We start from the raw sequence: 139,696 nt of genomic DNA, 5'->3' as shown, positions 1-139,696 counted from the left end.
CCCCTGCACTCCCTGCCGGTTCTGTCGGAAGACTCCAGGCACGGACTCCCCAGGGAAGTGACTGAAGGAACAGTCGCCAAACAGACTCAAACCTCCCCCGAAAAACGTGCCGAACGCCAGAGCAGTGAATGTGATTTATTAATCTGCCAGGAACTTTTCAAGATTTTAATGTGGTATTTAGAGTCTATTTAACTGGGTAACAAAACCCCCAGCACCAGAAACCGTAAATAATTATCACATCCATCGGGTCTTTCATGTGTGGACGCGGCGTCTTCCTCCGAGCCGCTCCGCGGCAATTTTGTTGCTTCTCCCTGCGTTTGGAACAAGTTCCCAGTTCATCAAAGAAGGTGCCAACCCAGGGCTTCAGGAAGTGCCAAAGACGGACCCCTGCAAGTCTGTGATTAGAATACAAGAGGGAGGATCAAGGTAATTAATTTTTTTTAACTTAAAAAAATTTTGTTTAGTTTCTCCATCAGCTCCTGCAAAGCTGTGTGAATTATGTCTGCTTATGTAAATAAAGCTAACGGGCAATTACATTAATTAGCAGCATAAAACTATAGCTCATCTGGCTGGAGATAGCAGGTAGTTGGGGGAGAGGATTAATTTCTATTTTAATTAGAAATTTACATTTTCGGCAGCTTGGCCTCCAGCAGTGAACAATGTCAGTGCCCAGCGACTGATTCCAGTGCCTTCCAAAAGTGTTGGCGTCCGAAAGGGCACTGAGGGGCATCTGTCCCCCAAACGGACTCCTCGTTCAGGCCCCCAGCCGGCATAGAGCTGGCTGATTAAAGACGAAGTGGCAGGAGGAGAAAGGCCCTGCGTGGGGCTGGCTCCTTGGGAGTCCACCCACCGCCTGCCCTTTCTAGCGGACAGGAACCCTCAGGGTCTGAGCTGTCGTGGGAGGGTTATAGGAGGGCAAAGGTGATGCTGTCAGGGAGGAGGCAGCCACTGCAGGGTCCCGTGACGCTGCTCCCTTCCGCACATCCCATCCCCCACTTGTCTCTAACGGACTCCACCGGGAAAAAAGCAAGCAAGGTGAGACAGGGGGGGCCGACAGCATCTTCAGGGGGTGAGTGCCATCCTCAGACGCTGTACTCACTGAGATGCACCTGCGGCCCCAGCCAGGTTAACACATGGGGCCCCAGGTGGCCCTCGGTCGGCTGCAGCTTGAGGGGATGGACGTGCTCTGTCTGTCCACACATGTGTTCTATGCACATGTGACAAGCAAACCACACCTTCTGAATGAGGTTTGTGTGTTTGTGTAACCTATGTGCCAAAAGGGACGTGAGTGCGGGGAAGATTTACGTGTCTGATGGGGATGTGCACGTGTCGTGCTGGTGTGATGGGGATGCGCGGTGGACAAGGGGTTTGCCTGTGTGCATGTGTGCCTGTGTTCATGTGTGTGCACGCATACACGCACATGAGTGTGTGAGTCAATGTGGCGGAAAGAGTGTGCACGGGCATATGAGGCGGTGTGGTTGTGAGGGTACGTGCCACGTGTGTGCATACATGCATCAGCATGTGCAAGGGTGTCAGTGTGCATGTATGTGTGTGTCCGTATGTGTTTGTGTGCATGTGGGGCCCGGTCACCCTGAGTTCACACTCTCTCTATCCTTCGCTCAGAGCTGGGTGGCCTTGAGTGGACACCACAGCCCGCTGACCATCTCTCCTCATCCAGAGGGTGGAAGCAAGGGCTCCTCACCCCATAAGTCAGGACCCGGGGCCACCACAGCCCCCAGGGTGAAGGCAGTGGTTCTGGGGGAGGTTTAGTTGGTGACAGATGGTGGGGATGCTCCCTCAGAGTTCCCTGGCCGCCCGCAAGCCTCCTCTGATGGGAGCAAACAAAGCAGGCCACCCCTCCTTCACCCTCCTGTTCTCATCCTGGATGAGAAAGCAGCAGAGCAGTCTCCTGTTGTGGAAAGCCCATCTTGCTTCCCGCCCTGCGAGGCAGCAGCTCGGGCCACAGGGAGCACCTGGAAGAGCCTTTGAAAGGAGCAAGCATGCTGTCCCCCCAGAAGCCTTTCCTAGCACTGCGCCCCCCCTCCCCAACTGGTAATCAGGTTCCAAAGAGGAGGCTGATGGGAGCTGCAGCAGGTAGAACCTGGGATAGACAGATGGAGGGACTCCCCCATACCCCCAGGGTGCCATTCCAGAGGAGCGCCCAACCCAGAACAGGTCTCTAGCCCCACCCAGGTCACACCAAAACATACTTCCATTTCTAAACACCGGACTCTGCAGGCAAGCCAGGCCAGATGGAGCAGGGTCAGCCCAAGCCAGATGCCGCTCCGTGGGGCTGCCAACTTGGCCTCCACTCATTGACCATCACTCATTGCATGACTGATGGCCCCCAGCTCATCAGGTTTCCAGTTGGACTTGAGATCCTGAAGGTGGGGCCTAATGAAGATCACTCAGCTCTGAGTACTTGGATCCCAGAATTGGGCCCAACCCTCACTGGGTGCCAAGGAGATATTGGATCATAATAACAGCCAACACATGAGCACCCATGTGGGCCAGGCCTTGTTGTAAGGACCTTAGATCCATGGCCCCATTAAATTCTCCCAAGCACCTGCTAAGGTGGAAACTCCCTCATTTCACAGATGGGTAAACTGAGGCACAGAGCAATCAATGAATGGAGCCAGAAGGCAAGTCAAGCAGCCTGGCTCCAAGGCCGTGCCATGAACTGCTGTGCTAGGAAGAGACCTCATCACTGGGTAGTCCAGGCATCCCCCGGAGTGGAAAGGCACCCTGAATTTAGAGAGAGGAGGAGAAGCCTGAATGGGGGCTGATGGTGAGAAAAGCAGGCAGGGCAGAAGGAGGGGAGAACAGTATGGGCCAGGCCACAGGGCTCTGGATCTAAGCTAAGGAGCTGGACTGTCCCCTGTGTAGGCGCCAGGGCTCATGTGGAGATTCCCTCAAGCTTGAGCATGCAGAGCTCCAAAGGGCTCTGGTGAGATGCTTGTTGACTTCAACCTCCTCCATTTCATAGATGGGGAAGTTGAGGCCCAGAGAGCCCCCTGGCATGTCCCACAGTTGAGACAGCCCAATTTGAGGTGAGAATTAAGCATCTAGGCCAGTAATGAATGGACAGAGAAGTGGTGGATGAATGATGGATGTGTGGGTGATGGATAGATGGATGGATAGATGATGGATAGTGGGTGGGTGAGTGATGGTTGGACAGATAGATGAAGGATGGATGGATGGGTGGTGGGTGATGGATGGATGAATGTGTGGATGTGTGGATGGATGGGTGGATGGATGGATGGATAGGTGGTGGATGGATGGACGGATGGATGAGTAGTGGGTGGGTGGGTGGATGGGCGGATGGATGGGTGGATGGATGGATGGATGGATGGGTGGGTGGGTGAAGGGATGGATGGATGGATATGTGGATGGATGGATGGGTGGATGAGTAGTGGGTGGATGGGTGGTTGGGTGATGGATGGATGGGTGGATAGACAGATAGGTGGTGGATGGATGGGTGGATGAGTAATGGTGAATGGGTGGGTGGGTGATGCATGGACAGATGGGTGGTGAGTGGTTGGGTGGATGAGTGAGTCTGTCTCACACATGTCAACATCACGCCATCTCCCTTGGGGTCGGGCCAACCAGCCCCGCTCCACCCCTTCCTCTTGTGACACAGCAGTTACCTGGCCTCTCTGCACAGGTGTCCTCACCTGGGGGAGAGGACAAGAGCACCTGCCTGGCGGGTCCTTGGGGAGCGACTGACAACACACGGCAGCATCTGGCACACAGTAGGTGCCTCACAAGCAGCAGCCCCCGTCTGCCATCCCCACGTCAGTGCCAGCAACACAGACACCCTCCCCCGGAGCTTCAAGGCCTCCAGCTCTGAGCCATCACCGGGCCTCGGTCCCTCCCGCCACCCCCTGGAGGCAGCATATGCTCATTGGCGCCAGGCTGCTATTTTTGTGCAGCGTGTTTCTTCTGAGAGAGAATCTTCCAGCAGCTCTGGCGCCCAGGGATGAGCCAGCCCTGCCCCATCAGGGCCAGGAGGAGGGGCAGTTGGATTGCAGGCCCCTCAAATGTCCTGAAATTCCAGGAAACGAGGCTGGAAGGTTCTTGCCCTTCACCAGCAGCTGTCCACCTGCGGGGCAGCGAGGGTTCACGGTCACTTCCTGGGTCTCCAGCAGAGCCAACACAGGACCCAGTGACCTCACACCACGCAGGCTGCCTTTGGGACCATGTCCTGGGGCAGTGGCCTCAACTCCACAGCAACACAGAGCCCTAGGTGAGCTGGGCCCAGAGGCAGGAGGAAGAGGAGCCCCATCTTCCGTGATTCTGGGGTCAGCCCGGCTGACTGACCAACAACCGTGGCGAGCTGGCCAGCCCCCCTGTTGTGACCGAAGGTGTCTGGAGCTCAGATGGGGCTGGAAGTGGCCCCTGAGGGCTGGGGGGGCAGGAAAACACCGTCAGGACTTGCTGTGGGGAATCTGGGGTCCAGGCCTTCCCCCAGGGGTACAGGTGCGTTTCCCACCTCCCGCCCCACCAGGCCAGGTGGGGTGCCGGCCCTGAGGGCGGCCCCTTTTCCTCCAGCACACCCCCCACCCAACTGTCTGTCAGCGCACAGGTTTTGACCCCTTCTGTCAGTGCCCGGAAGCCGTCCTACCCCTTGTCTGTCCATTCCAGAGGTCCCTGCCTAGTTCCAGGCCACCATCGGGGAGAGACCTCCATGAAGAAGTCGTGGGGAGCCCCCAGCCATCGTGAGCTGTCCCAGCTCCGCCCCCCCATGGGAAGTCCTGCTGCCTTCCCTCTCTGTAGAGCCTCACCCCAGGCGGGGGGCTCCCTGCCCCACTCCTGCTGCCTCCCTACTCTGGGTCCCCCATCTCAGTAGCCAGGTGACCCTCAGAAACGTCCATCCAAAGCTTCCCGTGGCCGCCCTCTGTCCCGCAGCCCCCACCTCAGTGCCCTCGGCTCCCTGACCACGTGGGCTCATGTCCAACCCCCCCCAGCCCCCACATCGCCTTGCCCTGAGCCTGCTCAGTCACGGAGTACCTGGGCAGCGGCCGCCAAGTGGCCCCCCAGTCCTCACCCTGCCACCCTCCCTACCCCCTGATCCCTTGTGGGGATGGAGTGCAGCGATTGGCGGGTGAGCTTCGGGGGTTCCTAGGCCCCCGGCTGAAATCACATGGCACCATCAAGTCCCAGAAGTCCCACTCCAACCGCTCACAATGGCCATTCCCGCTGAGGTCAGCCCCACACCCCTCGTTATTCCTAGCACAATGAGAGTCTGACACAAAGACCACCAGCCCATCCAGGCCCACCCAGAAGCCACCCCCCTCCTGGGCCCTCAGCCTGGCTCATTCAGCCCTGTCTTCCCTCTGTCCCTCCGCCCCGGCCTCCGTCAGCCGTGTGCGGCAGTGAGAAAGCAGTTCTCATGACAACGGCCAGGGAGCCAGCTCTGAGGGGGAGTCACTGGGGAAATCAGCTCTGTGGAGGCCTGAGCTGCAGGCCAGGCTGGGGTGCAGGTGTAGGGGGACCCCACGGGTCACCAGGCAGCCCTCAGAAATGGATCACAGACCTGGCCACAGTCCTTGCTCACTGTGGGGCCCTGGGCTTCTCGGCTCGCTGAGTCCCAGTTTCTTAAAAACAGACATATGGGGGCCTGTTTTATAAGGTTTGTGGGAAGGCGATCATTCCCAGCGATGATCGGGGCATTTTCAGAACCGCTATAAATGTTGGGCACTTTACACTCTCTGGCCTTCAAAAAAGCCCTCGGTGGAAAGTGTAGCTCTCCCATGTTCCAGAGAGAGAGAAGGGGGTCCCGGCGGGGAAGCACCCACTAGGGCCCCTGGGCCGCTGGGCAGTCGGGCCCAAGCGCAGGACCCCTGGACAGAGAGGTCTTGTCCCCGGCTCCCTCTGGTTCCCAGCTGGACGCAGGCCACAGAGGCAGGGCTGAGGCCACACCCGGTCAGCCAGCAGGGTGCAGTTCTCCGGGGCAGGGGAGGGGGGACACTAGTTGAGCTCGTAACTCAGGACCCTTACACACACTTATGCTCCAGGCCCAGACTGACGAACGTTTGCCCCTGCATCCCCAAAGGCAATGGGAAGTGAAAGCGACTTTGGTTTGGGCTCTGCATGCGTGTGTGGTGCTGGGAACCGGATGTCCGTGCGTGGAGGACCACGCCCACCTGTCGGTCACTTCACCCTTCACCACCTGCACACACCTGCACAGGTGTCACCACAAAAGAGGCAAACCTTTCTGTGCAGTGACTGAAGGCGGTTTTGACCTCGTGGGTCCCCTGAAAGCATCTGGGGCCCCTTCGGGGTTCCACAGGCCACACTTTGAGAACTGAGGAATTAGGTATGCTCCAGGAGGGCAGAGACCTTTGTTCTGGTCTCCTCCTGGAACAGAGCCCGGCACGGAGGAGGGGCTTGCTGAGCGAGTTCATACCCCCTTTACACATAGCGAAATGCAGCCAGTGCCTGGCAGTGCCGAGCCCAGTGCCACACACGGGCCTGGACCCAGGCCCCGGGGCCCCCTCAGACATTGGCCCTGCTCACCCCTGCACCCGAAGGCCAGGTCCCCAGTGCCTCCGTCTCCCCACTGAGGCTCAGCTGTAATATCACATCATCACGAGCCCCCTACAGCCTCCGTACATCCCCCCCAGCCTCCACCACTGTCCTGGAGCATCCGCTGACACACACCACACGTCTTCTAGCCCCGGGCACGAGCTCTGGGAGTGCAGGGGCTGCGTCTCGTCCGCGGCATGTCCTAACCCGTGCCAGCTTCGAGTAGGTGCTCAGTAGATGCCCACGGAAGGGTCGCGTCCACTGCCGTGAAGAACTGAGCCCAGGGCCCAGGGTGGCCGGTCCCAGCAGACTGAGATTCCCGCCCAGCCGCACAGGACCTAACATCCGGTCCTAAATTCACCGGCGGTTGCTGCTGGCCACAGGGAGGCCTGCTCGCACGCGCACATGGGGAGGAGTAGCAGACTGGGAGGGAAGAGAGGGAGCCCCGCCCGACCCCCGCTCCTCCCTGGGGACTCACCTTGTGCCAGGCTGTCTGCGGGGGCCAGGGTCAAAGTTCACAGGACCTGCTGCCCTCAAGGAGCCCGCCAGACCGATGGTCACAGTGATGTCGGAGAGAAAGCCCGTTCTCCCTAACAAGGCCTGCCCTCAGGAGAAACCATCGTACCAGAGCCTCCCCGACCTGGGGGAAGGGAAGTCCCCAACTCCAGCCCCCAGCAGCCATCCTGTCGCACTTGGGGGCCGGGGACCCAAGCACGGCCCAGGGCACAGACTGAGGCCCTCCAGTGCTGGGCCCTGTGTGTATGCCCTCTCACACTTACGACCACCCCATGAAAGAAGGTATACCCTCGAGCAGAGGAAGCAGTGGCTCAGAGAGGTTCTGTAGCTTCCCCAAGCTCACACAGCCAGCAAGGGAAGCCTTCAGAAGCCTCTCTGCCCAGAGCCCGCCATCATAGACCAGGCAGGCAGCTCCCTTCCCCTGCCCCAGGCTGCACACACAGCAGAACGTCCCCGGAAAGACTGGGGTTAAGATGCTTCGACATTTAAACAAAGGCGGTGGCCATGAGACCCCTCCCTTCGTCGGCTCCTCCTCCCTGCTCAGCTCATCCCAACACTGACTCGCCTGGCCTCCTGGGAGTCACTCATCCTGGGGTCCTACTTTGACAGGACCCTGCTCCAGTCCTGGTGGAGTAGACAGCCGCCAGGCTGACCTGACATGGGGGCAGTTCACCTGCAAAGCTACCATCTTACCGTTTGTGAAAGAGGGAGCAGATAGTCCCTGGTGGGAGGGGAGCATGTGGAGAAATCAGCAGCGTGCACACGCATGGGCCTACCAAAGGGACACACCACAACAGCGACCGTGCCATCTGACCCCTGTGACGAGACCACATGGTTCTTGAGGGACTCGGAACCTTCACGGAGCAGTGGGAGGGAATGTTGTGGACTGAGTGGGGGAAGACACTGGGTGCCTGGAAAGCTGGGAGTCACGTCAGCCCTCAGCAGAGGAGCCCATCCCAGCAGCATGCGCCCGGAGGCCCGAATCTCCCCCCTGGGCCCACAGGACTTCCCTGCGTGCCCTGGCCCACCAGCCTACCTACCCTTGGGGCACCAGCAGAAGGAGCTGAGGTCGTCAGTGCATGAGTAAGGGCTTAGCGTGTGAACATGATCAAGGCTCAGTCCATGGCTGGGATCAGGGATCAGGACATTGCCAGGAATAGCACAAAGTCTGTAACCAGGGTCAAGGCTCAGTTGGTCCCCAAGATCAGGGCTCAGCCTATGACTAAAGTCAGGGCTCAGTCTATGACCACAGTCAGAGTTCAGTGTTTGGGATTAGGGCTCAGTACGTGACCAGGATTGGACTCAATGTTCACCAGGGATCAGGGTGCTTGCTCCAATCAGGGGCAGGTCTCAGCACGTGACCTGGGTCAGAGGTCAGCGTGCGGCCGGGGTCAGGGCTCCGGCCTCACTGAGAGGGGGGACGGGCTCAGTGGCGCCACTCGGCATCCCTGCCAGGCTCCGTGTCTATGTGGCCGTCAGTGGAGTGTCAGCTAAGGAGAGATCTCAAGGAATTGGCTGTCACTCCTGACAGCAAACCACACTTGTTTTGCCTGATTTTTTTCTCCCTTCCCCTACCCTGAGCCTAGCCAGGCAGCAGGGGAAGGTGTAATTAAAAATCAGGTTTGTTAACACGAACACAACGTACATAATATTTAAAACATCCAAGCGCCTTTAACTCGCTACCGACGTGCATTTGCTCATTAAGCAGGATTTTTTTTATGGCAGCAACACTGCAAATAGCTCTTATTAAAATGCTCAAAACGCCATCTGGTCCTTAGCTGAGACTCCGAAGTGCGCGGAGGTGGCCCAGCCTGCCTGGGGACTTGGAGATTCCCAGCAGAGCGGCACGACCAGTTTCCCCACCCGGTCCCCCCGGGGGGCCTCTCTGCACCTCACTTCACTTCATCCCAGCACACAGATGAGGAGCCAGCAGCTGGGCCCGGGAAGACACTTGCCCAGATCGGCACAACTATGGAGAGGAGACACGGGGGCGTGAGGCTGCGTCTTTCTGGCCCGGAGGCCCAGGCTCTCCCCCGGGAGAATGGGGTTTGATGAGAGGCAAGGAGCCAGGGCAGCCTCACCAATCGATGGGGCTGGGACAGAGGACAGGGGGCGAAAGAAGCCGGACTGGCACAGTCTGGATGCTGGGACACCACGGCCTGGGGCCCAGCTCTGTGGATGGGGAAGGAATCCACTCTCTCACCAGGCTATGGCCCTGGGGACCCACAGAAAGGGATTTGCAAATGGTCCTCCAGGATGGGGAAGGGCTGCCCGGCCTCCTGAGCCACCTGGGGGCTGGGCCATGTCCCGCGGGCTGTGGCCGAGCCCCTGAAAGGGAGGTCTGTGCTCCTGCCCAAACTGCTGCCTCTCTGGCTCCAGAACCAGAGATCTGATCCCAGAGGAGCAGGGATCCGTGCTAAACCCAGCCCGCACAGGCCCCGGGGATTGCCCGCATCTCGCCAGGCTTGGGCATCTTCCGTTGCTCCTCGTCCTGCTGCCTGTTCCTGCCCTGCTGGTTCCTCCAGGCCCCTCCACCTGCAGGGCGAGCTCCCTGTCTCAGGACAGACATGCAGACAGAGAGGACCCCCACTCTGCCCTCAGGTGGTTTGCAGGCCCAGGGCAGGTCAGGCGCTGGCTGGCTGGCCTCGGTGGCATGTAGGCTGCCCCCACCCAGCCACACCCACAGCACTGATTGTGGCTGGGAACCGGCATCTGAGTCCTTCAGCCATCACGGAGAGGAAGCCGGCACCCCCAGCCAGCCTCGGCCACAGCGGGAACCTGTCTGCCATCACCCAGTGATGTGGCGGGGGCGGGGGGGGGAGTCAGCGTTGAGGGCAGGGGGGTGGGGCTCCTACCCCAGTCTGAGGTTCTAGCGGGCAGCTCAGCTCACCTCACCGGCACATGGGAGCACATAGCATCTGCACACCGACTCAGCCCTGCCAGCAGCCGACAGCACCCAGCTGAGCAACAGTCGCTCAGACTGGCAACCTCCCTGGGGAGTGAGCCCTGGGGGATCCCAACCTGGGGTGCGGGAGGGGCCAGGGAGGCTTCCTAGAGGAGGTGTGATCCAGAGACCGCCTGAGCCAGAGAGATGGAGAGGAGGGGGAGCAGGGAGGTGCTAGGGCTCCTGGGGTGGGGGTGGGGAGGGGGAGGAGCCAGAGACTCCCCAGGGCCACGGGGTGGGGGGGGAGCAGATCCAGGGAGGACAGCCACCACACTTCACCCGTGAGCCACAGGCAGGACTTGCAGAGCACACCCAGGAACACAGCTTGGAGGCAGAGAGGCTGAGATGAGGGGAATGGGAGGCAGGAGCGCCCCCCCTCCGCGCACTGAGTGAGCTCCCCGCACCCACTCACCCCTCCGCTTCTTCTGCACCCTCCTGTGGGCCTTGCAGACATAGCTGTCCCTGGGGATGGAAACAAGTTTGGAGCCCCAAACAAGGCCCCCAAACCCGCTCGGCCTCAGTTTCCTCATCATTACGATGGTCCTCAAATCACAGAGCTCGGAGAGTTGCTCCAACAGAGAGCGGCTGCATGGGTGGAAGCTTCCAGAACCGTATACAAAAAACACGGCGGGCGCAGATGCCCAGACACACACGCATGCACACACGTGGATGCGTGTACACACGTCTGTGCTCGCACAGACACACCCATCCACACTAGCAGGCCCACATGCACACAGGTGCATGCACAGACACACGCAAGTACTTGCACATGGCACTCGGAGCTCAGCACACCCATTCTTCTCACGCCCCAGTCTCCACAGCTGTGGCCTCGGACAGGATTAACAGGCATCAGACACACACCCTGATTCTAAGAAAACAGGGACCCGATATTCCTGTTAATAAACCCAATAACACATGCTCCAGTAAAAAGTCACAAGCAGACAGTCCTCTCCGCCGTCCCTTTGATCAGGGCTCTGGGTCCTGCTTGGTGAGCCTGCCCCGCACCTGCCCCAGACGCGCTCCGCCCCCTGCCTCCCTGCACGGACCTCCGGAGAAGCCTGGTGTGCACGCTCAGGTCTGGGCCCGGGGCTTGGCAGGCATGGCTCCTCCCCTGCCCCGTCCCCAAGCAATAAGTGACAGTTTTTAGAAAGTGTCAATGTATTCCCAGCTATTGTTGCCAGAAAAAGGAAAAAAAGAAAAAACCTTCCTTGGTTTCAAGGAAACTCACAACAACTTCAGAAAAACACGTGAACATGATGGATATGCTCATTTCCCTGAAGATTCAGCCAAGGCCAGAGGCCCCGCGTTTGGCACATGCGGTTGGGGCCACTGGAAGTGGGCCGGGCAGGGGGCCGGGGGCCTTGTCCGGGTCTGGCATGGCTCCTTCCCGGGCAACGCCAAGCTTCCTGAAAGGAGCCACCCTTTATTCCCAGGAATAACGGCTCTTGACATAAACGAGTCCCGCTAGCAATTAGCCGTGATTAATGCAGAGCTTCACCGCAGAAGCAGAGGAAGTTCATAGTCCCCGGGAGGAGGTGGGCGACAATCGCATATTCATGGATCTGGAACAAATGTGCGTTTAAGGGGAGTGGGGGAGGCTCCCTGGGACTTCTTCCAGCCCCAGCTCTTGGCCTGGGAACGGGCTGAGATGCAGCGTGGCCGTGACTGCGGCAGGACCGGGGTCAGGGGACGGAGGCCCACCCCGGCGACTCCCCACTGTCAGACCCAGCCACGGGGAGGCTTTGGGCTGAGACCTGGATGAGCCACACCTGGGCTGAACACAGACACACATCGGCCCCTTCGGCCCCCATGATGGCTTGACCCCACCCCGTGGGGAGACACCCCATCACCCCACTTCGCAGATGAGGACTCCGGAGCTCAGAGAGGTCGGGGAGCTTGGCCACCATGCAGGGCCATCCTTGGGAGCACAACGCTGGAGCCAGAAGCCTGCTGGGTCACTCTCCGCCCAGCCATTGTGGCATTCCTTGGTTTCCCCAACTGAGAAGATGGGGATGTTGGGGACTCACCTAGTCTGGGGCTGGGATGCTGCCGGGCACCCCCTGCACCCTGCCTTCACACCTGTCTCCTGGGGCCCACGTGAGCCCAGTGACACCTGAACTTCAGAACCCTGGAAGCCTCCTGGCCCCTGGCCTCCTAGGTGGAACCTAACCTGGCCTCTGCTGGAAGCCACCCCTCCCCTGCCCCCATCAGGCCCCGAGATTCCTGTCAACTCTCCCATGGTGGGGAAAGAAGGGCTGCTGGAGCCGTCAGCAACTCTTCTTACTGTAATTTCAGGGCTCATTGGTGCTCGGTAATTAAAGGGCCATAGGAGAACTCATCGCCCCTAACTCAGCATTAGGGCCTGAAATGGGCCTCAGCAGCTCCACCAGGGACAGTCCCCACTGCGCAGAGAAGAACCAGGCTCCTGGACAAGTGTCAGGGGGCCCACCAAGCCGAGGGGCTGCGGGTGCACCTCTCCTGGGCTGTGAGTGACTCAGCCACCATGAGACAAGACCTCCTTCTGTGCTGAGCCTGTGTCCCCCACACACCCGTTAGCCTGCAGGCCTTCAGCGGACCCCCACCTCTGTGGATGAAACTCCATCCCTCCCACTGCCCCAGCCCAAACTTGGGCATCCCTGACTGCTCTCCTCCCCTGCTTCCCGTCCAACCTTCAGGAAACCCTGCTGCCCACCCACTCAGCTCTGATCTCCAGCAGGTTTGCCTAGATTCTCCCGGCAGCCCGGCCTCCGCTCGGCCCGCCCCCAAACTTATTTCAACTCACAGCAGCCAAACAATCTTTCTAGACCTTCCAGACCTTTCTTCCCAACCTTTCCTTCGTTGTCACTCCACACACCTAAGGGAACTTTCAGACACATTTCCTGATTTGCCACCAGAAACATGATGCCTGCGTCTGTCTGGGTCCCGTGCGCACACCTGGGCCACACACACGAGGAGTAAGTCTTCTTCATCCCCAAGAGCCAGACTAGTGCCCTGCCCCCACGAGAAGGCATGTTCTAAGGCCCTTGTGTGATCTCTGCTCCCAGCCCCCACCCTGGGACAGGAAGAGCCGCTGCAGGTGCCCCCAGGCCAGCCCCGGGCCTCGGGATGGTGGAGGAGCTGGTCACCGTGGCAGAGGGACTCATGCTGGTAGTAAACGTCCTAGAAGTCACAGACCTCATGGTGCCCAGGACTCTGTGGCCAGCACTAGTCACATCGGTGAACAATGCGAGTGACCACCCAGAGCCGGTCTGGCCAGCCCACGCCAACGCCCATGGCCTTGACCTTGGCGTTGAGCTCTTCATCTAGACGGCCGCCTACAGCCTCTGCCGGCCCAGCCTTCATTGTCATTCCAGGCCAGTGCCCTTTCCAAGGCCGAACAGGGGCGTTATCTAACTCAACTCAATTAATCCTCTATCGGAAATTCTAACACAATCAATTTGGGGAGCAGGCCGACATCATAACACAGTAATTAGGAACAACTTTCAACTCTCAGCTTCCTTTGAAGATCGTAATTGCAATTAATTAAACATCCTCGCTGCTCCTCAGAGTCTGTTCCAGAGGAAAGTGGAGCAGAGACGGGGGTGGGGGGGTTGCCCCGACCCCTGTTCTCAGCAGCCCAGGAATCTAACAGGGAATACAGAAGGGCGTGATGCCCCTGTCTCCCTGGGAAAGCCTGTGGAGATTGTGAGGGAGAGGACCCCAGCCTTGGGGCTCTGAACCAATGCCCCGGGATCCTGACCTCTCCCCCAGGCCCCACCTGCACCCTGAATGGAAGGTGGGCCCCAGGCTCTGCAGGAGACACAGTCACAGGCAGCCTCAGCCCCAGGGGCAGCAGCAGGACCCTGAACAGCGGAGGGGCGGCCACCCTGGCTTAACACAAGGGGACGAGGGCTAGACGGTGGGAGAGTGGACAGTCGCAGCGGAAACACGGTCCTCTCCCTGTCAGGCTCTCACCGTGGGCCAGGCAGGGCCCAGGGACCTGACCGACAAGACCCGCATCCTCCCACAGCCCAGGAGGAGGCCCCACAAGCCAAAGCCCCAGAAGGAGTGCTGGCCAAGGGCTGCCGAGTCAGGAGAAGAGAGACTCAGTATTCCCACAAGGTCTGTGCTCCCCAAAACCTGGCTGTAGCCGCTGCTGCCCCAGCGAGTACCAGTGCCCAACATCACAGGGGTAGGCCCCTGACACCAGAGCCACACAGTCCAGCCCACACCACCCAGCCGGATTCTCAGGTGGCAGATCTTCCGGCAACTCAGTGGGAGGAACGTGGGGTGAAGTGTTGCCACCTGGATCCAGGCATTTCCTTCCAATTTACAAAAATGATTCTTCTTATAATTCTAGCTCCAGTTCCTAAGACTCGAAAGCCAGCCAAATGAGGAAGACAGTGAAGCCAAACATGAGAGGCACATTGCCCCCGAGGATCATGCCTAAGGAAAGCTAGGGCAATTGGGCACAAATGTGCTCCGAGCATCCCAGCAGCCAGAGCAAAAAGGGCAAAATGAGGGCTCCATGGCGCCCCCTGTGGGATGGAGAGAGGCAGAAGCAGCTGAGTCCCAGCTGCAACTGCCCACACTCTCACTGCAGGGACAGCAGGCAGGGTGTTGTCCTAACCCCCAAGCCCCGAGCTTCCCCATGTAGGCAGTGTTTCTCCTCCCTGAACACTCAGCCCCAGCAGTGGAGCCAGCACCGAGCTGGTGTCAAAAAACAAATTAGACTTTCAACTCCGCTTTACACTACAGGGTAGAAGTTCATTTTTCTGACCATGCTTCTCCATGGGACCAACATATCTAACTGGAAGAGAAAATGTGTGGTTTGGCAGGAAATGTCAGCCCTGGGGCCAAATCCTAGTGCTCACATCTCCTGGCTGAGATGGACATGGTGGTCATTCCGTTCTATCAGCCCTTCCGTTCTGCCCTACCCCAAGGCTCACGGTGCTCCAGGCCTTATTCTTACAATCCAGTCAAGAGAACCCCACACCCTGGCCATGGGGATTGATTCAGGAGAACCCCACACCCTGGCCATGGGGATTGATTCAGGAGAACCCCACACCCTGGCCATGGGGATTGATTCAGGTAACACAGCCTTAAGCCAGTTAAGGCATGTTACCGAGTGGATCAAATCTTGCATCCTGGATCAAACCTTACCTTGAAGCTCAGTTTACTTCTAGATCTTCCAGTTATATGAACCGTTTTTGAACCTTTTGTAGTTTAAGCCTGTTGGAGCCTGGCCATGGTTTTAACACGGAGTTCTAATAACACACGGGCAAGCCCCGCTCCCCTCTCTAGGTCTCCGTGTCTTCAACTGTCTGCCGACCCCATGGAAGTGCCATATGAGGATGAAATGAGGGTGTGAGTGTGGAAGGCTTTGGAACTGAGCACCCCACACACCTGTGAAGAAGACGGCTCTGGGTCGGTCCCGGCAGCTCCCTTCCTGTGCACTGGGCCCTGGCCCCGCAGCCCCTGCCTCCAGCCCTTGGACAGCTGAAGCTCTGGTACCTCCCAGCCCTTGCCCGCACCCTCCCTTCTGCCTGGAGCACCCTCCCCCAGCAGGCATTTGACTGCTTCCTCCCATTCTTCCAACCTCAGTATAAACGCCACCTCCTCCAAGAAACCCTTCCTGACCACCGTGTGTGAAATATGGTCCGTCCCTACTCATTTTCTTCCCAGCACTTATTGCCATGTTTTACTTTTTTATTTTAATCATGTCAGTGTCTTTATTAAGTTACTCATCTGGGGTCTTGGTGCCCTAGGTCAATGCCTCTCAAACTGGTGGTGGTAAAGGACCAGCGTTTTCATTTCCAGTCTGTCCCTAATACTGTCATAAACTATATTAAAAATACATTTCTAGAAAATGTTTTACTTAAATACTAAACAGAAACCCCAAATTTTTGTCATTACTCTCTGCAGTCATAAAATTACTCTGCCAGCTTGTTTCAAGAGTTTTTAAATGGTGACTCCATCTCTGCCGTTTTGGGAGAGGTGCAAGCTCAGTCCCCACAGGGCAAGCAAAGCCGTCAGAGTAACGACCCCAGGAGGTAGTTATAAACCCCCGGCTTCCTCGCCCCTGGGGTGGGGCATGCGTCAGCTCTGGGGGGATCCCCAGTTGCCCAGAGTGTTAAGTCCCTGGGCACCACACCTGTTAAGGGCTTCCTTCCCTTCTCTGCCACTTCCCTGCTCCTCCACCTGTGTGTCACCTCGCAAATAAAGTGCACTCGAGTCCATGTTTAGGGACCGCTTCTGGGTGTACCTAAACAATTAATACACAACATAGGATGTACAATACCTAATGTCATTACTGCTGTCGCCCTACTGTGAGCCAAATGCATACATATTACAAAGTAACTGTTGTGCATCTCAATAAAATGGAAAAGACAAAGCCCATGGGTGGAAGGAGCTTGGAGTCCTGCGGGGATCTAAGGGAACCACCAGTGGGAGAGGAGGAAGCTGGAGACCCCTCTTGCACAGCCGAGAAAACTTCTCTTCCAGAGGTGAGCACTTCCTGTCACTGGTTCTCCAGCAAGCCAAGCAAGGCTCTGGAAAAACCATTTCTGCCCACGACTGGGAAGCTATAAATAACTCCCGGATCAGAAGAAAGGAAAAAAGAACTCTGGTTCCATCTGCACTGGAGTGAGAATGCACCCTCCCAGCGCGCCGACCTCCCCTGCACACCTGGGGTCCAACCCCACCCCACCCCCCAAGAAGAAAGCTCAGCCTTTGGTCCCCAGGTCTGCGGAGGAAGCCGCCAGCCGGCCCACAGTAGACAGGCCTGTCGCCGCGGAGGAGGCTCGCTCACCCGTGGTTGTTCCGGGCTCACAAGAGGCATTGGGGGGCAGAGTAGGAGGCACCCCTTCTCCCCAGAGCCAACAGGGAGGGCGGCAGGGGAGCAGCCGTTCTGGGGACTGCTCCATGCGGCCTTCCTGCCTTAGCGGCCCTGTCCCTGCCATGTCCTCTCCCCCACCCACCCTGCACTCTCCACTCCCCATATCCTTTTCTGCCCTGCACCTACTGCCCTTCCCTCTGCCTCTCCAGCTCCCCAGACCCCGAAGCCCCTGTGTCTTGGAAAAAGGAAACACCACTGAACTGGAAGTTGGGTATACAGACCGATCACAGATGTTCCTTGCAGGAACCAGGACCTCGGTGTCCCGACCTGTGGGATGGGCGCGCTACTCCCCACCACGGGGCTGGGGCTAGGATCCCAGGGTGTAGGCCCTGCGGGTGGACGCCAGGCCGCCGCCACCCCCATCCCAGGTCGGGTCCCTCGGACAGCCCGCCCCGGTTGCCATGCGGATTTCACTCGTCACTCACTATCCGCTGGAGACCCGTGTGGATCCCCCGCAGCACCGGTGACCACGCCTGGCCCCGGGGTCAGCCCCTTGTCCCGCCCTCGCCGCCTGTCCGGGGGTGTCCAGCAAAGAGCCTGGTTGGTTGAAGCGGAGCAACTCTTTATTGACCGCGTGCGGCGCGGGCTAGCCCAGCCTGGGGGCGCCGCCGGGGCTGGCGGCCTCGGGCCCCGCGGGCCCCGGAAAGGCGGAGCCGGAGCCGGGCCCCGGCGCCAGCAGCAGCAGGCCGGGCCGGGGCGCCCCCGCGCTGGCGTAGCTCAGGGCCAGGCGCTCCAGGCGCCGCTTGCGCACCGCCGCCTGGGCCGTGGCGTGCAGGGGCCGCAGCAGCGCGGGGGGCGGCGCGCCTGGGCCGCGCAGCAGGAAGTCGAAGCCCGCGCGGTCGTGCGGGTCGTAGAAGAGCGGCCCGCGGGCCGGGTCGGGCCCCGGCGGCCAGGCGAACGGGAAGGGCAGCGTGAAGTCCTCGGTGAGCACCCGGATGGCGAAGTCGTCCTCCTTGCCCAGCGCGCGGTAGGCGCGCCCGATGCCGCGGAAGTGCGCCGCCCAGAGCTGCGCGTCGCCGCCGTAGATGTCCGGGAACGGGGGCTCCAGGGGCGGGGGCGCGGCGGGACCTGCCGGGCCCACGGGGCCCCGGGAGTGACAGAGGGCAAGTGACCACGTGCGGGCGGTGCCGCCGGCAGGGGTGGGGGGCGGGTAGCGAGGAGGGAGTGAGGGAGCCTGAGAACCTGCCTCGGGGCTGACCCTGGAAGGCGGAGGTGGGACCCCGGGGCTGACAGGGGAGGCAGGAGGCGAATTCCGGAGGGGACAGCGCCCACACACTAAGAGGGCAGAAAGGCGCCAAAGGCTGCCCACAAGAGTAGGCCGCTCAGCACCGCTTGGGCGGAAAGTTCCAGACAGGGAGGAGCCTGGGGAGTTTGTCAGGGCCTCCTGAACAAGCTCTGGACCCTGGGCTCAGCTCACAGTAGCGGTTGGGGAAGGGCGTGATGTGGTCACTCTCCGTTGAAAATTGATCCTAGGCTGTGCAGAAAATGGACTGTGGGAGCCCAGCGTGGAGGTCGGATCAGGCCCCGGTGAGGATGACGTAAGGACACCGCCAGGAGAAGTACTTAGCTGGGAGGAGACCAGGAGGCCAGATGCCAGGCCTTGAGGATGGAGGTGGGGAGGAATCGGGGGGGGACAACAGGTTCCCAGCCTGGCACAGCGACCCTGGGACCCAGGGGGAGGGGCAAGCAGCCCCAGGGGATAGAGGAGTCAGGTTGGGAGGTGAATTGGTTCTGTGTCTGTTGGACACCCTCCCCTGGGAGCACATCAACTTTCCTGTGCCTCAGTTTCTCCCTCTAAAAATTGGGAACAATCAAGCCTGTTCTGCCACCCTCACAAATGAGATGGCATTGAGGAACCTACTTTGTCACTGGAGAGTGATTTCCTAGCTCAGCCCCATGGCTGTAGCAGAGCCACCAATCCCCCGGTGGTAGAGGGGGTGGACGCGGCTCTGAGCAGGGCCGTGGACAAGGCCAGAGGGGCCACTTCAGGGAGCCGTTGTGCTCAGCACCGTGGACAGCTCCAAGGTGGCCTTGGCGGGGGGCCTCCCACCACTGGGCTGAAGGGTCCTGTCTCCATCCTGCCGCCTGCCTGCCCTGCAGGCTTCTTGGGGGAGCGGCTGGGTTTCAGTACCAGTGGGTGGCACAGGGCTGTGGGGTGTTGCCGTGAGTTGGGAATGAAAGAAAGCTGCAGAGAAGAGAGGAGTTCTGGATGCCGCCCCCAGGAGAGGAGAGGGGAGGGCCCTGGCCACATGAGAGGAGTGCCACCTTCTGCCTTGCGGGTGGCCAGGTGAGCTGATCGTTGTGGTGCAGACAGGTGAGGTGGTAAGGGCAGCAGTAAGGGGACCATGAGGAAGCCAGGGCAGGAATGCGGGTGAAGGGCTGGTGGCTCAACCACAGCTGCAGGGGGAAGCGCTCAGATTGTGAATGTGGCTTGAGGATGGAAGGACTGGATTTGTTGATGGAAAGGGTGGCGCAGGGGAGGGGAGAAAAGGGGAAGATGCTGGACCCTAGCACCTGGAGGAAAGGAGGAGCGATGGGGTGGCTGAGAGAGGAGCAGAATGGGGTGGGGAGTCAAGAGTCTAATTTGGGGCAGGTGCTGGTGGCCTCTAGACAGGCCAGGGACGAGGTGTAGAGGACAGTCAGCTTGGGAGTCTGGAGTTGGGGCAAAGGCTCCAGGCTGGAGCTCCAGACACCTGGGAGATGGAGCTGAACGAGGCCACTGGGCCAGAACATGAACAGAGAAGGGTCTGGGGCCCCCGCTGTCGATAGGTCAGGGAGAGGAGGAGGAATAGGCAGTGATGCGGGAGGGAGCCAGGAGCACGAGCAAGCCTAGCGTGGGTCTCTGGGGGCCAGGCGCGGAGGAGGGGCGCTGCTCAGCCCAGAGATGCTGGTAAGTGCCATCAGACGAGGCCTCAGAGCTGACCCCCCGTCTGGCAAGCAGGAGGTCATCCGTGACCTTGAGCAGACCTGCTTTAGTGAAGTGCCGGGGAAGGAAGGGCAGGTTCCAGTGGGCTCTCGAGCGAGTGGGAGGGGAGACGGGGAAGCAGCAAGTATAACTAACCTTTGTGAGGAGTTTTGCTATAAATGGGGAGCAGAGAAACAGGAAGGTAGCTGAAAGGGAAGTGGGGTCAAGAGACAGGGTGCAACAGCATGCTTTTATGTTGCTGGAAAGATCTAGCAAGGGGAGAGGATGTCACGCTACTGGAGAGAGAGGGTGGGGGATGGCCCTGAGCAGGCAGCAATGTCGGCCTTGCTGGCCCTGCTCCTCCTCCTCCTCCTGGCTAAGAGCAGGGATTGGGTGGAAGAGCCGTGGGCACAGACACAGGTGGGCAGGTGCCTGTGGTGCTGGGGACCCGTGGGAGTCCTCTTCCAATGGCTTTAGTGTCTTCAAAGGGGGAGCAGGGCCAGCGGCGGAGTGGGAGGGGGGCGCGCTTGGAGCCAGAGAGACCGGACAGAGGGAGGGATGCAGTGGGAGCCAGCAAAGACCAAGGCCCCTCAGGCTCACAGTCAGGAATTTAAAGAGCATTAGCGGGTGAGTTTATCCCCAGCTCGGCTCAGCTGTATGGGTGCAGGCGGGGCGTGGGCGGGGAGCTGGGGGGTTGCCAGGCTGGTACAATAAAACACAGAGGGCCCAGGGAAAGAGGGTGTGTGTGTGTGTGTGTGTGTGTGTGTGTGTATGTGTGTGCGCGCGCGGGTGTGATGATCATGGCAGAGCTGGGTGAGGAGAGAGGGAGGGAGGGAGGGAGGCAGGGGGCAGGTGGAAGGACGCAGAACGTGCTGGAAACAGTGGATGTGGCTCGCCCAGGAGGGCAGGAATCCTGCTCTGAGGGCCTGAGCTCGGGAGAGGCTCTGGGGAATGGGGTCAAGGCCAGGCTGCAGTTCGGGTGCTGACAAGGCCAAGGGCATGACAAGGGTGAAAGTGGGGGTTGGGGAAAGGGGCACAAGATGCTCCAGAGGAGTCTGGAGAACTGAGGGGCCAGGGTGAGGGAAGACATCAACAAAGCGTTGCCACAGAGATGGAGGGAGGGTCAGGGCCAGAGTCCCAAATTCAAGGGGGTGGATGGTTGCCCCTCTCCAGGAGGGGTAATGGGTGTGTACTTCTGAGGACCTGGGATCCAGCACTGGGGTTTTAAGGAGGCAGTGAGGGAGGGGGGCAGAGAATGATCTGGAAGGGCCCTAAGGAGTGAGGAGAACCCTTGGCCCACCTCGAGGCTCAGGGGTCCAAGGGCTGCAGGACCCCTGGGAGGGCTGCAGGGCAGTGGTCCTAGAGGAGATCAGGAAGAAGGGAATGTTAGGGGGTGAGGTCAGTGCCTCCCCCCCACCCCCGGCCCTGTCCCGCTGCGTGACCTTGGCAGAGCTCCCCCGCAGGAAGAGAGGGTGGGATGGCAGCTTCCTCTCCCACATTCTCAGAGCCCTAAATGCCAAGGACACCCCTTTCTCCTCCATCCCTCCCCCCACCATGTGACTTACCTGGAGTGGCTACAAGAGGAGGGGGCAGACCTGCTGGGCTGGGGTCCCCCGAAAGAGGGGAAGCCATGTCAGCAACCGGGGATCAGGCTTGTTTACCTGGCTGCCCAGGAGACCAGGGGAGGGGCCTTCTGGGGGAGAGAGAACATTGCAATTAAAGGGGCCTCACCTGGAAGTGGCCCGGGGCCGGGAGGGAGAAGGGTAAAGGGGGGTTGGTGGCTCCCTCCCCCGACACCTCTGCATCTCACCTGGCCCTGCTCAGGAACCATCCGACCCCACCCTGGCACTCAGACACGTCTGGGCCCCTCCCCACTAACCCACCGAGGTTCAAAGGCCCCCATGCCTCTTCTTCCCCTGTCGCTTAGCTCAGTCTGGTGTCCACAACGCCCATCGGGCATGCTCACAAGGCATCAGAGCCCAAAATCCATCCCACAGGCATCCCGCCAGTATCCGGGGTCCGAGGGTCTGCGGATCAGCAGCCCTGTCTTCAGCAACTCCAGTAGTCCCGTGAAATGGGTCAGACCAGGCCCCTGGCCTCAGGGCACCTGATGGGTTCAGGTTCCCTCAAAGTGGACCAAGCCCTGGTGAGGGAGCGGGGACAGGAGCCGTCAAAAGGAAGGTAGCCCATGACATGCGCGTGGTGGGTGCTGACCACTGGCGGACAGCCTCGAAGTCACCCCGCCCTCCAGGGGTTCACCCTGCCGGGGTGGGGAGCGTTTTCCCCAGCACTGCGGCCTGCCAGGGGGCTCCAGTGTCCGTACTCGGGGAAGACGGGAAAGGGCTGGATGCCCAGCTCAGACTGTCCCAAGTGCACTGAAGGTCACACGCGCCCAGGGCGGTGCATTACCACAGCCCACTGTCTGCTGGAAGAGCACAGCGACTGGGTTGGCGAGGGCGTCTTCCAGAAGCCTGGCCCCTGCATCTCCACACCTCTTCTACAGTGCAAACTCACACTCATCCTTTAGGCCCTAGCTCACGCTGCCTCCTCCAGGAAGCCCTCTCTGCCTGTTCCGTACACCTCAGAGGCCCACAAGACCCAGCTGGCCCTCCCACTGGAAGTCACATGGGGGTTGTGCCTTCCTTGGTTAGAGACCTTGGGTTAAGCTAAACACGTTCACTGCAGGCTGGGCAAACCACATTATCTCCCTGGGCCCCAGTTTCCCCATCCATAAAACAGGGCTGAAGCAGCCTACACACCTCAGTGAAAAAATTAGTGCAGGGGGGGGGGGGGTGCCTTGGTGGCTGTCAGTTAAGCGTCCGACTCTTGATTTGGGCTCAGGTCCTGATCTCAGGGTCGTGGGATGGGCCCCTGTGTCGGGTTCCCTGTGCTCAGCAGGGAGTCTGCTTGAGTTCCTCTCTCTGTCCCTTCCCCCCGCTCGCTCATGCTCTCTCGCTCTCAGTAACTAAATACATAAATAAAATCTTTATTAAAAAAAAAATAGTGTACCGTAGAGGAGGGATGATATAATGTGACGGAACTGGAAATGCGACGACAGGGTTACAAAGAACGGCCCCCATCCCTGCAGACGGGCTTCCTGACGACCTCGGGACAGGATCTCACGGTTGAAGAACCTCCAGTCCCTGAGCTGATGGGACTAAGGCTGGAACCCTCCCCAGCTCTTCTCTGCAAGCCCTTGCAAGTGCGTTTGACACTCACCAGCAGAGAGGACAGGCAGCACACGGAACAGAGTCCCCGTATTTCTGAAGCTGCAAGGGTAGGAGCCACACACCCCGTGCACCCTCCGGTGTGGGCCCAGAGCGCAGGTTCTCCTTCCCCCGTGGTGTCTCAGGGCCGGGGAGCTCCACGGCATGAGCACCAGCCCCGACCAGTGTTCCCGGGCCCCGGCCTCCAGCCCAGACGTCCAGGCCCTGAGTGCCGTGGTGGGGTCCCAAGAAGCAGTAACTCAGGGCCCCGTGAGCCCCCGCACGAGGCACAGTACCCTCCTCCTGCACAAGCCCTTTCCCACCCACCAGCGCTTCCTGAGCCCCTGGTCAAGCCAGGCCCGGGGCTGGACATGCAGGCCGAGGGCCTGGCCCTCACGGTCCTCGTGCGGCAAGAGCACAGCCAGCCGTAGGCCCGAGAGCCAGCCACGGGCAAGTGGGTGCCTGTGTTTCACGTGACAGGGACTGTTTTCCATCATCCCGTGCTCCAGCCACACGGGCCACTGAACACCAGCTCTCAGGGCAGGCGGCAGCGCTGGGGGGCGGCTCAGCCATCCACAGCTTGGGGTTACCGCAGGCGAAAATAATGCCATTTCTGACATTCTACAGAGCATCACTGGGCACCGCTGGGGACCAGGACCCGCCACGCCGTGGCCGCTCGGCCAGGGTGTATTAGTCAGGGGAGCGGCGGTGACAAAGAGCCCCCGGTACGGCAGCTTCGGGAAGACGGAGCACCGTCCCTCCTGCAGTGTCTGTGGCAGGCCTCCAGGCAGCTCGGCTCCAGAGCCTCCACACCCCAGGGGTGCGGGCTCCCCCCAGCTGTGACTCTGCCCCCTCACGGGTGTCCCCTGGTGGGAGGTCACGCCCCATGGCATTCCAGCTGCGAGGAGGGGCAAGAGGCCGTCCGGGGCCAGCAGCTTCCTTGTAAGAACAAGAGGAGAAACTGCACTTGGATGCTCTAACTTCAGGGGCCAGTTGGGTCCCCAGGCCCTCTTGGCTGCAGGGGAGGCTGGGATATGTAGCCCACACCTGAGCCATCAGGTGCCAGCATCTGGAGGGACAGCTTCCAGCTTGCCGCAAGAATGCAGACAGACCCAGGGGGTCTTGGCTTGGGCTCCCCCAAGCACTGTGTTAGTTCCCCAGGGCTACTGTGACAGTCACCACCAACAGTATCACAGGGTCAGATTCAAGGGGTCCGCAGGGCCGCACTCCCTCCAAAGGCTCCAGGGGAGAATCTGTTCCTCGCCTCTCCCAGCTTCTGGGGGTTGCTGGCATTCCTTGTTTGCGGCCACATCGCCCCACTCTCTGCCTCCGTGGTCACGTGGCCTCCTCTTTGTGTATCAAAGCTCCCTCTGCGCCTCTCTCAGAAGGATCCGTGTGATTGCATTGAGGGACCGCCTGGAAAATCTGGGATAATCTCCCCATCTGAAGCTCTCTGACTTAATCCCAGCCCCAAAGTCCAGTTTTGCTGTACAGGATAACAATTCCCTGCTCCGGGGATTCGAACATCAACATCTTTGGAGGGCCATTATTCAGCCGCCCACCAGACCTTAAGGCAAATCATTTGAGGACAAGAGGTCACTTGAGAAGCCATCCCAGGGCACACTGTAGGGGATGGAAGGAGGCTGATCTGGACTGTTACCAGGCAAGTGGTTCTCCCCGGAGCCACCAAGGCTCCATCCCACCAGCTGATGCCCTGGCACCTTCAGCCAGTGGCCTCAGAGCCCCCTCAAGGAAGACAGGCTGGCATTGAAATGCAGCAAGAGGAAATGCCCGGTGACATGGGTGGGGAAACAGTGTCCTCTGCTCCCCAGTCCTCACCTTCAGGAAGCTTGCAGTCTAGTTGGAGAGATAGATAAAAAGCAAGTCAAAGGGGTCCCTGGGTGGCTCAGTTGGTGAAGTGTCTTCCTTCGGCTCAGGTCATGATCCTCGGGTCCTGGGATCGAGTCCCGCATCGGGCTCCCTGCTTAGTGGGGAGCCTGCTTCTCCCTCTCCTCTCCCCTCATGCTCTTTCTCGCTATTTCTGTCTTTCTCTCTCAAATAAATAAAATATTTTTTTAGAAAAAGACAACTTAAGTCAGTAAATAAAAGAATTATCCATTGTGATAAGGCTAGAGAAGGAAACTGTCAGGGAGCTGGGGCAGAGGCAGGGGCTGTGGGGACACCGCATGTACTATCTTGTGGTCCAAGACAGCTTCTTGGGGGAAATAACATTGAAGCTGAGGTTAAGGAAGGACAGTATGTCATGTGAAGGGGGGAGAAAGAGGGTCTGAGAAACCCTTTGCATATGCAAAGGCCCTGTGGCAGGAAAGACACAGTGCTTGAGGAACAAGAACTAGCCCAGGAGGCCATGTGGCTGGTGAGCAGTGAGCTCACCGGAGAAGGGAGAGCACCAAGAAGACTTGGGGACCAATAGGGGCCAGTCCCCTTCTCCAGCTGGGAGTCACAGCCCAAGCGTTCCTTCCACCACCTCCTTGGTCTCGGCCACCTCCCTTCTCAGCAGGGCTCCTGCTGCATGTCTTCCCTTCTCTGCCTCCCCGTCACCAGAGATGCAGGTGCCTGTCTCCTTGACAGGCCAGCCAGGGTGTCCGGGGGAGCAAGCAGTGCGGGGAGAGGCAAGCAGGCCCTGCGGGACTTGCCCGGCGCAGCTTGAACCCCCAGATAATCCCCTCCTGGCGCTGTCACCGCCTCCGAGTTATTTTTAAAATCTCATTTTCAGAAAGTGGAGGAGAAAACCTTTCCCCGCTTTTTTCTGTGAAAGATTCAGAGAGGAGTGTGGAAAGAGGAGCGGACCCTGGAAGGCAGGGCGTGTCCCGGGCAGCACACCTGCAGGGACCTGGGGCCTCTGCTGACTCAAGGAGCGGGACCCTCCGGGGCAGCCTCCACAGAGGAGCCCATCTGCTGCTTTCACCCGGCAGGCATGTTACGGGCACCTACTAAGTGCTGGAGCTCAGCAGGGAGAACGGGTCTCCCCCTTCATGGGGCACGGGGTCTGGTGGAGACCATGGCCATGAGCCAAGGGCCCGCAGGGGGGCTCCCCCAAGAGCCTGGCCATCAGGAGCAGTGACAGGTGGTGGAGGACAGGGAGGGCGCCAGCATGCATGGGCAGAGCAGAGTGAGCCTGGGTGGGCTGGCAGCACCCAACTGATCCCAGGGGCCGCAGAGCACAGGGGCCTGTAGGGGGCGCTCTCGGGAGGGAAGAGAGTAACTCCCTGATCCAGAAAGTGCTGGAGCCAGGACTGGAGCCACAGAGCCCAAAGCCCGGCGGAGGAAGAGAAGCTGCGAGAAGACCTAGAGCCTGGTGCTGGGATCCTGGCCCCACACTCGAAGCCACTTGAGGCTGGACCTCTTGTGCTTAATGGGTTTAAACATCCTGAGAGGAGGGTGGTCAGATGGGGCCATTGTGCTCCTGGGGGAGGGTCCTCTGGAGGGAAACTTGTCCGCCTGGCACCTGCTGTCAGTACCCCAGCCTCCCCAGTCCCACCTCCCAGAGGGGCCCAGATGAGCTCATGTTGAAGCAACCTCAGCAGGGAGCCCAGGGAAAGCAGGGGTGGCCTCACAGAGGAGGTGACCTGGGCTCGGGTGGGGGGTTTCTGAGGGCAAATAGGGGAGTGCAAGGGGTTTCTTCAGGAAAGCAGGGGTGTGGTGGGGAGGGTTCGGGTGTTAAAAAAAAAATTATTCAGAACACTTGTTGAAGAGGGTGAGATGGATTTGTTCCCATCACAACAGGTGGAGGGACCAGCGCTCTGGGGTCACTCTGGGGTCCAGCGTGGGAGGGATGAAGAAACTGATCAGATGTGGAGGGCTGTCGGGGGTGGAGGGTGAGGGCTTCTTGCTAAAACTGGATGTCACCAGAGGGCACAGATGGGCCCAGGAGACGGTTCCAGAGCCTGACCAAGCAGAGAATCTTTGTCAAGGGCATTCCAGGGGAAGGCATCACATAAAGCCTCAGAGGCTGACCTGGCTGCAGCTGAGAGCAGGGAGGGGGTGGGGGCAGAGGGGCGGGGCCTGGGCAGCAGGGCAGGGGCTGAACTGCCAGCCCCGGGTGAGCCCCCTCCTCTCTGGGTCAGGAAGAGCATCCCCTGGTGTGGTCCCCGGCAGGAGTGGAGCTGAAGGGAGCCCTGCAGAGGCGCGGAGGCGGGAGCGAGCTGGTGCCTCCAGGTGGGTAGTGGTGTCAGCACCCCTAGGTTGCCCCAGGGTCCCCTCCCCAAACGCCTTCTGGGCTGGGAGGGCTGCTTGGTGGGGAGAGCGGCAGGGATGCTGCTGCCGAGACCTGCCTGGGCCCGCAGCGCCATCTGCCGGCCACGTGGCGAGGCACAGGCGGGCGCCTCCCCCAGGCCCCGCCTGCCTGCTCCCTACGGGGGGTCGTAGGGGGGAGGGGGGAGGAGGGGGAGGAGGGGCGAGAAGGTCAGCAGGCCGCCTCCGCACCCCCGTCTGGAGTGAGGGGCTCCACCAATGACCGCTGTGTGACCTCCGGCCCGGTTCCCACCCTCTCTGAGCTTCATCCCAATCCAGGATGGTGAGCGCACCCAGCTATGAGAGGCAGCCAGCAGGCTGGAAGCCCACGTCCAGCAGAGGCAGTGTCTCTGGTGCCAATAGGGCTCCCTAATTCCTGGCAGGTTGGAGGGAGACGGGCACGTGGCATGACCCAGCCAGCGGCGGTTCAACCCTGACATCTTGCCATTTTCATGGTGAGGCGGGGGTGGGGAGAGATGGACAAACGCCAGCTCCCAGGTCTCAGTCGGTGACCCTCCCCATGTCCCCTGGGGCGGAGGTGGGTCCACAGAGAAAGCTCGTCCACTCCCACCCACCCCGGTGTGATGTTCGAATTCCCCGGGCATCCAGCCTCCCCTAAAGCCTGCAGAGACAGGAGTGCGCCACCTCTGAAGAGCTCCTTCATTTTACCTGGCCAGGACTTGCCGAAAATTCTCCCCCAGAAACGAGGTTGCAGAAAACCTGCCGCGCCATTCATTGATCAGGGCCTTGCAAGAACCCAAAAGGCCCAAGGGGCCCTGGAAAGGTCAGGGCCAGAACCTGCGAGGCCCCCAGGCTTGTCTCCTCCTCTGTCTCCTCCTTTCTGCCTGGACCCCTAAAGGGGGGGATGGGCAGTCCTCGCCCCCCCAACCCCAAGGTCTCACTCTTGGCCTCAATTTCAAATTCCCAAGTGGAAGAGAGACTGGTTGGACCATCTTGCCCAATCAGCCTGGCAAATATCTGAAGAGGAGCTCTCTGAAGAAAACCGAGGGTCCTGCTTGAGGCATTGTGTGTGTCCGTGGTGGAAGTCCCCACACAGCGGCTGATTTCCCGCTACCAGGGTGGCTGCAGTGCGCCCCGAGTGGGCAGAGGTGCGGGGTGACTCCCCGCAGATAGGTCCCTAGCTGCAAATAACCCCTAGGGCTCAGTGAAATCTAGTCCAATAATCAGGAAGTGATGAGTTTGGGGTACTTATTACCTGTTTTTAATACAATGCATTTAACTATGAGCTTCTGTGGCTGTATTTAACAACCAACTCTCCACATTCCTGAAAACTTAATAATAATCGTGAGAGCCATTTTGGGGCCACTCCAGCACACCCTTGACCAAGGCCACCAAGCAGAAAGTTTCCCAGGACATGCCCCAGAGGTATCGGAGGACGAGTCTCAGAGATGGGGCGCTCCTCCCAAAAGTCTGTTCTGGCAGCTTAGCAGGATGCACCTTTCTGGGGACCCTCCTCCACGAATGAGTGTATGGGCCTAGTTCTTAGCACTCCCCTTCGGCACACTGGCACGGAGGAACTCGAGCTCAGGGTTTCCAGGAAACCAGGGTCCATGCAGACCCTTCCATTTCAGAGTGACCCCAGGGGTGGCTTCACCTCTGAGCCCTGGGGAGAATCACAGCTCCCACCACCTGGGCTTGTGGTCAGGTGTAGGACTCAAGGTGACAAGCTCAGAGAGCGCCGGGGACCTGCGGAGGCCTCGATAAACCTACCATTGTCCTAACTCACCTCGCCCTCTGCCAGCCTGTCTCCTCACCTGCCAACTGCAGAGAATCCAGACACCCATCCCATGGGAGTGGTGTGAAGTTTAACCCCAGGCAGACCCGGTGAAGGTGCCCACAATGCCCAGCAGCTATACCGTGTTGGGCACCTGTCCTGCACCAAGCACCGCTCATAGCAAAGCAGATTGAATGTCAGAACCACCTGGGGGAGGGCAGGCATTGCCAGCCCCTGTTTAGAAAGAGGTCACAGCTTCAGAGAGGTCATCCAGCCAGCAGTGCCAAAGCTGGAGTTTGACCCCCAGGGCCCCCATGGCCTCAGGGGTGAGCAGTGGTTGTCTGTCGTCTATGAGACACATGGCTGTTTACAGAAGGCAGGGTTGACTGCACAGTGTGGCCACAGGTGCTAGAGCCCAGGGCCTGGCTGGGCAGAGGGAGATGCTCATGGGGCTGCAGGGAGCTGCCCAGCAGCGGGTCCCGGCCCCAGCACTCCCTTGTCCCTGCAACATCCTCACCCTCAGCCCCCCACTCATGAACCCCACCTGTAGAGCCTCCAACAGCCGAGTATGGGGACAAGGGGCCGGGCTGGGACCCGCTTTCTCTGCAGCCTTGCATCTGGACCATGGCCCTGTGGGAGGGGAGCTCATAAAGAACCTAATTCTGCCACTTTTCCCTGGTACGGAGCATGTATCAGATATCTGGTGCTGCGTAACAAATGACCCCAAAACTTAGCGGCTTCAAACAACACACAGTTACTATCTCATGGTTTCTTAGGTCAGGAATCCAGGCTTGGGTTAGCTGGGTCTTTGGTCTCAGGGTTCCTCACAAGCCAGAAACAGAAGGGCTGAGCCAAGGCCACATCAGCAATACACATGTACTGTACCCAGGACAGTGTCCGGTTCCACAGCACTGGCCCTGGGAAACGCCCCGAGAACTGGAACCATTGTGACCTCAAGGGTGAGGTCAGGGCCCACTGGAGCGGGAGAAGGGGAGACACAGAGATAGGGCTGCCCCACCGGGCATGAGGACAGAGCTGGAGGCTGGGGCTGTGGATTCTCCAAACCGCACCCCAACATGGACGGGCAGCATTCGGAAAAGCCACACAGCCACACCACGGCTGATAGGACGTCATCGACCACGTCCCAGAACTCCAGGTCAGTCCGGCGCCAGGCTGGGACATGTGGGAACCCAGAAGGGGACACCCGATGCCCTGCTTCCCACAGGTACGCTGGCTCCTCCATCTTTCAGGAGAGCGCCTCCCTGCAGAACAGCAAGGGGCACCCCCAGGGCGCATCTGGGGCTGAGCCAAGGAAAGAGGGGTCCCTGCGTCCAGGAACAGCGGTGGGTGGCGGCGGGGTTGGGGTTGAGCTCCCCCCGGCAGCCTTTGACTCGATGGAGAGGAGGCTGGGAAGGAGGCTATTGCATCCAAATGCGGCGTCAGCGTGTCGCCGTCCACGTCCACACATGCCTCCTGCAGGAGTGAGTGAGGGGGCTGAGGGACAAGACGGGCTGACACTGTCCGCCTGCTTCCCGGAGCCTCGGCTTCGCATCTGCAGAACGGACCGTCGGACGAAGGCCCGTGTACTAGCAAAGACGCGGCGTCCTGCGCAAGGCTGCTGCACCAGGGCAGGGGCTGGCAGGGGCGCAGGGTAGAGGTTGGCGGGGGGCGGGGGGGGGCGGGGGGGGGCGGGGGGGAGGGGGAGCAGGGCAGGGGCTGCCGGGGGGGGGGGGCAGGTGGGGGGGAGCAGGGCAGGGGGCGGGGGGGGCGGGGAGCAGGGCAAGGGTTGGCGGGGGCAGGGGCGGGCGGGGGGGGGGCGGGGAGCAGGGCAGGAGTCAGCGGGGGGGAGGGCAGGGGCTGGGGGGGCAGGGCGAAGGGGCCGGTGGGGGCAGGGCAGGGCAGGGGCAGGTGGGCTCCCTCCCCTGCCGCCTCAGACCCCCAGGGCCCCCTCCGCGGGCCGGGGCAGGCCCAGCTCTCCAGACTGTCCCCGGGCGGGTCCGGAGCGGGTTCCCGTTTGTGACGCCCCTCGTGGCGGGCTGTTCCAGAAGGAGCAGCTTCGCACCTGCTTTGAACTCGGTTATTTTGGTCCGCACACAGCCGTCTCCGTGTGTGTGTTGTCAGGCCCGGCTCCTCCTCTGCCACATCTTGGATCACTTAGAAGGCGAGAAAACGCTCCCCTCTGCAGCTGTTTGCCTGACTATGCTTCTGCCGTTTTCCTGGATTTAAAAATATCCTCAGTTTCGGTCGTCCCAGGGCTAGGATGCCGTTTTAGGGCAAGATGCCGGCCAAGTGCTTGAGGGCGGCGCTGAGCAGCCTGAGTGCCCTCCTGGTGCGGAGGGGAGCCGGGCTCCAACCCCTGGTGAGATGCCCACAGAGGTGGCACCAGCCAGCCTCCGTCGGGAAGGTCACACTTTCTGGGAGTGGCAGGGAAGTGGCTGGTTTTTTGAGAGGTGGCGGAATGGTTCAAGTGTGCACTGAGCCCCACCGGCCACCGTCCCCAGGATGCAGGCTTCGGACTCAGGCCGGGTCTGAACCAAACTCCTCCCACAGAGGCTGTGTGTCCTGGGGCAGGTCACTGAACCTCTCTGTGTCTCGGCACCGCTTGGTGTTGGTGTGTGAGGACAGTATGGAGTGTGATGAGGGGGGGATGGAGGGTCAGAGGAGAGGTGACGAGAGGGGCGCCCATCCCTCTCCGGCAGGACGTTGTGTGCAGCAGGGGCGAGCCGCCGGCCAGAATGCCTTCATCTATGCATCACTCACTCGTCCAGCCACCCAGCACGCCCACACCGGGCACCTGTCGGACAGCCTCACCCCAGCAGCACCCCAATGGCGGAGGCTCCCTGACCAGGCTGTCTAGCATGGCCCTGCAGCTTGTCCAAACCCTGTCCCTGCTCGATTTCTCCATCTCACTGCCCCCGGCTGGTGCAGGACAAAGTCTGTCCATCGCCTCTGCCCCAGAACACGAGCACTACGAGGGAAGGGGTTTCTTTGTGTGTCGTTCAGACAAAGCCCCAGGGCCTGGAGCAGTGCCTGGCATGCAATAGGTACTCACCGAAGGAATGAAGGCAGGAAGGGGTGAGGCTGCCCCGAGCACTGTGGAGGGCTCAGGAGATGGCCAGCCACTCCAGGCCAAGGGCCCCAGCCCATCTCTGCCCCACACCTGGTAAACGCTGTCATCCCGACACGTGCCCTGGACGTGGCAGCTTCCTGAGGACAGTCTGGCTGAGTGCAGAAATGCGACATCTCTGGCAATCCCAGGAGTGTCCCCTGCTTGGCCACCTGGTCACTGGTTCCCAAAGAGGCAGACGGTGGGGAGGCTCCTAAGTTCAGGCATGGCTATGGGATGGAGTGAGCATGAACGCCGTCTGGGAAGGGAGCTGGCAGAGGCAGGACTGCCAGGAACAGCTCCAGGAGGACGGGAGGAGGAGGGTCTCTCTGTCTGAGGAAGTCCCCCCAAGGCAGTGCGCCTCAGGCTCACCCGTTCACTCGTTCGATCTATCGACATTCACTGACAGCCTGCCCAGGACATGTTGGGGACCCAGGGATAGCCAGCACATCCCAAGGGACACTTGGGAAGGAAAAGGGCCAAGGGGTAGTCAGCAGTGCCACCGGGGTTCAGGAGAGCCAGGGAGGGCCCTCAGTCAGCTGGGGAGCCGGGGGAGGCACCCCAACCCCAGGATGCTCTTTCCAAGTCAAGAAGGCTGAGGGGTGGGCCTCTGTGCATTGCCTTGAAAGGGACACCTATCTTTATCAGATAGGTGATTTGCAAATATTTCCTCCAAGTCCACAGCTTATCTGTTCATTTTTTCTAGATGTCTTTCAAGAAGTTCTTAATTTTGATGAAATCCAGTTTAATATTTTTTCTTCTATGGATTGTGCTTTGGGTGTCACATCTGAGAAATCTTAAATCACAAAGATTTTCTCCTACATTTTCTTTGAGAAGTTTAGATTCTAGGTTTTGCGTTTAGGTCTGCAATCTATCTTGATTAATTATTGGATAGAGCGTGAAGCATAAATTGGGGGACATTTTTGCACGTGTACATCCAGTTATTGCATGCTGTCAGTGAATGTCGATAGATCGAACGAGTGAACGGGTGAGTCTGAGGCGCACTGCCTTGGGGGGACTTCCTCAGACAGAGAGACCCTCCTCCTCCCGTCCTCCCGGAGCTGTTCCTGGCGGTCCTGCCTCTGCCAGCTCCCTTCCCAGACGGCGTTCATGCTCACTCCATCCCATAGCCATGCCTGAACTTAGGAGCCTCCCCACCGTCTGCCTCTTTGGGAACCAGTGACCAGGTGGCCAAGCAGGGGACACTCCTGGGATTGCCAGAGATGTCGCATTTCTGCACTCAGCCAGACTGTCCTCAGGAAGCTGCCACGTCCAGGGCACGTGTCGGGATGACAGCGTTTACCAGGTGTGGGGCAGAGATGGGCTGGGGCCCTTGGCCTGGAGTGGCTGGCCATCTCGGTCATTCCTGAGCCCTCCACAGTGCTCGGGGCAGCCTCACCCCTTCCTGCCTTCATTCCTTCGGTGAGTACCTATTGCATGCCAGGCACTGCTCCAGGCCCTGGGGCTTTGTCTGAATGACACACAAAGAAACCCCTTCCCTCGTAGTGCTCGTGTTCTGGGGCAGAGGCGATGGACAGACTCTGTCCTGCACCAGCTGGGGGCAGTGAGATGGAGACAACTGGCTATTCTGGTTATTCAGTTATTCTTGATTGAGCTTTAGTATTTTATGACTAAGGAATTCATTTTATCTGGGTTGTCAAATTTATTGGCATCAAGTTGTTCATAATACTCTCTCACTATCATTTTAATGTCTGTAGGATTTTTAATGATGTACCTATTCTCCCTCTTTATATTAATAATTTGTGTCTTCTTTCTTTTTGCCCTAATAAAGCCTGATAGAAGTTTTCAAATGTATGTATCTTTTCAAAGAACCAGCTTTTGGTTTCATTGATTTTCTCTATTGTTTTTCTGTTTCCACTTCATTGATTTCTGCTCTACTTTTTATTATTTTCTTTCTTTGGGCTTAGTTTGCCTCTTTTCCCCTAGTTTTTAAGATGGAAACCTAGGTCATTGATTTCAGACCTCTATTCTTTTCTAATACTGTTAAGTTTTAATGCTATAAATTTCCCTCAAAGCACTGCTTTAGCTGCATCTCATGCATTTTTATATGTTGTGTTTTCATTTTCTTTCAGTTCAAAATACTTTTTACTTTCTCTTTTTAATTTCTTCTTGACCCATGCATTATTTAAAATTGTTATTTAGTTTTCAAAATACTTGGGGATTTCCCATCTATCTTTCTGTTATTGATTTCTAATTTCATTCTATTGTGGTCAAAGAGTATGCTTTGTTTGATCTGAATCCTTTTAAACCTATTGAGACTATTTTATGGCTCAGAATATGATCTATCTTGGTAGATGTTCCATGTGCATTTGAAGAGAATGTGTTCTTCTGTTGTTAGTTGGAGAGTTTTGTAAATGCCCATTAGATTACATTAGCTAAGAGTATTATTCAAGTCTTTTATATCCTTAATGATGATCTCTGTCTTCTTGTTCTACCAATTATTGACAGAGGGATGATGAAATCTTCAACTATGATTCAACTATTCTTCAACTAGTTCTCCTTTTGGTTCTATCTTTTTTACTTTATATATTATGAAGTTCTGTTATTAGGTTCATGAACATTTAGAGTTGTAAGTCATCTTGATGAATGATCCCTTTATCATTATGAATTGATTCTCTTTATCCCTGGTTATATTATTCACTCGAAAATATACTTTTCCTGATATTAACATAGCCACTTCTGTTTTCTTTAGAATATTATTAGCATGGTATATCTTTTTTTCATCTTTTATTTTTCATTGATTTGTGTCTATTATATTTCAAGTGTATTTCTTACAGGCAGCATATATTCGGGTCTTGATTTTTTTATTCAATTTGACAGTCTCTGCTATTCGATTGAGGTATTTAAATCACTTACATTTAATGTGACTATTGAAATGATTTTGCTTTAATCTACCATCTTGCAATTTGTTTTCACTTTTTTTCTTCTCTTCTTTGTTCTATTTTTCCTCTTTGCCTCTATGTCTTTTGTTGGCTTATTAGCTATATATATTTTTAGTTTACTCTCTGTTTGGTTTTTTAGTGATTGCTTAGGGCTTGTAGTTTACAAATTTACCATATCTCAGCCTACCTTCAAGTGATATTATGCCACTTTACTTATAGTATAAGAATCTTACAATATATTATTTCCTTTTCCCTTTCCTGGCCTTTATGGTATTGTTGACATATATTTTACTTCTACATTTGCTATAGGCCCTACAAAGCATTGTTATTTTTACTTTAAACTTGAAAAATAAGAAAAAGTATTTTACATTCACCTACATATTTACCATTTCCACTGTTCTCTGTTTCTTTTATGTGTTTCCATATTTCCATCTGGTATTATTCTCCTTCTACCTGACAGACTTCCTCAAACACTTATGGTGCAGGTTTGCTGGTTATGAATTCTTTCAGCTTTAGTGCATATGATAAAGGTTTGGTTATACCGTCAGTTTTTAATTTTTTTTTCTCTGAGTATAGGATTCTAGCTCGCCAGGTTTTTTTTTTTTCTCTTAGTGTTTTAAAATGTTGCCCCATGTCTCCAATGCTTGCATTATTTCTTTTTTTGAAAAGATTTTTTTTTAATTTTTTATTTGACAGAGAGAGAGAGACAGAGAAGGAACACAGGAGGGGCAGAGGGAAAGGGAGAAGCAGGCTCCCAGCAGAGCAAGGAGCCTGACACAGGATTCGATCCCAGGATCCCGAGATCATGACCTGAGCCCAAGGCAGATGCTTAATGACTGAGCCACCCAGGCGCCCTGCTTGCATTATTTCTGACTAGAACTATACTCTTGCTCTTCTCTGTATACCTTTGCATATAATGTGTCTTTCTTTCTCTGACTTTTCTCTGGCTTTCTTTCTTAAAATTTTCTCTTAACATTGGCTTTAGGCAATTTTATTTCAATGTTATTTGGTTTAATTTTCTTCATGTTTCTTTCACTTGAGGTTCATTGAGTTTCTTGGATCTGTGGGATTTGTAGTTTTTATTAATTTGGAAACTTCAGATATTATTTCCTCAAATATTGTTTTCTGTCTCCCTTTCTTCTCCTGTGAGGATTTACATTACACACACACTCTGTGCCTTTGAGGTTGTTCTACAATTCACTGATTGCTCTATTCCATTTTTTCCGGTCTTTTTTCTATTTGTGTTCCATTTTGGGGTAGTTTCTGCTGTAGTATCTTCAAGTTCACTAACCTTTGCTTCTACTGTATCTAATCTGCTCTTAAACTTATCCAGTGTATTCTTAAGCTCAAACATTGTATTCTTCATCTTGTTTATGTTTTCCATGTCTCCCCTTAGCATGCTTATGTTTTAATCTACCATGTTGAACACGTGGAATATTGTTACAATAACTACTAATTCTACCATTTGTGTCATTTCTGTGTTGCTTTTGATCAATTAATTTTTTTCTCCTACTTAGGGGTCATATTTTCTTGCTGTCATGTGTGCCTGGTAATTTTTTATTCAATGTGAACAAGACAAAAAACCATCAACAAATTCTATAGGTACATTATGTGGTATATTAGAAGGTAGTTCATCTCTTTTAACATTTACCCATTAATTTATTCAACCACATAAGAAATGTATGTCAGGGGGCACCTGGGTGGCTCAGTCGTTAAGCCTCTGCCTTCAGCTCAGGTCATGATCCCAGGGTCCTGGGATCGAGCCCCACACTGGGCTCCCTGCTCCGCAGAAAGCCTGCTTCTCCCTCTCCCACTCCCCCTGCTCGTGTTTCCTCTCTCGCTGTGTCTCTCTGTCAAATAAATAAATAAATAAATCTTTAAAAAAGTGTATGTCAGATCATGTCACTCAAAACCCTCTGTGGTTCCCCACTGAACTCAGAAAAAACCCCAAAGGCCAGAAGATGATGAACAATACCAGTGCTTCCCTCAAAGATGGAGCAACAAAGACCAGATTCCCCCTCCTTCCTTAAACAACTCAAAAACTGGGGGGGGGGGGGATACAAACCCACTAATATCAGACATTAGATATCCATATATCTTTAGTTATATCCTTAGTGGCTAGAAAGAATACACCATGCCCGTGGTCAGTACTTGGGAACTGGGAACTGTGAGTGAACAAGAAATGAGGTCCCAGAGCAAGTAGAGCAGAACCCACTTCTGCCAGGAGGGTCCAAGAGGAAGTTGTGAAACAAACAGCTTGGACACTACCCCAAAAATGAAGGATGCCTCCTATTTTGGCGCCTCTGGCAATGAGCACAGTCTGAAGGAATCCTGTCCCCACATTTTTGCAAAAGAAAAGGTGAGGGCTGATGTCCTTCCTTGCCCCTGCCACACAGCTCTTCTCAGTGTCTCCATCATGCACACATAACTGTTCTCAAGCACCAGGATAGTGGGGCCTGGGGCACAGATGAGGATGTGGTCCAGTGCACCCATCTTCGTGGCTCCTGCTCCCACCTGCTCCGCAGCTCTTGGACCTCTCTCAAAGACCCCCTCAGTGATATCTGGGTAGCCAGGGCACTCTCGTGTTTGTCCTGGAAAAGACTGGCTGCTCCAAATCAGTGCAAGAGCTGGAGCTGGGGATGCCATACCCTGAGCCCTCCAGGTCCTGCCAGTCATGTCTGTGCCACCTGCACTTGCTAGGAGTCAGGCCTCTCCAGGCCCACAGGCAATACTGCTGACTTAACAACATCCCTGAGGCCTCCAGACTCTTTCCCTACTCCCCCTTGGGGTTCAGCCACACCATTGAACAGAAAGGTGGACACACAGAAGGACATTGCCAAGCCTGATCCTGACCAACATGGCTCTCAGTGTCTACTGGGCTTGCATTCATGAATGCACAAAAAGTGCCCAGATACACACACACCCTGGACCTCTTTTCCATTTCAGATTCTCCTCCCATGTCTCCAGATCCACAAAGGACCTATCTTGCATGAAGGTACCTCAGGACCCTGCCCACAGGGACAGACAGGCACACCCCACCACCATCCTGCTCTGCAAGTCACAGAGCAGCCAGGCTGCTCTTGTGCCCAAGGAGCACAAGATGTTCATGGAGGAAGCCTATAATGCAGGTGATCACCAGCCCTGGGACTCTGGCAAGGTGGAGATGGCATGGTCAGGTTCCAACAGACCTCGTCAGGTCCCTCCACTCAAAAAAGTCCTGGGGATGAGGACCAGAAGGAATCCACACTGGTGGGATCTTGGGGATGTCAAGGACCTTGTGGACATAGCGAGGCTTTCAGCAGAGAGCCCTACACACCCCCCGTGGTCTCCTCATGCCTCCTGAGGCACCATCCAAAGCCCAAAATTTCCCTCCCTCCCTCCCTCACACTTCACCTTCCACTTTCTTCCCACACCTTTTCCCACTTAGGACCTCAGCCTTGGCCTGGTCCTCTCACAGGAATGCTTATCCCCTCATTCAAAGGATGACTTGCCTTCATCCTTCTAGGCAAAGTTAAATTGCCACCTCCTCTGAGTAGCCAGTCCTAAATGTCCCTCCCTCTTTGTTGGGATGTTTTGCCCCTCCCCTCGTTGTGTGCCCAGGGCCTTCTATACAACTACAGGACCAAAGTCCACTGATAGTGGGTAGGGTTCCCATGGGCTGGAGGTTCCTTCAGAACTGAGCTGGGCCCTGACTCTTCTTTGAGCCCTCAGTCACAGACCTATGGTGACACAGAGGGAACATCATTGAATGTTGACTGACTAGATGGAAGGTGAAGGGGTGAAGGGAGGAATAGATAGAGGGACAGAGGGATGGATGGTTAATTTGAGTGCATTGTGATTGATGGATGGATAAACTTATGAATGATGGGTGGATGGACAAGTAGATAGGTAAATTTATGAGCCGATGGGTGACGGATGGATGGATACATTTATTAATGCATGGATTGATGGGTGAATGTAAGGATGGACAGACAGGTGGATGGGTGGATGAATTGATGGACAAACAGACGTATGAATGAATGTGTGGGTGGATGGACAGATGGGTCAACGGATAGGTAGATGATAGATGATTGGATAAATGGATGCATGAAAAAGTGGTTGAATCAATGAATGGATGGAAATATGCATGGGTATATAAGGGTGTGAAATCTTCATGCATTCTTGCTTCTTTTTTTTTAAGATTTTATTTATTTGACAGAGAGAGACACAGCGAGAGAGGGAACACAAGCAAGGGGAGTGGGAGAGGGAGAAGCAGGCTTCCCCCTGAGCAGGGAGCCCGATGCGGGTTCGATCCCAGGACCTTGGAATCATGACCTAAGCCAAAGGCAGCCGCTTAACCAACTGAGCCACCCAGGTGCCCCGCATTCCTGCTTCTTATCCTATCTCAAACTCCAGGAGGATTGTTTGGACAGTCAGGAGGCCCAGGAATTCCCAATGTGTTCAGCTCTTCAGTCCTCATTTTCAGATCACTCTTTCCCATTCCTGGCCCTACACCCTTCTCTAGCCACTTATCCCTGATGGCACAATGTAACCTTCCCACATCACATCAACCCTCACACTTTTTCCATCTTCTTTAGCTATTTGCTTCAAGATGCTCCGGGACCTGAATAGTTCAGACCCCCTCCACCTGAAGTACATCATCAAGAAGATCAGGAACATGGCTTATGGGACCCCCAACCTGGTGCTGGAAACCATCCATGACTACTTTGTAGACAACCCCAAGGTGGGAGTTGCTTGGGTCATTGGAGGGACTGCATGGGGAGCAAAGGGGAGGGCCAGACCACAAATCCAGTTCAAATCTTGGCTCTTTGGTACAACTAAATGATTTGGGGCAAGTTGATCTCCTCGTATGTCCAATAGGCTGAGTGGGGAGGGAGGAAGTTGGACCAACATGTGTGACCACCCTCAGAATATCCCATGATGTAGATGTTATGATCCCTATAGATAAGAAAACAGGCTTAGGAAAGGGAAGTGATCTGCCTAAAGTCACAGAACGATTAAGTGGCAGAGGTGGATGGGTGGATGGATGGATGAATGGATGGATGGACAGACAGATGGATGGATGGATAGGTGGGTGGGTGGATGGTTGAATAGATGGATAGATGGTTGGATGGGTGGATAGTTGGGTGGATGGATGGATGGTTGGATGATGGGTGGATAGTTGGATGGGTGGATAGATGGATGGATGGATGGATGGATGGGTAGATGGATAGATGGATGTTTGGATAGGTTGGTAGATGGACAGATGGATAATTAACAGGAAAATCTGATTAAGTTTTAATGAATGGGTGAATAAATGAATGAATAAATGAATGAATGGGGGTTCCTGGGTGGCTCAGTTGGTTAAGTGCCTGCCTTCGGCTCAGGTCTTGATCCCAGGGTCCTGGGATCAAGGCCTGCATCAGGCTCTCCACTCAACCAGGGAAACTGCCTCTCCCTCTCCCTCTGTGATCTCTCTCGCTTTCACTCACTCTATAAAATCTTTTTAAAATAAATGAATGAATGAATGAACTGACTGTAGAGGCAGAATGCTTTTAAAATCCCATAACAGGGGCGCCTGTGTGGCTCAGTCGTTAGGCATCTGCCTTCGGCTCGGGTCATGATCCCAGGGTCCTGAGCTAGAGCCCCGCATCGGGCTCCCTGCTCAGCGGGAAGCCTGCCTCTCCCTCTCCCACTCCCCCTGCTTGTGTTCCTGCTCTAGCTGTCTCTCTCTGTCAAATAAATAAAAAATTTAAATTTTTAATAATAATAATAAAAAAATAAATAAAATCCCATAGCAGTTTCTGAGGATAGAGACAAACTTTTATTCGTCTGTCTCTGTAGAACCTAGTTCAGGGCCTGCACATAGTGCATGTTCACTAAATGGTTATTGGACAAATGGCCGAGTGCCTCCATTTGTCCTCTCCCTCTCCCTCTGGCCTCCTCAGCCTCCCCACACCTAGGCTTTCACTGGTGGCCACTCCCTGTGTGACCAGACCCAACATGCCTCTGAACCTCTGCCCACTCTGCCACCCACAGATCTCCTCCCGCCACAGGTTCCGGCTGCTCCACGTCCTGGAGGCAGTCATTGAAGCCAGCGACTCCCTGGAGGAGGCCTGGGAGAAGTCATTCATGCAGCTGGCCCTGGAGAACATGACCAAGTCCACGGTGTGCCTCCCATCCCAGCAAATAGGCCACTTCTGGGAACGCAGGCTGCTGCCCCCAGCATCCAAATAATGGTGGGGGTGCCCAGCCCTGAGGCTGACCAAGTGATCTCTGTCCTTTTCATTTTCTAACCACCAGCCCCTTCAGAGGGACAACCTCACGTGCCCATTTTGTCTGAGTCTACAGGGCCCATAAGTGGAAGCGCTGAATGTCAGCTGCAGTTTAGCGCCCTTTCCTGAAAGTCTCTGCCCTGCCGCCCCCCCCACCACCTGTTTTACCATTCCCACGGCCGCTGCCCACACCCAGCCTCTGAAGCCCTCCTACGAATCCCACCCACCCATTCTCCAGGCTTAACTCCGCCTCTGCAGCTGCCTCCTGGGTCCCGCCTGCTGGAAAGCACCCCACTCCTACCCGCCCACCTCAGGATGTGGTCCCCGGACCTGCCCCAGGCCTGCCAACGGCCTTGGGGACTTCAGCTCCCAGACTGCAGGGCTAGTAGCTCTGATTTAGACAGACTAGCCCAGGGTTGCCCTACTGTGGACGTGACTTGTCACCACAGGGCTGAGCCTTGGCACTCCACAAAGTGGGAATCTGTATATATGACCCCCATTTACAGACGGAAGGGGCCGAGGCTCCAGCCATCTAAGAGACTTGCCTGCAGCAGTTAACCAGCTGGTAAATGGCTGGTGTGACCAGTCTCCGTGCTCCCCACAAAGAAGTCTGTAGACCCTTCCAGTGTGGATATCAGAAAACAGGGAACAAAGTTGATAGCCAGTGTATTTGTGTTCTAAAATTCTGTACCTTTTTTTAAATTTAAGTCATCGTGTAAAGCATGCCAGTCATATTTTTGAAATGCAAGGCACCTACGAATAGTCGACAGACCAGTAGTAAGAGAGAGGGGCAATGGTGACCCAGGCTGTTGAGGGCTGCGGGACAAGCAGAGCCCACCAGCGTCTGGGTGGTGGCCTGGCTCAGCCTCCCTGAGGGTGGACAAGAGCCCCTCCGAGGCAGGGCACCGCCTGCTTCCGCACACGCCACCACCCACCACCAGCTCTCCAGCGTGGGCTGGTGCCATCACTTCTGTAGGTACCACGAGCTGGTCCAGGACTCACAGGGGAGAACAGGCACGTCATCACCCAGGTCCCAGCCAGCTGAGCGCGTCTGCTGGCATCTTGGTGTCTGAAGCCCAATCTGGGACCCCCATAGTCCATCCCAGCCGGGGACGGTGTCTCGGAGACCCCAAGCCTTCCTCTTTTCTGGCTCGCTCTCTTGCTTTGGAGATACACACCCTCCGGCAGCTTCTTGAAAACATGCGCTTGGGAAGTACAGTTTGAGACCAGGCATTTCTGGAAATCTGTCTGTTCTGGTTCACCCTGGACTCTGTGTTGGAGACCGTGGACAGAAACATCTGAAATGAAGTCAGGATGGTCAGGGTGGTACCGAAGGCCACCAGGGAGGTGGGTCTCATGCACATCCCCGCCTGGATGAGTGTGAACTTCAGGCCAAGCTGACTGCAAACGGCCACATTGTGTTGCATTTCCCAGAATGAGGCTTATTTCCCTGAACGCCGACCTAGCAACCAGCATAGTGACTTATCCTGTGCAGACCAAGGTTAATTAGTTTTGTCTACACCAATCATAATTCTTTCAAACGGTTTCGATAAGCCTGTGGGTTTTGCCTTTATAAGCTGTTTCTCCTCCCCCATTTCAAGCACATTTCTGTTTCCTGCTGAATCTGTGTCTCCCCGATTGGGATTCCCAAAGATCCCAAATAAACTTTTGGTTTGCTTTGCAGTTCAGTACTTTCCCATTCGACAAGATCATTGTCATGTTGGCGGTAGCATCCCGTGGTCTCCCGGCTGCCCCTGGTGCCGCCGTAGAGACTCCACAGCCATTCTGGACATTAGACCTCTCTCCGCCCTCACCTTCCTGCTGACGGGCATGCAGCATCTTCCCTGTGTGTGCACGCTCTGCAGCTCCCCAAGGGCGCCTCGCTCTGGGTCTGTCCCAGTCACCGTGCCTTTCCGCCCTGCCTCCTGCAGTCTGGCTGCTTGGGCCCTTTGCTTCTGGAACATTCCTCACTTAATTCACTGATGGTCTCACCTCCTGGGTTTCTCTGCCCAAGGCTTCAGGGACATCTGACACGCTGGTGCAGGCTGCTCGGTGGTCCCCAAAATTCTCATCTGGTCTCTCCTCGAGCAGCTCCCTGTCCTCTGTTCTGCTCTCTGAAGACTCTTTGTCTCCCAGACTTCCTGTTGCGTTTCCGGCTCTGCTCCTTGTGCCTTCGACTCTCTCGTGATCTTGATTTTGTCCCCAGAATGTTCCTTTTTGCATCATGCTGTTTATAGCACTTGTGGATGCAATACCTCCTCTTATCTCTCAGGATGTTAAAGACACAGCTTCGTTCGAAGTTTTCATTTCTCTGTTTGGCCTGTATTTCCTCCAAGGAGCTGTTTTCTGGGTTTTGTCGGGTGTGTGGTGGTGGTTTTCGTCTCCCACACCCGAGCCTTCTCCAGCGTGGCTGCCTGCCCATGGTTAGTGCCGATAGGGAGCTCTGAACACACGGGCAGGTGGTGGGATTCGGGGTCCACTGTAGAGTACCGGTGAGCCCACCTCTGCCCGGCACCCATGTTGACCTCTATGACTTTTGTCCTGGGCTGCCCAGAGTTCCCAGAAAAGACCCTAATATGGTGCCTGGCCAGAGGGAAAGCCCCCCAGGCAGCGCTGTGGAGGACCTGGCCTCCCGCCACAGACCCATGCCTGCCCCCTCCGGTGACCGAGCCTCTGGACTTTGCCGGACCCTGCAGGTGTGCAGAGTGGGCACAGCATCGGGCACCTGACTCCCTCGTAAACCATCGCACCATCCCCGGGGTCCCGCTCGCTGCAGAGGTCTGGGAGACGCGCCCTCCGCGAGTCCCCCCAGCAGTGGCAGACCTGGCTGCGTGGGCTCGTGCTCAGCCCTTTTACCTCTCACTCACCAGCTCTCCAGCTCCCAGAACGTGGATACTATTGTCCTTTTTAAATCATCTCCTAAATGTCGTTGAGTTGAGGTGTTGTCTTGAAAGAGCAAAATTGGCTTCAATCCACCACCTTAATGAGAAGCCCTCGTATGGAAACTTGCAGTAAATTATAAACGACAGAACGACTTCATATGAGGATTCCAACAACATCGCAGGGCATTCAGGGAGGGACTGTAGACCCCCTCACTTTCAGATGCCCCCAAATGCGGGCCGGACCCCTGGCCTCGGCCCGGCGATGACCCTGTGGCACCAGCCTCACACCAGCAGCCACAGAAATCACCTGGTGGTTCCTACCAAGAACCGGAGAAAAGAGGAACCCGAAACTAGAGCAGGTGTAGCTGCACAGGGCCAGACTCCTCTGTGCCCGCGGCCACCACTTCACCAGACCGTGGTGGGCGGGCCTCTGCCCCCAGCAGCGGACACCCCGCCTCCTCGGGACACAGAAGCATAGACTGGGGCTCGGAATTCACGGTGCGAAAGAATCAAAGGCCGTGACATTGTTCCGAGCCGCCAGGAGCTCAAGAAAAGAGGTGACGTTGACAGAACCCCTCAGGCCGCATCTCCTGAGTGTGGCCCCCGGGGGCGGGCTTTAAAACGGGACGAGCTGCGGATAGACAGGTGGGCCGGAGCGGCGCAGGAAGCACTGTGGGTTTCCGGAATGGTAGGAGGACCAGGGATGTTGAGAGTCACAGGAAGCTCTAAGGCCTGGGGTGGAGCCCGCCCTTCACCTGCCCCCTGTGTATATTGGGCTATCTTGGCCTCAGTTTCCTAACGAAAAACTGGGTTGACAACAGCTGCCCTGCCCACCAAGCTCGACCCTGTGTGTGAAATGCCAAAGCTTTGTCCAGGTGCCCACTCTTCCTTTGCGCCTCCCACCCTCCAGGAGCTGGAAGAGGCGTACCAGGACGCGGCCAGCAACGTGCTGCTGGCCATCTGCAGGCACTCGTGGCGGGTGGTGGCCCAGCACCTGGAGACCGAGGTCCTGACGGGCGTCTTCCCGCACCGCAGCCTCCTCTACGTGATGGGCATCCTGACCTCTAATGGTATGTCCCGCCCTAGGGGCCTGAGGCACCCCCCAGCCTCACCGTGGCCACCCTCTGCCCGCCGGCTCCCCAGGGCAGTGGCGGGGCACGTCACAGGGAAAGAGGCGGAAGGGGGCTTGGCAAGGCTGTTGACCTGGGGGACGAATGCAGAGCCGGGCGTCAGGGACACAGCAGTGAAGCATGTCCGTGCCAGGGGCAACGGGCTGTGGTCCGAGCCCTCCATAGCCCCCAGCCCCATGGCCCACTCGGGCCACATCAGGACCCCCATGAAAGGAGACCTCCAGCCCACCCACTGTGCTGCTGGTCCCCACTGGCCCATGCTCCCAGGGGGAGCATTTCCACAGTGGCCTGGACAGAAGCAGGACAGAGCAAGGAAGCCCTGGAGGTGACCCAGGATGGGTGTGAGGCCTGCACACTGCCACACAGGCCTGTCCCTTGGTCACTGAGGCAGGCGGGCGCTCCTCCTCACTAGCAGACAAGGAAGCCAAGCTCCAAGAAGCAGTGTGAGGGGCCCAGAGCCACCCAGGAGCGCGTCACAGGCCTGTGGCATCCGCATCCCAGTGTTTTCACAGCAGCACCGACCCTGAGCCGTAGGAAGGCCACCCTGGACAGTGGGGTCTCTGAGGACCCTGAGGGAGGACCCAGAGGGAGGAGTCTTCCCAGGGAGAGTGTTTAGCTAATGCAGAACAACCAACTCTGGCTGAGCACCTGCCCTGTGCCGGGCTCCCTGCCCTCAGGAGCTCACGGCCTCACAAGGGAGGCAGACGCCAGCTTTCATTCAGGCACCACTCACTCACAAGTGTGAGCTGAGCACACTGCTGCCCCCAGCAGGTACTGGGCCGCTCCGGTGGCCATCAGGGAGGGCTTCCTGAAAGAGGAGGCACCCAAGCCTGAGCCATGCCTCGAGGAATGTGTAGGAGTTTGAGGAGGGAATGGTGTGTGTACCCCCAGGGCCTCAGTGAGAGGCTGGGGGCGATGGGAGGAAATGGATGTAGCGGCCAGTCATCTACAGGGGGACTCAGTCCAGCGGGAGAAGCCTCAGAGGCTGAGCTTGGGAGTTTGGGCTCCAAGGCTGGGAGGAGGCAGGCCCCAGCTTAACTCAGCTTCGGACACCCTGCCCGGGACTAGCAAGCTGACCTCTGTGCCCAGGTCAGCTCTGAGACCCCCAGGGCCATCCCCAAAGCTGCCCTCCCTCTGAGGTTGAGTTTCCAAAGTTCCATAAAAGATTTCCGTTCTCACAACACACCCCTCTCCGAGCCTCATTTCCCCACCCTCAAGGGGATTCTAGCACATTCCAAATGGCCATGCCCAGAGGGACCCCTCCATTCACCATCAGAGAGCCTGAGGCCCTGAGAGGCAACATGGCCCACCTGAGATCACACAGGAGGGGTGGCAGGGTCACAACTCGCAGCCCAGCTGTCCAGACCCCGAGCCCAAGCCCAGCTCACTGCCCTCACAAAGCCAGGAAAAACAGAGGCAGGACTCACCCAGACTCAGTCCAGTGCCCAAGAGCTGGGGGAGAAGGAGCCTGAGATCCAGCCCCAGTGTGGACGTCAGACCTGGCCTCCAGCGATGCCCTTCTGTCCCACAGAGGCAGTCTTCAACCAGGGAGAGAAGGCATGCTGGGAAGAGCAGCTGGCCCAGGTAGGGACGAGCCCAGCCACTGCAGCCTCTTGCGGGGATGATGGGGTCAACGGGGGAGCAGGGCACCTGCTCACCCTGGGAGGTGGGCGTCGGGGAGGGGAAGGAGAGAGAAGCCCCACAGGTGCAGATGAGCAAACAGGCTTGGAGGGGAAAGAACTCATGGGGCTGGTCCCTGGGGGAGTTGGGAGTTGAATCTTGGTCTCTAGATGCCTGGTGTAGAGCAGATGTCCAGCCAGACAAGGCCCTTCCTTCCCATCCTGAGTGCTGGATTCACAACCGAGGGGCCAGAGAGCATGCAGAGACCACATCTGAGACCAGGGAGGGAGGAAGCAGCCCGGAGTGGACGGTGCCACCACAGCCAAGGAGTGGTGACATGCAGACCCCCCCTCTGACCACATACCCATGTGAGGGGCTCCTGTGGCTGGGGAAAGGGACATGGGCCCCCTGGCAGTCCTAGTAGACCTGGGCGGCCTACTTTGCCTCTCTGTTCCTTAGTTTCCTGGTCTGTCCAATGGGGATAAAAATACTTTGCTCAAATGTTTGTTGTGAGGACTACAGGACACAATGCACGCAAAGTGCTTATCACTGTGCTCGATACACAGGGGGCCCTTGTTGAATGCTGGTTAATATTTTCCGTTACTAACAACAGCGGCAGCAGGGCCGCTGTAACAAGTGGCAGAAATAATACCAGGGCCGCAAAATTGCTGGTAATTAATAGAAAAATAAGACAGAAAATCACTAAGGCTAGAGAAGTCTTGAACAACATAATTAACCAAATTGATCTAATTGACATTTCCTTCAAATGTAAATAGAACATTCACCAAGACAGGTCGTTTGCTGGGCCATAATCAAGTTTCAGTAAATTTAAAAAAAGACTGAAATCAAACAGAATACATTGTCTGACCAGAATGTAAATCAGAGATCAATAGCAAAAATGTATCTGGAAAAACTCCAAATATTTGGAAATTAGACACTATACTTCTAAATAACCCATGGGTCAAAGAAGAAGTTGCAAGAGAAAGTAGAAAATACTTTGAACTGAACCATCATGAAAACACAGCTTATGAGAATTTGTGGGGTTCAACAGAAAACAACCTCAGAAGGAAATTTATGTTTTTAATGCCTGTATTAGAAAAGAAAGGTATAGGGCGCCTGGGTGGCTCAGTTGGTTAAGCGACTGCCTTCAGCTCAGGTCATGATCCTGGAGTCCCGGGATCGAGTCCCACATCGGGATCCCTGCTCAGCAGGGAGCCTGCTTCTCCCTCTGACCCTCCCCCCTCTCATGTGCTCTCTCTCTCTCATTCTCTCTCTCAAATAAATAAATAAAATCTTTAAAAAAAAGAAAAAAGAAAAGAAAGGTATAAAATCTATTATCTAAAAAGCTATCCAAAAAGGTACAAATTAAACCCAAAGTAAGTAAGAAGGAAGGAAATAATAAAATCTAGTGTACCAAAGAAATTTTTTAAAGTGACAAAACAATAGTGAATAAACCCAACAGTAAGTTATTCAAAATGTTTGATAAAATGATAAGCTCTTTGACAGCCAGACCAAAAAAACTAAAAACACAAAATGCCCCTCTCAGAACAGAAGGAATATCACTGCACATCCATTAAGCATGGGACGGTAATAATAAAATATGATTCCAATAAATTAAGCAGTTTAGATTGAATAGACAAAGTCCCTGAAAAACACAAACTACCAAACTAACACAAGAAGAAACAGAAAATCTGAGCAGTCTTGTATCAGAGAAATTTGAATCATAATTATAAACCTTCTCACAAAGAAAACTCCAGGCCCAGATACTTCACAGGTTAATTCCATCACATAGTTAAGGAATAAATACTATCAATTCTCTACAAATTCTCTCAGAAAAATAGGAGAAGGAACACATCCCAAATCACGTTATGAGGCCAGCATAACCCTGATATCAAAGTCAGACAAAGAGGTTATGGAAAACTACAGACCAATACCCTCCATGACCTTAAGTCAAAATTTCTTAATAAAATATCCACAAAATGAATCCAGCCAAATACAAAAAAAGATAATACACCATGATGAAGGGGGATTTACCCCAGGGACATGAGGTCAGTTTAATTGTGAACAGTAAGTGCCCATTCAATATGTTCAGAGAATAGAAGTACGGAAATTATCGCCATCTCAATGAAGGGAAAGCATTGGACAACAGGCAACATCTACTTGTGATTTGATGTGTGTTTTCCCACCAAGCGATTCTCCAGTTCTCAGTGGACCCTGAAAGAGTGTCATCTCAACTCTGACATGACCTGGAGACGGCATCAGACCCACAGGTGGAGGGCTCTGTCCCACGAGACGCCCCCACTTCAGACGCCAACCCCAAGTCCATCTTGTGACCTATGCTTCTGACCAACCAGCTCCAGGCAGGAGGTTCCCACGCCCCCTGCCATGGGTTTGATTCATCTGCTAGAGCAGCTCACAGAACTCAGAGAACATTTCACTCACTGGATCACTGGCTTAATGTAAGAGGATCTAATGCCGGACCAGCCAGCGATGCACAGGCCGGGTGTGGGGAAGGGCACGGAGCCTCCTTGTCTCTCCAAGTGAGTCATTCTCCCCACATTGGCACCAACATGGAAGCTCCTGGACCCCAGTCTTGATGCGTGTTTATGGAGTCCTCATTACCAGGCATGACTGAGGAAATTGTTGGGCATTGGTAATGAGATCAATATGCAGCCAAGCTCTCCTCCCTGGAGGTTGGGGGTGGGACCAAAAGTTCCAACCCTCTAATCATGGTCGGCTCCCCTGGCCACCAGCCCCCGTCTTGTGGTTACCTACATACGGGCTCTCCAAAAGTGACCACATCAGCATAAACTCAAGTGTGGTTACAAGAGGCTTGAATGAAAACAGAGGACACCTTTATCTTTCTTATCACTTAGGAAATCCCGAAGGTTTTAGGGGCTCTGCCAGAAATGGGATGAAGAGCAAATATATATCTCTTATTATAAATCACAATATCATAATGATAATGGCCCTCAAAGTAGGAGTAGGAGGAAACTGACATCTCTGGGGAACCTATACACCTAAAGATGACCAACTGAGCACATTCCTATTGAAAATCAGAACCACTCCCCGCACTCCTTGTCCACATTGCACCGCAGTTCCTAACCAGTGTAAGAAGGTCAGAAAAGGCAGGGAAAGACATACAGCTTGCAGCAGAAAAAGTAAAACTAACTTTCTTTGCAGACAATGTGGTTGCATATACAGAAAACCTTACAGAAGCTTAACAAACACTACAGTTGTTCATTGCAAGTAGAAATTAGCAAGATCTCAAAATATGAGATCAATATGTAGAAGACTACCGAATGTTTAGACTAGCAACAAACAATTGGAAAATAAAGTTTAAAAAAACAGTGACATAGCGACATTAAAAACATAAAAGACGCAAAGACACATTTAACAAAATATCTGCAAGATCCTCACAAAACAGTGTAGAAAGCAATTAAAGAAAGCCTACACAAGTAGAGATGTGGAATGTTCATGGATAAGAAGACTCAGCAATGGTAAGATGTCACTTCTCCCACAATCGATTGATTCAGTGTAATGCCTATCAAACTACAAAATTTTCATTTAATGAAAATTTTAAATAAAAATTAAAATTTTACATGGAAATTTCACAGGACCTTGAATAGCCAAAACAATCTTGAAAAAAAGGAGAAAGTTGCAAGAATCACAGCACCTGATTGCAAGATTTACCATTGTTTAAAAAAAAAATGGGTAAACGTAAAGCTCAGTTGGCTTTATTCAGTGATTTCATGAATCGGGCTGCATCCCATCGGGTGCCTAGAAGGGGGCTGCAAAGTTCTGCTCACATGGGAGAATTTATAGGTTGCAGAGGCGGGGACCAGGAAGGAGCAGGGTACGTCACCTTTCCTTGGGGGCCCACAGGGGTCTACCAGGCGTCTACCTCACCCCTGCTAACCAGGAAATCCCAGAGTGACCACAGGTCACAGGCCTGGGGGAGGCAGATACTGCAGCCAGGTGAGGTGCTGTGCCTTGTTTTGGTGATATGCACTTAGCACAGGTGGCTCCATGTGGGGCCTCTTATGTCTCTCTTTTAACAGTGGCCCCCTTTGGGTGAGACTCACGGCTTAATGAGAAAACTGGTCAGAAGCCAAGGCATTCGAGGCACCCCCACCATTGCCATGAGGTTCCCGCCGCCTCTGTCCACCCTGTGTGACACTCACAGGTTGTGCCATGTTTGCTAAATCTCTGTGATAGTCACAGGTCAGGACTTCAAGTTCACAGGCTTCACATTGGTCGCATCTCTGTCTTCGTTTCTTTCCTGGTGTTCCAGTCTTGGGGAGGTTGTTGGCTTGATGAGCACACCAGGGTTGTTATTGTGATGACTATGAGCAGGGGAATCCCAAGTGGTCAAGGCTCACGTGATCTCCCCGTGCAATGGGTGCTGCATCCCTGGAGACAGTGGGAGGTACACCCCAAGGGGGAAACACGTATTCCAACAGTTTCTTTGTCACTGTGAGGGCATGGGCCCTGCAGCAGGGAAAGGCTTCAACCCGTCCAGAAAACAGCATCCAGTAGCAAGGACATGTTGATAACCCATGCCACGTGGTGGTGGACAAGTTCCAGCCTCAAGTGCTCAAAGCATCCGGAGGGAGGCGTTAGGAGGCCTCCGGGAACAAAATTAGTTTCCCTGGGATTATGGACCCAACAGGTCAGACGCTGATGGTAGACTGTTTTTGAAATTTTGTAGAAGTTCTCCCTCTGATGTGTATTCGTATTTTGAGTCATCTTAAATGCACCGTGGTGGATGAAGGAATGCAAAAACCCCCCAAAATCGGGTTTGCCGGGGAGCCAGGAAGGACCAGGAGGCCCTCTTGGGTTGCCCACGGCCCCACCTGTTCGCCGAGTTCGCAAACCATCATTCGCCCGCCGTGGCGTCTTGGGTTCAGGAGCAGACTCCTTCCATGTTTCAGAATGGCAAATATCTGGCAGTGAGGGGTCATTTTTTGCAGAGGCAGAATGGATTCAGCCTTTAGAGACGGTGTGGCCGCTGCCTTTCCGCAAGGACAGCAGGTGCTTCCCAAGGCGCAGGCTCAGTCCTTCTAGCGTGAGTCACAGTTGTGATGACAGCGATTCCAGAAGGGAGGGGAATAGCAGCAAAGAGCTCGTTTACTTGGTGTCCACCTTGATTGGGGTCTCTGAGGACATAAGGAAACCCCTCTGTCTCCGCAGCATCCTCTATCATGGACGACCCTGCAGGCAGAACTGCTGGGAGTGTGACTATTACCGGTTCATCCTTCTGGTCACTGCACGCTGGGACAAGGGCCTGGGAGTCCTGCCTGCTGGGTGGATTTAGCTTGCACGAGTCTCCCCTTCCTGAGCAGCTCCTACCCGGCAGTCATAGCATCAGCAGCTCGGAAATGTCCTTTTCCACTTGTACAGCAGGACCCATCAACAAACAAAGTTAGATCAGGATTGGTCACAGGGGCATCTTGTAAACCAGGAGGCGGCGTCACAAAACGGGCCGTGATGACCTCGCCGGCATAGGGCTCGCCTCGCCAGGTGGAGGTCATAACATGGGGGATGAACAACGCTGCAGTGTGTGAGATGTCGCTTGGGCGGAGAAAGCAGAAGGATCCCACAGGAGGTGAGTCTGCTACAGAGAAACAGTGAGTCAGTTCAGAGTCACGAAACTCGGATGCCATGAGCAGTTTGCAAATAAGCCTCATTTCCTAGGATTACATCTGCAGAGGCTTCTATTCACTTGGCAGCCCCGGCGGGAGCCTTTGGGCAGCTGGGGTGGGCCCAGGCACCGGAACCAGGCTGCAAGCCGGAACACGCAGTAGGCCGGCGTTTCCCGCTGCGTGTGCACGAGCATCCCCGGGGCTTGGCTGTCTGTCTTCTGCACAAACGAGGGGAAAGGTTGGAATGGTTAGGTGGGCCTGAGGCAGCTGGTTCCTGCACGGCTGGTTTTAGTCCTAGAAAGGCTGCTTGTGCTTACCCCCCGCAAGGAGTGGGTTCAGGGACTGGAATTTTAGTAAGTTCGTAGCATGGCGAAGCCAACAGAAAAAAATTAGGAGCCCGTGGTCTGCAATAACCAGCCGGCCTCGAAATACACAAAGCTGTTGCTTAGTCGTGAGCCTAGGGCATTCTCTGATTAGCTTGATCCTTCCTGGGGCTAGACAGCTGGATTCCTTCAGCACATGGGTTATGACCTGGGTGATGAGAAGTACCTGGAGATCATTGTGATTTCTCTTTAGAGACCTGATGCCCCTTTGCAGCTGAGTGTTGCAGCAAATACACAGAATCCGTCATGGACACCTCATTGGGAGCTGAGCGCAGCAAGAGGCTGTCCCCGTGCTGTAGAGGCTCGATTTCCCAGGGATGTAGGGTGCTTCACTCTCGGTGGGGCACTCGGGACAAATGAGAAGGGGCCTCAGGGAGCCCCCGAGGCATGACTCTCCATGTATATTGTCAGTTGTTCCAAGTCAAGGCAAACAGATATCAGCTGTTGGGGTCCAGGGATAATGGAAGAAACTGAACCAAGGCCACCATTTTTTTTGAGGTGGGGAAGGGCAGAGGGAGAGAGAATCTCAAGCCCAGCACAGAGCCCGAGGTAGGACTCCATCTCATAACCCTGAGATCGTGACCTGAGCCAAAATCAAGAGTCAGACGCTCAACCAACTGAGCCACTTGGGCACCCCAAAGTCCACCATTTTGAATAGTGGAACCCCCCCCACCCGCCGTGAGTCTGGTGGAACTTGGGACAGAAGGGAGTCTGGGTTTGGAACTTCTGGGAAAGAGAGAACAACTGTCTTGTTAGTGGCTCTCAGTCCTGGACAAATCACCATCCTGTCCATTAGGTTTCTGGACGGGCAAGATGGCCTGTTCCAGGGCCGGTGCAGGGAACGATCGGCCCTTGGGTGGTCAGGTCTTTCTCCTGTTGGCGTGAAGCCTTGTTTGGCCTCGGGCTTCACTGGGTGTCGAAGCAACTTGGGAAGAAACGTAGTTATGTCTATGTGAATCTTTGTAGGCTCTTTACTTTTATTCTCCCAGTGTCAGTATTAGAGGTGGCCCACAGATTTTCAGGCACCTCAGTAATAAATTAAGGGACTTTTGTTGAAATTCTTCCTCTTCTATGAAAAGGACAGCTTGTAAAGAACATGAAAGTTTCAGGTTGGTCAGGAAATTCTAAAGTGAGGTCTCCAATGGAGTCAAAACATATTAGCCCTTTGAATTTAGAAAGGTTTCTACTGAACAGGTTGATGGAGGCTACATCGCACGACAAAAAAAAACGTTTTCCAGGGAAAGGTCTCTGGCTGAGAAAGAAACTCCCTCTGAACTCAATCAGATGCCCTCACTATGGAAACCTTCCTCGCTCTGAGGAATTTGCTGTCCTGGGAGAGACTGTAGTTCTGGGATCTACCAGAATTTGGCAAGGCTTCCCACTAATTTAATTTTAGTTTAAGGGGGTTGCTGAGTTCGGAGAACGCTGCGAGCCCCAACAGCCTGGGAGGCCCGCAGGGGTTGGGGAATTAGGTGGGCCCAGGGATAGGCGATGTGGCATGGGCAGTCCCCACGGGGGCTGTGGGGACAACTCTCCAGCGCCCGGCCGATTACAGTGGAAACAGCAGTCCCAGCAGGCCCGGCTGCCTATTCCAGGTCCCTGACCCCGGGGCCCCTGCAGCTGTCAGGCCAACAACGGCTTGGCAGACTTCTGTTTGCCGCCTTGCTTCCACGTCTTTTCAAAGTGCTCAGCTGCTGTCGTGAGTTCGGTCAGACCCGTGGCCTCCCATCCTATTTTGTGTCTCTTTATCAATGCCCTAAGGTTAGGACATGCTCCACATACAAATAGGGCAGCTAGAACACGTTGGGTGCCCTCGGTTATTGTCTGAACCGAGGAACCCCAGAGGACAGGACCTTCCAGGCAGACTTTAAAGTCGGCCACAGGCCCGTCCATCGTTGGCACATTTGAGTAACGGCAATCCCTGTGGCCCGGGAGAGCTCTAGGAACGGCTTGGGAAAGGTCACTGCTTTTTGTAGCCCCTGAGGGGACCCTGCTGAAGGTTGGGGATCCGGAATAACATCCTCAGGTGACGCCATCCTGCCTCAGCTTCCACTTTGGGGCTTCCCACCCCCACCAGCAGGTGCACCACTGACAAAGGTCTGGCACCCCGGGGTAAGAAATCTAAATTCTTCAGAGAATTTTTGAGGACCCTCCCTGGGTCTAGGAAATTCCTTAACGATTGCCCTTAGTTTGGACTTTGACCAAGGAATAAAAGATGCTGAGGAAGATCCCCGAGCCTCCAGCGGTTTTATTTTTAAAGGTAACTGTGTCATGGTCTCTGCAGAGTCGGGAGAGTGTGAGATCTCGGGTCAAGGAGGAAGGAGTGAGCCCGAGGAGTCACGTCAGTCCGAGTGTCTTGTTTTAGGCACCTCTTTTGTCTCTCGTTTTTCATTAGCCTTCTGCAATGAATCTTTGAAGCTTTTCTGGGATCGTGAAGCCTTTTAGAAGCTTCCACATCGCAATTAAACTAGGTATCCCTTTCTGTTTGTTTAGTCTGGGAAACCTTGTTCTCAAGTCCACTTCTGAAATAAACGGTCCTATCTCATCGCAATCTTCCTCATAATGGCCATTGTAATTTTAGGCTGTTTTTAGTAAGATTTTGACATTTTTGCAGATATTTATAGCTCTGGGACCATAGTTCTTAGACCTAAAATAAGCAGGTGTGGTAGAAAGTGGTGCACTTGACTCCTTGGGGTTTAAGGATCTCATTCTTTTTGTTCTTTTTCTTCTTCCTTGTTTAGCTAAGCCTTTGGGGGTTTCTCAGAGCCAAACTAATACCTAAGCGAGACACGCCGCGAGGTTGGGGGTCGTGCCTGTTCTACCGTGCGCCTCACTACGTGGAAATTTTCTTGAGGTTGGCAGGTGACCTAGTGTCCGTGTAACCCATTCGGTGACCAACTGATCCTAACACAAGACTCAGAATTAGGTGGCAAGCGCCCTAATAGTTTTTAAGTACTCGACCGTGCCCACCAATTCTTGAGCCTTGTTGGTTCCGAGAGCCCAGTTAGCAGGAGCCTTTGTCTACAAAACAAGACGCACACACACAGGAGCAGTGACCAAGGCCACCAGCAATCCGGCCTGGAAGCAGGCACTTGGGAAAGGACCCGACCGGCAGACCCCAAAACTGAGGTCTGGAGACCGGACTGGGCTTCCAAGCGAAAGGGGGCTGCAAGTAGGGTGCCAGGGAGACTGGAGCTCAGGGCAGAAAGCAGAGATCAGCGCAGAGGGCGGGGCTCAGGGCCCGCAGCCCTCCAGAGGCCTTGCGCCAAACAGCCTCAAACTGGAGACAGCCCATGCCAGCAGAGCAGTTCCCCAGCCAACAACCAGAAGTCCATCTATAAGCCTCCCCCCTGAAGAAGCTGGAGAATGAAAAGCAAGTGGAAGAAATGACGCAGGGGACAGGGAATGATAGAAATCGCAGCAGAGAGAACTGGACTTCTGACCCGTGCGGCACCATGAAGGCCCGGCAGACACATGCGGAAAACACCAGGCACACAGAGTGCGCCTGCAGAATTCCAAGTGTATGATGTCCTAGAAACGCAAAACTAGACCATGGTGATGTCAGTGAAAGTTCTGTAGTGATGGAGATTGACTAGGAAGGCGTGTGAGGGAGCTTTGTGGGCTGGCGGAATATGCTCTAGTTCTTGGTAGGGCGAGAGTTGTGTGGGTCTGTACGTTTGTCAAAGTGCATCGTGCCCCACGGTAAAGATCTATGCCTTCCATTAAACATGCCTCAATAAAAATATTCAAAGCCCAGACACACAGATGGTCAACAGTCCCATGAAAAGATGCTCAACATCACTCATCGGCAGGGAAATGCAAATTGGAACAACAATGAGATGCCACCTCACACCTGTCAGAATGTTGACTACTATCAGAAAGACAAGAAATAACAAGTCTGTTCGCGAGGATGCGCTGAAAAGGGAATTCTCATGCACTGTTGGTGGGAATGCAAACTGGTGCAGCCACTCTGGAGAACAGGATGGAGCTTCCTCAAAAAAATAAAAATAGAAGTGCCATATGATCCAGGTGTCCTACTACTGGGTATTTATCCAAAGAAAACAAAAAACACTAATTTGAAAAGATACATGCACTTCTATGTTCACTGCCGCATTATCTATAAGAGCCAAGATATGGAAGCAGCCCAAGTGTCCATCCATAGATGAATGGGTAAAGAAGGTGTAGTAGACGTACACAATGGAATATTACACAGCCATAAAAAAGAATGAAATTCTGCCACTTACAACATGGGTAGATGTAGAGGGTACTATGCTGAGTGAAATAAGTGGGTCAGAGAAAGACAAATACCATATGATTTCACTCATATGTGGAATTGAAGAAACAAAACAAATGAACAAACACACAAAAAACCGGACTCCTGAATACAGAGAACCACCAGAACTCTGGTGGCTGGAGAGGGGAGGGGATGGGAGGGTGGATGAATCAGGCAAAGAGGGTTAAGAGGTACAAATTTCCAGTTATAAGTAAGTCACAGGGATGGAAAGTGCAGCATGGGGAATACAGCCAATAATCGTCACGACGTTGTGTGGTGACCACACTCAACGAGGTGAGCTCTGCGTGACGTACAGAAATGTTGAATCACTATGTTGTACACCTGGCACTGATACCATGCTGTGCTTTAACTAGACATCAATAAAAAATATCTAAAACATGTTAATATCTCGGCTGCAGAAACATACAAAATTCACACTAATTCCCATAGTGTCGCATCAGTGTGGGTCAGCTTTTACCGCCAAGTGAGGTTGCTACTAAGCCATGAAAGTGTGTTTAGTTTTCTGAGTTTTTGAATCTGGACCTCGGATGAGGAGCTGTGGCACTGGTCCGTGCCATGCTGAACGGAAGTGGACACTAGTTGAGAACCAGGGCTTCCAGGTAGCCCAGGTCCCATGGGTTCAGCTGACACCTGTCCTGGGGGCGGTGGCTGGCAGGGGTTGGGGGAGGGAGTAGCCATCAGGCCCTGCTGCATCCCAGCATCCTGCAGACACGGGGCAAAACTGGGGCAGACAAACTCCTCCAGACTCTGCCACAAGCCCAGGGCAGTTTCCAGCCCCCGCCCCAGAGAGCATCACCAGAGAGGGCGCCAAAAGACCCAGGAAGGTCCAGGAAGGCTGCTTGTGTTCCAACCTCGGTACCTATTGGTGCTCCTTTAGGATGAATTCCTAGAAATGGAATTGCTTGGGGAAAGGCACACACACTTTAAACTGTAATCGATGCTGCCAAAACCTTCACCAAAAAAAATGTAGACCTTCCCACCAAAGGACACTTCCTGCTGACACTGGGCAGTTTTATACTTTGCCAGTCTTAGCCAAAATGATACATTGTCTTAATTTCCATTCCTTAAATAGGAGCAAGCCTGAGTGTATAGTATGTCTGTCATGCATGTGTGCTTTCGTCCTAAGTGGATTGTCCCCAGTTCCTTACTGGTTTGTGAAGTGCTCTTTATCACTTATACTAACCCTTGACAATGGGTTGCAGGAAAACAAAAAAACAAGCAAACAAAAACAACTCACTGCGTCTTTCAACTTAATTTATGGTGGTTTTGCTGAACAAACTTCTTAAAATATCTACCTTCACATTTATCAATCATTTCTTCGATAAAGATTTTTGGGTTTGGGATCAAACTTAGGAGGATTATCTCCACCCCGAAGGACCTTAGGATCAAAATCTTGGACTTGTTGAACTGTGGAATCTGGGAACATTGGAAATTAGAGAAATCTTGTGGTCACCATATGTTAGGGCAAAACTTCTAGGACTTTATATTTAGAAGAGACAATTCATCTGTTTATTTGATCTCTCATTCATTCATTCCAAACAATACTGATCAAGCATCGACTACATGTCGGGCACTTTGCCAGGTGCCGGGGAGACAGCCTGGAACGGAGGTGACAGACCCTGCTCTCCCGGCACCCACACTCTGGCCGGGCCATCTTCCGCTGACATTGAACATCTGTGATGTCTGAGTCTCTGCCCAGGGCCGGGGACACGGGCAGGCTCCTGGGTTCCAGCGTCTCCTTGAACACCTCCAGGGAGGAGAATCTCAAGGAATGAGATCCCCACTCCTGAGGGCTATCAAGCAAATCAGAGGGCTGGCCCTGGAGACTCAGGGGAAGCAAAGCAAGAGAATGATGGAGTCAGGGCTCTAAGTGGCCAGGGCGGGCCGGGGCAAGGGGAGGCCTCAGCTCTAGCCTGCAGGCTGGAGGGAGGGAGCGCTCCAGCCCTGCCCACACCCCTCTGCTCACAGATGGCTGTCAAGTCGGTCCAGTTCCTGAACACAGACGTGTGGTCCAAGGAGCTGCTGTTGGCACTCACCAAGCCTGACCAGACACATCAGGAGCAGCCCCCAGAGAAGGTGGACCACACCCCGTCTCCCCACCACGCAGGCCCAAGGGCTCTGTCCATAGGATGTATACCTAAAGCAAGGCCCAGGGCCCTAGAAAGACACTGGGGGACTTGGAGCTGCACCCCTGAAACTCCACCAGGCAGGGGCCTGATGATCCCAGAGCAGGGTCGTGAGGGTGGCTACAGGAGCCCAGGGAGGCTGGGGGAGCCTGGTCAGGGGAGAAGGCTGGCCATCGGGGTGGACAGAAGTGGCTCAGGCCCAGGACAAGAAGCTGAACCTCCCCCAGGCTTTTCTGTTCATCTACTATGGGCTGATCCTTCAAGCTGAGGACAACAGCACCACCGTCAGGACACACGTGAGAACCCTCCTGGACACGTCCCACCAGTGGCCCAAGCAGAGGGAGGTGAGGCCCTGCCCTCCCAAGCCCAGCCCAGGGCTGCCTGACCCTGACTTCAGCCTTAGCCTGATCCCTGGTTATACCCTGAGCCCTGATCAGGTCATATGAAGAAATCTGATCCTTTTCACACACTGATCCCCGAACCCGGTCACACTCTGAGCCCTGATCCCTGATCATACCCTGAGCCCTGATCCTGGTTATAATCTGAGCCCTGACCCTGGTCACACTCTGAGCCCTGATCTTGGCCACACTCTGAGCCCTGATCCTGGCCACACTCTGAGCCCTGACCCTGGTCACACTCTGAGCCCTGATCCTGGTCACACTTTGAGCCCTGACCCTGGTCACACTCTGAGCCCTGATCCTGGTCACACTCTGAGCCCTGATCCTGGCCACACTCTGAGCTCTGATGCTGGCCACACTCTGAGCCCTGATCCTGGCCACACTCTGAGCCCTGACCCTGGTCCTCACTGAGCCCTGACCCTGGTCACACGCTGAGCCCATCATAGCTTGTGTCCTCTCCTTCATCACACATCTATTTTCTGGACTCTCATTTCTTCCTCTGGCCTAGGTCTGTTCAGAGCTAGTGGGGGCAGAGCGAGATAACAGGTCTCCAGGGAGTCACCCCTCCCTACTGCCTCCCACACCATCCACCAGCCCCATAAGAGATGCGCCCTCAGGGTTGGGCTCAGAGTTGCATGTCCTAAAGAGCATGGGGATGGGAGGCAGATGCCCTGTGACCCTGGTGAGAGTCCAGGCCTGGTTCTGTGACCCGCATCGGTGACCCTGCTCCCCTGCTCCTGTAGGGTATCGCGCTCACCATAGGGCTGGCCGCAGTGCGCCACCTGGACCACGTCTGGGCCGTCCTGGAGCAGTTTGGCCGGAGCACGCCCATTAAATGGAGCCTCCACAGCTTCTGCCTGAAGGTTCTGGCCCTTGGGTTGTTGGGGGCCTCAGCAAAGGGCTGGAACATCAGGACTCCCACCCTCCATGAAGGTCTGGGCCTCCAAGAGGGTCTCCTGGGAGAGTTAGGGGCAGAGGCTTTGCAGCAAGCATCCCGGCCTCCAGTCCCACCTGCAGTGTGCCCCTCATGCCTCAGTTTCTCCTCCTGAATAACAATCCCCACCCCCCGGCTGTTGGGATGGAAACAGGCCATGGTTTTGAAGGGCCTGGCCTACAGCAGGGGCTCCGGTGACAGCTCTCTCAGGGGCTGTGGCGGCGGCTGTTTATTAATGGGTCTCTGGCCACGTGCCCTGCCTGAAACAAGACAAGAGCCTGTGCCCCTGCTGATGGACGGCCTGTCCTCCCCGATCACTCCTGCGGGCAGCAGTAGGACTGCATGAGGGAGCCCTCTAGGACAAGCGGGGAAGAGTCACAGCTGGCAACAGTCAGCCCAGCAAAGGGCTGGCCGCCTCCTCGGGGCCCCACAGCCGGCAGGTGGCCGAGCAGGGACCGGGACCCACATCTCAAACCCTCAGAGGGGGCCTGGTCCCTGATGGGCAGTGGAGCCATGTGCTCCTCAGGTGGCATCTGAAGGGTGTCTCAGATGCCCCCGCCCCCGCTCTCTGGGTCTCCCTCAGATCCGAAGGAGTGCCCCATTTCCATCTCTCTAGGTTGAGGCATGGCCCGGCCAGGCCCCCCGTAGCCCGAGGGGGGAAGCAGCGGGGAGAAGGGCCCCAGGCTCCCGGGGAGGGGGCTACCACAAGGCAGGGAGGGTGAGGGGCTAGGACTCTGGCCAGTTCTGGGTAACCCCACAGGCCCGTTCCAACCCCCCAGAGAGACAACTTCATCTTCCCTATTTTCCTACTGAGGTAAACTGAGTCTTGCCACCACTCAGAACACCGTGCCTGCAGTACCGTGCTAGGGTCCAGAGTACTTCCTGTCACCGCTCCCCCCAGGGGAGAGGTCAGGAGGGCCCTGACACCCCATATCTGCCCCCGCCCTGGTCAGAATTCAGAGGACCTGCAATGGAAGTGGGCCAGCAGCACCATTCTCCTCGCCTACGGTCAGATGGCGGTCAGGGCCGAGGCGCACATCCTCCCGTGGGTGGACAACATCTTGTCTCGGATGCTCTTCTATTTCCACCATAGCTCCTGGGTACGGCTCCCCGGGACCACCCCTCTGGAGCGCAGCCTCGGCACAGCCCAGGCCTCACCAGGACCTGGGTCAGAGAATTCTAGGAGCTTCCAGGGCCTTGGAGCCCCCCTCCCCACTTCTGCCCCACTCTGGAGTCAGGAAGAGCCAGGCCTGGCCTCCTTGTTGCCCCACCTACTCACCCCATCACCCCCCCAAAGCCACGAGGGGCTTCCATGATGACTCCAGCCCCTCATTCTTGGTGGTTTTCACTTTGGGGCATTGGAAGGCCAGGAAACTCCCCACCCCACCCCTGGGACGACATTCCCCTTACTCTATACTCTGTACCTGGGGCGTCCACCCAAGGGAGCCACGAGGGCCAGGCAGCCCTGTGATGCCATCGCCTACCCCAGATCTTTGGGCTCCGAGGTGCCACACATCAAGAGAGAAGCCAAATATTGGGCTTCTTACAACACTCTCCTGATGTTGAAATGTTGTCAACATATTCACAATTTAAACAAAACCACACAGGCTCCCCCCCCCCACCAAAGCCCCACATATGTGGCCTCAGATGAGGTCTCTGCTGTAGCCCCTCAGCAATGCCCTGCAGCCACATGTGACTGTGGCTCTCTCCTGCCCTTCCTGTGCCTCCCCACACCCCCCGTTCCATGGCCTGACCCCATCCCAGGATGAGACCCTGAAGCAGAGCTTCCTCACCGCTGTCCTCATGCTGGTGGGTGCCATCAGCCGCAAGGAGGGGGCCCACAGCTATGAGTTCTCCCAGATCTCTGAGCTCCTCGAGTGTCTGATGGTGAGTCAAGGCCCTGGGGCAGAGAGAGGGCTTCACGGGACCCGTAGCATCCACTAGAGGCAGGTGTTGCAAAGGGGTGGGGAAGTGGATTTCTGGGATGTGACTAAGCCCCTCATAGGCTCCGGCAGCTGGGAGCACATCCATGCCCCCCACTTCTCTTGGTTCTTCAGTGACCCTGAGCTGGCCAAGGATGTCCACCTCACACCTGATGTAGCTGAGGCCCAGAAAGCCAGCACCATCCATTCTGCTAATACTCTGCCCTAGCTCCGACCACTGCTCACTAGAGATGTGGGGCTCCCAGAACCCCAGAGTAGTGGAGGAAGCACTCAAGTGATGGACAGTCAGAACTGTAATAATAAAATAACAATTTACCGAGCTCCTCCTGACTCAGACACTGCACTCTGCACCCCCTGCCTGGGCAACAACACTATGTTACTTGTGAACCACAAGGCTTGGAGCAGTTTGGAGACATGCTCAAGGTCACGCAGCCAGTATGCGGGAAGCCAGGGTCCAGACGTGACCTGAGCCCTTCTAAAGGCTGTGATCTAGTTCAGGTCACGGAGGCCCCCACAGGTTGGGGGAGAAGCTGGAGCACAGTCCTGTGGGTCGTGGCAGTGCCAGGCACCGAGGTCTTCAGGCAGGACGACACGGGGTATCAGAAGTGGGGTCGGCCCAGGCCTGAATGACTCAGGTTCACCTGGGGATCTGCAGGTGTTGATGGAGAAGGAACCCCAGGACACGCTGTGTACGTCAACTCGCCAGCAGACCATTCACATCGTCTCCAGCCTCTGGTAGGCGCCCCAGCCCCACACAGGCCCATACCCTGCTGCAGGCCCGTAACAGGCCCTCAGTAAACCGTGGCCACTGCTATTAACTCACACCTCAAAGAACAAAAATTTGTCATCATTTGTCAAAACTGAGCCACCGAAGTTCCCAGTGGTGTAACCAGGGCTGGGGTGAGACCAGTCTGTCCAGTAAAGGGGAGCCCAGGGTACGGGGCCTGTGGAGCGACTACTCCCAAGCAGGCCACGCTAGTCCCGTACACGCACTCGTGGAACTCACCCGCCCAGGAGGCCCTGCAGGCCCGGGAGGCAGAAGTGTTCCCTTGAGTCTCTGGTCAAGAGCAGAACTGCGTGAGGGGCTGCAGCTCAGGGCTCGCCAACCGTCTATTCCGGCAGGTGGCCCTTTGCCATCACCGGCCCCCACACCCCTCCCTCACTGCCCTCTACCCCCAAACAGTAAGCTGCGGCCGCCCCTGGACTTGGAGAGGAAGTCACGGATTCTGTCCGTCTGCCTCCACAGCGTGTTGGCCCTGCCACTGCTAGATGTCCTGGAGAAACACACCTGTCTCTTTCTAGAGCCACCCAACATACAGGTGCGAAGCTGGCGCATGGTGCCCTTCAGTGAGAGGGGCCCAGCTCAGCCCACTGCTGCTCGTGGCTTGGGAGGGGGTGTGGGCTAGACAGCCAGGGCCCTTGACCTCTACAGACAGGGCAGGGAGACACTGGGCACGTTTCTTAACCACTCTGAGCCTCTATTTGCCCACCTGGGACATGGGGGTGATAACTGTGGAGCTGATGGTACGGGAAGCTCTGGATGAAAGTAGACACTGGTGTCCCGCATCTGTGCAGAGGGTTCTGTGAACAGGAGTGTGAGTGGCCTTTGTCCCTGCCAGCCCTGGGCTCAGTCGCACCTGCGAAGCTGCTTAAACTAGTCACACCCACCCAGGCCCCAGCCGGCCCACCCTTTGCTGGGCCAGATCCAGCCCCCTCCGGGGATCTGTTAATAAAAGCCTCTGCTGCAGGGGGCATGTACCCATCTCCCCGGAGCACCGCCAGCCCCTGACGCCTAAGGGTTCACTGTAAAGGGCACAGAACTAGTGTTAGCTGAGCACCTGCTATGTGCCAGGTCCCGCGTATATGTTCGCTCACCCTCCCAGCAGCACTCGTCCAGAGGGTGAGGAAACCAGCTAAGAGAAATAGAGCTGTCTGGTGGGAGAGTCAGGGTCGAACTTCACCCCTGCCCCCTGGGCCCTGATCTTCACACCACACCCCTAGGCTGTGTCCAGACTGGAATGGGGCAGATAAGCACTTCGGGTGGGGGGTGAGAGTGCAAAGGGTCCCTGGACCCAGGGCAACACCACAGCAACACCCCCCAGAAGGCTGGCACCTGCCCCCACCCCAACCCCGCAGAAGTCCAGAGCGCCCCCATTACCAGGTGGCAACATCATGGCTGGCTTACCTAGGGAGTTTAGCCTGGTGCCAGACACCAGGCTGGGGCTCCTGTTCATTCCCATTCAGTGTGCATCACCACCCTGGCAGGTGGGGCTGGCTTCACGCACAGGTCTCAGGTGACAAAGGTAGGCACAGAGAGCTGAAGCAAGGTCCCCAGGGCACCCAGGGAGTTGATGGCCTGTACCCAGGGCTTTGCTCCAACATACTCTGACAAGGAGGTGGGTTGGGTACTTTCTGTGGCCCCCTCCCTCCCTGAGCATGCCTGGGGAGCCAAGCAGCAAAGATTGGGGGTGTCTCACGTGAGACCCAATAGTCAGGACCAGCTACATAATTTGCCACAACTAATGCAAAATGAAAATGTGGGCCCTTGTTTAAAGCTGATGAAGAATTTCAAGATGGGACCACAAAGCATTAAACCAAGTAGATCCTTCTGGGCACCAGGTCTTCGGCAGGCTGCAGGCCGAGAAGGCAGCCCGCAGGCCCGAGAAGGCAGCCCTGCTGGGAATGCACTTACCTTGGTCACTGGGAAACCTGTGACCTTGGGCAGGTCTGACCCAGACTGCCCCCTGCCCAATTCTGGCCTTGGGAATGTGCAGGAATGGGCGCCACTCTCACTGAGAGACCCGTGCACTCAGGCCCTGCGACAGGCCTTGGCACTCCGTCGCAGCTGGGGCTCAGCGGCTGCCTGACCTGCTCCGCATCCCTGCACAGACCCTCTACAACAAGACCTTGGAGGCCCTGGACCAGATGTTGCAGAGCTTCATCATGCAGAACCCCACGGCCGACGAGCTGCACTTCCTGCTGTCGGTGAGGGCCAGCTGCCCCACAGGGAGGGGGTGGGGGCACCCCAGGAGGGCAGAGGGTGGACAAAGGAAGATGGCCCAGAGGAGCAGGGCCTGAACTTGGGGTGGGGAGTGGTCCAGGAACACACAGGCTTAAGGGCTGTCCATCTTCAGGGATTGCAGTGGCTTGGGACAACTGGAGGGTGGTATAGCAGGTGCGCATGGTGGTAAGCGGGCCCTGAGCACCACATTTCAAGGAAACGGATGAGGACACAGGCCCTGACCCTGGCTGGGACCTGCCCTCCCTCCCGGAGAACTCGCTCTGCAGCCATGTCTCCAGCTGTGAGGAGGGGTTCCCAACCCAATACCCCCACTCTCTCACTGCCCTCCAGGGCTCTCACCTTGATAGGAGGGAGACCAGTCAACAAGCAGGGACAGTCCAGGGGCAGGGGAGGAACCAAAGAGGGGACACAGGCTCTGCTGGGAGGGTCGGAGGTCAGGGCCAGTGGAGGTCACTGGATGGAGAAGGGAAGGGAAGGGCAGAGCGGGCAGAGGGCGTGGCAGGGTCAAAGGTGAGACGCCTGGTGAGCCCAGGGGCCAGAATGGAGAGAGCTCTGCGCGGCCAGGGCATGGGGAGGGTGCTAAGGTGGGGGCCAGGTGGGCTAGGGTTGGGTCAGGTCAGCAGGGCCAGACCCTGTCCAGCCTAGAGGCCCTGTGGGGGTGAGGCGAGCCGCTGAAGCAGGTGCACAGATGGAAGTCGAGGTGTGAGCCTGGCTGGGGGGAGATACCTGCATTTTCACGCACTCATTCCCACTGGGAAGGTTGGTGACAAACCACAGCAGGGCCGGGAGTGGCTGCGTCTGCCACCAGGGGAAGTCACAGATTTGGTCATAGGACATTGCTGGGCCCCAGAATCTCCAAATACCGTTTACTGCCTCCGCCTTCAGAATCACTAAATGTAATCATCTATCGCTTTAACATAGAGGCTCAAGTTGGGCTTAAATTTGTTCAATATAACTGTTTCAGTATGTGTTGGTATCCCTTTGTAATTCTGTGCGTTTATGTTGTGCACAGAAAAGCACAGCTTTGAAAAGGGGTGCACGGCTCCACTTAAAACCCAGGAGCCTCGAAGGGCTTTGAGCAGGGAATCCCTCCTCCTTCTCCTCCCCCCTCCCCCTCCCCTCCCCCTTCCCCTTCCCCTCCCCCTCCTCCTCGCCCAGGGGGCGGAGCCTTGCCCGCGGGTGGGTGGGGCCTGAGTCGAAGGTGGGGGGGGCTGAGCTGGGGCCCCGGTTGGGTGAGGGCGTGGCCTGGCCCTGGGCAAGGCGGAGCCTTGATCGGGACCGGCCAAGGAGGCGGGGCCCGAGCCAAGCCCCGTGCGCTCGGCTGATGTCCGGGTGTCTCAGCGGAACTGGCCCGAGCAGGGGTGCGCGGCTGCAGCACCCCCTCCCCGCCCCTGCCCACCTGCAGCACCTGTACCTCTGGCTGAAGTCGGAGAAGGCACACGAGCGGCAGCGGGCTGTGCACAGCTGCATGGCCCTTCTCAGATTCCTGAGCCACAACCCCTACCTGGATGTGAGTATCGAGCCCTCTGACCCCACACCCCCTCTGCTGCCCCAGCCAAGCGGTCCTCCTCCCGGAGCATGACAGGCTTGTGGGGCTCAAGGCCCCCTGGACCTCTGCCCCCAGGACGGGTGGATCCCTGAGTGCCCTACAACACGGACATGTAATCCCCCTTTTTACACGCGAGGGAACAGGCTGGGGGCGGAGGTTGGGGCCCCCTGCTCAAGTCCTCCCGGCTGGGCTCTGAACCCAGATGCCTGGACCCCTGACCCAGGAGGCTGGGCTCCTGTCAATGCTCCTTGAAGCTTTGGGCAGGTTCTTCCACGCCCTGAGCCTCAGTTTCTCGCCCATGAAAAGGGAGGAAGTGAGTCCTCCTCAGAGGGATACACTGGGAATCAGATGAGGTGCTGCCTGCCCCAGTCCAGGGTCAGCAGTGACCGCAGGAACGCCTCCATCCATCACGACCCTGCATGCGTCCTGAACCCCAGCGTGTCAGACTTCGCAGCCTAACTGCCATCTGTCGCTATAACCCTTGGGTTGAATGAATGTCAGCACGTTCAGGGAGTGAGCACTTCTGCGTTTATCCACCAAAACCAGCACTCATTCTGTAGGGAGACTTACGAGGCCATGAGAAAATTAGCTTCTCTGCCTGATGCCCGGCAGGTGCAAGCCTTTCTAAGGGAGGCGGACGGGCAGGGGTGGTGCTCTGCCAAGGGAGAGCTCCCTGCAGACTCCTCCGGCATTCCCAGGGCGAGGAAGACCCCTCTAGAGGGGCTCAAAGGGCCTGCAATTTACTCAAAATCAATTTCCACAATATAGGACCAGGCCTGCGGTCAGGCAGCGAGGCATTCACCTGGGGCGCAAAATTTACCAGGCTCCAGAGCATTCCGCGGTCAAGATAAATACTTTAATGTAATGTTTTAAAACAATCCACTCAGCAAATGGCCACCGGCCGGCTGCCTATTGTTGTAAATAAAGTTTTATTGAAACCAGGACTAGGGTCAGGGCCAGGGGCGTGAGGCAAGATGAGGTAAGGTCATGGAAGTGCAGGGACGGACCATGTTTGTTTACAGTTTTGAAACTGTGTTCATCAGGAATTGTTACCTTCAGTTTGATTTTTCTAAATATTGCAGTAAAATATAATTTCTCTTGATTACTGAATTTTGGGCAACCCCTTACGTTTTGCCCGGTGTGCCCTGGGCTGCTGACTGTAGTGGCCAGGCAGGGTGGGCAGAGCCTGGGCCTGCGGTCCTGAGAGCTGAGTCGCAGCCCTGCCACACACTTGGAGGATTTCTGATGCCGGCCTTGCTGGTGTGATTGCGCAGCCGGACAGAGACTTGCGGTAGGGTCACTGGTTCCCATACTCTCACCACAGCCAAAAGAGGACTTCAGGCGGATTGGGCAGCTGGTGGGCATGCTGGGGATTTTGTGCCAGGACCCGGACAGGGCCACCCAGCACTCCAGCCTGGAAGGGGTAGGCCACCTCTACCAGCTCCTGATACGCCAGAGAGGTGAGCCTCCGAGGGCCACCACGGCGGGCCCTCTGCCGCCCCAACCACAGCCTCAGCTGAAACCACGCCCACACCCCCGCACGCACCCCACCCCAGATCTTCCCCTAAACCCACCTCCAACCCCAGTCATAGCCCTGTAATGTGCCCCCTCCCCAGACCCACTCAGACTCCCGTCCCCAGATGGACACAGGCCTGACGCTGACTACCAGCGACCTTGCCCTGACTCCTGCCTGTCCCATCCTAGACCCCAAGCCCGCCTTTGCCCTACGCTCACCCTTGCCCACTCCCACCCCTGGCCAGTTAGGGAAACTCCAAAGGTGGAGGTGCAGGCCCCCGAGCAGCTTTCCCAGGCCAGTGTGGATGGGGCTCCCGTCTGGAGCAGCGGAGACCAGAAGACAGCTCCCACCACCCCTCAGAAGATGGCATTCCCGAAGGATGGCATCCTCCAGCTTGGCAGCTCCCAAGTCATCAAGGTCCAAGCCCTTAGAATGGAGGGCAGGTCCGGGTGGGGAGGTATGGCCAGGTTCTGCTCTGACCCCCACCGCCGTCCCCTCTGACAGGGCTTCCGGCTGTTGGCGTGGCCTGGCTAGACCCAGGGGGTCAGAGCCTGGGCCAGGTGTGAGTATGAAAGCCAAGGCTGGGATCTCACCTGTATCTCTGATGATTAACTGAGAGTGTTTGGAGAAGTCCCTGGCCCTTGGCCTGGGACTGAGGAGTTGGAGGAGGGGAAATTGGAGGGAGGGGCCAGGGACAGACCCTGAGGTCAGCACCCCAGGCTTGAGTCCCAGCTCTGTCCCTCCTGGCTGTGTGACCTAGACAAGCCCCTTCTCCTCTCTGAGCCTCTGTCTTCTTCTGTAAAATGGGTAGAGTGGTGCTGTGAAGTCCTGGCCAACATGAGCACCCAGTAATGGTGTTTTCAGGATGCTCCCATGGTAGGTGTTCTCCAAGGCACCATATGACATCCTGCCCTTTGAGTCTGCTGTTTTGCAGGATGAGCACTCTGCAGAAATATCCCCATATGCCTCATTTTCCCAGGGTCCTCTCTTACCCTCTGAAAGCCAGACCCTCCTCCTGTGAAGGCAGAGCTTGTCTTCTTTTGCACTGTCATCTGGCCGACCTCAGCCAGCTCCTCCTTGGTCACCTGCCTGGGGGAGCTCAGCAGTTCCCAGTGTCCCTTCTGTCTCCCCAGTGAGATCCTGTAACTTTGTGATGCTCTGTGTTTTCTTGTGTTGACTTGTGTTCTCTTCTGAACATGAGTGAGGCTGGGGCACAGAGTGTGGGCTGGATGCAAGTGTTGGCAGGACAAGCCATGTTTCATGGAGCCTCACGTTCTGAGTGGTCGGTCCATGATGTCTAGGACATGGTGACTTTGTTGCCCAGTCTTGGTGTTGAGCACTTGGCTAATGAAGAGCCCTGTACATGGTATGCTTATCAGTGTCCCCCTGTTAGACTTTGAGCCCTCCAGGCCAGAAGCAGGGCCCTGCCAGGGCCCAGTGCAGGGCCTGGTGGTAGAGCCACCCATTAAGTTAAACCAGATTGAACCAAACGAGGAAGCAGTGGTTGCATACAGCTAGTGAGTGACCCAGCAAATTCTGAATCCAGTCCCGGCTGACCTGTGTTCTCTGCACTGTGTTCTCTGCAAGTGCACTGGGCTTTCAGTGCTACAGTCAATTAGGAGTTAAGTATGGAAAGTCTAAAGCCCGGGGGCCAATACATCAAGTCTCCAGTCCCAGAATGGGTAAGCCTAGTTTATGCCAAAGAACCTGGGCTGGGAGCAGAGATGGGGCAGGGCAGGAGGGTTCCCTGGCTAGCAGCTCAGAGGGAGACAGTGGTGAAGGGGCCCCAGGGCTTTAGATTTTCCATACTAAACACCCAGGCTCTCAAATAGACTGAGAAGCCTTCTGTATCCTGCCCTGTCCCAGCACACAGGGAGTGGGCGTTCAGCTCTGGCTCTCTCTCCTTGGACAAGACACAGTGATGGAAAGGAGCACAGAGAGGAGAGAGGATGGGAGGGTCTACTGATCAAGGGATGGTGGATTGGGAAGGTTTGGAATGGAGACCTGACCTGGATTCTGTCCCCAAGTCTGTCCTTGATGCCCTCATTGATCATGGATACACTACACCTTCATCACCATCATCACCATCATCACCTCCACCACCATCATCATCGCCATCACTGCCATCACCTCCACCACCATCACCATCATCACCACAGATCACCATCACCACCATCATCACCATTATCAACCACCATCACCATCATCACCACCATCACCATCACCACCATCACCACCATCATCACCACCATCACTATCACCATCATCACCACCATCACCACCACCACCATCATCATCATCATCATCACCACCATCACCGTCATCACCGCCATCACCTCCACCACCACCACCACCATCACCACCACCACCATCACCATCACCATCACCATCATCACCACCATCACCACCACCAACATCATCATCATCACCATCATCACCACCATCAACATCACCACCATCACCATCACCACCATCACCATCATCATCACCATCACCATCACCATTATCAACCACCACCACCATCATCATCACCATCATCACCATCATCACCTCCACCACCACCACCATCATCACCACCATCTCTACCATTACTGCCACCTCCGTTTCACATTGATTCATGCCCTGGGTTAAAGTAAGACATCTCCCAGGTATTTTCCAATCTTGAGATTGCAGTATTCTGGGATTCTGAGAATCTAACCACCATTCCGAGTTGCATTTCTTCACAAACATTCTCAATGCTAGAACTTTAACCAAAATTCAACATTTCAGAAAACAATTTTAAATGTAATCTTCTAACAAACGTTCTAACCAGATTTATAGCAGCTTAATATCTTTTTTTAAAAGTTGTTATGAACTACAAATATTCCTCTAAAATCACTTTGAATACTCTAACCAACAACTAATCCTAATATTCTCACAGACATTTTACCCAAATTTTAGATTATTCTAATAAATATTCAAACATTATTTAATACTTCTTTTTATATCTAAGTAGGTAGACTAACAGACTTTCAAATATCTCAACAAATATCCTAACATGCAAAGAAACATATTACCCCCCTTAATGTCCTTGCAGACCTTATAGTTTTCTATCAGGCCCCCCGTCACCAGCCTTCTGTCTTCCTCTGATTGTCAGATGCTCCGAGTCAGAGCCCCCCAATAGAACTTTCTAGGAGGATGGAAATGTCTCTATCTGCACTACCAAGGTAGCCACTGGCTATATGTGGCTACTGGGCACTTGTAATGTGGCTAGTGCTCCTGAGGAACTGAGGTTTTAAATTCTACTTAATTAAGTTTAAGTATAAATAGCTATGTGTGGCTGGTGGCTACCATAGTGGGCAACAATGCTCTAAGTCTTTCCAGAAGGTTCTACCTGGGCAGCTCCAGGCTGGCCCAGCCCTCCCTCTCAGAGACTGTGGTCAGCGGCTATGGAGCAGGGGTCCCACCCACCACGTTGCATTTCCCCAAGCCCCTCTTCATTCCCCCCGAGTGGCTCATGATCTGGACTTAGAGCTGCTCCTGGGAGAACGTGGGCAGAAAGCGGTTGGGCTTTTGAGGAAGCCCTACCATGGGACAGGAGCCCTGGGCTCTGGACCCAGCTTCTGCCGTGGTGAGGGTGCCCGTGCCCCTCTCTGGGTCTGGGGATTGGTCCAGGTGACCTTGAAGACCCTTCACAGCTCTGAAGCTCTTGATTAAAATGCTGTAAGGAGGACTAGGGCCTGGCATGGGGAGCACCCAGCTGGGCAGAGGCTAATACATGGGGAAGCCCACGAGGTGAGGACAGGGCAGAGGAGGGGAGGAAAGGAGGCTGGCCAGGCCAGGCAGGTCCCAGGACAAGCACTGGGGTCTGAGTGAGGAAGGGAGCCGTGCCTCTGCCCCACGATGGGCATCACGCTCTCCCTTCCTGAACCTGGGCCATGGTTGGCTCAGAGAGATGTGCAGGCAGCCAGCCTGCAAAATGGGCTGCGTGTGTGGGGTTCTGGAGGAAAGGGGCTCAGACGTCTGGACGTGCTCAGAGACCTGGGCAGCCTGAAGCCCAAGGAGAAGGGAAGAGAGCTGGCAGGAGGCGGACACCTGGGCACAAGTGGCCCACAGTGACGGCTGCCTCCTCTCCTGCTGCTACAGGAGGTCATGAAGCATCTCACGATGGTAGAGCTGAACGACCTCATCTGGACAGCCATCGACGGCCTGGGCTCCACCAGCCCCTTCCGCGTTCAGGCAGCCGCCGACATGCTGCTCACCACCATCAAGGAGCACGGGGCCGGCCTGGAGACCGTGAGGGGCTGGGGCACCGCTGAGGGTGGGCCAGGACAGGTCTGGGGGCAGAGGGACGGACGTCCGGGAGTCAGCACCCTGGGGCTCGGGCCTGATGCAGGAGACACGGACCCCACCCTAACAGGTTCCACGGAATGAATGAAAGGCCCAAGCAGGTATCCTGGGGCCCCGAGTGGTGTTTGCAGGGTCATGGGGCACGTGTGCATGGATGGCGCCACTGTTCCAGGCTCTGGGGTAGGACATGGGGGAGGAGAAGGCACAGACCCTCCTGGAAGTTCTCAGTCTGACGGAAGGGACAGACACAGATAAGGACTGGACAGCATAGGAAATGCAAAGGCAACGAAGTGTCCCCAGTGGGGTGGGGGTGCACCCCCAGAAGCAGGATGATGGATGCCAAGTCCTGCAGGTAAGGAAGCCCCAGGTGGGTGACACTGGACCTGGGCAGCAAGAGAGACCGGAAGTGGATGGGGAGAGGCCTTCCAGGCCCCCAGGACAGCCTATGCCAAAGTGGTGTGCTCGGGAGATGTCAGGGCGGGTGTGTCTGAGCCTTCCGGGGACTAGGCAGTGTTTGGACGGAGTCTGAGGGCCTCACATGCCACACGAAAGGTGGTGGGGCCTCTCTCCCCTCAGCCTGGGACTCCAGGGTGGAGAAGCGCCTCCCTCAGACTTCGCTGGGCAGGGCCTGGCCTCCCCTCTCAGACCAGCCCTCTCCCCCATACTCTGCCTCCCTACACAGGTTGCCAACCTGGGCCGAGCCATCCACTCGCAGCTCTGCTCTGTCCGCATCCCCCAAGCCAAGGAAAATGCCCTGCACGCCATCACCCTGCTAGCCCGGAACCACACGCCAGAGTTGGTGGCCACCTTCCTGGACTTCTCCATACCCCTGGACAGGTGCCCGGCCCCACCCCCCCTCACTGCCCCCACTGCCCACCCTCCAGCCTCCCCCAGGCAGGGGGTGGGGCGTCCACCTCCAGCTCTGCCCTCCTGCCTGCCCCCTCCCAGCCCACAGGGAGCCTCACAGGTCTGCGCCCAGGGAGGGAGCCCACGTCCCCTTTCATTTCTCGCGCATCTCCTGAGGCAGGCTCTGGGGAGGCACAGCCCACCCCTCGTGCGAGCCCCGCCCCAGCCTGAGTCACCTGTCACCTCATGGGGGAAGTGCCCGGGACCTGAGGTGCGCCTGGCAAGACCCCAGCCAACACCAAAGGCTTGCCGTCCTTCCAGATCCTCCAAAGACCTCTCCTTCCTCCCCCACCCCCAGTGGTCAGGTGGGGCTGGCTTTCTCATGAAACCCTCGGAGCCCCGAGTCTGGAGGCGGGCTAGGGTCTTCTTCCTCCCACAAACCTCAGCTCTGAAGCCCAGGCGCTCTGTCTGTAACCCCAGCCGCACGCCCGCCAGGCCCCTGGACTGCGTCATCCCTAGGTCCTTGCCGACGTTGCTCCCGACCACGGACACCAGCTCACCCACCCACCCCCGTCTGAATCTTGGGGTTTTCCTTCAGCCCCACTTCCCAATGCCTGGATCTCCTCTCTCCCAGGAGTCCTGTCCTGCATCCTGCCTCAGCCGCCCACTCTCACGGTCATCAGCCTCTTGGCTCGGACACCTCCAGGCTGGAGCGTCCCCCCCCCCCGCCTCATGGCTTCCCTCTTCCAGCACCCCCGTGAGCCTCTGCCCTCCGCGGCCTCCGGTCCACCACCCACCCACCTCAGCGCCCCTCACGCACCCTCACCCCCTCCTTACCGGCATTAGTTACTCCCTGGACGTACCCCAAGCCCCTGATCCCCTCCGTCACACTCAGCCGGCAAAACCTCCCTCAGTTAGAGCTCCCCATTTTGAATCCCAGCCACACGCCTCTCTGCCTCACCCTGCCCCTTCCCTCTGCCGCCAACCTTTCTCCCAACCCACTGAGAAATCAGAAGCCCCCAGAAGGGAACTCCCACAAGCTCCCCGCGCCCGAGACTCATTTCCAGAAAGACTTCTGATTTCCATGTGGAAGGGTCGTTGTGTTTGTATAACTTCCAGTTTTTTTGCACTGGGATCAGAGAATGCCATTGTAGTGTTTCTGCCTTATTGGGACCTGCTGCCCTTTTGAACCGTCATGAATGTTCTACAGGCACTTGGGAAGAAGGTATGTCTTCTTCATCAGGTGGTGGCGTATGTATATCCACGGATGTGCCTGATGGACTGTGGTCGTCACTGATTTCACTGATGTCCCCTCTGCTCTGTCTTGTACTGAGAATGGCACGTTGAAGTCATTACTGATGCATTTCTATCCACGGCCCCTTCCGTGTCCTGCGGTTTTTCCGTCATACGTGGTTGTCATGTTTCTTGTGCAAACACATACCTTCCTGAGGAATCACGACTTGTTAGCATTGAGAAGTGCCCCGCCTTGTCACATTTAATGTGTCCCGGCCTCGAATTCCACCTTGTCGGTTCTCAGGACAACAGAAGCCCCTCTGCTTTCTTCGTTTGCCACTCTTGCCCCGTGTGTTTGTCACACACCAGTCATGTCTCATAAGTGAGGTAAATCCTTCCTTCACACTTATTCGCAGGACTGGTGTGTGGAGTCTCCGCTCTATCATAATACCCCACAGTTGTGTGCATGTTTTGTGGGCTCTATTACTTTCCTTTTCTACGGGTTGTGTATTCTTTGATCCTTAATGTTTTTAATTAAAGAAGAGGTGTATTTTCGCAGTGGTTGTCATGCTAGTGCTCCTGACCTATATTTTAACTCCCCCATCCCTTGTTTTGTTGCTGAAGCTTTCATTGTGCATCTTCTGCCGGAGGCTCCTATAGTCCTCTCTGCGCTGGACCAGACCCACCTCCGACAGACGGCTCATGAGGGGCTCCTGTGTGCTTGAAGGACAACATGGCTGGACATAAAATCCTTGGTTCACACTTGCTTTCACTGAGTATTTTTCAAATGCTGCTCAATTGTCGCCTTGCTTTGTTTTTGAAAAGTCTAATGATCATGATTTATTTTTTCGCCTTTGTCAAGATGTTTGCCTTTGTAAGAGGTCCTTCTTCCCGGATGCCTTGGACAGTGTTTGCTCACCTTTGAAATTGAACAGTTTTATTAAGAGATGTCTCCGAGTTGATCATTCTGTGTTCATTCTCCCAGGGACCTGGTAGATCCTTTGAAGATGTAGATGTAGGCCTTCTGTCGTTGTTGTTTCTGGAAAGCTCTCTGGTGATAGCTTGAAACCTTCGTTCTGTTCCCCTGCTGCACCTGTCCTTCTGAGCTGCTAGGAATTCCAGTGCGGTTCCTGCCCATCCGGGACCTCCGGTACTTTCTGATCCTTTTCACGCCTTTTGCGGTCGGCTTTCTGCTTTTCCTCAATGCCCCTTAGCTTACATCTTATCATCCCTCTTGGGCACCTTGCATTTTTTTCCACTTCTGAGATAAGTTTGTCCTTTCTTCCACCTCTTTCCTGAACTCAGACAACCCGCTTTTCCTTTCTTCACAGAGGTTTTTTTTTTTTTTTCTTTTTTTGAAGTTATAATTCAAGGGGGCTTTGCCTGTCTCTGGGTGCTCGCTGGGCTCTGAGGAGCATCGCCGGAGTGCTGTCGGCACGGCGGCTGCTTTGGAGGGGAGCAGTTCCTCTTTGGTTGTGCACGGATTATTTTTTCTGTTTTGTTTTTTTGGGGGGTTTTTTGCAATAACTCGGTGGATCTGTTAATTTTGTTCCTGTTCCTATCAAACGCTGTTGGCATGTTTTATAGGATTTCAGGTTCAATGGCACCCTCTTCTGTTAGTAGAGCAAAGTCTAGAGGATTGACTAGATTCTTTGTCTTGGTGGCAGGTGAAAAGGTCGTGTGTCCTCCAGCTGGGGGGTTGTTTTTTGGGGGGTTTTGGTTCTCTTTTCTCTCGCAGGGCCTTCCATTTTCCTCTTTCCCATTGTCTCTGTCACCACCCAATCCCCAAGGCCCCTGGTTCTTTTTCCCCTGTTTCTCTCCCCAGAGCTGTGCATCTTGGAGGCCACCCTTCCGATTGGACCAGCTCATCAGCCCCTTTCTCGTGGTCAGTGCTCTTTTTTTCTTCTTTCTCCCTCTTGTCGGAGTGGGGATGGACTTCGTCTTCCTGGAGGTGAGTGGTTCGACTCTGAGCCCTGTTTCTGGCTCCCGTCCCCTGTGCCCTGCCGTCTCTTCTGCCTCATCTGCCCCAGAGCCCCGGGTGGGCGGCGACGGGCGTTTCTCTTGTTTCCTCACAGTGATGTTGAAGTTTGGGCATCCTCTGAGGTCACAGTCTCTGTGCAATTTTGCTTTTCCCTCCCTCTTGCTCTGTGTGGTTTTTCAAGGAAACTTGAAGGGTGAGAACCCTGGAGGCCACCTTGTCTTCAGCTGCCCGGAAGTCTGTAGCTCACCTCAGTCTGCATTGCCGTTTATACCTTATTTCCTCCATCCTAAGAAGCACATTTTTCCTAGATGGGAATGCATTTTACATTGAGGGTGCCTTACCCCTGGATTTATGTGGGCTTCTCAGTCGCCCGGGGACACTGTTGGCCTGGGACCATGCCAGATCTAAAAGTCTGTGCCTGAGGATTTCTTTGAGCCACACTGGCGGTGTGAATTCAGACCCCAAAACAGGTTTTGTGATTCGGATTCTCAGGAGAAGGCCCTCCTTCCATCCAGCACTCCGACTGAGGCCAGCAAGCTTCCTGGCTTTTTCTTTCTGCAGCTGGGTGGGTTGGTTCTTATCATCCTTACATGGAACACAGGGCCCTTGAGGTCCCACCTCTGTGATGGGGGTAGCTTCCCACCTGGGATAATTTTTCTTTCTTTGAAGCACCTAAAACAATGTGCGTGCCCTAACGCTATGAACAGAATTGGGTAGTAGGTACCCTGCCGATAATCTTTTATGTTATGTGGCTTTTTCCCCTCAACAAGATGTGTTTACGATTCATTCCAATATGTTACATACAGCTAGAGTCCATTCCTTCTTGTTGCTGTTTAGTATCTCGTGAATGACGATCATCCTTTCTGCCACAGACACACATTTGGGTTGTCCCCTGCTTGGGTCTGTGACTAACGTGCCCTGACTTGCTCCCATGCGCCCCCGTGCGCATCAGCACTCCGTCTCCACTGGGAATGTGTTCAGCATGCAAACATCAGTGCCATAAAGCTCTGCATGTACCCAACTTTAACAGACACACTGAATCGTTTTCCAAAGTGCTCGTGTCACCTCACACTCCCACCGGGGATATTTTTGAGAGTTTCTGTTGCTCCACATGTCATCCACACTTAGCCCCGACTTTCTAGCCACTCATCAAAATGTTAGCCAACCTGGTGGTATGAATCGCATTGCGACATTCATGTGCACATTCCTAACGAAATAACGGAGCGGAACTTTTGGCCATTGGAGTATCTTCTTTGGTGACCTCTTCGTCGAGGATCTCTTCCGATCCATCCTTCTACTGGGTTGTCCCTCTTTTTCTTATCCATTCTCAGGAATCCTTTATGTAACCTGGACTCAAGGCTTTTGTTGATGGTGTGAAAAGCATCTCCTTGCACTCTGCAGCTTGTCTTTTCACTGCCTGAATGTGCGTTTTGATGAAAAGGAGTTCCAGGTTCAGTCCTTCCCACACGTGATCTTACAAAAGTTCTGGTGATTGCCTTTCGAACTCAGGTCTCCAGCCGCCCCGTAAGTGAGGCTGGTGTGGCCGCGAGGTTGGACTCCAGTTCTATGTAGCCACCAGCATCCTTCGGGGACAAGCCCGCCCCGTGCCTACAGCTCGCAGTGCTACCTGCCTCCTGGCCAAGTGTCCGTGGGCAGGGGTCTGTGTCTGGGCTCAGCAGTGCTCCGCTCGCCGGTCCCCGTGCTGACACCCACGGTCCTAATTCCTGTAGCATCATACACGTTCTCTGCACCTGATACAGAACGGCCTCCCGCTCCCCCTACCTCAACACCTGCCCCGCTGCTCTCAGCCCTTCGCGTTTTGCATTTCTAAATGGCCTTACCCTTGGCTTTCCAAGTTTTCTTTCTTTTTCTCCCGTGTTTCTCTTTTACCCATTGACGGCGACTTTGTTGGGTCAGCCCTCAGCTGCACACCCCCGGCGTAGGCATAACCCTCAGCGTGTCACGCTGTCCATCATCACTGTATGCGGGCCTGCTTGCCTTTGGTTCTTACAGCACTGGCTCCTTTTAGGGGATGAATACACGCCGGCGAGGCCGCCGCCCGCAAAAAGCTGGGATCCTGGTCATGACCTCCAGCTATGGACAGGGCTTAGCACTCCGTCTCCAGCCGCCGGCTCACCCCCCACCAAGGCTCATCACCCTCTTCATTTCCTTTTCACTTTATTGCAGCTAAACATATTCCTAAAGATATTCTCTTGTAGTTTTTGCAATTGTATTGAAGAGTATGGTGTTGTGTGTCGTCTTTGGAGACTTCTTTCCTCTGGCCCAATATTAACACAGATTTTCAGATGTGGGTCGTCGGTCGTAACATAAATCCAGTAGCACCAGCTTTTCTTTCCTTAGTGATGCGTCACGTGTCTCTTCCCGGCCCTTTTTTCTTAATTAATAGTCGTTCTTTTTTGGAGCAGTTTTATGTTTATAGAAGCATAGGCAGAGCTGCCCGCCCTGCCGGTGTCGCCCCTGCTGGCACCCTGCATGGGGCGGTGTGTTTGCTCCAGCCAGAGGGCCGGTACTGATGCACCATCATTAACGAAAGCCCATGGCTAGGTAGGGCTCGCCCCTGGTGCTGTGCGTCCTGTGGGCTTGGACAGCGTGCAATGTGTCCACCGCTCACACATCCTACAGAGTCGCATCACTGCCAGAAAAAACCTTTGGTTCCCCCCAGACCCTCGCAGCCACCGATCTTCTACCGTCTCCGTGGTTTCGCCTCTTCCAGAAGGTCATGGATTTGGAACTGTACAGCATGCAGCCTTTTGGACTGGCCTCTAGTCCTCAGCAATGTGCATTTCAGGTTCCTCCATGGCTTTTCCTGGCTCCCCCCCCCGCCTCCCAGCTGCCCCTGCTCCGCCTCCTGCCAGTCCCTCCTGACTCCCCATCTCTCAACGCTCTAAATATCACCTATACAGACACCCCCCCGAGCACTCACCCCCGCCAGACGGCAGCGTGTGGACGTCCAGGAGGCATTCCACACTGGACACTCCCGGACCACGCCACTGGCTGTCCCCTGAAGCCTGTCCTCTTGCGGGCTTCCCCCTGCGGATGCCATCCACCCAGCTTCTCAAGCCAGGGTTCCTGGGGCCACCTGGGCTGTCCTCTCCACACCCAGGCCCACCCTCAGGGAGTCCTGCAGCTCCACCCACGCCCCTCCCCCGCCCCCTCCAGCCCATCGGGACATCACCGGCTCACACGGAGTCCCTGGCCACGTCCGCCCCCAACTCCCAGCAGCCAGAGTGAGGCTTTAGAGACAGGTCGGACCATGTCTCTCCCCTGCTGTAGACCCTCAGTGGCCCCAGCTCATTCAAAGTCAAGGCAAAACCTTTACAGTAGCCAACAAGGTCGTGTGGCCTGGCCCCACGCACTGGCTGTCCTCCTCGCCCAGCCCCATTCTCTTCACCCCGACCTCACTGGCCCTTCTTGCTGGCCCTGAGAACACCAAGATCGGCTCTGTGTCAGGGTCAGAAGGTTCTCCCTCCCCCCACCCCCCAGAGCAGCGTGGCTCCCCACTTACCTCCACAGATCTTTCCTTGTGTCCCTTTTTGGTGAAGGCTTCCCAGCTGTCCCACTAAAAACTGACCACAGCCCAGATGCACCCGCCCACCGCCCCCCTCCCCTCTCCTCCCCTGCTTTATGCCCTTAGTCCCACACACCCTTGTTTGCTGGCTGAGTGGAACCGTAGGGGTCACTCCCACACAGGCAAGGACTTTACCGGTTCTGTCACTGCTCTGTCCCCAAGTTGGTTGCCCGCACGTGACACGGGGCTCAGCACCCACATGCCAACAGAGCAAAGGAGAAACCCAGGCCCCTGGGCACCCTTGCTCCTGCAGAAGCATGTCACCTAAGCCTCTCGAGTCAGGCTCTGCCCCCTGAGACCTGCCCACGGCACAGCCGTGATGACACAGCAGGGACTCGGCCCGGGTCCTTCTGACAACGGAGGCCCCGCTCTACAATCTCAGAGTCCCCGGAGCTGCTGTGCCCACCCAGCCCAGGGTCTGTCCTAAAGCTGGGGTGGGGGCTTATCCAGGCCCCCACTGTGGCCTCCCAGTCCCCACTCCTGCCCCTCCAGCCCCTTTCACCCAACCCTTGGCACCAAAGACCACAGAAAACAGAGAGCCATCAGGGTCACCGACATCTCAAGAACCCCAAAGCCCCCGCCTCCCCAGGACTCACAGGCCCATGTCCGTGGACCAAGTGGAAAGATCACAGGACCGGGCAGACCTGGCCTCTAGCCCCAGCTCCCCAGTCACAGGCAGGGCCCGATCAGTCCTCAGTTTCCCCATCTGCAAAATGAGCACGAGGACACTGTAAAGTTCTGTGTGTACTGCTGATGGGCCCACTTGACCCGGGGTGGGCCCGGGGGCTGGGCCCCAGCAAACCCAGGCTAGGAGCAGGCAGCCAGGGCAGGCCTCCAGACAGAGCTGCTGAGGGCTGAGTGGGTGCAGGCCCGGTGGGGAGGCGTGCTCTAAGCACGGGGAGCAATGGCAGATGTGGAGGCCCAGAGGCAAGAGAAGAGAACAGAGGGCAGGGGTCAACTGCCTGTGTCCCTCAGTACTTAGGAGCCGTTGAGGGGGCAGAGAGTCTGAAGGTGGGGTGCGGGGAGGCTGGAGGACAGGCCCTGGAAGCGGGGAGGCCCAGGCACCTGGACCAGGGCGGCTGTCCCCTGTGCCCTACCTGTCCCGCGGGCCACACACACTCTTGTCCCTGCTGCCCACTCTCCCCTCCATGCTCTCCCCCACCCCAGCGGCTCCCCCAGCCAGGATCCCATGCGGGATCCAGCCCCGCCTCCTCCCTTGGCCCCTGAGGCCCTGGTGCAGCTGAGCCCGAGCCGGGCGGCCCTCACGACCCCTCTTTGCCTGCAGCCACGCCTTCCGCTTGTGGAGGGCCCTGGGGGCCGAGCAGCCCGTGAGCCGCCTGGTACTGGCCATGCTGCTGGCCTGGCTGCAGGAGCGGCCGCTGCCCGCCGAGACCAGAGACGGCAGCCGCCAGCCCAAGGATAAGCCCCGCCTGCGCTCGCTCGCCGTGAGTGTCCGCCGCCGCTCCCTGGCCGCCGCCCCAGCTGCCGCCGAGTGGGGGCTGGCCTCTCCTGCGCGTGTCCACACTGGTGGCATCGGGCGCAGCCTCGGGACGCCGGGCCCCAGGGAGGGGCAGCCCCGTGTCCAGGCCGTGGAAGCCCACCCACAGGGGGCCTCCGAGGCTGCGGGGCAGGGGTTGACCGCACAGGCCCAGCCCCCCACTTCCTGGCCGAGGGCTCTGGACTGCTACAGAGCCTGTCCCCCCCTCCAAGAAGTGGGACAGTGGCGGTCCTGCAGGGCTGGACCAGGCGTGTGGCGCGTACCCAGGATGCGGGACTCATTGGGTGGGTGGCCTCGGAGCACAGGGGCTTCGGGAGACAGGTTCCGGCAGAGGAAGAGTGTGGGGGCGCCTGGGGTTGTAGATTTTGGAGGAATCTTGAGGCTGCCTCCTGCCTCCTGTAGGAACCCCCACCCAAGCCAGCTCTCCTCCCTGCAAGGCCCCAGGAACAGGGGCTCACGTCCTAACACGGCCACACCTGTCCTTGGCTGGACTCTGATGAGGCAGGAGCTGTGGCCCGAGCCCGTTTTCTCCCAGGCTGAGACCCACACCCCCCACCCCAGAGCCCCCCAGACAGGCCGCTACCTGAGCACAGGTGTGCGGTGGCTGAACACAGCAGCAGAGGGGAGCTCCACCCCGTGTCTGTGCCCGGCCCTCTGTCCTTCCCCTGAGCACCCCACCCCCCCACTGCTGCCAGCCCTTCCTTTCGGAAACCACACAGCAGCATGAGGCCAGCAGGGGGCCTTCTCTGTGTCCCGCCACACCCCAAGCCCTGGCCTGCCCTTGTCATGACTGCCCAGTGCTGTCCCCCACCCCAAGAACATTCTGGACCGAATGCTCCGATGGGCACAGGAAGCTCGGAGCAGCTGTCGGGTAGCCCTGCCTTCCGGGGTCATGTGTCCCCCCCCCCCGGCTGTCACTCATTAGAGACCTCTGTGCTGCCGTCCCATGGGGAGCACAGACCCATGCAGCCTTGTCGCTAGGCCATGGATCAGGGGCTGGACACGGGTGGACTGCAGACAGAATGGGCCGGTGGGGGCACTGTCCCGGGCGCTGCTGGGATGGAGGGCACAGGCCCTCAAGTGGGTCCAGGGAGGGAGCCGAGAGGGCCAGGGCCCCCCGAGGGACATCTCAGAGATATGGCCCCGGTCCCAGAGGCTGTGACAGGAGGAAGACGCAGGTCAGATGTGCCCCTGCCCCCGACAGGCCATGAACACCCTGCATGAGCTGCAGTTTGCCCGGGAGTTCAAGAAGGCGGTGCAGGAGGCCTACCCCGAGCTGCTCCTGGCCCTCCTCACCCAGATGCACTACATCTTGGAGCTGAACCTGCCGGATGAGCCCCAGCCTGGCCAGAAGGCCCCCGAGGCGGCCATGTCCAGCCTGCAGAGGTAAGCCTGGAGCGCAGGCTCCACCTGCAGGGACGTGGACAAAGATGGGTATTAGCTTCCTAATGCCGGTAGCACCCGGCAGCTCACGGATGCATGCGCCTGCAGTCTCGGCTCTGGAAGCTCGAGTCCAAGTGCAAGGTGTCAGCAGGGCTGCGCTCCCTCTGAAGCCTGTAGGGGAGGACGCTCCCGGCTTCTTCCTCTCCCCGTGCTCCCTGGCCTGCCGACGACGTTGCTGCCCCCTCTGCCTCCCTCCTCACCTGCTGCTCTCCCCTGCGTGTCTCTGTGCCGGTTCCCCTTTCATATAAGGACACCAGTCATACTGGATTAGGGCCAACCTACTGGCCTCATCCTAACTTGATTCCAGCTGCAAAGACCCTGTTTCCAAATAAGGGCACATTCACAGGTACAGGGTTTAGGACTCGGGCATAGCTTTTGGTGGGACACGAGTCAACCCCCGAACACCATGATGGCCAGTGCAGCAGTCAGCACGGAGGGACTCAGGGCAGGCATGGGGTCTGTTCCCAGGCTCCCCGAGGTCACTTGGCAGCAGAGACACTCAGTGCCTGCTAGCATGTGAGGACTTCACGGAACAGCCCTCGCCATCTTCCCTGAATGTGGTCCTTGCAGGAATTTCGTGAGATGAATGTTGTCTTCCCCACTGTACACGTAAGGAAACCGAGGCTCAGAGAGGGTTAGAAGCTTTCCCCAAGACACACAGCATGCCCATGAGTTGCTGAGCTAGAGTCTGTGGAATGGCAGGGCGGGGCCCTGGCCATTGCTGAGCCCCTCTGGGTCCCCTTGTACATAGCTCTGACCCTGGTGCATTTTTGCCCTGACGTGACAGTTGCGGCCTCTGACCCCCCCCCCCCCCGCCGCCCCGCTGTGCAGCATGGACGGGACCATGTGTAGGAAGGTGCGCACCCAGCTATATTCGGCCACTGGCCAGGCTGGCTGTCTTGCCCTCCCTCCACGCCCAGTCATGTCTTGAGAAATCCGACAAGCTAGTGTTTAAAAAACGCTGGGGCTGACTCTTCATTTGTTTGTATTATGACGTGCTTCACGTAATTGGTCAGTTATAAGAACTCTACCCAAGGCGTGTCACTGGAAAAAAATGTCTCTTCTCATATTGCTTCTGAATTCGAATGTGCATAAAGTTCCTTTTTTATTCCGATCAACCATGCAAACTGCATGAATCTTCCCTAATAAGCTAATAAAATGTTCTCCTCCCAGAACGTACGTAGGAGGGCTTGGAGGGAGCTGCAGTGAACCACCTCCCTCCATCTGCTCCCCCCCAGCCCTGCGCCTACCCGCATGGGCCCAGCCTCCCTGCTCCCCTGCCCCCCTCCTCCCCCCAGCCCCAGCCCGCTCACCTGCCTCCACGCTGCAGCCCAGATGCCATTCAAAACATGTCCATGGCCCCAGGCCTCCCTGCCCTCCCCACCTAATTCAGAAAGAGCCAGATCCTTCCAGTGACCCAAAGGCCCCTCTCCCTCTGGCTCCCTGTTGCCTCCAGGACCCCATTTGCTGCCACATACCCCTCGCTCACACCGTCTGCTCCGGCCTCAGAGGTCTCCCTGCTCTTCCTTAAACCCAGCATGTTCCTACCTCAACACCTTTGCACTTCCTGCCCCGTCTTCCTGGAATGCTCGGCCCCCAGATAGCCTCACCTCCTGTGAGTCCCTCAAAACACCTAAAATAGTGGTCCTACTCCCATGCTGCCGTTCCCTTCCCAAGGCCAGCACCGCCAACTCTTACCTGCACCCTGTGGAATGGGAACTCCCAGGGAGCACAGGTGTCCGTCCGTCTCACTGCGGCTCCCACGGAGAGCACAGGTGTCCGTCCGTCTCACTGCGGCTCCCACGGAGAGCACAGGTGTCCGTCCGTCTCACTGCGGCTCCCACGGAGAGCACAGGTGTCCGTCCGTCTCACTGCGGCTCCCACAGAGAGCACAGGTGTCCGTCCGTCTCATTGGGGCTCCCACGGAGAGCACAGGTGTCTGTCCGTCTCACTGCGGCTCCCACGGAGAGCACAGGTGTCCGTCCGTCTCACTGCAGCTCCCACGGAGAGCACAGGTGTCCGTCCGTCTCACTGCATCTCTCACGGAGAGCACAGGTGTCCGTCCGTCTCACTGTGGCTCCCACGGAGAGCACAGGTGTCCATCCGTCTCACTGCGGCTCCCACGGAGAGCACAGGTGTCCGTCCGTCTCACTGGGGCTCCCACGGAGAGCACAGGTGTCCGTCCGTCTCACTGCGGCTCCCACGGAGAGCACAGGTGTCCGTCCGTCTCACTAGGCCACTTGGGGAGCCTTCTTTTCCGACCGGCTGGATGGACATGCTCAAACAGCACCCACCCTCTCCCCCACCCCCAGCTGCTGGGCCTCTCTCTGGGTGAGTCCTCTCCAGGGAGGAGGGAGGTGACCCCAGCAACTGAGGGACAGACTCTCACCCCAGGCATAGCCCATTGGCTCTGACTGGCCTGTCTTAGATCACATCCTCACCCCTGAACCGATCATCTGGGCCACAGGAGCGTGTGGGGCTCTAATTGTCCAGGCGGGGCTCCCATACCCCCCGGAGTGGGCACAGGACCTGGGCCCCTCCTTACCCAGAGGGAAACCCAAAGGGGCCCAAAGGAAGGGCAGGCCAACCAACAGCGATGCCACCAAATGGCCAGGGGTTGTGGGAAGGTTGGCAGCCGCTCCCAGGGCCTCAGAGGGCATTGTCACCCAGGTGGATCCCTGCCATCCCGACTCTGATGCCTGGCAGCTTTGGCACCATGTAGGGGGACAAGGCCAAGGAGGGGATCTGGACGCCCACAGCTGAGAGGCCCCCTGTCCTGCGGGTGTCCCTGGCCGTGGGGATGGCGCCGGACACCGGGTGGCAGCTCAGTGAGCCTAGAGGCAGCTCAGACTCCTAGGGCTCCGAGGTCCCTGGCATCCTGCAGAGCTGGGCCGGCCTCTGGGACCAGCAAGCGGGGGTTTGGGCATGGCACCCTCACCCTGGCGGTGCTGCAAGAGCATGCACAAGCCCTGCCTGGGCGACCTTCTCTTTCCTTTGCATCTCTGATGAACAGAGCCCCTTTCTTTAGAGACAGTAACTGCTTCAGTCCGTTCTCAGCTAGGTCCTCCTCCAGCCAGTGTCCATCCTGCCCCACAAAGGGGGCATTCCTTTAGTTTCTCCATCATGGATTGACTCTTTAATTCTCATGGGGCATCCGATTTCTCTTTATTTCAGACACTCTCTTGGACCGTTTATAAGTACAACCAACATATTTTCCTTTAGCCCTGGCTCCCAGGAAGCTCATATTTAAAGTTAATTTTCAGTACCTCCCTATAGTGCCTGGTACTTCCTTTTTGCTTCTTGTCTCCTGATTACTTGTCTTTTAAACTTAAAGCTTTAAAAATAAATAAATAAAAATAAACCTAAAGCTTTAAATTTAAAGATTTTTTATTTAAAACACTGTTCACAGTCCTGGGTTTTGGCACTTGACAAGGAACCAACAAGCAATTAGTAACGATACACTGTCCGGGCCTGGATCTGAGATCTAAGACCCCAACCTAACCTCCCCCACGAGCACTCTGTATGGTGAGGGGGAGTCCCTGCCCACATGGCCGTGAGGTCAGGAGCGGTGGTGGACTGGGCAGCCTCTGTTCTGGACCCAACTTAATGAGTGACCCTGGACAAGTGGCCAACACTCCGGGCCTCGGTGAAGGTGAAGGTGAGGGTTTGATTGCACGACCCCAGCCCCAGCACCTTGTCCATTTGCCCAGTTGGTGTGTCATGGTCTTGGGGCCCCTGGAATCTGCAAGGAGGTGTGACTTCCCGGGGAGGTGAGCAAGGACTCCGGAGCAGGGAGGAGCCGACATGGCACTCTGTCTTCTCTTACCACCCCTGGGTCCCCGCAGCCCTGCCCGGATCTGCCTCCTCTCCTGGCCCAGCCAGCCCCTGGCCCGTGGCCTCAGCCATGCCCCCACCCCTGCTCCATGCTCCCTACAGCTCTTGCAGGAAAGGAGAAGTAGAAGGACTGATGGACGGCTGTCCTTGTCAACATTTGTAGGGGCCACTGTGTCCCAACTGTCAGCACTTCAATACCGACAGGCGCTTGCTGTGCCCCAGACCACACTGATCACCAGAGATGGTCCCTCTGCTCAGGAGCTCACAGCCCCGGGAAATGCAGAGGGAGTCAGGTGATGGCCCGGTGACAGATGGACACATGACTCACTATGGAGAGGGCCCTGAGAGTCACCGCCTCCACAGAGGATGACCCGGAGCACACCACCTGCCGTGTGGTCCCTGAGGACCGAACATCTGAGCTGAGACCTGACTGATGGCTGAAGTCCCTGGGTGGGGGCAGGGAGGGCAGAGAGCCTTAGGGGGAGGGGACACGAGGGAGGAAACGGGATGGAGGCCTCGAAGTCAGCCTCTACACCAGAGCAGTGGGAAGCCACGGAGGGCTCTGTGCAGAGGGAGTGGCAGGGTCTGATCAGCACTGGGGACGGGTGGCCAGAGTGGCATTGTCTGGGTGAGGAGGACCCAGCGCTGCCCTCCTGCGGCTCACATGAGACCGGGGGACTCCTGAGAGGGCATCTGACTCCAGGCCCGAAAGAGGAGGCCAGGGCCTCATGTCCGCATGGCATTGCTGGGGACAGCAGCAGACATTGGGTATTGACCTGGAAAATGCTGCTTTCAGGGGCCTATCTTGGGGTGACAGGACCAGCCACCTGGCGTTGGTGTTGACGCCACCGGGGACGTTGACGGCCTGCGCCCGAGGCATCAGCGGGTCAGACGGATGATGCTCGGAACGCCCAGCTCGGTGCCCACCCCACGCAGGCTTCACACACCCGCCCGCCCTGTTCCCCTCAGCCCGTCCGCACACGCAGCCAAGGCGGCAGATGCTGGTGACGCAGGAGACCCTCACACGCAGGAAGATGGCCACCTCCAAACACAGTCCCCGCGGGTGGGGGTGTAAAATGGTGCAGCCACTGCAGAACGCAGTGGGACAGCTCCTCGGAGGGTCAAACACAGAACCACCACATGATCCAGCTGTCCCAGGTCTGGGCAGATGCCCCGAGACAGCGACCCGGCTGCCCGCACACCATGTGCACAGCAGCATCCTTCCCAGGAGCCACGATGTGGAAGCCGCCCCAGTGTCCGTTACCGGGTGCCCAGATCAGGGAACCGGGGCCCGTGCTGACCCGTTACAACAGGGCTGCGCCGTGTGCTCACGAGTGCTGCGCCGGATAAGCCGGTCCCCGAGGGACACACACTGCATGAACCGCACTGCGGGAGGGCCCTGGAGCCGCCACGCCCATGCAGACGGAGCGCAGATGGTGGCGCGGGGCCTGGGGAAGGGGCGTGCCCTTGAACGGGGACACTTTCCACAGCTGGACAATGCGAAATGCACTTAGGTCCGCCGAACCGTCGCAGAAGTGGGTAAGATGGGAAACGTGTCGCGTGTGTTCTACCACAGCTGAAGGCTACCGTACAAGTTCACCGCCGGGGGTCAGGGGGGTGCAGTCTGGCCGCCCCTGGGGCGGGCGTCGCTGGGGTCAGGCTGAGGGCGGACAGCCTCGGAACCCGCACAGCTGGGCTCATGCTCGAGGGCCTCCGTGTCCAGTTGGTCTGCGGGCTGCGTGGATTCCAGGCCACGCACGTGGCTGGGCATCGCCAGGCATCCTAGGCTGGTGGTGGTTCCAGATTTCAGGGTCCTGCAGGGGTTGCTGATCCACCGAGAATGCCCAAGTTGGCCGAATGCCATCTTTCCAGAGCCCTGGTGCGGCTGCTGGGGCAAGGCAACCCTGCACACTGATGGCCTGGGTGCCTGGGGACCGGAAGCTTCCAAGAGTCGACACGGAAGGGACAGAGCACTACTCCACCCTGACGTCCCCTTCTCCTGAAACTGTCGTCACTCTGGCTGAGACCAGTGACCTGGAAAATCCTGCTTTCAGGGGCCTATCTTGGGGTGACAGGACCAGCCACCTGGCGTTGGTGTTGACGCCATCGGGGACTTTGACGGCGTGGAACTCCATCCCTTGACACTGGGTGTTGCTCAGAATCATGCCTGGTCCGAGCTGACAGCCTCATCCTGGGGCCTTGCTCACACATCCAGGGTGATTCAACCAGTCACACGGGGCCAGGCAGATGTGACAAGGCGCAGGGTGGCTGGGATGGGAGACAGACCACCGAGCGGGGCCACCCTGCTATTCCAGGGCCTGTGTGCCCCGGGCCTTCTCCCTGTGTCCTGCCTGCAGAGCTAGGGGCAGCCCCGGGCCTGTAACTGAAACATCACTGAGCGGGCTTGGAGCCAGAGGCCGAGATGGCCTTCACTCCCGCTGCCCCAGCCGGGCCATGTGACCAGGACAGGGCACTCGCACCTCTGGTAGCTGACGAGCACAAGGTCTCACTTTGCTTTGTGTCTGGTGTACCCTCCTGAGCGCACACGCGCCTGTGGCCAGTGGAACCTGTGTCCCCTGAGGGCAGAGCGGCGTCCAGGGTGGCAAGTGGACACTTCTCCGGGCTTGCAGGACACCATGCTCCCCAGCTCGCTTCCTCCCTCCCTGCAGCACCCTTTGGCCCCACATTTAAATGGCACATCCCCCAAGGCTCAGCCAGGCCCCTCTGTACCCCGTGCCGTGGGAGCCCACTGACCTCCAGGCCTGTCCCCAGAGCTGCAGCCTCGGAAAGCCAGCCCCGGACACAACCGGGGATCCCCTGAGATGCTCCAAGCACATCTCACACTGTCTGTGCCCCAGGCCAATCTCACACCCTCCCACAGCGCCCTCCACTCCTAAAGGGGCACCTCCAGTCTCCTGGCCCAGCAACTGATCCTAGAGCCCAGGCCGGGGGGCTGAATGGACTCCTGCCGCCCCCCTCAGCCAGCACAGCTCCCGCCCATACCGGGCCTCACCTGCAGGGAGGCCTCGAGGCTGCTGGGGCCCTGGGCCAGGACAGGAGCCAGAATGGACCTTTCCACCCAGGGCAGCGGGCCCCCTCCCCAGTGGCAGGGCTGGCCCGGTGACCCCCCTGTCTCCCCGCAGCATGTCCCTGGAAGCGCTGAAAAGTCTGCTGTCCACCACGGGGCACTGGCAGGACTTTGCACACCTGGAGCTGCAGGGCGCCTGGAAGCTCTTCACCACCACCCACACCTACCCGCAGGGCGTGGGTCTCCTAGCCAGGTAGGAGTGGGGCCAGGCCAGGGGACAGGGCCTGACCCAGTCCACCACCTGCCCAGGAAGCTGAGTGTATTGGCCACGGTGACCTCCAGGGCCCGCCCTGAGCACAGCCCCCATGAACTCACACGTGTCCTCGGGCCTGGTCACACGCACACCCACTGGGAGCCCGTGGGTACAGGGGTCTTTGGCTAGCTTCACCCCGGCCGGAGGCCCCCGGGGGCCTGCTCCTCTGTCTCGCACACACGCAGCCCAGGCCTGGAAGCCAGTGGGCGGCCAGGGGGTACAGAGGGGCATCACACACTCCAAGCACTGGGTGCCCAGCCACCCCTGCTGGGCCGGGTGGTAGTGGGAGATGGAGCCCGGGCCGTACCCGCACACCCAGGCCCCGCCCCACCCTCCTCCCCTCACCCCAGGGCCATGGTGCAGAACCACTGCAAGCAGATCAAGGCAGTGACCAGCCTGCTGCTGCCCAGGCTGCAGAGCAAGGAGGAGCGGGAGAGGAAGGCGGCCATTCTAATCCTCACCGAGGTAGGGGCCTGGGCGGGGCGAGGGGGAGCCCTCAGACACAGCCTCCTCTTCCAGCTGCTCAGAGCCCCCCTCAGGACCTTGCCTGGATGGAGGCCCAGCCAGATGACCCCTCCTACCCCCTCCTTCCCCCTTCTGGTTCCCGGGCGGTCCATGGTCTGGGGCTCGTGGCTGGGCCCCCCACTTCTCAGGCCCCCGTCAGCCTGTAGCCTGGACGAACCTATCCGCCCACCTCTCCCTCCCTGGCCCGACCCCCACACAGCTGGCCGGTCCGGCAGAACTGGGCTCAGCTCCGCCCCGGGGCCTGGGAGGCCAAGAGGGCCCTGGTTAGAACTAGAGAGGCCCGGGGCTGTGACCGTCCCTGCCACTGGAGCTGGGGCCATGGCGGGGCTCGTGTGGCGTCTCCATAACGGACGTCAGCAGAGAGAAGCCCAAACCAAAGCCCGGTGCCGCTCCCCACCCCACCCATAGCAGGAAGGTCTGAGCCACCCTCTGCAGGGCTCCGTCCCCAGGTGTCCCATGAGCCAGGCCATGGCTGTACATTGGCCCCAGCCTTGCTGTGTGACATCAGGCAAGGCTCTTTCCCCTTCTGGGCTTTGGCTTCCCAGCCGTACATTGAAGAGTTGAAGCAGCGTGGAGGTGAGTTTCAAATACGTGTTAACCAAGACACCCAGAGAGTGCTGACCCGCAGCCCCCCCCAACACACCTGCCAGACCCCGGTCCTCGAGCCCTGCTCCCAGACGCAGACAGAGGCTGCCTACAAGAAGGTGCCAGGCCTGACCCGCCTGCCCTTGGGGACTGCCCCAGTTCCTCTACAGCCCTGCCCTGCTGGAGGTGCTCCCCAGACAGGCTGCCCTGACTGCGCTGGCCCGAAGCCTCAGGGACCCCAGCCCCGAGGTCCGTGTGTTGAGCCTGCAGGGCCTAGGAAACATCCTTTTCCACCCAGAGAAGGTAAGGGCCCTGTCACACACACACACACACACACACACACACACACGCGCCAGAGCAGCTGGGTGCATGGGGTGTGGATGGGCCTACAGGGTCGGAATCCTGGCTCTGTCCCTTCCCGCAGCGTAGCTGGGGACACATGACCACCTCTCCGGGCCTCAGTGTCCTCATCTGTAGAATGGGGTTGGTGATGGCCTCTCGGTAGGGTTGTTGGGGGGGGTAAAGTGTCTATTCCCCAGGGATGGTGTCCCCTCCACACCCAGGAGGGAGACAATGCTATCGCAGACCTCCAGGGGCCAAGGAGGGGCCCACCAGGTGGCACCCAAGCCTGGCCCTCAGAGGGGAACTTGCCCTGAGAATCTCAGGGGCGGGACTTTCCATCCCCTGGTGACCCATCCATCCCCTTCCAACCCCCCATCGCTGGAACAGCCCACATCCCATGATGAACAGCAGGGGGCCTTAGCAAAGAGGCAGAAGAGAAGGCTCAAGACACAGCCCCCGGGGCATCTGGCCATCCCACTGGAGCCCGATGTCGCCCCTGCTGTGGCTTCCTAGGGTGTGCCATGCTGCGGTGGGGCGCCCAGGTGACCCAGCAGGTTACCAGGCCCATCCCATCCTCACCCCAGCACTTTCTAGCGGGCACGTTTCTTCAGCGCCTGGGCCGGGGTCAATGTCCATCTCTGTGACAGGCGAGTGGTCATAGCACCTGTCAATGAGTGCCATGCTGAGTCCATGCGGCACAGGGGTCCCCTCCAGCCATTTGCTGTCACAGGCTGCAGCCTTTTATCCCTGGCCCCGGTGGGAGACCTGCCGGTGACTGCTGCCATACAAGAGAAATAGCGGAGAGATTTTCCCACCTGATCTGGAGGTGCACGGCCTCTACCTCCCCCATCCACCCCAGGGGCTACGTGAACACCCAAGAAAACAGCAAGATGCCCAGACCCCATCTCCTCTGCTGAACATAAGGACTTCCAGGGCTGTGGCAGAAAGCATCTGATGGCAGAAGGGCCACACAAGGGCCAGGTTCCAAAGAGATTCTGCAGCCTTCTGCCTGTCAGCCCACTTCACTCCCATTTTGTTCACCTTTCATGTCTCCGCATGGTTAAGAGGAGATCTCCATTAAGGTCGCTCCTGGCAAAGCCCTTTGCCCTGCACATGGCACATCGTAGGTACTTAGTAAGGGAGACTAGCACTTCTTCATTCATCTGCCCATCCACTCATCCATGTACCTATACACCCATCCACCCACCCATCCGTCCACCTATCCATTCATCCACCCACCCATCTGCCCATCCATCTGTCCTTCCATCCATCTGTCCATCCATCCATCTGCCCATCCACCCACCCATCTGCCCATCCATCCATTCATCCATCCACCTGTCCATTCATCCACCCATCAGCCCATCCATCAGCCCATCCATCAGCCCATCCATCTGCCCATCCACCCACCCATCCACCCATCCATCTGCCCATCCATCCATTCATCCACCCATCCGCCCATCCATCCATTCATCCATCCACCTGTCCATCCATCCACCCACCCATCTGCCCATCCATCCATTCATCCATCCACCTGTCCATTCATCCACCCATCAGCCCATCCATCAGCCCATCCATCAGCCCATCCATCTGCCCATCCACCCACCCATCCACCCATCCATCTGCCCATCCATCCATTCATCCACCCATCCGCCCATCCATCCATTCATCCATCCACCTGTCCATCCATCCACCCACCCATCTGCTCATCCATCCATTCATCCACCCATCAGCCCATCCATCAGCCCATCCATCTGCCCATCCACCCACCCATCTGCCCATCCATCCGTTCATCCACCCATCAGCCCATCCATCTGCCCACCCATCCATTCATCCATCCACCTGTCCATTCATCCACCCATCAGCCCATCCATCAGCCCATCCATCTGCCCATCCACCCACCCATCTGCCCATCCATCCGTTCATCCACCCATCAGCCCATCCATCTGCCCACCCATCCATTCATCCATCCACCTGTCCATTCATCCACCCATCAGCCCATCCATCTGCCCATCCATCCGTTCATCCACCCATCAGCCCATCCATCAGCCCATCCATCTGCCCATCCACCCACCCATCTGCCCACCCATCTGCCCATCCATCCATTCATCCACCCATGCGCCCATCCATCTGTCCATCCCCCTGTCCACTCAACCATCCACCCATCTGCTTATCCATCCATCCACTCACCTATCCGCCCATCTATTTGGTCCTTGGGCCCTTCATTTATGACTTATTCTTTCATTAATTTTGTTCATTCTTTATATAATATGCATTCACTCAGTTATTCACATTTGCTCTCTCATTCATTCATTCAGTCGGTCACTCGGTCAGTCAGTGGTCCGTCATCCATACACCTTTCTCCGGCTGTTCCTGCAGATGGACAATCAGTAGGAAGTTTCCATGTGCCTCCATGCCCTGCGCTGGGGGGGGGCCCCGTGGGGAATGGAGAAGACAGACAGTAGGGCAACCAGACGAGGACGGCCAAGGCCGGGGAAGGGGCATGGCTCCCAAGCGGGGTGTGGACTGCTGGCCACAGCGGGGCTGAGGCAACAGGCGGATCCAGAGCACTGCCGGCCAAGGAGGCCTGCTGGCGTGGGGCCACGACCGGCTGACCTAGACAGGGATGGGGCAGGACACAGGGCTGAGGGTCAATGGTCACTGCCCCCACACCAGAGAGGTGCCCTGTGCAGGGACCCACGGGACTGTCCCCACCCGCCGGTGCACACCTTCTCAGCCACCTGTCTACCGTCAAACAGAAACTGTCGAGGAGGCCAGAGGTGTAGCCCGTGCCGAAGAGCCAAGCTAACTGCGGCTTTAACAAGGCAGACGTGCGTTCTCTCCCAGGGGTGCGGCCATCCGGTCTGCAGTCTCGGGGAGAGCAGGCTCCTCCTGGTTCGCTGTGCGCCCCTTGCCCCCAGCCCCGGGTGCCGCCCACCATGTCCACTCCAGCCAGCAGCACACCCTACCCTTTGAGGGCACAGCCCACAAGGGCTTCATTCACTTCTGCTCCAGTCAATGGACCGAGGCGTGGTGCCTCAGGGGGAGTCCATCTCCTGGGCACTCACGCGGCCACCGCAACAGAAGCCCCCTTCGCAAGAGGCCTTGTGCTTGTTGGAGATTGTATGAAGACGCCGTCACCACAACGCTTAATGAGATATCCCACTGGAAACAGTACACATGTAGGCCTGGAGTCAGGCAGCCCTGGAGGCAGCCTGCAAGCCCCACCGCGCCACCAGCCTGCCGCACCCCTGCGCATGGCACCTGTGACCTCCCACCGCGGGACCCCTTATTGGGCCCGTCAGCACACGGGTCTAGGGGACTTCCATCCCCTTGATCTAGGACTCCTCGCTCACTCGATTTCCCTCCCACGTCGCCCCCACAGCCTTCTCAGCTCCGCTGGCCTCTCCCCCGCCCCTGGATCCTGCCTCTCACCACTCCTTCCCACTCCTCTGCCCTGTCTCTGCCGCTCCCTTGCTGGCCTTCTCCAATCTTTAAGTACCATCTACTGTCCGACGGTCCCCGGATCAGTATCCCAACCCCGGCCCTGGACTCCAGCCGTGACTCACTGCTCGGATCCTAGCTGGCATCTCAAGCTCAGCATGTGCACAACAAACTCCTCACCCCAACCCTTCCCCCTGCCCAAACAGGTGCCTCCTGCAACCCTCATCTCAGTTGACAGGGACCCCAAACCTTGGGACCATCCAGGCAATGAAAGCAAACCCAGAATGCGCCCGTTCTCCCACTGCCCTGCTGCCCTCACTGAAACCACCAGCATCTCCCCCAGACCACCGCACCCCTCTGCCCGGTCCCAACAGCTGCCCCTTCTCCTTTTCAGTGCAGGCCCCCCAGCAGCCAGTAGGCTCCTGTGATGCTCTGAATCAGTCTCTCCTCTGCTCACAAACAGGGCAGGTGTGCTCCTGCCTCAGGGCCTTTGCACAAGCTGCACCCTCTGCTGGAATGCTTTTCCAGCACCTCTGTAAGAATTCCCTCAGTGGCCACCTTCTTGGTGACACTTTCTCTGATCCTACTTACTTAAAATTAAATTTTTTTTTCACCACCACCACCCCACGGCCTCCACTGCAGCCTGCTCCATCGCCTCTTCTCTCAGATTGCTTGCCACCTTCTGGCACGCATTGTGTTGTGCGTGCTTTGTGTATTTCTGGTCTTTCCCATTAAACCCCACTCTGCCTGTTCCATCCTCCGCCAGAACCCTGGCCCTATCCCAGCACCCTCACTGGGCCCAGTAGGTGCTCAGAAAGGGTTTGTTGCTGTTGATTGACTCATTGGCTGAAAACGTTTAATATTGTAAACCAAACAGCTCAGGAAGCCAATGATGTGGCCTAAAACTTGTTTTAAAGTTGTAAAAATCACCCTGGCTCTCACACGCTATCACTGATAAGGGGCCCAATGGCGGGAAACATCCAATTGCCGACATCTTGCCGTCCAGCCGTTCATCTGGACAGTTACCCATCGCCAGGCAAACAAGATGAGCCGACAGAACTGGCTGAAAATGAACTCAATCTTGTGTAAAGCAGTGTAAACGTGGGAAGTGGTCATTGTGATGGGAGGGGCCGGTGAGCTCAGTCCGTGCACACCTGACCAACCTTGTCTGCCCCCAGGCCCCGGCTGACCCACAGGGAGGCCGGGAACGGGGGCAAAGGCGGGGTGAGGAGGAGGAAGGGGAGGGTGGTCCCCAGGACTGGGCGAGGGGCCTTCTGGCCAGCAGGGGGACAGGAGAAAGCAGCAGCAGCTGGGAGCCCACTAGCCGGGGCTTAATATCCCTTAACCCCGGGAGGCCCCCCGCAGAGAGGGAACGCCCCATCCATGCCCACACAGCTCCTGTAGGCAGACCAGAGTAGGAGCACAGCTGCCCTGTGCGCAGAGCCAGGGTGGGATCCCAGCGAGGCTGGGGGCACAGTGCCGGGCAGGCATGCAGGGGCAGTGCAGCTGCCCAGGCCAGGATGGGGGCCAGGGAGGGGCCGCGGGGGAGGGCCCGAGTTGGTCCCAGGTGCAACTGGCAGGGGCGGGGCAGGGCACAGGAGTAACCCGTCCCAGCGCCCTCAGCCCGCCGGCCCCCGCCACCCCTAGGGAAGCCTGCTGCGCAGACAGCTGCCGCCCTTCCTCGACGGCTTCTTCCACAACAGCGAGCAGGTGGTCGTGCAGGTCATGGGCACCGTGTCGGACGTGCTGCACCGCCTGGGGGCACACAGCGCAGCCGCCCAAAGCCTCAGGGTCGCCATCAATGCCCGCTCCTTTTTTGACGACGTGAGTGCCCCCGGGTGGAGGCAGGGTGCCCCTACCTGTGCCCCTCCTGTGCCTACCCCTGGTCCTCAAAGGCAGGGGGACCCCAGCTCCCTCCCCCTGGGCTGGGGAGAGACCCCGGGAGATACCTGGGTGTGCAATGGGACACCTGGGCCGAGCCGGGCCGAGTGGCCGCCAGGTGGCGCTCGACCCCTTCTCCACAAGGCTGGACCCGAGGCAGCCTTCACCCCTTCAGCCCTGCAGTCCTCGCCTTCCTTGTCCCGTGTCCACAGGGACTGTTTCCCTTCACTGGGGAACTAGAGGGATGAGCCCCGCCCCCCCAGCCGCCTTCGTGACCCTTGGGTGGTCAGGATGAGATTGCGAGTGAAGGAGACATGAGTTCGGGTTCTTGCGGAAGGCCTGGGACCTGCGAGGGGGCCTGTGTGACGGGGGGGGGGGGGGGGGGGGGGGTGAGGCGCGACCCTGCCCGAGGGGCCCAGAGCCTGGGGAAGGGGCTCAGCCACAGGAACTGAGCCCCATCCCCTCCACAGGGTGGGGGTCCCGGATGGGTGGGGATGGGGGGCCCCAGGCGGGTTCGGCTGAGGCTCTGAGCCTCTGCCTCACAGGAGCGGGATGGGATCCGAGCGGCGGCCATGGCATTGTTCGGGGACCTCGTGGCAGCCATGGTGGACAGGGAGCTGAGGGGCCTGCGGACCCAGGTACACCAGAGCATGGTGCCCCTGCTCCTGCACCTGAAGGACTGCTGTCCAGCCGTCGTCACGGTCAGTGCCTGCTGAGGGGCTTTCTCCTGGGTGGGGCTGGGGGGTGGGGGCCGGGGCTGAGGCTCTGCAGATGGCAGTAGGGCCGCCCGAGGGCAAGGCTGCTCCCTGGGGCAGCAGTGTGGACCCAGGGTGTTTTCCCTGGTGGACTGAGGTCCACCCTGTGCGCGCGCACGCGCACACACACACACACACACACACACACACACACACACACACACACCTGTGCACACGCGCAGCTGTGCGGTCCGTGGGGGCAGGACCCAGCCTGTTGTGCTCACTGCAGTGTCCCCAGCACCGGACACAGGCTGGAGGCTCGGGTCGTTCACTGAACGTAGTGAAATGATCAAGCTTCCTAGGCGCCAGCCGTGCCCAGTGCAGAGGCCAGTAAGACACAGCCCGGCTCCCCGGGACCCTGGCCATCAGGAAGACAGGCAACACGCGGCCAGTTTCAAAAGGAATGGGAGGAACAGGGCCAGCCTGGGGCAGGAGTGAGGGCTGGCCCGGGGGCGGAGGGCGGGCTGGGAGTACAGCCTTGGGACGGCATCAGGCCTCAGACCCCACGTGAAGCTCGTGGTCTGCGGAGGGCACAGCCCTCTGGCGCGGAGCGCCTGGGCGGCCGGTGACCCCTGCTCTGGCCGCCCCCGCAGCAGGCCAAGTTTGCCCTGTACCGCTGCGCCGTGCTGCTCCGGTGGCCACTTCGGCACACCCTGTTCTGCACGCTGGCCTGGGAGAGGGGCCTCAGCGCCCGCCACTTCCTCTGGACCTGCCTGGTGAGGGGCCTGGGCGCAGGGATCCACTGCCGTGGCGGGGGAGGCCGGGCGGGGTAGCTGGGGCCAGGGGCCAGGCTCGCTGCTCCAGCGCTCACGGCACACCCAGCCCCAGGGGCCGCAGGGGTGGGGCCGGGCTGGGAAGGGGTCCGCAGTCCAGCCAGCATGGCGTGCTGTCCTCCGGCCAGATGACCCACAGCCAGGAGGAGTTTGGCATCCACTTGGCGCAGGCCCTCAGCTCCCTGCACAGCCGCCACCACCACATCAAGACCTGGGCAGCGCTCTTCATAGGTGAGTGGGGGCGGCCGGGCTCCGGGACCCTCCGGGCCTGCCCTGCCCCAGCACCCTGACCCTCACCTGCCAGGCCACCGCAACGGAGGGCAGAGAGGAGGAGGGGTGGAGGGCGAGGGGCCCCGGACGGGCGGGAGAGGGTCTGAGCCCCCACCTGCCAGCAAGCCCCCTGCCACCGGCCGGTGCCTCCATGTGTCACACAGGTTACACCATCTGCTACCACCCCCAGGCCGTGTCCCAGACGGTGAACAGTGTCGACACAAACCTGCTGTTCTCTAGTAAGCAACCCCACGTCCCCCCACCTCGAGTGTGAGATGGGGGCTCACACCCACTCACGCCACCTGAGGCTCCCAAAAGTGAGGGGCAAGGAAGAGGTGGGGTTGGGGAGGGCAGCACCCCAGGCCTGGGAGGCAGAGGAGGTGGGATCTGGGTGACGTCCCGCTGCTGCCCCCACCCCTGCTGGAAGGAGGGTCCCGGACCCCAGGCTCCCTCCACCAGGACAGGGCTGTGGGCAGACGGGACCCCGGGTCACCTCTGACTTGTGTCTCCTCCCCTGGAGCTTTCGAAGATCTCAAAAAAGACCCAGAGCCCGGCGCCCGGGAATTTGCCAGCAGACAGTTCTCCTTCCTTCAGAAGGTGGCAGCCAGGCCGCAGTGACCTCCAGCCGTGCTCCCTCACCCTCCTCTCCCTCCCTGCGCCCACCGAGTCGGTCAGCCCCACCCTGTCCACCGAGAGCTTGGTTGCTAACATTTTTCCATTTGAAAGAAAGATCTAGATTCAACAAAGAAGCCTCACACCCGTCTGCTCCTTGCCCACCACCTCATGGCCCCAGAAGACTGAGGAAAGCCCAGGGGACAGGAGGCAGGCCAGGTCTCCCAGAGACCAACTGTGAGGTCCGGGCAGGGTCCCGCGAATGCAGCTGCGGAGGTCAGGGGGACTCCACCCGACCAGAGCCCACGGCATGGCCTGCCGGCGTCCTGAGCGCCGAGAAGGCCCTCCAAGGGCAGCCACGGGGGATGGAGCCATTCACCAGGACTCTCCCCACACCTGAGTCTTCGGTTTGTCTCTGGCTTGGAGCTCTAGAGTCACCAAGTGGCGGGCCTCCCTCGGTCAGTCCAGGGGACTCCAGGTCCCCTTCCACCCTGACCCCTACCCTCGTGGGCACCTGAGGTTCGCAGCAGACCCAGCCTGGGCCGGAGCCAGACCTTCCCGGGGGGGCGCGGATGAGCTGTGTGGCCTGAGGTGACGGTCTCTGCCCGCTCCGCCTCAGCTACTCCATCTGTAAAATGGGTCGTAAGACCTTCCTCCCGAGAGCCGTCGCAGGGCTGAGTCCAGAGAAGGTCCCTCCCTGGCAGGGACCCCCCCCCTCCCACGCAGCCACCTGAAGGCCCGCCTGACCTTCAGCCGGGTCCTCCCTTCTCAGCCTTGGTTTCCCCACACGTGAAATGGGCAGATGGGTCTTTCCCTTGCCTGCTGAAGTTCTTCCCAGGGCCTCACCCCCAGGCTGTCCCTCTCAGGACCCGTGCCAGCCGGCCCCTCACCAGCTTATCCGTCATGTGCCCACACTGACCCCTCCACACCTTTGCTCAGGAAGCTCTTTCCACCTGGAGCACCTTCCCCACTCTCTCCCAGCTGGGGGCCTCCACACTGCCCCTCCTCTGAGGACGAGCCCCACCAGAGGAAGCCCTCACCCCAACCCCTCCTCAGCCCCGGGGCCTGAGCCACCCCTCCCTTGCACCAGACACACTCCAGGCTTTCACCCCACCCCACCCCCCAGAGACTGTAAGCCCCTTGGGGGACGGAGGCAGCTGGCACAGGGGAGACCTGCCACTTGGATGGTGGGTTGAAAAAATACAGCAACCTTCATGGAGCACGAATTTGCTTCTCAGATGGGTTTCATTTGGTCGAGCTGGGGGCCCCCTCTCCCCCTGGGAGCCGAGAGAGGTCCAGGATCCGCAGCCTCCTTCTTATCCGTCTGTCCATCTCTGAATAGAGCCACCCGAGGACTTTGGGGGGGGGTGCCTTTCCCCGACTCCCATCCTGCGCGCTGACCTCCATGGTACTCCAACCCCCTGGCTGGGGCATGGGGGATGTGCTCCTTCAGAACCAAGGAGTGGGTTAACTGGGTCCCCTTGGTCCAGCCTGGTGCCTGTGGTCCCTAAAAGGACCCCTAAAAGGGGGGCATCATCCTCTGGCCCCTGCTGGGCAGTGGGCAGGCAGGCCTCCTCCACACTCTGCTCTGAGAAGTCTGGTTCAGTGAAAGCTTGGAGCTGGTGGGCCTGGCCCCGGTGGGTTCCTGGAGCCGCCAGTGATGTGACAGATAAGCCTTGCGTCTGGAATCGCAGAGGGGCCCAACTCCTACCTAGCAGGGCAGCTGGGCTCTATGGAGCCGGGCACACAGAGGGCACCCCATTAATGGTACCAGTGGTAACAGCTCAGGGCCAGGCCCACTGCCGCAGCCTGGGAGACAGAGGGACGGGCCTGTGTCCCCGTTGGCCAACCCCCAGGGCCCCGAGGAAGGGGCGGCTCACACAGCCGCCCCCCCCCCCAGACCCATCCGTGCAAGTACTAGCAGAATGGGCCCAGGCAAGGGCACCTGCCTCCACGCACAAGACTCTGTGCCAAGGCCCGGGCCCTGCCCTTCCTGGGCACGCCTCCTCCCCTGGGAAAAACAGAAGGGGTGACAACCAGGTGGCTAGGGGAGCCCTTCCCCACAGACCTTTCCCAGAGTGTGTGTAGGGTGCAGGCGGAGGGAGGGAGGCTCAGGCCATGGAGATGCAGGTGGGGGGTGGGGATGCCAGGCCCGGAGCTGTGACTCCTGAGAAAGGCGCTGGGTCCCAGTGACCGGGAGGAATGCCATCAGTGAAGGCCTCTGGGTGGTGTCCACAGCTGGGTCACAGTGCCTGGGGGCAGGGGCTCTGGCGCAGACCACCCCCCAGCCTTTCCACATGCCAGCCGGGCCAGCCCTGGGCTCCCTCCTCCTGGCTGCGCCCTCTCACAGGGAAGCGCCGGCCCCCAGCTCTGGGAGACCTGCATGCGGAGGCACGTGAGCATGGCAGTCCACACCCCCAGGCAGGCCTGGCGGCCCTCTTGCCCCCTCAGGCTCACTCACCCCGTGGGCCCCAGGGTCACCCTCTGGCCTCCCCTCCCTTCCGTGGGCCAATGGGATGGTGTGTCCCTCCACCTGGAGCCAAGCCGGCCACTGCCATCTGCACCATCCTCTGGGCCTCTCAGGCTGAAATGAGGACACCGGGTCGGGGCAGGACCGAGCGGCCACCCCACTAGACACAAGGCCCTAAAGAATTACCAAGTGAGCCCCAGCCTGTCCTGCAGAGGGGCAACACTGGTGACCCGGCCCTGCCTTCTGATGCCCCAGCCACCCCCCCCAAAAGAATGGCAAGTCACCTGGGCCCGCACAGGTCACATGGAGTGGTGCAAGCTCGGCTACATCAGGGATGTCCCCGGCCCCTAATCCAGGGAGTGTGGGGACCCAGCATGGACGCCAGGGGGAGGCCTAGTGCAGCCGGCCGGAGGGCCTCCCGGGGCTCCACCCAGTCTCCCAAGCCGCTGTTCCCCCGTCCCCCCCCCCGCCCCGCCCCGTCCACCCCATCCGCCCCGCCAGGCCCCGCACCCCGCTCTCCAGACACACACAGCCACGGGGTCCTGTTTTATTGCCTTCGAGTGTCCAGGACATCTGACGGTCTCCAGACCCAATAACTGAAAGTGCCAAGAACAGGTCAGGGCAAGAGGCCGTGGAGGAAGGGTCAGGCCCAGTGGCTGAAAAATACACCTGCTCCCTGACAGATGAGCCTGAGAGGAAAGCTGCCCGGGGGTCCCTGTGGGCGGGCAGGGGCAAGAGGGCCCCCACTAAGCCTCAGAGAGACAGGGCCGTGGGGACAAAGGGAAGCGGGAGTCCCCAGAGCTGCGGACTCAGGCACATGGAGACACGCGGGGAGACACAGGGGAAGGGGCCGGCACAGGCAGGGCACGCAGGGCGAGCTGGACCCGGTGGACGGGGGGTGCCGAGGGTCCGGGAGAGAAGGCGAGCCGGCGGCGGCGGGGCACAGGGTCCCTGCTCGGAGCCCCTGGGCTACATGACACAGCACTTGGTCTTGTGCGCATGCGGCTCCTTGAACCGCAGTCTCTGCTTAGGCCGGTATTTCTCCAGGTAGGTGAGCTGCTTGCTGTTGATGGCTCCACGCCGCTTCCTGGGGAGACGGGACGGGGTGGGCTCAGGCGGGACGGTGCAGCACCCCCAGCCTATTCCACTGCGGGCATCACCCTTCCCCTACCTGCTGTCACGGCCGCTGGTCCTCAGTTCCCCTTACTATCACCTCCTCCAGGCAGCCCCCACAGCGCCCACCCTCCCAAGGCCCCCTGGTTTACCCGGGTGCCACCCCACCCCCAGGCCCCGGGCTCCTACGGGGCCACAGGGTAGAGCCTGGGCATCTCTGCAGCCCAGGAGGGAGGGAGGAAGGGGGGTCCTCAGGTGACAGGTGACAGGATGCCCTTCAGGAGGTCATCCGTCCCCACCCACCCAGGACCTCAGGCGTAGCCTGGACTTGCTCTGGCCAATGAAGTGAGAGTGGAAGGGACACGTGTCTGCCAGGCAAGGCTTCCAGGGCGCCTCCGGCCCCGAGACTGGCAACACTGGAGGAGGGCTGCCCACCAAGGGCCCCAGGGTCCCTGAGCAGATACCCCACTTCACCGCGTCCAAGGGTCATCCGAGTGAGGGACCAGTCTGAGCTGTGCTCGTTGCTGGGGTCTGGACCTGCCCCCGGCACTGCAGCCTGTGCTCATCCCAGCCACGGAGCTGGGAGCCCGTCCTCACTCACGCCTCCCGGCACCAGGAGCCACACACAGGCACCAGTCCTCGCCCGGGCAGGCGGCCTGGCTACGGGGCCCACACGAGTGTGCCGGTACCCCAGCGTGAGGCTGCACGGGACTGGGGACATCTCTGAGGTCACCCTGTGGCCAGGGGTCAGGAGTGCCCGCTAAAAAGACACTGGGCCCGACGGGGGCGTGCAGAATAAGGGCCCCCTAAACCCAGACCCTCAAGCGCACACCAACTGCCCTCCGCCCCCACCCTCACCGGTCACTCACTGTCGGATGAACTGGATGGCATCTTCATACTTCATCCCGCTCTCGATGAGAGCCAGTGCCACGAGGACCGGGGCCCTGGGGGCAGATGCAGGGCTGGGTCACCAAGCCTCAACACCCCTGCCCCTTCCCCTGACGGGCCGTCGCTGAAGGCACAGGGTGATGCCTTCACCCTCACACCCACCAAAAAGCTGCCCAGGCTACCCCAGTGCAGCCCCCTCCCCCACGGAGGGCACAGGTGTTAGCTCACCCCGACCACCTGCTGCGTGGCCCCAGGAGGGCCAGGCACCCTCTCTGTGCCTCAGGCTCCCCGGTACAAGCGCGCTAGAGAGTCAGAGGGAGGGCAGCTGCTGGGGGTGTGTCTGGCCATCAACCTCGCTTGCCAGTGTTTGGCCTGAAACTGGGGGTGCACTGCCCGGGTCACTCCGTCACACCTGGCTGTAGGGAGTCTTTGTGTCTGGGGGACGGGCTGGCAGCTCCTCCCAGCTTGAGTACAGGGACCACGTTGCAACCCAGCAGCAGCAAGTGGGGTCACGCTTGGGGAAGAACTGCTTCCCTGTGGTCACGTGACGGGGGCCCAGCACCCACGTGCAAGAGCATGGCGGGCCACGGGATCCTGAGGTCCGGCCAGCCCCACCCGGCCCCCCAGCTCACCGTCCCAGGCCAGCCACACAGTGAACGGCCACACAGCTGCCGGGGTCATCACAAAACTTGGCCTTCAGCAGGCTCAGCCAATCCTCCACCACTTTCCCAGGCGGGGGCGCCCCGTCGTCAAACGGCCAGTCCTGCGGAGGGCAGAAGCCCGTGAGACTGGGGGGCCCGGGCAGGTCAGCCCCCGGCCGGGACAAGGTCGGCATTCTGAGAAGCACACAGAGGGATCCCACGAGGGTGAGAGACAGCAGGCCCCGGAGGGCAGAGAGCTGGCCAGGCATGCGGTCCCCACTTCGAGGCTCCTTTTCCTCTTCTGCTTACGTCCACTGTCCCCTTCTCCAGGAAGCCCTCCCGAACACCCCGCCCTCTTCTTTCCTGAGCACAGTGAGCCCTACGTCCCCTCCCGGCCAGCCTGTGCTGTGACTCCAGGGTCACAGCCTGACCCTTACCAACCTGAGTGGTTCTGGGTCAGCAGGCCCAAGGAGTCTGGGCTGCAAGCATGGCCGACACGTGCCTCTTCCTGTCCCCAGCCCCCAGCCCAGCTGCACAAAGCAGGCCCGGCCCGGTTACTGACCGGGAAGGAGTGAAGGAAGGGCGCTAGGGTGAGCCCCATTGTTCTGAGCAGTGGATTCCAGAGTTACAGCTGGGACCTCTCCAGACATTCGGAGATTCATGCGGTTTTGAAAACTTAGCTGTGCGGCCCACCTCCCCAAGCACTCTGGAAGAGGAGAGGCAAGCCTGCAGGGTAAGCCCAGCCCCGGTCACTGCCCCGAGGACCGAGATGCCAAGTCCAGGGGAAGGAGACTCAGGCGGGGCAGAGGGGAACTGCTCCAAGCCAGAGCCCACACGGGCCCACCGAGGCTGACGGGGAGGCGGGTCCCCAAGTGAAAGCTAATATCTAAGGGATCTTCTGGGTGGGGCCACCGGACTCGCAGCTGCCTCCACCCGCACTCTGAGCCTTGGGCCGCCCTGCCCTAGGGGAGTTGCCACAGCCCCGTGGCCCGTCCCACGGGCGGGTGGCACCACGGCCAGCCCCTCCTTTGCCTGCTCTCGGGTCCCCAGGGCCAGGGGACCAAGGAAACAGCTCCCAAGCTCCCTTCCCCACAGCCTCGCAGAGAGCTTCCCGGGGGACAGCCCAGGTGCGCCTGCCCTCCCCGCCCCCCCAGAGCACTGCCCACCAACACGCCCCAAACAGCAGGCAGCAAGACACACAGGAGCCCCCCCGACAGCCCCGGCCCCAGAGGAGCTGGCCAGGAGTCACTGGGCCCTGTTCTTCCACACTGCTCAGGACGCTTGCGCAGTGAGGGCCATGGAGGTCACAGCCGCAGCCACTAGGATGGGGGGCAGGGGGGTGCTATCATGGAAGTCTGCTCCCCAGGCTCTGTGGCTCTGGCACCGTCCGGCTGCGGCCTCAGACAGCTACTGATCCGAGCCTCAGGTTCGCCCTGGCAGAGCCCCACCAGGGCTGTTGTGCAGTGAGCGGCAGTGGCCCCGGCCCTGGGGGGACCCTGCTTCGGGAGCCGCGGCTGTGCATCGGCACGTGCGCCCGCCTCCCGGGCCCCACTGGCCAGGGACGAGCTCAAAGCCCAGCCACTCTAGACACGTGCCCCGGCATCATGTGGCCCGGGGAACCAACATGCCGGGGGGGGGCGCGGTGTGCAGGTGTATGAAGCAAGGCCTCCCGGCAAGGGGCTCCACACTCCCAGTCCAGGCCCACCCCACCCACCCACCTCCCTCTCCCAGCAGCAGTGCTGCCAGAGCCCCGAGGCCCTCACCACGACTGTGATGCCATCCTTCTCCAGAGGGGCCTTGTCGTAGGTCACTTCGCACACTCGCACCACAGTGGTGGCCCCGTACTTCTTCAGGTCCTGGCGGGGAGGGAGGACGAAGGCAGGCTGGGCTGGGGCTGAGGGCACAGGGCCGTGCCCCCTCAACGAAACCGAAAGGCCGATACCAAGCGAAACCACCGGTGGCAGGCTTTCGGGCCCAACGACTCACTACGGGGGGGGAAGGAGCCTTCCTGACGCTTCCGGGCAGGCTGTCCCCACCTGCTCTCACTGCAGTGTGGCTAGCCTGCCATGAGCCCAGCTTCCAGCACATTCCCACCCTCATCCCGGGTGCTGAGGATCCCCCACGGCACCAGCATCTTCCAGACAAAGCAGGGGCAGGACACCGTGGCCTGAGCTGGCCTCCTGGCCAGGGTCTCATGGATGGGTCTCCCTGAGGGCATAGCTGGACCCCACATGAGGGCCTGCAGAAGCTCGAGGGGCAGGCACCTGCTCAGATGGAGACGGGAGGGAGCCAGGCCCTGCACACTGGCGGGGAAGCCCCGGGCTACCAGAGAAAAGGTCAAGGCAGTTCATAGCCAGGCTGTTTATATTTATCCTCTAAGTGGGGGGTCCACTCCACAGGAGCCCATGCTGGGGCTGCTCCCACCCCACCTGCTCCACCAGCTATTCTGGGAGTGTGAGCCATCATCTGCTGGACCCTGCTCGTCATGCGATGGGGACACCGGACACAATGAGGGCGGGACACCGCTATGCTGAGAATGCAGTGCACAGGAAAGCGGGCGGGGTTCTGAGGCCGCAGGGTCACCTCAGAAGTCCTCTGTGCATGGAGCGAAAGGGGAAGCCACACGGCCCAGGGCTGAGCCCTGACCCTCAACACAGACTCACCTTGACCCTGGTCACACCCTGAGCCCTGACCCCAGTCACACGCTGGACCCTGACCCCAGTCACACTGAGCCCTGACCCTGGTCATATGTTAAGGCCTGATCCTCATCACACACTGAGCCCTGATCCCGGTCAAACACTGAGCCCTGACCCCGGTCACACTCTGAGCCCTGAACTGGTCACACTCTGAGCCCTGATCCTGGTCACACACTGAACCCTGACCCTGGTCACACTCTGAGCACTGACCCTAGTCACACCTGACCCCTGACCCCGGTCACACACTGAGCCCTGACCCCGGTCACACGCTGAGCCCTGACCCCGGTCACACGCTGAGCCCTGACCCCAGTCACATGCTGAGCCCTGACCCCTGACCCTGGCAACACACAGACCCTGAGCCCAGTCACAGGCTGACTGCTGAGCTGAGTCTTTCCCCAGGTCCTGCTATTACCTCAAGGATTTCCGTTGTGAAAAGGGGCAGCCCTCCTCTGCAGAGCTCTTGACACAGTGTCCAGGGCCCAGGCCCCTAATGGCAGGGTGCCCCCTGCCTCCCTCTACAGTGTTCAAGGTCCTCTCGTGCCCAAGTCCCTGTTTAATCATGACAAGCACCCACGGGGCTCCTCTCACGTTGCAGAGGCAAGGGCTGAGGGTCTGAGACCACAAATGCACTTACATGCAGCCACAGGCTCTGCAAACAGCAAGGAGCTCTGCAGAGCCCAGGCTCCTACAGGAGGGCATGTGGAGAGCTGCAGGCTCTGCAAACACATCTGGTCACACCAACGGTGGCCACTCCTCCTTGCGGCCAGCACAGACTCTTACCCAGCCTCTCTTCCCAGACACCTGCTCCCTAAAGCCTCCAGCCCCGCCTATTCTAACCCAAGGCCTCCCGGAGAGCCCCAGCGGGTTTCCTGCAGCCTGGGCTGGCCATGGAGCTGAACTTCTGCCTGCCCCAGCTGCTTCAGCAGCCACTTCTCACCGTGGGACCCCCCTTCCTGCTCAGCCTCTGCACAGAAGCCAGCAGCCAGCCAAGGCCGCTCTAGCCGCAGGTGATGTCCGAGGAGGCAACCCCCGCTGCTCCACCTCTGAGCCTGCCCCTGTCTACTTAGTGTGGAGCCCCTGCCCCACAGCCGTCCTACCCTGCAGGCCCCCAGGGGGCTGCTGACCCTCACACGGAGCTCCGCAGGACAGCCTGCTCTCCCCCCGCCAGGGTCCGGCGACAGTTCTGCCCCGAAGGGCAGTACTTGGTTTGACAGCCCCAAACCCAGCCCCGCCGCAACTCTCGGGAGGCAGGCCAGACACCGGGCCCCACTCACCTCGATGAAGGTGCTGAGGGTGGCGTTGGTGGGGTTGTGCGTGATCAGGAAGCGCATGCTCTTGTAGCTCACCTCCACGGGGGCGGGCCGGTTCATCCGCGCCATGCTCCTCCGAAGACGAAGACGGGGCGAGGCCCAGGGAGGGGCTGCACCCAGGCAGGGCCCCCACCAGCCCCCCACGCCCCGAGGCAACCGAGATCCCTGTGCTTGTCCGACAGAAAACGCTTTGGCAACCCGCCCCACCCGCACCGATACTGCGCAAATACCTGGGAGGTGGGGGAGCCGAGCAGCGGGGTCCAGCTCTTTACAAAGAGAAGGAAAGACAAGGCCCCCAGGGGAGAGTGGCGGCCCACACCCCTGCCTCAGGGAGCTGGGTAACGATGAGGGGCAAAGGTAAAAGCAAGGACAACCAAAGCCCGGCCAAGGAAACCTCACAAAGCCCACAGTGAGTCTGCCGCCGGGGCTCTGCCCAGCACTGTCTGCATCGGTGGATGGGCGAGCGGCCCCCTGCGCTCAAAGGCGGGCCCCGAACCCTCAAGGACCAGACGAAACCCGAACTTGAACCGAACGCACAGGGCAGCCTTGGGGTGGGGGTGGGGGTGGAAGGCGGCGGCCGTGGCGGCGGGCGGCTCTGACACTCGGGGTCTCTGTCACGTTACCCCATCGGGGTACTGCGAGTCCTGGAGAGGGCCTGGGGGCTCAGGCGGCAGAGCCGGCCCGGGGCCGGACAGCAGGGGCCATCGGCGGGCGAGGGCAATGGTGAGGGCCAGAGGCACGGGGGCCTCCTCAGCAGCAGGCGTGGCAGTGATGTTGGGCCTGGCAGTACTCAGAGCTGCCCCCCGAGGCCCTCTCCATAAATCCCGGGCTGGTCAGCAGCAGGCCACGTCTGCGAGAGGACCGGAAAGAAAATGAGCAGACAAGGGGTCACTGGGAGCCCCTGCCTCCGGGGAGGGGTGAGAGTCTGCCCACCCCACGCCGCAGGAGATGCTTCCCTAGGGCCCTGCTACAGGACTGTGCTGAGTGAGTGACCCCCGTCAGGCCTCAGTTTCCCCACCTGGGAGCACAGGAAGTACAGCTCCCACCAGGGCGGTCTCAGAGAGCCCTGACGGCCAGCAGTGTGGAGGGAAAAAGGGGGACACACACCCCAGGAGCACGCTGCACCCCAGCGAGCAGATTTCACGGCAGTCTGTGACATCTGCCCCCGCCCCCCGAGCCTGGTCCCCCCTCTGCAGCCTGTGACCAGCAGACACCCACCCCCAGCCAAGGACAGTCACACTGCTCTGCGGAATTCCAGGCCTCTGCGGAATTTCGGAGCCCAGATGGTTCTGGGGCGGCCAGTCCTCCGGGAGAGGGGCTCAGGCACGGCTGCCGAAGTGCCGGGGCGCAGCGGGGAGAGGGGCTGCGGCCCCGCTCATGGCTGTAAGCCACCTTAAACATGTCTCACGGGTGCCCCATGGGACCCTCCGGCTCCCGCCCGCCTCCACCCCTCTGCTGTCTCCACCACTCACCCACAGGGCTGGCCGGGCACGGGAGTAAACAAGCAGGCCTCTGCCCTTGGGGAGCTCGGAGAGGCAGAGGCAGACCACAGCGGCCAGAGGACCAGCCGGCCACCAGGTGCATGCCAAGGCGTGACAGGGCAGGTGGCCAGGAGTGGGTCACACTGTGACGGCCCCGGGGAGGGACACTGCAGGACCACTGAGACAGCCATCCAGCATCTCCACACCGCTCTCTCCCTCTCTGGGCCCCAAGGTTCCGGGGTCAGGGACCCCAGCAGGTGCACCCAGCCCCAGCCCCACCCCCACCCCCACAGACGGGCTGGGAGACCTTGGGCAATCAAGGCCTCAGTTTCCCCACCTGCACAATGAGAAGTTATATAAGATGCCCCTGTGGTCCCTCCAGCTGTGACCCAGTGGTCAGCAGACCCCTCCAGCCACTGAACGTGGCCCCAACCCCACCCACGGCACTCTTATCTGCTCACCCGGCCAGGCCCTCCGTCCCCCGACCCACCACCTCTTACCTTTGTCCCCGCCCAGCACCCCCTTCTCCAGCTGTCCACCAGGCAAGCAGAGACTGCAGAGCCTCAGCCGAGGTGCAGGAAGCACCCAAGGCCCGGGACCCCGGGTAAGAAGGGACCAGCTGCCCCAGTCTTCCTGGGCTCAGGGCACAGGAGCCACAGCTTGCCCTCTGCCCTTGTGCCAGGGTCCCGGGAGGGCTGAATGGGGAGTGTCCCAGGAGGGGGGAAGAGGCAGAGGGCAGGAAGCCTGTCCTGGTTCAGCCAGCCCTAAACCTGAGCCATCCCAGAGCAAGCTTCAGCTCAGAGGGCAGGTGAGAAGAGACAGCCCCAGGCACCCTGAGCACCACACAAACACCCGTCCCTCCTGGGGCAGCAGGACGCTCCCGAGAGTGTGTGTGCATGCGTGTGTTTACCAGAAAGTAAGAAGAAAAAAGGTCCAAGGAAGCCACAGGACTACAAACCTCTCCCGGCAGGACTGACTGGTCACCTCACTGCCCACAGATGCCGGGCACCTGGGGGAGACCCGATGGGCAACAGCAGAGGGCCTAGCTCTGCTACGCCGTATCCCTGAACAGGTCCCCAGCGCTGAAGGCTCTGGGCAGGAAGGACCACATTACTGTCACCTTGAGCCTGAAGTTGACCCTATCGGCAGGGCTAAGGGGTTAGACTGGCTGGGGGACAGACAGCAGGGTCTGGACTGGAATGGGGTCGGGGTCTGGGCCAAGGTTGGACCAACCCCAGGGTGGGCTGGGGTCCTGCCACACACCCCACTTGTCTGTGCAGAGTCTGGGCCCCCACACCTAGGTGGGAGCAAGCAGTGATGCTTCACCGCCCAGAGAGGGGCCCTTCCTCCCAACCACACCCCGCCAGTGGGGCTCCAGGGCCCCTAAGCAGGGGTGACCCAAGATGGCCAGCAACCACCCCCCAGGCCCACCACCATGAGGCAAGAGCCCTACTTGTACGCGATGTGTCCCCTCTGGCCTTCCTGCCAAGGGCCCCATAACCCAGCTCCTGGGACCCCAGCCAGCCTCCTCCCACCTGCAGGCACTGAACCCTCTGCTGTGTCCAGAGCAGCCATCCTTTGGAGACCCCGTTAGGGGACCATAGTCCTCCCTGTCTGCAGATCAGTAAACAGGCAGGGAAAGACAGCAGGACCTTCTCTGGGCCCTGACCAGACAGACTCTGTGGGTTTCCTCAATCTCAAGTCTAGGAGGCAAAGACAACACTCAACACCAGTTTGTAAGGGGGAAATCCAGATTCAGGGAGGCTGTAGCCCGCATTCCTGGTCATAGCCTGTTTGAACCCACAGGGCTTCAGAGAGGGCCAGCCCCTCCTGACCCAGGCCCCTGCAATGATCTGGGGAGCTGCCGAGGATTACAGCTCCCTGAGGTCCCAGGAGAGGTAAAGCAGGGGTGTAGGAGCACCGTGGGCAGGGCTGGGACCCAGCAGCTGGTGTGGGGTCTTAGGTGGGGGCCACCACATCCCGTGCTGCGTGAGCCCCAAGGCGCATGGGGGCTGGTTCCAGGGGTGCAGCCCCCTCCCCGGGCTGAGGCTGAGGTCCTCCCCACTCGCCCGGCCCACACCCGCCCCAGCTCACCCCGACTCGCTCACGCACACACGCACAGGCGTCCCACCGCCGCCTCCATCAATGCGGGGCCAGGCGGGGGGCCGGGGCGGAGACCCAGAGCGCAGGGCACGCCGGCCTCCCTGGGATGCTTGGCGGCCCCGTGGCCCAGGAGCTATTTATAGCGACCGGGCATCACGTGGGCGGGATGGCCGGTGCCCGGCTGGCCACCGGGCTTGTGGCTCCCACACCTGCCACCTAAATATAACCGCAGGCCGGCCAGCGCGCCCAGGCAAACAAAGGGGCTGCGGAGGGCCGGGCAGGGGAGAGGAAGCAGCAGGAGGAAGGGGAAATGCAAGAGGGGAGGGCGACAGACCATGGCGAGAGGCGGGGCCCTGCCGCCCAGGCGCCTGCCTTCTGCCTTCTGCCTGTCGGAGCAGGAGCCCATCAACCCTGTGCACGCCCTCCCCAGCACCCTCTGGGGCTCCGCAGGGTCCCCTCTTGCAGGAGGGGGCCTACCCAGGGCTGGGTGCTGGGGGGACCTCAGCACAGGCAAAGGCCTGCAGGAAGAACTCTCCAGGCTGCCAATGAGAAGGGGCTGTCCCTGTGCAGGTGGGTTGCGGAGGCCGACACCCACCGGGTGAGTGCCCAGCACCTCACCTGGCCTGCTAGACCCCTGCCCAGCTCTCCAGCCTCACGCCCAAGGACTCCTGAGCACCTTCTTGTGTGTTATTGTGTGCCAGACACTGCTGGCCCTCACTGAATCCTCACCACGGCTGGGGGAGGCCGCCGTCATCCTGCGCACCCCTTGCTATGTGCAGACGGGGAGACTGAGTCACTGAGACCAGGAGCCCGCACAGGGTCACCCAGGGAGCTGTCTCCACATCCCGCTCACCCTCACCAAGAGGCCCTCTGGGATGCTCCCAGGTAGAACCGTCCCCAGGGTCTGGGCCTAACGCCACCAGCAGGGTCCTGGCTTTGCCTCCTGGGAGCACCATGTAAAGGACGCAAGTGCCCCCCAGATGATGAGCCTCAAGAGTGGAGCCTGGCATCACAGTCAATGCTGCACCTGCCCGGGCCAGCCCCGAGGCCCTCGGAAGAGAGGTGGAGCAGGGTGGATAGAGCCCCCAGTCCACAGGGTCCCAGGAGGCCTCGCCTTCCTGGGAACCCGCTCCAAGCCCAGCTCCCAGCCAGCCAGCCTGGCCCCTGCAATCAGCAGTCAGAGCCGCAGGGCCGGGGGGAGCCGGGGTGTGCTGGCAGGGGCCCAGCCCAGAACACGGCCCCCTCCCAGGCTCTCCCCACACATACACCCAGAGAACATCAGCCCTGCCTGTGACCCGCGCGTCCTCACACCGGCGAGCTGGGTGAGCAGGGAGGAAGGAGGCCCCGCCGGAGCCCCACCCATAGGCCCACCCTCACCAGGCCAGGTGGCCTGCCCATCTCCTTGTGCCTCCGTCCGGCGCCAACATGGCCTTCGGGCCAGGATCCCCACCCCAGTGTGCTCTTAGCTCCCCACTTCCAGCAGCATCTCCCTGGTGTCCATGTCTGGACACTCAGTGACCACCAACCTCCCCCCTTGACCACTTTCAGAGGGCCTGTCCCCTCCGATGCTGCATCCCATGAACAAGACACATTGGCCACATTGTATTGACAAAACACAGCAGGTCAGAGAGGTTGAGTGACTTGCCCAAGTTACACAGCCAGGAAGTAGAAGAACCACAGTTGGGACGGTTTGCTGAGCCGCAAAGAGCCTGCTCTTGCCAACCCTGGCCCTCTGGAAGGAAGGACCTCTGGGCAAGCTGCTTCTACCACCCCAGTCTCTTTCCTCATCCAAACACGGTAAAAGTTTCCCATCGAGCTCCTTGATACTGCACCCAAGGCATAGAGCACACCGTGCTGCTCAGGCTGTAGACCTGGGCCCCAGCAACACTGTCCCCCCCTTGCCTGGGGCACCCGCTCTCACCAGGCCTGGGGGGCACCTGCTGCAGCTGGCAAGACCCCAAGCCCTTCGGAGAAGTCTATTTTTATCCAAGCAGGAGCCGTTCCTGGAATCCTCCCAGAGCGAGCCCAAGTCTACACACGGCTTGGTGGGGGGGCCAGGAGGGGAGCCTTGAGCCGGCCCAGCCCACCCTGATCCTCCAGGAAGCCCTCCCAGAGCCCTCCCGCCCTCCCGCCCTGTAGCCAGCAGCAATGAAGGTGCGGCCCCCCTCACCGGCCAAGCCCAGCGACCTCCCTTCCCCCCACCCTTGGCCTGTCCCCTCTCCCTCCAGCCACACGCCCTTCAGAGCAGAGTGTCCCAGCCCAGGGAAGGCATGTCCCAAAGGAGGGACGCAGAGGCTGCTGATTCCACCCTGCCTCCACACAGGGTCTGGCACCAGGAGGGCTCCCCACTTGTTTATGGAAGGAACAAATGACCCAGCGTTCTGGGCAGAGGTCCAGATCTGGGAAATGTCCGGAACCCATCACAGGATCTCAGCCCCTGAGGTCCAGAGGGAACTTGAAGGTCACCTCCGCCACCCAATCCCCCAGCTCGCACACCTCCAGTGACAGGGAGCTTACTACTCCTTGGCAGCACCTCTCTGCCTCCAGGCAGCTCCCTGAGTCATCAGGGCCTCCCTCCAGTGCCCGCTGAGAGCCCGCAGCTGGGATGGGGACCAGCAGGAAGAAGGGTTCCGAGCAGATCAAGCCAGCACAGCGGGCAGCACCGAGGGCAGAGCTGGAGGCTCGGGCGATCGGGGTAAGTCTTCCCCTGGAGAAGCTGGACAGCGGGGAGACCAGCGCGCTACTGATGCCTGGAACCTCATCGGGGCTTGACCAGCTGCCCTGACTCCCCGGGCGACCTGGGGCCAGGGCTTGCCCTCTCTGGGGCACGTGGCCTCCCCTGCAGATGGAGACACTGCCAGGGAGGAAAGCCACCTTCCAAGCTGGCTCCAGCTCCAAGCCAGTCACGGGGCACCCAGGCCACGACCTGGAAGCAGAGCTGTGGCCAGCAGGCTTCGGTTTCCATTGGGGCGGACACCTGTTGCACCCGCCGGGACCTTGGGGTGGAGGACCGCGCCGCCAGCAGGCTCTCTGAGGCGCGGCCACTGCCCCTCGGGCCCCGCACGGGCGCCCTGCCACACCCGTGGCTTTAATGGTGCCCCCCGGGCGGGGGGGGGGGGGAGTGGTGCTGACTCGCCAAACCAAGCGGCCCACCCCCAAGGCCACCCTGGCGTGCCGTCAGCCACCAGCGCTGCCTGGGTGGGCCACAGCTCCACCGGAGACCCACGGGCGGGCGGGCACCCCCGAAAGCACAGGGGAGGCTGCAGGCCTCCAGGAGGCAGGCAGCCAGGTGAGCCAGACCAGGCCCCCCGGGGGGCCCTGGAGCCCGTGGCCACTGGGAGCCCACCAGGCCTAGCCCGAGACCCCCCCCCAGCCCGGACAGCACCCACCCAGCAGGCACCAGAAGAACCTCGCTGGTAACGGGTGTCACTCTGCAGCTGCTGTCAGCCCCACCCCGCTCACCGGGCCGGGCCTGGGCCCTCCGCTCAGGGGCACCCGCGGCAGGAGGGACATGCAGGGCAGGAAGAGGGGACACGGAATGACAGCGGGGGGGGGTGCCAGTGCTGCTCCCAGGACAGCACCAAGCTGGACAGTCAGGGCCCGGCCCCGGCTCAGAGGCCGGGGCGTACCCAACGCCACCTGTGGCCAGACACGACAAGGCCAGCCTTGCTGGGGTGTCACGGGCACAAAGGGACAGCAGGTGATGAGGGGGCCGGAGCATGGGGCCTCTGCGGCCATGGGACAGTGGGGCCAAGTGCCCTGCAGCTGTGCCCCTCTGCCACGCCGCAGACCCAGCTGGTGGCCAAGGGCTAGGGTGTCTCCCCGGCCCCCCAGCCCCTGCAAGCCCTTCCTGCGGGCCCGGCTGCCTGCGACATCACACGGGGACACAATGGCCACGGCGTATCCAGCTGCTCCGGCACGTGAGCGGACTGCACCCCCGGGATGCCCACCCCTGTCGGAAGCCCCACCACCCACCCACCGCCGACCAGGACACTGCCCTCACCCCGGCCTCAGCCCTGGCTCCGAGCGCCTTCTGCACCCGTGTGCCCCGCTCCTACTCCAGACCCCTCAGCACTCCCACCAAGGGGGAAGGAGAACGAGGCATGTGTTCGTGCCTTCACGCGTTCATCCCATGTACGAACACTGAGCATCTCCCCGGGCTAAGCTCAGAGACGCAGGGCAAGCAATCACCGGACAGGCAAAAGGCTCCACCCTTTCCCACCCCCCAGATGGGGCTGCCAGCCACCCCTCCAACCCCTGTCCCGAGAAGCCACCTCCCAGACTGCCCCCCATGGGTGCCCCCGATGCAGGCAGCGCTACTGAGCCAGGGCTCACCCCATCCCTCATGCCATCCTGTGCCTCGTTTCCAAAGCTGTCACATACGGGAGTCAGATGCAGCATTTCCCGGCTCCACCCGTCTCTGGGCTGCCTGGGTCACACCTGGGCCACCCCCGAGGCTGGCAGACCAGGGTTCTGGTTTCACCCTGCTAGGACTCCTGCCTTGGGGAGCACTGCCCCCCTCCCAGAGCTCCCGCCGGACCCCCCACAGCAGCGGACGCCCACTGGGCCCTCCCGCCCTCTGCCTTGACTGTGCCCTTCCTTCCACCGGACTGCCTGCCCCCTGCACCGCTGCAGCCCATTTCCTCAGGCTCCAGTTCAGACCCCACCTGAGACACAAACTGGGGGACACAGGGCTGCCCTTGAAGGACACCCACACACCCCGCTCCCCCATCCGGGGTTGGAGGTCTCAGGGGTCTCCCCTTCTCTTTCCTCCGACCAGCCACCCTGCTCTCCTCATCAGGGTGGGCATCAAGAGACACAGGGGACAATTCAGTGCAGGTTTCAAGTGAGTGCACGTGCCACCTCCAGCCCCAGACCCAACCCGCCATCAAGGGTCCATGTCCGCCACCCACCCACCTGGTGAGCGCCCCAGCCCCCGACAGTGAGACCCGGACATACAATGGTGGCCCCACGCGGCTGTGGCTCACACATCAGCTGTGGCTCCCTATGGCCCCAAGCCAAGTTCTGACTTCCCAGCCTGGCCCACTGGCCCCTGTCCTTCCTACCCTCAGCTCAAGGGTAGGAGGAGATAGAGAGAGGCCTGTGGGATTCATGCCTCCAGTCACCCTTTAGTCGGTGTCCAGAATGCCCCCAGACACTCCTCACCGCCCCCGCCCGTTCCTCCAGGAAGCCCTCCTGGATGCCCTCACTGCTGGGGTTTTCCCCACTGAGTTTTCATTCCTATGTGTACCTACCCAGCACCCTCTCTGCTCTGGGTCCCATGCTGAGAGCACTGGGGTCAGGGGTGAGTGAACCCCTATGACCCCACCATCAGGGAGCCCACCACCTGGAGTGGGGTCAGTGGTGGGGACCCACAATAATCAGGCAATGGACTGCATCAGACAGAAACAAGACTGGAGGCGGCTCTCCAGAAAGGTGGCCTTTGGGCAGAGATGCAGGCCCCACCCCACGGATATGGCATGGGCCCCCAAGCCGGGAAAGGCATCGGACCCTCCACGAGCCCCTCGAGAACAGTGCTCACCACCGTCTGTTCTTGCTGCCACTCTGGAAACCACTTCCTGCCCCATGTCTCCAACACCCCCACCTCTACACACGCACCCCCACCTGAGGCCAAAGACCAGAGCCCCACTCTCCACGGAGGCCGGACAGATGGGGAGCGGAGCGGCCGGAAACCTGGTGTCCTGCTCCTCAGCCCAGGGTTCCTTCTTCCCTTCCACACGATGAATCAGGCGAACTTCACCTGTTCAGAGCTCGGGCCCGGGGTGGTTTTAATAAACACAAGGCCTTCAGAGCAGCCGAAGGAGATGCCAGAAGGCCCTGCCACAAATACCGCCACTGTGCCCCAGGAGAGCCACCAGGCCCTCAACTGAGAGCCCAGCAACTCTTGCTTTGCACACAATTATGATCCCACCAGAAAGCCACAGATACTTCAAGGGGGTCACTAAAACCCAAGACAACAGACCGTGGCGGTCTAAGCTGCCGTTTACCAACAATAAATAATAGTACAGGCAGTTACCACCTGTGGAAAACCTGCTTTCCGACAGAGCCTAAAGACTCTTAGGATCCAGGAGACCCTAAGCTCCTCCGTTTACTAGCTGGGGAGGGGTTTCTACGTCCCTGAAGCTCCCCTTTTGTATAAGGGGGTTTAGCACGGTGCCCCTACAGCACGGTGCTGTAAAAATCAAAGGAGAGTGTGGGTGTGCAGGTCCGCCCCGAGCTGCAGAGGGTGTGGTCAAAATCAGCACCTCAGCTAGTGGCCATGCCGACCACAGGTCCCACGGGCTGCTTGCAGCCCCGCAGCACTGCCAAGGGCCCCTGATGACCAGGTGACCGGGGACGGGCCCCATTCACAGCAGCTGTCATGGTGTGATCACCCACAGGACCTCCTTTCACTCCCCTGCTAACAATAAATGATCAACTATGTGGTCACTATGTTACGAGCCTCATTTCACAAGAGAAGACGAGGGCACAGAGGGGCTCTGCGTATCCCCCCGACCCTGGGGGGCGTGCAGAAGAGGCAGGCCAGACCCACCCCCCACCCCGCTGCCTCTCAACAGTGCAGCCAGCCAGCAGTTCCAGTGACCCTTCCCCGGACCCCTGGCCGGGCCACACAGCAATATCGGAGAGCTTGGGAGGAGAGTCCAGTCGGGGCTCTGGAAGGAGAAGGTTCCATCCCCGGGACACCCCCCCGCCCCCTCGGCCCCACTTGACAGAGGAAGCCCCTGAGGCTCCAGCTGAGCTGAGTGTGAGCAGAAAGGCCTGGGAACCCCTGCCCACCCCTGCTGAGGTCTGCCCCAGGGGTGGCCACACCCAGGCCTCCCGCCAGCCCCACCTTCCACACCTCCCACCCCCACTGGACCCGGAGGAGCCTCGGGGAGCACTCGGACACTCACCCGCCTTCCTGGTCCGGGAGTCCCGGGGCGCTGCGCCCCCGCCCAGCTTTATCCCCACCCGGCTGCCCGCCCTCCCGCGTCAAAGGCCCCAGATCGCCGGTAAACTGTGCCGGGCGGGAGGCGGGGGCAGGCTGGGGCAGCCCCAGAAGGATCCCGCCGCCCAGCCTTTGGCTCCCACTGCACTCCCGCCTCCCAGGGCTGCCTGGCAGCAGGGAAGTGCGGCTGGGACACGGGCCTGAGGTTGAGGCGAGCACCCTGATCCCGGGAAGCAGGCAGGAGAGCCCCCCTCCCCCGCAGGGCCTGACTCTGGGGCTGCAGGAGGCAGGACAGTCCCCAGGGCCCTGTATCCAAAGGCAGCCAGAGCAGGGAGTGGAGGAGGGAGGGGGCAGGCGAGGGGACCAGGAGGGGGTAGGAGGGGCGGGCACAGAGCCAGCCCGGAGAATCCGAGGCGCCGAGGCCCAGCCTGGCAACTGGCAGAGTAGAGGGTCAGGGGGACAGCCTAGGGCTTCCCAGGTCTCTGGCCTGTCCCCCCACTGCCTGCTGCAGACTGGGAAGGGGGTTCCAGGACCTTTCCCCTGCTGAGGAGGGCAGAGTAGAGGGTCAGGGGGATTTCCTAGGGCTTCCCAGGTCTCTGGCCTGTCCCCCCACTGCCTGCTGCAGACTGGGAAGGGGGTTCCCGGACCTTTCCCCTGCTGAGGGGGCAATCTCTAGCTGCAGGAGGGGCCTCTACCCCCTGCCACCCGGACTACCCCAACCCACCCACACAGAAGCAACCTAGCCCTCTCCAGGCTGCCCCCACCCTCAGCAGCCCCCCAGTGCCCTCCCCGGATTGCTCTGGGGCTCCAGAGAGCTGCCCACACTTCCCCAGGGCCCCCTGCAAGCCCAGCCCTCACTTCTTCCTGTTGTCCCAGTTTCCTCCACAAGGAAGCCAGGGAAGCCAGCTAACAGGCCAGTGAGCCCATCCCACCCCAGCCTGGGCCCCAAGGCCCAGCAAAAGCACTAAGGAAGTGGGAACCCTACCAGTGGGGGAGGGGCTGTTCCCGCCCCTGAGGGCCAGGGTCACTCGTCCCTCCTCCCACCAGGATGCTGCCCTAGTGGGGATGGCACCAGGTTGGATAGAGCCCTCTCCCCAGACCCTGGATGGATGGGGGTGGGGGTGGTATCTCAGGCCAGCCTGGCCCAGAGAGGCCACCAGGAAGTCCATGCTTGGGCCTGCTCCCCATCAGGTGGAGGGGGCAATCTCTAGCTGCAGGAGGGGCCTCTACCCCCGGCCACCCGGACGGCTGCCCCATAACCCCACCAACCCCTGCCCCGACACCCCCCCATCCACAGCGCCCCCTCCCCGTTCCCACCAGGCACCTGCCAGATGCCCACCAGCCACCCCGCCCCAGACTGAGGCCCTTCCCAGTGGCCCACTGCCCAGGCTCAGACCCATCGTGGCTCCCCGGTGCCTTGGCCAGGCCCCAGAGCCCTCCTTAGCCACCCAGCTGGTCCACAGCACCTACTGCAGCCTCTGCCAGGTGTTGTGACTCACATACCTGCCACCTGGCCTCTGTCATTTGTCCCTTGTCCCTGCCTTGCCCTCCATCTGGCTGCCCTTTTCCCTCCCACCTCTCCCCACCCCACCGCACGAAGCTCTCCTCACCCCAGCAGCCCTCCCTCCACTTCCCGGCCCCTCTCTTCTAGACCAGTCCCAGAGGCCACATCCACCTGGGCCCACCCAGCAGTCCAGTCCCCTTCAGATCTCCCCAAGGGAGGGTACAAACTTCAGAGGGTCAGTGTACACGAGTGGACCACGAGGCCCGCCGAGAAGACAAGATGGCTCAGGACAACCTGCCAAGTCGGCAGCTCGGACAGGACCCAGTGCGACTGAGAACCCGTGTGGACACAGCCCAGTGGCAATTCTGTCAATGTGCACACTCACTTGTGCCACAAGAGCGGGGTCCAGACCAGACGCCTGTGCCAAGAGGGTGGGGACCCCGTTCCCCTGCACCACCATGCCCACCGGTGGCCCTCCACACCGTCCGTGTCCTCTGGTCCATGCCCCATCTCCCACTGGGCCTGGCAGGACCCTGCCCAGGTCGTAAGCCAGACCACAAAAGTCTCACATGGCCAGGGACCTCACACGGAGGGAGAGAACAGGTGTCCTGCCTTGGAACCCAGCAGGTGGGAGCCCTCGGGTGGAGCCTCCCGCTGTGGGCCCTGGGCCCATCACTGCCCCTCCCCGGGCCCCAGCCCTCCTGTCTCAGCATGGACCCGGCTGGACTCATCTGTGTGTCCAAAATTGCACCATTGGTGATAGGCAGGTTCCCAGGCGCCCCCACTCCCCACGCCATCTGCACTAGCACACACAGTCAGGCTGACCCTGGGCGGCTAGAAGCAGTGTTCTGCAGGCCTGCTGTGTCCCCGTGCCCCCAGGGGCCATCCCCTGCCCCCAGCCTCCCCGCCTGTAGAGCCCCAGTCCCAGAGGTCTGGTTATCTGGCAGCAGCTTCCAGCCTACAGCCCATTTTTCTGGAGTATAGGGTGTTGGGTTGGGAATTCCTAGACTCCGGGATTCTAACAGGGCGAAGAGCTTCTAAAGCCTGCCCTAGCCTGAGCCCACCGTCTCCAGTGCTTTCCCCCTGGGCCTCACTGGGCTGGCACTGACTCCTGACACCATGCCCCCAAGCCTCCAGAATGGGCACGGCGTCCCAGCAGGGCAGGGAGCTTCACGGATCCGCTTGGAGCTAATGGCCCCTGAGAGGCCCTTGCACCTACCAGGCCCTCAGCTCAAGCCCCTGCCAGGAAGGTGGAGGCCCCCAGGAGGCCCAGAGGAGGCCCCCAGTCCCTGCCATCCCGAAAGCCCAGGGCACCCCCAGGCCACCAGGCGGAGCCCAACCCCTCCGTGCCACACGCACACACAGGACCCTCAACGGGCAGAAGGAACCTGGGGTCCTCAGAGAACTGGGGGGGTGGCATGGGCCTCCAGGACGGTCCGTGGGACCTCCCAGAGGAGGCTGCTCAAGTCCTTGCCCACCAAAATCAGCGGGAGGCCCCACGGGGTGCACACTGGGACTCCCCGACGGCTGAGAAAGGCCTCCCTTGCGGCTGCCTCTGCCCCTGGGCGCGTCTTCTCACCGCTCTGGGCCTTTTCAGTCACCTGCGCAATGTGGACATAACAGACCCTCGCAAGGTGGGAAAACAAGAACGGCCCCCCCGCGAGGTGCCCACCCCCCGGTGCCCACGGAGTTTTCACGTGGCCTGGGGGGCAGGGGTGGGGAGGCCCCAGTTCAGCCTGTTGTACGGAACACACCCAGTGTCTGGCTGCATTCGCTGTACCTGCCTGAGTCCTCTCTCCGTGGAGGAGGGGCTTCTGGCTCCTCCTCAGGCCCTAGACAGCGCAAGGTCAGGGTCCCCCGGGGGGTAGGAAGGAGGCCCTGGGGGAAGCCTGCGAGGGGCGTCAGTATGCAGCCTGCCCCAGACAGGCGGCACAGCCCCTCCCTGCTGCCCCTGGTGTGCCCCAATCCCAACTGGGAAGCAGGATAGGACCCCACCCCAGCACCCTCAGGGGAGGGGGCTCTGCCCACAGAGCAGCCGGTGCCCCGTGCCCATCCAGCCACTCTGGACCCATGGCAGGACACAGTCAGCAGCTGCCCAGAAAGCTAGTAGCCCCCGGGGGACTGGACCCTGGGGCATCGTGGGCGTGGTAGCCACTTTTGCTCACCACCACATCCAGAAGCCTGGGAGAAGAGGAGACTGCGGCCCAGCTGGAACCCAGGTCCTCGCTCAGCCATTGCTCAGCTCACTGCTCCTCGCACACCCGAGGGACACGTCCAGTAGTGCAGAGCAGGGAAAGCTAAAGCCCTGCACTTACAGGCCCCTCCCCACATTGATCCTCCACGTAGTCCTGAAGGCCCCCATCAGCCCGTTTCATGGATAAGGAAACCGAGACCCTGACCATGCAGTCACTGACTTGCCCGAGGCCACACAATTATGAGAGGCTGAGCCAATATTCAGAGCCAGCCCAGGGTGGGGCCCTTCCTATGTATTTTCTCCTTAAAACAATCCCTGATCTGGAAACTGAGGCCCGGGCCTTCCAATAGATCTCAGGGGTCCTGGAAGCCCTGTCACCCAGCGCCTACATCAGTCTCCGGGAACCCTGCCCCTGCCTGCGCCCAGCGCACAGGGTTGCTGGGGGTCAGGCGGGCAGGAAGGGGGCGCAAGATCACGGAGGTGGCCAGGGCTGCTGGCCAAGGCCCTGGTGGACACACGTCAGAGGGGCCTTCAGGAGCCACGGGAAAGAGCTCTGACCTGGCCTCGGGAGGCCACGTCCAAAATAACCGGCCCCACCGCCCTGTGAGGACTCAGCCAGGCGCACGTAGGCCTCTCGGCCCCGGGCACTGCCAAGCTGGGTGCGGAACGTCACAGCTATTTCTGGGCCAGCCTGGCAGCCAGACACAGCCCCCCGGCGCCCCCAAAGAACCAGCACAAGAGGGGTAGGTCGCTGCATCCAGGACACACAGTGGAGGGACCCACAGGACCCCCAGGGTGGTGGGGCGCCCCATGCTGCTACCTTTCCTCTCTTCCAGCACCGCTGCTGTGAGGGTTCCGTGTGGGCCCCCACTGGCACCAACGGGCCATCGCAGAGCGCCCAGCCCACGCGGGACCCCTGGGCGGACGGAGAACCGTGTCCCATCTCTGAAACAACAACAGGGGCTCTGCTTCCTGCCCTTCAGCAGCTCGAACCCTGAGCACACACAGCCCGGGACAGTTTGATGGCCCAGGCCCTTGGGGAGGCCAGCGCTAGGCCTGCCATGGGCCCCCGTCCCAACACTGCATCTACCCTGCAAGGTAGTAACCTCGTGGGTGCCAGTGGCCATCCAACCCACGGAACCTGAGGCCCAGAGGCGGCGGGAGACTCTGAGGCGGAGCATACCCTCAAACCCAGGCCAGGCAGGGTCTCTAGGAGCCCAGCAGGAGGGGGCAGCTCCCTCCCGTCACTCCAACCCAGGGGTGGTTCTGCCCCACATTCTCGCTCAGGCTGTGACTACTCCTAGAGGGTCACCGGCTTGGGAGTCTGGCCTGGTCCCCATCCTGGTCCCCCCATGGCAAGCTCTGTGATGCTGAGCACATCCCTCAACCTCTCTGTGCCTCAGTTTGATCATGCTTAAGATGGGTTCACTGGAAGCTCCTCCTTCATGGAGCTGCGGATGGCTGTTCCCCTGGGGACTGGAAGAACACTTCCCTTCCAAGCAGGCTTGCCTGAGCCCCTTGAATGCTTCTTCTGTGCCAGACACCCACAGGGACTCTGACAGGACTCTGAGCCCTGCAGGAGGACCCACGTTCAGGATGCTGATTCTCCCAGGGGGTTCCCTGAGAAACTGAAGGGGCTCCTTTCCTGCAAAATGTCCCAGAGCCTTTATTCCTCTATACGTGCAACGGTCTGGGGTGGAGGGCAGCCAGCAGCACATTTCCAGAATGTTTTTGACACCAGGCACCAGCAAAGAGGGCACCTCACAGAACCTTGGCAACACCAGGTGGGGTCAGCCCCAGGCCCCAGCCTCCCAGCTGTGAGGGTGGGAGAGCCTCCTGGCCTGCTCATCTATGTGGCTCGGCCCATCTCTGAGCCTGGCTGGTTGTCAGTGCAGTGACCATCGCACAGAGATGGAGGCAGAGCCCAGGCCGGGCCACGCTGACCCCCGACCCCCAGTCCCTGGCATGGTTCCCCCATGTTGGTCATGTGTGGCAACAGTGACCTGAGGGTGGCCGGATTAGCTCCTGGCCGCAGCCATCACCTGCCGTGAGGACAGCAAGGCCGGACGCCTAGGCTGAGCAGGCAGTGAGAAGGTGCCAGCCACGGGAGGGGAGGCACCCCTCCCAGGCACCCACGAAGCACCCAGCCATGCTGCCCCCTCGGCAGCCCCGCCACCACCATCGGAGCTGCCAGACAGAAGAAGCAGAGGCCCCAGCATGGCACATCCTGGGGAGCTGGGCATCAGGACCCGGGTCACCTGCACTGTCCACCCTTAGCATCTGCCCAGCTCCCAGAGGAGGAATTGGGGGACCATCACACACAAGGGAAACCCCTCTTCTCTGGGGCTTCTGATGATCCCCCAGGCGGAACCAGAAACCTCCCAGCAATGTATGAGGGGCCGAGGCACTTTCCAGCCGAGGTCTGCACCCGGCTCCCTCGGGAAGCCCTGGGCATCACTGTGGGCACCCAGCAGGGGTGGCAGGAGGTCCGACCATGCCCCCAGGCCAGCAGGCAGACCGCGCTGGGCGCAGCACGGGGCTCCCAGCCGCCTCCAACCCCCTTTCCCCGGGGCTGCCCAACACAGCACTCCTAGTTTCAAGGGCCCTGAGGACAGCCCCGGGGCCCGGGAACTCCGTCCCCCTGGGCAGCGCCACAGCAGGGCCACTCGGAAGCCCAATGGACATGCAGCTCAGAGGCGTCCTCTGGCAGAGCCGGGCCAGGACTCGGTAGCGCTGCTGCTGGTCAGGAGGCCCTGGGGCTGCACCTTCTTCACACCAGCAGAGCCGGGTGAGTGAGCAGGCACGGCAGCCCCTCCTCGCCAGCCCCAGCAAGGCAAACGTCAACCGGAAAGTGTATAGCAACAGAATGGGGTAAGGGGTGCGCTTTAGAGGTGACCGAGCCTGTGCCCACTCCACTTCATCTGACCCCTCATCAGCTCCGTGAGTCCCAGACAGGGCAAGACCCAAGGTGCAGAGCCCCGTGTGTGGCTGCACGGCCCGAGCTCGCACCCCACTGTGCTGTGCAGAACCCCAGCGGTAGGAGACCAGCGAGACTGCCCCCCCCCCAGATAGGACAACGGGCCACACCCATGGGGGGGGTCACAAAGCAGGGAGGGCAGGAGACTGCACAAGAACAGAGACCTGTCCGAAGCCTGCCCTACGCTCCGGCAAACTCACCAATGCCCCACACCGCACAGAAGGCAGGCCGGCCCCACTCTGGGTTCCCAAACTCGCTGAGTCCCCTCCGCATCGGAGCACCACCTCACTCTCTTCGCTAAGCTCCTACATGCAGGCCACCTGGGGCAGAGCTGGGCTAATCCTATTTTGCAGACTTTAACTGAGAGCCTGCTCAGGCCAGACTCTGCTGAGTGGGGAGCTGGCAACATTGTTTTCCTGAGAGAAAATTCACACAAGGTGACATTTGCCATTGTAACTATTTTAAAGTATACACTTCAGTGTTTTTTAGCATCTTCACAGTGATGTGCATTCATCACCACTACCTAATTCCAAAACACTCCCATCACCCCAACAAGCAGCCCCACACCTCTTGCGGTCCTCCCCTGCCCTCCCACCCCGCCGCCCACCCAGCCCTTTACGGAGTACATCTCCACGGATCTGCCACGTCCGTGAAATCATGCACCACACAGTCTTCAGTGTCTGGCTCCCCGCACTCAGCATCGTGCTTCTGAGGGTCATGCACGTTGTCGCGGGGTCAGGGCTGCAGCCCCTTCATGGCTGAGAACACAGTCCACTACGTGGAGACCATGCTCGGCTGACGGGCAGCTGGGTCACTCGCAGGCCTGTCCCCCTTCCACCCACAGGGACTGCACGCACCAGAGAGCAAGGCTGGACACCCACAAGCACCCATGCTTCCAGAACCCCCGTGTACCGCAGCAGCAGGGGGCTTACGTCCTTCTTAGCAGAACCAGCGGGTCCCTCGTGCACCCATGTGTGAGAGAAGAAACCCAGGGAAGGGTAGACAGGGTATGCCGGGGCGGGGGGGGGAGGCAAGGTCTGGGGGTCCAGCCAGGAGGGTGGGCGTGGTAACATGGGGGCGAGCACGTGGGCAGCCCCCTCCCGGGCCCAGCAAATGCACACCGGGCTGCCGAGGGCACAGAGCAGGCCGGGGAGGGACAGAGGGCCGGGCAGGTAAGGGGGGGGCCTGCGGGGTTCCAGGCTGGCTGGGCAGGGCTGGCCTTCAAGGACGGGGAAGATTTGTCAGAGCATCTTTAGAAGTTACAAACACAGCCACCACACACAAAGTGAGCACAGGTCAGAGATTTATTCGTTGGAGAGGGAGCCGGCAGCAGGCAAAGCTGGTTCAGAGGCAAAGCCCAGGCACCGAGTGCTCCCAGCCCGCAGCGACGGAGCTCCAAGACAGGACAGGACAGCAGAGACGAGCAGCGCGCTACGGGGCGACCACCAGGTCACAAACGGTCACAAACGGCACATGCGCGTGGGACTGCCCAGAGTCCAGGCCACGTTCAGCTCGTAAGCAGCAGGTGCAGGCATCCCCGGAGAGCTGGATCGCCCCAGCTGGCCTGCCGGACCACACCCAGTAGGACACTGCAGGACACACGGTCCCCCTTTTGTCTTAAGAGACCCCCCTGAGAAGGGCAAACGGGCTGGGGGTCCGGGCAGAGGTCAGGGCCTGAGTAAAGGCCAGGAGGCAGGAAAGGGCAGGGAGCAGAAAGGTGACCCAGCCTTCAGGGGAACCTGTAAGAACGGCTTCCCAGGGAAGGCAGACTCTGGTGGGCCCCGGTTCTCAGAATCACCACGGTGGGGGTTGGGGTGGCAGGTCTCTGCAACCCCAGATCGAGGTGTGTCACAGAATCAAGCACAGAGGAGGAAACAGAAACTCCCCAGAATCCCCAACGGGGGCAGGAAAGCCCCCATGGGTGGTGACAAGTGAGACAGCAGTGCCTGGACCACCTGAGGTCACTGAGAGTTTGGGGAGCGTCTACCCAGAGCCAGCCCCCACCCTGGTATCTGGGGTACCCCACCCTACCCCCGACTCCCTACCTGGTATCGCCTAAGCTGACGCTGTCCTTCAGGGCTAAAGCCCTTGATGGCACCCACACCACTCAGAAGGAAAGCCCAAGTCTCCCCCGCCCACGGGCTACTGTCCCCTCCACTCCCCTCCCCACCCCCCAAGGCCCCACCCGTGGGCTATGGTCCCCCCGACTCCCCTCCTTGCTCTGCTCCAGCCTCACCTGCCTCCCTGTTCTTCCAGGACATGCCATGTGTGGTCCTGCTTCCAGCCCTTTGCCCTTGCTGTGCCCTGTACCAAGAGCTCTCTGTGTCCCCACATCATCCTATGCTGTCACCAGGCCTTTGCCACCTACCTAGGACTCCCTCCTGGCTCCATCTGCCCATCCAAACCCCACCTCCTTGGAGGCCCACTCACCGGCTCACACTTACTGAACACCTAGTGGACACCCTCCATGGCTGTGCTCTGGGTCCAAGCAAGCTCATGGGGACAAAAGCTCAGTTGCTGGCATGACCACAAAGTTGGCCACAGCAACCAGGCAGTGACCCTGGGGGCCAGGCGCCCACAAATTACAGTGCCAGCAACCACAACAGGCTCTCAGCCGTCGAGGAGCCCCTGCCCAAGTGGATCACCCAACACTGAGGATCTTCTACCCTCGATACAGTGGCCACGCAGATCCCCAGCAGAGGGGAGGTGAATGCAGAGCCCTGCCTTGTCCAGCACCATCAAGAGAGGGTACTGCACCCAGGCAGGAACAGTGTGGGGAGCTGAGGCCAGCCCCTGTCCCCAGGCCAGCCTCCCCAGGCTCTGGACTCCATGCCCAGCGCCCCCCACACCTCTCCAAGCTTCTCCCATCGTAAGGGCATCTCAGCAGGCCCAGGGCCCAGCCCCCGCAGCAACCTCTTTACAGACTTTTTAGTATCTCCCTGCACGGAGGGGGCGAGGCCAGCAACGCGCAGACCTGGAGGGCAGCTGTGTGGCTAGGTCACAGGCCGGTGGGCCTGGAGTGCAGGATGCGCTCGGAAACAGCCGGTGACCCTCCTGGGACAGGCCCACGGCCGCCTGTCCTCAGTCCACGGGCGCCACTAGAAGATCCAGTCTCACCCAGGACTGGCTGATGGCCACGCCTCCCAGCAGCGTGCTCCTGGATCCCGGATCCTGCCCAGAGCCCTGGTTCTCACGCTCACTTCCTCACAGGAAGGGTCGGGGAGACACTCACCCTGCCCCCAAAACCCCAGCACACTCTCAGGGAGGGCTTTGCCCACAAGGACCCTGCAACAGAGCCTGCCAAAGTGGGGGAGGAGCGAAAGGGGAGGGAAAGCAGTGAGAACATGGAGGGGACAGGAAGCAACCAGGCGGGGGTGCCCCTTGGCTCCCCATGGCCGGCCAGGCAGGGCCGTCTGACCCCCAGCCCACCAGGCTCCTCCTGAAAGCGGGAAGCCAGGCGGGCGCAAGGCAGCCAAGGGCCGGCTGGGGTCAGCGCCCTTCCTCAGGCTGGGCAGGCCCGGCTGGCAGCATCCGTGGGAACTGTCCCCAGGCCCAGCCAGCCACACTCAGGCCAGTCAGTGGGCATCGGGGCCGCCGCAAATGCCAGGGCGGCTGGGCACATCCCGAGGGGCGCTGACCCTGCTGGAGGCGTGTCCAGACCTGCAGGCTGATCTGAGGGTCTCGAAGGGGAGGGTGGAGAGAACAGGGTCTCAGGGCCACCCCCAGCCCTACTGTCACCATCCACGCCCCCAGACCCTGCCCACCTCTCTACTTCACCTCGCAACAGCCCCACCCCTCAGCCACGCTCCCAGAGGCCACAGCGTCCACCTGCACCCTGTTCCCCTGCCCCCTGGGTTAGGGGACCCTCCCATGGCTCCTTGGACCCCACCCCCCCCCCTGACCATCACACAGACCACCCAGGGCTGAGGCTGACTTCATGGGCCATGGCCGTGCTGCGCCTTGTCTGAGGCCCATGTGGGGGGAAGGGGTGTCATACGGGCTGGACGTGCAGATGGACAGCTCCATCTGCACTCCAGCCTGCGTGCCGCAGGGGGCCCGGGAGCACCCAGCTCCGCCCCAGTCTAGCCTCTGTGCTCCCTGCCCCCCGCGCTCCACTGGGGACCCCCGGCCACTGGCTGTCCTCACAGGCTGGGGGCCCCTCGGGACGGCCCTTCCGGTGACTTCCTGCCAGGGAGGCTGGGGGAGGGTAAACAAGGCCTCCAGATGGCTTCCTGCGGCTGCCCGGCCGTGGGAACATCCCAGCAGCCGAGGTCATGGAAGAGCGGGTGCAGGGGGGGCGGGGGGCTGCGTCACCCATCAGCAGGGCACCCACTGTGCGCCTTGGGCTGCCTGGACCCCCTCCGCCCCTCTTACACTTCCCAACATCCCCACAAAAGTGTTTCCCATCCCCATTTACAGAGGGGAAACTGAGGCACAGGCAGGCAAGTTAAGCCAAAGGCCAGAGGCAGGACCTCCTCTCTGCCCCTTTATCAGGCTCTCGCCCCACCAGCAGGGGCAGGTCATCCCAGCCCCACTTTAGAGATAGGGAAAACTGAGGCCAGAGAGGGGAGCGTGAGCAGGTGGTTGGGCTGGGATGGGGTCCGCCCCCCACTCCCACACACACCTGGAGGCTCCTTGTCTGTAAATGAGGAACAGACAGCCCTGGTTCCAGGCCACTCAGAGGACCACACAAGCCCGGCTGAGGGAGCATGGGGCACGACACAGCTGCCTTCCATCCCAGCACACTTCCCACCACACCACCCCGAGCAGGGTTCCTCCACCCCAAACATGCAGCACCCACCTGGGGAAACGGCTAGCTGTGAGGGGGGTCTAGGGCAGGGCTGACCACGGAGCTGCCCCAGCGACACTGTTCACCCCGGCCCCGAGCCCTGGGAGCCCCTCCCCTCTACTGTGATGCCCACATTCTTCAAGCCCAGGCCAGATGCCACCTCCTCCCAGAAGGCCACCCGGACTCCCTGCCCACCACAGCCTCAAAGTCGGAGGGTCACACACTCTGGGAAAGCGACTGCTGTCTCCTGCAGGTCTTGTTCACCCATGGGTCCCTCCCAGGGTCAGGACCACCTCTCTCCGCCTTCACCCATCGCCCAACAGGGGCCAGTGCAGGCCCGGGCAGGCCCTCACGGGGCACGGGGAGGCAGAAGCAAGGCCAGGCCAGTCGCCTGCATTCCCCATCGGACCACACAGCTGCCGAGATGGAGATAATGGGGGTGGGCACTGACTAATACACGTGGGTCCATCCAGACCCGGAGACCTGGGTCCACGGGTGCCATCAGGAGAGAGGCCCATTTCAAGTGAGACACAGAGCAGTCTGCTCCTGTGAAACCAAGCCGATGGCCAGAAGCCCGGAGCCCACAGCAGTTATAAATTGCCTGGGCTGTTTGAATTCTTACAAGGAACATCACTACATCTGGATTACACCATAACGACGTAGTGAGGGCCCTGTTGAATGCTGCCCCTCCCCGCATGTGAGCCCCGGGGCAGGTGGTGCTGTCTCTGCCCACCCTGCACAGGCCCACCTGGGCCCGAGAGCCCAGCATGACCCCTAGAGAAGCCAAGGCACCAAGGGCTGCGCTTCCCCAGGTCACAGGCCCCTGGCGAGGGCAAGCGGAGAGCCTGGTGTGATGTGGTCACACACAGCAGATGCAGGGCAGGAAGCAGCGGCTGGGCTCCGGCCCATCCAGTCTGCCGTGAGGTCCAGGGTGTGCCCCAAGTGCCCCATTCTCCAGACAAGAAAACTGAGGCCCAGGAAGCACAGGGGCAGGCCCAGGGTCACCCAGAGAGACCCGGCAGAGCTGGGACCATGGCTCTGGGCTCCTTAGGACCATGTGGAGGGGACAGCGAGGTGACTGTGGAGAGCCCCGGGCCCCCCCCCCCCAGGCGCCCCCTGAGTTCCACATGGCAATTCCCAGCAGATGGGCCACTGGGCAGCCGGCCAGAGAGTAGCCCGAGAGGAGCTGTGCAGCTGACCCCGGCAGGGAGATGAAAGCAGGAGAAATGTTGGCTTTGGCAGGTCCTGGTCCAGGCAAGAGAGTGAGGAGGGCCCGTGTCCCCACACCAGCAGACGATGGGGGCGGGGCACCAACAGAAAGGAGCACCCTCTGGGGGTGCGGGCAAAGTTGAAGAAGAGGTCAAGCCCACCACGTGTAGCCACAGGGGCGGTGATGGGACAGGCAGCCGGCAGGCGGGAACCCTGGGTGGGGTGGCGGGGAATCCTCCGGACCCTCCCGCGCCTCTTCCAGGAAGCCTGAGTCACAAGACGGGCCGCAGGGCCAGGAGAGTGGCTGGGAGCACCAGTCCCATGGGAAGGGGACAGGGCAGGGCAGCCTGCCTGTCAGCCCGCCTCCACCGGCTGGGCCAGCCCCGGCTTTGGGGTCTCTGTGGCCAGAGAGGCCGTGGGAACAGGCTCCTGCAGCTCCCAGGAGGGGCTGTGGAGACGGAGGAGCTGGAGAAGGCAGGTCAGAGCCCCCCATCTGCGGAAGGGGAAACTGAGCCCCCAAAGGAGAACTGGCCTGAAGCCAGACAGCCAGTGACCTGTCATGGACTAAGTGTGCTCTGGGCAACCAGGCCTGGACGCTGGGGAGGCCCACAGCAGCACCCATCCCGACATCCTTGGCTTAGAGCCCTGTCCCAGCATATCAGCCCCCAGTCAAGCACCAAAGACCCCAGACCCCCTACAGTAGGAGCTGTCCTCCTGATGCTCCCACTTCTAGGACCATACCTCAGACCCTACCGGCTCTGCTCCATCCCACCACCCCTGCTCTAGAACACTCCGTGGCTCCCCCGAATCTGAGTTAGGCTGCAGTCTCGGGTTCCCCACCTTCCATCCGCCCACATCAGCAACGGTGCCCCCTGCTTGGAGGCACCAGAACCTCCTCAGGGACACGTGTGTGCCCCGAAAAAAGCACCCAGTGACTGGGGGTGATGGCCCAGTCGACAGTCCCTGATCGGGTCCAGCCCTCACTTGCTGGCAGACTATGGCAAAGACTCCCACCCCAAGGGTCACCCAGCAGGAGAGTGGGGCCCTGAAGCCACCTTCCTGGCCCAGCCCCTCCCCCAGCAGACAGCTCCTGAGCACGGGGCACAAGGACCTCCCCACTGCTGGCCTGCAGTGACGTTCCACAGTCCTGCATCCTGAGCATCCATGCAGGACTCCACCATGCTCGGGCCAGGCACCCAGGACAGAGAGGGGTCGGCGGCGCCGGAGGCCTGGGGACCCCCGGCGGGAGATGAGCAGGGAGATGAGCAGGGCAGGCGCAGGTCTGACGGCCGACACCGGCCCCCACCGGCCCCCACCGGCCCTTCCTGGGGCCGCCCTCCCCACCGCCTGCCAGCCCCCACGCCGAGCCCATAGCTTCCTAGCACGTCTGTAAGCTTTATCCCGCATGTGTGACTGCCAGCTCGGGCAGCCCTGCTCACAGCCTCTCGGGGCCTGGCATACAGTAGGCTCTCCAGTTTGCTGGGTCAGGGAGAATGTAAGTCCTGACTGGCTGCTAGAGCCAGGTCCCAACCATACTGTGACCCTAAAGATGCCAGCCCCGCTGAGGACCACTGCCCGGATGATGAGAACCCTCCTGCCCGCCGACAAGAAGGCTCAGAGCCATGGCCACGGTCCAGGTTGGAAGGAGGGAGGTGGTGTTTCCCGCACACCTTCTGAATGTCCACCCATGTGACTGACCCCACACCTTGCTGCTCCCATTCTATAGATGCAGAAACTGAGGGCCGAGGCACTAGGTACCTGGCAAGAAACTCGAAATCCAGGCCCTCCTGACTCTAGCTCAGCCTGCCCTGTTGTACCTGCCAGCCCTGGGAAAAGCCCCACGGGGCAGCAAGGGGTACCAGGGACTCCGGACAGCAGGTGACAGCAGCGAGGGAGGCTGCGTGGAGGTGGCCCAGCCAGGCAGCTGGTAGGGAGGCCATGCCAGACAGAGGGCACAGGTCAGGGCTGGCCAAAGGGGAGAAACCACAGTGCACCAACTGTTTACAGCCTACAGTGAGGTTTGGAGCCTCTGGGGAACAGGCAAGGCCAAGGTCTTGGGGGAAACCATCACCAGTCACTGGAGCCACAGCCCCAGCCGCTCCCGGCTCTGCCCCTCCAGCCAGATGCTACCGGGAGAGGCCCGTGCCCTTTCTGCCTGACCCACCCTCCCGGCTCGGGTCTGCCAGCCAGTGAGGCACCAGTGTCCCCATCTGGATGTGAGCCCCCAAGGCCAGTAGCACAGGTGCTGTGTGTCTGCAGACTCCCCAGGCCCCCCACCGGGGAGCAGGGTGGGCTCACACCAGCTCGGGGCTGACTGTGTGCACCTCTTCCCAGCCACGTGGGCATGAAGTCAAGCTGGCTAATGCTTCGAGTCGGGGCTTTGGTGAGCATTTCTCAGCACACACTGCCCAGTGCCCTGAGGTCATTGCTGAGCCTCCCACCCGTGGCACCTCCAGGAACCCCTCACCTTCCAAACCGCCTCTTGTCTGGAAAAGGAGCCCACCCGCCTGGCTTTCTCCCTGTCCGCCACCACACCCACGCCACTGACTCTGCATTGACCAGCCACCCTCAGCCAGGGCCTAAGCTGGCATGGAGGAGACAAAGGGGGCTCGCTGGGGCCCCCAGCCCCAGCCTGGTGGTCAGGGGAGGTGTCCTGGAGGAGAGCAAGGTCGAGGAGGAGCCAGTAAGCCAAGGAGACAGCCTGGAAGTCCCATCCGTTCACCACCTACATTTTCTCCCACCACACTGACCACTTTGGGGGGGGGGGGAGGCCACGACCCGCCCTGCCCCCCTCCAGCCAGTGGGGTCCTGAAGCTGACCCCCATCACCCACCTCTGATTCCAGCATGGGGCATGGCACAGAGCAAACAATTATGGGGTGTGTTGGGGGGTGGCCAGCTCCTCAAAGGGACATTTGAGGAGCAGCCTCTCCCCCTGAAGAGCAGCCTCATGAGGGTGGCCTGGGTAGCAGTGGAGAGACACCCATGCCTGTCTCCGGTTAGGCCCCGGACTCAGCCTCTCCTGTTGCCTCCTAGCAGCCTGCAGGGTAGGCCAAACAGCACCCACTTCACAGATGGGCAAACCAAGGCTCCAGTTAGATCTGCAGGTGAGGAGGACCTGACTCCACTTCACTGGGCCTCAGCCTCCTCAACTGAGAAATGGGGTTAATAACCTCATGGGAGGATGTGAGGTCACCTGCACAGAGCTCTGAAGAGGCCCCTGGGCAAGAAGAGCACAGGTTCCCTCCATGGACCCCATCTGGTCCCCACCCCCAAGCTGCTCCAGCCCAGGTGCATCCCTTGAGTCCAAACACCGGGCTGAGGCCCAGGAACCCACTATCACGTGCAGAGCTGACCACAGAGCCTGCAGGCCAGGAGTCGAGGTGCAGCGCATGCCCAACAGCCTGGGCTGGGGTGGCCATGGGCACTGCGACCTGATGGCCTGGACGCCCTGCCACCCTCAAACCTGCTCTCACAGAGCAAATGTGCCAGGCACCGGCCTGAGAGGTCACCACACGACACAGGGGCAGCGCTCTGCCGGCTTGCCGCTGAGCATGCCTCCCATCCCAGCCACCAGCTGCCCAGCAGAACCCTGGGGCGTGTGCAGAGCCACCTGTTTAATCCCTGCGACACCTGGGATAAGGCTGCTGACCTGGTTCTGCAGGTGGGCTACTGCTTCGAGAGGTAGGCACTGCCAGGCTACCAGGCCTAGCAAGAGCCTGAGCCGGGCCGCAGACCACATACTGGGACCTGGAGCTCAGACTCCCGCGACATCCGCTGCCGTCCCGGTCCTACCGCAGGACAGGGAAGCCCACGGGGTTCTGATGACAAGTCCCTCCGAACGACGCCCATGAAGAAACTGAGCAGGGAATGGGGCTGAACCAGATCCTGGGGTGGGCCTTCGGAAGGATGAACGGGGTACAGGGGTCACCCGCCCCCCACAAACGGGAGCGGGCTCAGCTCTTCCAGCCGGGGGCGCCCCGCTGCCCGCATGGGGGGTAAACAGCGGGCTGGGCCTGAGCCCGGCCTCCAGCCGGCGCCCCGCACGTGGCCGCGCCCAGGCCCGCGTTCCCGCAGCGCTGCGGCCAGGCCAGGGCGCGGGGTCCCGGGACGCGCCCAGGGCAGGAGGCGGCCGCGCTCCTCCTGCGCGCCCACGGCCCCACGCGCCCGCGCCGCGCGCCCCAGCCCGAGCGCGCGCCGAGGAGACTGACCTGGCGGTCCCGGCGCCGGCTCGACGGGCGGAGGCCCGGGCGCGCGCGCGTGCACGCGGGCCGGCGCGCGCAGGCGCGGCCCCGGCTCCGGGCGCGCGGGCCGGGCCGTCGGGTCACGTGGGCGGCGCGGCCCAATGGGAACGCTCCCTACGCCGCGGCCGCGCGCGCGCGCCCCGGAGGCCCCGCCCGGACGGGAAGGGGCGTGGCCATGGGGGCGGGCCGGGGTCTGACCTTGGCCCCAGGCCCCTCGCAGGCCAGCTGAGGCTGGGACTGCCAGACCGCCCGGGGCAGTCAGGGCCCGCTTGACCCCAAGTGAGGACGGACCGGGGCTGAGGAGGGGTCCAGAGGCCAAGAGCTTTGCAAAACTTACAGGTTTCCCCACTTAACCCGTGGGGGCTGAGCCCCAGATGCGCGGGAGGGGCTGCCGGAAGGGTGGGGCCTGGATAGCAGTCACCCGGCGGCGGCACTGAGGTCTCCTATACCGGGGCCCCTGGAAGTGGGCTCCTGGAGGTGGTCCTCAGGGCCACGGGGACCTCGCGCCCTCAAGGGCGGGCCCACGCACAGAGGTGCCTGGTAGAAGTGAGCCCAACTCCCCTCCGTTTCCCTGGGCCGCGTGGGGCGTGGCACTTCAGCCACCAGCCAGCCTCTGGGGCCTGGTGAGGGGGTCCCCTTCTGGATCAGCACTTCCTAGGGAGCTCGTGGCTAGGCCGGTGGTGGCCTGTGAAGGAGACCCGGCACAGAGGGGCAGGCACAGAAACAAGTCTCCTGTCTCCCCGCACACCAGTCCATGGATGCCCCTGCTGCAGCCCAGCCTCTCCTCCCAGCTTGGAAGCTTGCTCTGGTACCACCCGCACTTCCTGAGGAGGATGCCCTCCAGCCGCCCACCCTCAGCAGCCGCAGCGACCCTGGAAGGCAAGAGTGAGAGCCCGCCCCTCTCTATGGCGGCACTTTACCGTCCCAAGGCCCTCTGACTGGGCCAGGGCTTGCTCCTCTAGGCTCCCTCCACTTTCCACCACACCGCCACAGCCTCCAACACCTGCATGCTCTTCCTCCAACAGTCAGGGTCCGTCCCAACCCCGGGGCCTTTGCACTTGCTATTCCTTCTATATGGAAAGTCTTGCCCAGACTGTCCCTGTGGTGCCCCTTTCACATCTTGTCCCTTTCAGCTGTCTGGCGCCTCTGAGAGCTCAGCCTCCCCTGGCCGTCCCCTCACCCAGCTGTGTGCTGTCCTCTCAGCTCTACCAAAAAGTCCCCCCAAGTCGTGACACACAGCACTGATCATGGTCGGGGGGGGGGGACCTCACCTGTGTCCCCGGCATTCACACCAGCACCTGGCACAGATGTGTGCTCATGCGTAGATGGGGGTGATCAGAAGGTGCCCGGAGGCCCCCAGTTCCTCCCTAAGGGTCAGAAGAGGGGCAGAGGACAGGGCCTTGAAGACCTGAGTTCGAATCTCAGTTCACCAGCTTACTTAATCCCTGGAGGTAAGGACCGTCATTCTCCCTATTTTGTAGATGAGACACAGGGAGGGGTTAAGCAACTTCCAAAGATCAGACAGTAAGTCGGGAGTAGACCTAGTCCAGACCTCCCACATTTAGCCACGAAGCGGGGCTCCCTGTCCTCGGTGCCTTCAAGCGGAGAACAACAGGCAATATGTGGGGTACATTCCGGGTTTGAGGTCCCGGGAAAAAGGAACCCTCCACTGCAATGGGTCTCAGCACCCACCAAGGCAGCCCATTGCCCGTTTCACTGTGGGACTTTCAGGTCCACTTTCATTGTTAATCTTTCTGATGTTTAGCCTGACCCAGCCAGGTCTGCACCCGCATCCCTCCCTGACTTGTTTCAAATTCTTCCTCCTCCCCCCTCCCCCGAAATCTCAGGGAGGTTTCTATCCCGGCCCCCTTTGCTGCTGGGCAGAGGTGTGGCCTTCCTCATAGTCTCGCAGGCTGGGGGCTCTTCTATCTCCCCGGGCCGGCATCCGTGCGGCAGGGAGTCCGAGAAGGATCCAGCAGCTCCATCCCCAGACACCGGTCTGGTCGAGCACAGGCCTTGTGCCCTGGGCTCTCCCAGTGAGTGCACACCATGCCCTGCAGAGGAAGGACCGCGTGCAGATTAGGGACTCAGTTAAGGCAGAGTCGGCTTTTAACCCAGGTCTGAGGAGGCCAGGGCCGCATACTGCTATGGTGGGATGGGCAGGCGAGAAGGGGAGTGAGGAAGAATCCTGGTTTCACAGTGGGAGGGGCTGGCTCAGAACCGACCTTCTTTTAATACAGGAGAACGCTGCGGGCTGAAGAGGTGATGTCTGAGCAAGGGACGGGCAGAGTCAGAATCCTGACTCCCAGATCCTCCCTGGGACTGGGGAATGTTGCATGGAAAAGATCCCATCCCCACCAACTCCCCTCCACCCCCACCAAGCACGGTGGAGAGGAGCCCTCCCCCCCTCGCCGGTTGGGGAGGGGCATGCACAGGAGGTGGAGCCCTCCCCCCCTCGCCGGTTGGGGAGGGGCATGCACAGGAGGTGGAGCCCTCCCCCCCCCTTGCCGGTTGGGGAGGGGCATGCACAGGAGGTGGAGCCCTCCCCCCCCTCGCCGGTTGGGGAGGGGCATGCACAGGAGGTGGATTAAGGGGACCCAGACTGTGCAGGGGCCCATGCGACGGCCGGATTAGCAGATTAGCTCCGAGGAGGACAAAGATGAGGTCAGTGCTAAGTGGATTTCCAGAAAGCAGGCTCCAGCCCAGCAGACCTGGTCCCAGAAACCCCAGGGCCACAGGAAGGGGCTGAGGGCCAGCCACGGGGACCACATGTGGGCTGTGGGCACTGGCCTGGACATGTGAGCCTCCGCCAGTAGGCCGTATGCTTTCACCTCTCCTTGCCTCAGTTTCCTTATCCAGAGAGTGGGGCCACAGTGATCGGTCCAGCCTCAGAGGGTACGACAGGGCTTGTTAGTGCCAGGTTAGTTCTGTCTACCCCTGAGCAGGTAAACGTTCTTATGACTCTCCTTCGAGGGTCATCCTCAAAGAGCTTGTGGTTTAATGTCAGGCAGGGGAAAGCAAAAATTCTATGCAGGTGCGGGGGTATAGGCGTGGAACAAGAGAAGGGCCTCCCCGATGGCCGTGTCACACCCCTCTGCCCCTGCCCTTTCAGCCACAGTGGCCCATTCTGAGTGCACCCCGACAGTGCCTGACCCCCCGTGGGCACCGAGCCCTGAAGGCGT

The 139,696-nt window shown here is 59.2% G+C and overlaps 2 protein-coding genes across 16 annotated transcripts; one reads left to right on the top strand and one right to left on the bottom strand.

The window, feature by feature from the left end:
- The first annotated feature begins 29,868 nt into the window (after nt 1-29,868).
- On the top strand, nt 29,869-100,539 carry LOC113936366 (maestro heat-like repeat family member 5). 10 transcript variants are annotated; one of them, XM_027619456.1, is made up of 30 exons: nt 29,908-30,121; nt 37,921-38,102; nt 39,552-39,697; nt 40,993-41,121; nt 45,021-45,180; nt 46,772-46,824; nt 59,151-59,258; nt 59,536-59,652; nt 60,450-60,569; nt 61,594-61,740; nt 62,405-62,527; nt 63,239-63,318; nt 63,767-63,902; nt 65,473-65,568; nt 67,011-67,115; nt 68,479-68,614; nt 68,915-69,087; nt 72,796-72,945; nt 73,682-73,836; nt 81,934-82,093; nt 83,351-83,532; nt 90,567-90,704; nt 91,115-91,229; nt 92,034-92,177; nt 97,305-97,481; nt 98,084-98,239; nt 98,887-99,009; nt 99,195-99,297; nt 99,501-99,575; nt 99,857-100,538. In XM_027619456.1, exons 1-30 carry the CDS (start codon nt 30,042-30,044, stop codon nt 99,952-99,954), a joined length of 3,867 nt encoding a protein of 1,288 aa, XP_027475257.1. In that variant the 5' UTR covers nt 29,908-30,041; the 3' UTR covers nt 99,955-100,538. The 10 variants fall into 10 exon arrangements, with proteins under 10 accessions (XP_027475286.1, XP_027475267.1, XP_027475257.1 ...); XM_027619439.1 differs by having other exon boundaries at nt 29,908-30,190; nt 98,890-99,009; XM_027619449.1 differs by having other exon boundaries at nt 29,908-30,190; nt 99,866-100,538.
- A 2,412-nt stretch (nt 100,540-102,951) lies between these two features.
- PTP4A3 (protein tyrosine phosphatase 4A3) lies at nt 102,952-136,533 on the bottom strand. 6 transcript variants are annotated; one of them, XM_027576904.1, is made up of 6 exons: nt 136,482-136,533; nt 109,031-109,916; nt 106,824-106,916; nt 105,052-105,182; nt 104,401-104,475; nt 102,952-103,505 (listed from the first exon to the last, which is right to left on the bottom strand). In XM_027576904.1, exons 2-6 carry the CDS (start codon nt 109,133-109,135, stop codon nt 103,388-103,390), a joined length of 522 nt encoding a protein of 173 aa, XP_027432705.1. In that variant the 5' UTR covers nt 109,136-109,916; nt 136,482-136,533; the 3' UTR covers nt 102,952-103,387. The 6 variants fall into 6 exon arrangements, with proteins under 6 accessions (XP_027432705.1, XP_027432719.1, XP_027432704.1 ...); XM_027576918.2 differs by lacking the exon at nt 136,482-136,533 and adding an exon at nt 119,565-119,686; XM_027576903.1 differs by lacking the exon at nt 136,482-136,533 and adding an exon at nt 112,642-112,789.
- Nucleotides 136,534-139,696: the final 3,163 nt, after the last annotated feature.

Source organism: Zalophus californianus, chromosome 4 (assembly GCF_009762305.2).
Source record: "Zalophus californianus isolate mZalCal1 chromosome 4, mZalCal1.pri.v2, whole genome shotgun sequence".
Taxonomy (NCBI): Eukaryota; Metazoa; Chordata; class Mammalia; order Carnivora; family Otariidae; genus Zalophus; species Zalophus californianus.
Note: the sequence above shows the minus strand (reverse complement) of the source record. Positions and strands in the feature narration are given on the sequence as shown.

Bases quoted from the DNA above. Each gene is read 5' to 3' on its own strand.
- LOC113936366 (XM_027619432.1), top strand. From the start codon at position 30,042: ATGGACGGGCAGCATTCGGAAAAGCCACACAGCCACACCACGGCTGAT. The intron at 65,569-67,010 runs GTGAGGGCCAGC...GCCCACCTGCAG, and splicing joins AGCTGCACTTCCTGCTGTCG to CACCTGTACCTCTGGCTGAA. The intron at 99,576-99,856 runs GTAAGCAACCCC...CCTCCCCTGGAG, and splicing joins CACAAACCTGCTGTTCTCTA to CTTTCGAAGATCTCAAAAAA.
- PTP4A3 (XM_027576904.1), bottom strand. From the start codon at position 109,135: ATGGCGCGGATGAACCGGCCCGCCCCCGTGGAGGTGAGCTACAAGAGC. The intron at 106,917-109,030 runs GTGAGTGGGGCC...CCTCCCCGCCAG, and splicing joins CCCTCAGCACCTTCATCGAG to GACCTGAAGAAGTACGGGGC. The intron at 103,506-104,400 runs GTGAGTGACCGG...CCGTCTCCCCAG, and splicing joins GCCATCCAGTTCATCCGACA to GAAGCGGCGTGGAGCCATCA.